Raw genomic sequence first — 107,380 nt, 5'->3', positions numbered from 1 at the left:
CATGTAGAGAGCCACTCAAACCAAACCACATTTCATCTGTCTGTTGGTTTCAGCGCTGCTCCATTAAAAACCAAGCTACGTTACAACTCCATTAAAAACCAAAGCATTGTTACAACTCCATTAAAAACCAAAGCTACATTACCACTCAACTGATTTACTGAAAGTATATCCCACAGAGGCATTAGTGATGTAATATTGTTATTGAATGTTCTGGAGGCACTTAGCCTCAAATGTCCCTTCCCCCTTCACAGCTTCTTTCACGCATTCAGTAAAATGATTAATGCCAAACTTCTTTCCAGATGAATATCAAAATATCCAAATAAAATATGCTACTCAAGAATAGAATAGAAACACTAAAGTTGATCTATTGACTTATTTTTACCATGAAAGATCAAATGAAACAAAGGTAAGTATGGCATGGTAACTGTTGTGATTTCTGAATGACCTCAGACTGCTATGTGGAAGATTAGTGAGATCGCTGGCAGTTGATACAATCAATAAAGCTGCACTTCAGCCGATCAATCATTATAGACACAGCAGTCCAAGCTACATCAATTACCTACTTGATAAAACTCAACTTAACAAGAAAATATTGCATTTGGATTCATTAAAAAATATATATATTAAAAGATTGTTCTCAAAAGTTATTGTTCTCATACCTGACTCAAGAACTACTATTTACATACAATTAGGTAATTAATTTGTTCTTAATTACATTTACAAATAAGAAAAACTAAGAAAAACTAACAGAGAGAGAGAGAGAGAGAGAGAGAGAGAGAGAGAGCATAAGTAATGTTCTTACCTTCAGTAAAGAGATGGAGAGAGAGAAAAAGAGTGTTGGAGGAGTGTGTGTGAGAGAGGGATGAAGGAAGTTCTCCGCTCAGAGAGACACCCCTTATATACACCCCTGCTCTCCACACTGTGTGTATGTGTGTGTGCGTTTTGTGTAAGCTTTTACCTCAATGATGACGCAGTTGTGTGTGTGTGTGTGTGTGTGTGTGTGTGTGTGTGTGTGTGTGTGTGTGTGTGTGTGTGTGTGTGTGTGTGTGTGTGTGTGTGTGTGTGTGTGTGTGTGTGTGTGTGTGTGTGTGTGTGTGTGTGTGTGTGTGTGTGTGAGCTTGGTGATGCCCAGTAGAACCTCTAGGGGTATTATTTATATGTTAGACCAGACCAGCGAACCTCTTGGACTGCAATCAGTTGTACATAATTTGATCTACTGCTCCACAGCCATTTTTATACAGTCGTGTTCTCTATCTCTCTGACCATCCCTCTGTCTCTCTCTCTCTCTCTCTCTCTCTCTCTCTCTCTCTCTCAGGGGATTGGATGGGAATCTGAGGGGTTAACGGTTCGATCAGTTCTAATCAATAGTAATTCATCAGCTGTCTCAGGTTAATATCTTAATTAAGGGAACAGTATCCAATCTAACAGAGGTTTTACAATGCTGTCACAGAAAGAAACTCTTCACCTGTTGTCTCCTCAAGCACCAAGTGCCTTTTCAAGTCACCTGTTAAACATTATATATTATATATCATTACCACGAATGAAGCTTGTAAGTCTTTCTCTTATACTTTCTCCCTCTTTCTATACTATTCCTCTTACTCTTTTGCTAAAACTCTCCTCTCTCTCTCTCTCTCGTTATTTCTCTCTCCTTCTCTCTTTCTCTCTCAATTCAAGGGCTTTATTGGCATGGGGAAACATATGTTTACATTACCAAAGCAAGTGAAATCGATAATAAACAAAAGTGAAATAAATGATCAGAAATGAAGAGTAAATATTACACTCACAAAAGTTTCTAAGAATAGAGTCATTTCAAATGTTATATTAAGGCCATGAACAGTGCCTTTGGAAAGTATTCAGGCCCCTCCACTTTTTCTAAATTTTGTTACGTTACAGCCTTATTCTAAAATGGATTGTTTTTTCCACCTCTTCAATCTACACACAATACCCCATAATGACATCACAATACCCCATAATGACATCACAATACCCCATAATGACATCACAATACCCCATAATGACATCACAATACCCCATAATGACATCACAATACCCCATAATGCGGCGGCAGGTAAAAATGACAAACAAGAACAGGTTTTTGGACATTTTTGCAAAGAAAAAAGGTATTCAGACCCTTTACTCAGAACTTCGTTGAAGCACTTTGGCAGTGATTACATCCTCGAGTCTTATTGGGTATGACGCTACAAGCTTGGCACACCTGTGTTTCTCCCATTCTTCTCTGCAGATCCCCTCAAACTCTGTCAGGTTGGATGGGGATTTTCGCTGCACAGCTATTTTCAGGTCTCTCCAGAGATGTTAGATCGGGTTCAAGTCAGGGCTCTGGCTGGGCCACTCAAGGACATTCAGAGACTTGTCCCGAAGCCACTCCTGCGTTGTCTTGGCTGTGTGCTTAGGGTTGTTGTCCTGTTGGAAGGTGAACCTTCGCCCCAGTCTGAGTTCCTGAGCACTCTGGAGCAGGTTTTCATCAAGGATCTCTCTGTACTTTGCTCCATTCATCTTTCCCTTTTCTTGTGTCAACAGGTCACACATCTTGCTGCTGTGATGGTACATTGTGATATTTCACCCAATAGATATGGGAGTTTTTCAAAATTGGATTTCTTTTCAAATTCTTTGTGGGTCTATATAATCTGAGGGAAATATGTGTCTCTAATATGGTCATACATTTGGCAGGAGGTTAGGAGGTGCAGCTCAGTTTCCACCTAATTTTGTGGGCAGTGTGCACATAACCTGTCTTCTCTTGAGAGCCAGATGTGCCTACGGCGGCCTTTCTCAATAGCAAGGCTATGCTCCCTGAGTCTGTACATAGTCAAAGCATTCCTTAAGTTTGGGTCAGTCATAGTGGTCAGGTATTCTGCCACTGTGTTCTCTCTGTTTAGTGTCAAATAGCATTCTAGTCTGCTCTGTTTTTTGTTATTTCTTTCCAATGTGTCAAGTAATTATATTTTTGTTTTCTCATGTTTTGGTTGGGTCTAATTGTGTTGCTGTCCTGGGGCTCTGTGGGGTCTGTTTGTGTTTGTGAACAGAGCCCCAGGACCAGCTTGCTTAGAGGACTCTTCTCCAGGTTCATCTCTCTGTAGGTGATGGCTTTGTTATGGAAGGTTTGGGAATTACTTCCTGTTAGGTGGTTGTAGAATTTAACGGCTCTTGATTTTGATAATTAGCAGGTATCGGCCTAATTCTGCTCTGCATGCATTATTTGGTGGTTAACGTTGTACACTGGGAATATTTTTGCAGAATTCTGCATGCAGAGTCTCAATTTGGTGTTTGTCCCATTTTGTGAATTCTTGGTTGGTGAGCGGACCCCAGACTTCACAACCAAAGAGGTCAATGTGTTCTATAACTGATTCAAGTGTTTTTAGTCAGATCCTAATTGGGATGTTACATTTTGTGTTACTTTTGATGGAATAGAATGCCCTTCTCGTCTTGTCTCTCAGATCGTTCACAGCTTTGTGGAAGTTACCTGTGGCGCTGATGTTTAGGCCGAGGTATGTATAGGTTTTTTGTGTGCTCTAGGACGACGGTGTCTAGATGGAATTAATATTTGTTGTCCTGGCAACTGGACCTTTTTTGGAACACCATTATGTTTGTCTTACTGAGATCTACTGTCAGGGCCCAGGTCTGACAGAATCTATCTCTCTCTCTCTCTCTCACACCCTCACACTGTGTCTCTCTCTTTCACACAGTTTAGGTGGAGGTGGTGCAACATTGGCTGTAGCCACACCGTGTGGGAGGTGCCCCAAGCCTGTTCCAATCAGAATTGATTAGCCCTGCTGGTAGGTTTGTGTGTGTGTGTGTGTGTGAGTGTGTGTGTGTGTTTGGCCTTATACTCTGCCCTCCCTGAAACGTTTTTTGCAAGTTTACAACCTGTAAGAAATGCACAGGTCTTAAAACAAGGTGATCCAGTACTTCATTAACCTGATGTATGGTAGAAAATGTACTTTCCCACTGGGCAAACCTGGGCAAACCCTGGTTGAATCAATGTTGTTTCTATGTCATTTCAATGAAATTACGCTGAAGCAACGTGGAATAGATGTTGAATTGACACCTGTGCCCAGTGGGTTGCTCTGTCGTTGAGACATTCTGTAGGAGAAGACAGTTTGATCCATAGTTGAGAAATTCTTTAGGTGAGCCCTAGGACCATGCATCAGGATTACCTTGCCTGATGACTCCTGGCTGTCCCCAGTCCACCTGGTCGTGCTGCTGCTCCAGTTTCAACTGTTCTGCCTGCGGCTATGGAACCCTGACCTGTTCACCGGACAGGCTGTTTTCGACTCTCTCTACCGCACCTGCTGTCTCGACCTCTGAATGTTCCGCTATGAAAAGCCAACTGACATTTACTCCTGAGGTGCTGCCCTGTTGCACCCTCTACAACCACTGTGATTATTATTATTTGACCCTGCTGGTCATCTATGAACGTTTGAACATCTTGAAGAATGATCTGGACTTAATGACCATGTACTGTTATAATCTTCACCCCCGGCACAGCCAGAAGAGGACTGACCACTCCTCAGAGCTTGGTTCCTTTCTAGGTTTCTTCCTAGGTTCATGCCTTTCTAGGGAGTTTTTCCTAGCCACCGTGCTTCTACATCTGCATTGCTTGTTGTTTGGGCTTTTAGGCTGGGTTTTTGTATAGCACGTTGCGTCATCTGCTGATGTAAAAAGGGCTTTTTAAATAAATGTGATTAATTGATTGAAAAAGGCATAGAGAGAGAGCGAGAGAGAGAGAGAGACAGAGAGAGAGAGACCCTTGCCCAGGGCATTTCAATAACAGATTATAGACAGAGCCTCCATTTCGGTAAACACACTCAATAATTCATCCAACACGTTCTGTCTGTGTGTCTGCCTCTGTATGCTGGTGTTGTAGAGATGGTTTACTATGGTCCTCTAGTCATCTGGAGACTGGTGTTGTAGAGATGGTTTACTATGTTCCTCTAGTCATCTGGAGACTGGTGTTGTAGAGATGGTTTACTATGGTCCTATAGTGGAGACTGGTGTTGTAGAGATGGTTTACTATGGTCCTATAGTGGAGACTGGTGTTGTAGAGATGGTTTACTATGTTCCTATAGTGGAGACTGGTGTTGTAGAGATGGTTTACTATGTTCCTATAGTGGAGACTGGTGATGTAGAGATGGTTTACTATGTTTCTATAGTGGAGCCTGGTGATGTAGAGATGGTTTACTATGTTTCTATAGTGGAGACTGGTGATGTAGAGATGGTTTACTATGTTCCTATAGTGGAGACTGGTGATGTAGAGATGGTTTACTATGTTCCTATAGTGGAGACTGGTGTTGTAGAGATGGTTTACTATGTTCCTATAGTGGAGACTGGTGATGTAGAGATGGTTTACTATGTTCCTATAGTGGAGACTGGTGATGTAGAGATGGTTTACTATGTTCCTATAGTGGAGACTGGTGATGTAGAGATGGTTTACTATGTTCCTATAGTGGAGACTGGTGATGTAGAGATGGTTTACTATGTTCCTATAGGGGAGACTGGTGATGTAGAGATGGTTTACTATGTTCCTATAGTGGAGACTGGTGATGTAGAGATGGTTTACTATGTTCCTATAGTGGAGACTGGTGATGTAGAGATGGTTTACTATGGTCCTATAGTGGAGACTGGTGATGTAGAGATGGTTTACTATGTTCCTATAGTGGAGACTGGTGATGTAGAGATGGTTTACTATGTTCCTATAGTGGAGACTGGTGTTGTAGAGATGGTTTACTATGTTCCTATATTTTCCAGGTCCTATAGTCATCTGGAGGACAGAGGAATAAAAAGGGATGAGAGGAGAGGGATGAGAGGGATGAGAGGAGAGGAGAGGAGAGGGATGAGAGGAGAGGAGAGGGATGAGAGGAGAGGGATGAGAGGAGAGGGATGAGAGGAGAGGGATGAGAGGAGAGGAGAGGGATGAGAGGAGAGAGGGATGAGAGGAGAGGGATGAGAGGAGAGGGATGAGAGGAGAGAGGGATGAGAGGAGAGGGATGAGAGGAGAGGAGAGGGATGAGAGGAGAGAGGGATGAGAGGAGTTGAGAGGGATGAGAGGAGAGGGATGAGAGGAGAGGGATGAGAGGAGAGGGATGAGAGGAGTTGAGAGTGATGAGAGGAGAGGGATGAGAGGAGAGGAGAGGGATGAGAGGAGTTGAGAGGAGAGACGGATGAGAGGAGAGGGATGAGAGGGATGAGAGGAGAGGGATGAGAGGAGAGGGATGAGAGGAGAGGAGAGGGATGAGAGGAGAGACGGATGAGAGGAGTTGATATGCAGGAGAGAGTGCTATAATCACACAGTAATTAAAACAGTCGTCGTCAGACCACACAGGTCAATCAGATCGATTAGTACAAACAACCTGCTAATGAAAACATTGTTTCACCTGGTTCTTCTAATGATGCGTGTGTGTGTGAATTTCACCTGATTCAGATTTTTAAATGGTTACATTTTTGCAAGGCGGTTTAGACTGCTAACCAAGGTTTATTCTCACATACATTACTATTCATTGGAATTACATTTATTTTCCAATTACTTCGTTTTTTTACAATCACTTTGGCACTAATTTCAGAACCTTGTGGTCATTTTTCAAAACTCTAAACTCAAAACGATCATCGCTTGTAACACAAGCAGTCCAATGTTCAAAACATTGCATTGTTCATTCATATCTTTAAAGAAACCTTGAACTTGCAGAATCATTGGTTAAAATAACTAATTTATCATTAAATACCATAGGAACATTCATTTAGATCCCCCACACACAAGATACCGATAGTTTCACTCTGTAGTTGTTCGTACAATCATTAAATATTGTAGTACAAAATATGTGATACATGTTTCATTATGGTACTATGCATAAATACATCACTGTAAAAGGACTAGTAGAGAGACAGTGGAATCATTGAACAAAATCAGAAATGTATTGATGAAATACAATAAAATCACAACATAGGTTTCTTTGAATCAAAGCAAAAAATAATTAGCTACAAAAAGAAAAAAACTACAGTAAAACATCAACTGCAGTGTTCCTCACCTGGCTTACTGTACTTCTATATTTCCATCAACCCTGTCTTGTAGATTTGGCCACAGGTTCTCATCCATGTCACATCCATGCCAAACATCTTGGGAAGAATCTTCGGGCGAATCCAGGCCTGACACTGGTCTGCCGTGATGTCATTGCATGCATCATCCATGGCCTGGAGAAGGGTGGCTTGTTGGTGAGGGTGCCTATCATATACCTTCCACCTCAGTGTGGAGAAAAAATCCTCAATCGGGTTAAGGAAAGGAGAGTATGGGGGTAAGTACAGGGTGGTAAATTGTGGATGGGCCTGAAACCATGCTTGCACCATTTGAGCATGGTGGAACCTTACATTATCCCACACAATGACATAGGTCACGCCATCAGCTCTACAGACCTGATTTAGCTCATCAAGGAAGGTTACAAGGAGAGTTGCATTATATGATCTAAATAGGACATGGTGATGTTGGCCCCACGTTGTCCAGGTACTTGGATGATTGGCCGCTGGCCAATGAAATTCCGACCTCTCTTCCTTGTCTTGCCAGGTTGAAACCTGCCTCATCCAAAAAAGAGGAATTTGTGATGGTTTTTCATCAGCATCCAGCTTCATCACCCTCTAAAAATACATTTTGGAAAGAGGATTACTGATTATGATGATGTAGAATTTTGGGGGAATTTTTCACAACAGGCATCTTTAAACTGAACACACCTGAACATACTCAGTCCTCAGTTGCTTTACTCTGTCTGCATTTCTTTCAAAAGGCACATGGTAAAGCTGTTTTAGACACCTGGTGTCTTTTCAGCATGCGTGCAATATTCGGCAAACTTATGGCTTCCACATTGTTTAACATGTTGTCATTGTCCAAGATGTGGCCTTCCCTGTGGCTCAGTTGGTAGAGCATGGTGTGTGCAACACCAGGGTTGTGGGTTCGATTCCCACGGGGGGCCAGTACAAAAAAAATGCATGAAATGAAAAATGAAATGTATGTATTCACTACTGTAAGTCGCTCTGGATAAGAGCGTCTGCTAAATGACTATGTAAAAAAAAAAATGTGCTGCAGAAATTCTGGAAGACAAATATAATTTCTGTCCTGAACCAAATTGACCACAGCCTGCTCTTGTTGGTCAGTCAGAATATTGCCTCTACCTCCCCTATTTGGCCTAGTCTCAATTCTGTGCATGCTGAAGACTTACCGGTTCTCATTGCGGAAAGTTCTGATGATTGAGGCCAAGGTTGATTTTCTGAAGTTTGTTTGAATCATTGTAGCTGCCTCAGTCATTGTCATGCCATGATTTACGACATGGTTAACAACTATTGCTCATATTTCATTGGACACTCTTTGCTGTTTGTGCCGCTGTCTTGGTCCGTGGCCTTGTCCTCTACCACGTTCCCCCACACCTCTCAAACGGGGCCCCACGACCACCTCTCAAACGGGTTGCTTGTCCCCTGCCATTTCTTTGACAACCAAGTCTTCCGCGTCTTCCTCCTCCCGCTGTCACACCCTGATCTGTTTCACCTGTCTTTGTGATTGTCTCCACCCCCCTCCAGGTGTCGCCCATCTTCCCTATTATACCCAGTGTATTTATACCTGTGTTATCTGTTTGTCTGTTGCCAGTTCATCTTGTTTGTGAAGTCAACCAGCGTTTTTGAATTCAGCTCCTGCTTTCCCCCAGTCTCTCTTTTCTCATCCTCCTGGTTTTTGACTCTTGCCTGTTCAGACCCTGTATCCGCCCTCCTGACCACTCTGCCTGGCCTGACCCTGAGCCTGCCCGCCGTCCTGACCTTTGCCCCTGTTGCTGTAATAAACATAGTTACTTCGACATAGTCTGCATCTGGGTCTTACCTTGATACCTGATATCAACTGCTTGACGTCTATTGTGACCTGGATCACCTGCCGGCTCCATGTTATCGCTATGTTGTTGTAGGTGGATACTACTCAATTCACTATATACTCGTAACACAATGTTAAATCAATCATCAGCAATGAATTGGCAGTATTGGAAAAGCAATTACAAGTGCCTGCATACATACATTCATCTTGCTCGTTCTAATGTTTGGTCAAATAATAACTAAAGCTCTCTATAGTTGAAGTCGGAAGTTTACATACACCCTAGCCAAATACATTTAAACTCAGTTTTTCACAATTCCTGACATTTAATCCCAGTAAAAATCCCTGTCTTAAGTCAGTTAGGATCACCACTTTATTTTAAGAATGTGAAATGTCAGAATAGTAGTAGAGAGAAGGATTTATTTCAGATTTTATTTCTTTCATCTCATTCCCAGTGGGTCAGAAGTTACACACTCAATTAGTATTTGGAAGCATTGCCTTTAAATTATTTAACTTGGGTCAAACGTTTCAGGTAGCCTTCCCCATCTTCCCACAATAAGTTAGGTGCATTTTGGCCCATTCCTCCTGACAAAGCTGGTGTAACTGAGTCAGGTTTGTAGGCCTCCTTGCTCGCACACACTTTTCAGTTATGCCCACAGATTTTCTATAGGATTGAGGTCAGGGCTTTGTGATGGCCACTCCAATACCTTGACTTTGTTGTCCTTAAGCTATTTTGCCACAACTTTGGAAGTATGCTTGGGGTCATTGTCCATTTGGAAGACGCATTTGCGACCAAGCTTTAACTTCCTGACTGATGTCTTGAGATGTTTCTTCAATATATCCACATAATTTTCCTGCCTCATGATGCCATCTATTTTGTGAAGTGCACCATTCCCTCCTGCAGCAAAGCACCCTCACAACATGATGCTGCCACCCCCGTGCATCACGGTTGGGATGGTGTTCTTAGGCTTGCAAGCCTCCCCCTTTTTCCTCCAAACATAACGATGGCCATTATGGCCAAACAGTTCTATTTTTGTTTCATCAGACCAGAGGACATTTCTCCAAAAAGTACAATCTTTGTCCCCATGTGCAGTTGCAAACCGTAGTCAGGCTTTTTTATGGCGGTTTTGAAGCAGTGCGGTCTTTCAGGTTATGTCGATATAGGACTTGTTTTACTGTGGATATAGATACTTCTGTACCCGTTTCCTCCAGCATCTTCAAAGTCCTTTGCTGTTGTTCTGGGATTGATTTGCACTTTTCGCACCAAAGTACGCACCAAAATAGCCTAACCTGACTAGGCCCAGCCTCATTTACACCATCATCCATGATATGACTAAACCCAGCCTCATCTACACCACCATCTATAGCCTGACTAGTCCCAGCCTCATCTACCCCACAATTTGTAGCATGACTAGGCCCAGCCTCTGCTGCCTGCGTCTCATGACCCCCTGCACGTTGACCTCGATTTCCCCCACTGGCGCTTGTACCCTTACCTTGTCTACGGCCTTTATGTGGGCACGCAAAGCTCTTATGCCCCAAATTACTGTGGATATAGATACTTTTGTACCCGTTTCCTCCAGCATCTTCACAAGGTCCTTTGCTGTTGTTCTGGGATTGATTTGCACTTTTCACACCAAAGTACGTTAATCTCTAAGAGACAGAACGCGTCTCCTTCCTGAGCGGTATGACGGCTGCGTGGTCCCTTGGTGTTTATACTTGCGTACTATTGTTTGTACAGATGAACGTGGTACCTTCAGGCGTTTGGAAATTGCTCCCAATGATGAACCAGACTTGTGGAGATCTACAATTTTTTTTCTGAGGTCTTGGCTGATTTATTTAGATTTTCCCATGATGTCAAGCAAAGAGGCACTGCGTTTGAAGGTAGGCCTTGAAATACATCCACAGGTACACCTCCAATTGACTCAAGTGATGTCAATTAGCCTATCAGAAGCTTCTAAAGCCATGACATAATTTTCTGGAATTTTCCAACCTGTTTAATGGCACAGTCAACTTAGTGTATGTAAACGTCTGACTCACTGGAATTGGGATACAGTGAATTATAAGCTCTTATGCCCCAAATCCCCACACTCAAAGCACCGTAGACTACCTGTGCTGGCAAACCCTGCATAGAGCCCCGTAGAGCCCCTCCCCATGCTTCATTGTTATTCAGAAACATAAACATTTGTCTCCTGAACGAAACAACATGCTTGACGGCATCTGCCTGAAAACCTGCAGACAGTACACGAAACCCACTAGCAAACTTACCAAAGCGACTCAGCTCTTTCCTGATTTGATAATCCATAATAAACGGACCGAGGGGGTAGAAAAAGGAGAAATTCGCACCAACACACCCCTTACAAATATTCTACTGGCAATCAGCCTACCCACCAAATTTGCTCGCCGACAGGGAGCAGAATCTCCTCCACCTTTAATTCCATTCTCAGAAACTTCCCTTTTGTTTATCCATTTCACTTACTCTGGCAATGTAAACATATGTTTCCCATGCCAACAAAGCCCCTTGGAGGGAGGGAGGGAGGGAGGTCGACGTCACCGACATCACCGACCTTCTAGCCATCGCCGATCCACTTTTCATTTTCCATTGGTTTTGTCTTGTCTTCCATCACACCTGGTTCCAATTCCATCAATTACATGTTGTGTATTTAACCCTCTGTTCCCCCTCATGTCCTTGTCGGTGATTGTTTGTTGTCAGTGCTTGTGCACGTTATGTTCTGGTGTGTGTCGGGTTATGTACCCATTTCTTTTATTGTTCTGTATCCGGTGGGTTTTGATGATTAAACTGAGCCGTTGGAAACAGTTTTGCTCTCCTGCGTCTGACTTCTCTGCCGCCAGTACGCATCCCTGACACAGACCTGGCTCTCAAGAGAAGACAGGCTATGTGCACACTGCCCACAAAATGAGGTGGAAACTGAGTCGGACTTCCTAACCTCCTGCCAAATGTATGACCATATTACAAGAATTCAAAAACAAATCCAATTTTGATAAACTCACTTATCTATTGGGTGAAATACCAGTGTGCCATCACAGCAGCAAGATTTGTGACCTGTTACCACAAAAAAAGGGCAACCAGTGAAGAACAAACACCATTGTAAATACAACCCATATTTATGTTTATTTATTTTCCCTTTTGTACTTTAACTATTTGCACAGAGAGAGAGGGGGCAGTGTACAGGTGCACATTACCAAGGCGGTGGGAACCTCTCCATCTGCTCAGCCCTGGCATGCCAGATATGAAATACTGGAGCTTAAACACTGAGATACCCAGCGCACGCACACATGCATACACACACATATATATATACACACACGCACATGCACACACACACTTAACATGTACTGTAGATGCTTCACAGATGGACTGTCAGTCAGTCTGGGTGGAACACTGAATCCATCCAATTATCACTGACTGGGACGTGTGATGTCATAACAGAACACACACACATTAAAACACACACTCACAGTTCTACAGAATGAAGAGCTAATACTGTGTGTTAATCTTTGATGTGCCGTGTCTGGTAACACACTATATATATATACACCGTGGATAACGCTCACCTTAGTTATACACAACACACACCATTCATCTTACTATTATAATTCCTGTTGTGTAATGTTGCTTCTTCTGTATTCCTTCATGTAGAATTATAGATCACAGGAGCTGTTTAGGAGACAAAATAGCTTCAGATGGCTTGGTAATATTATTATTAATGAAAGTCAGTATAGGCCTAGCTCTCCTGAATCAATTTCTGTTTTCACCAGACATTTCTCTGACACTGTGTCTGCATCAAAATAATGTTTTATTTTAAACAAGTTTCAGAATGAAATATAATTTACGGTTATAAATTGAATAATTACATGAAAATGCTTCTCATCCACACACACACACACACACACACACACACACACACACACACACACACACACACACACACACACACACACACACACACACACACACACACACACACACACACCCATGAATGTGGTTGGTTCAGATGCGGTGGTAATTAATCACACTGTCGTGGTAATTGTTCAAGGATTTTATTATCTAACTATTACCTATTACAGTTTTTTACAATCACTTTGGCACTAATTTCAAAACTCTAAACACAAAACTCACAACTGATGATCAAAATGTATATTTTTCAAAACTCTGGACAATTTTTTACAATTGCTTGGATATTGGACACATAAAGCTAAGATCATTTGTTCATTGAACTAAAATCACCTGTTCAAAATGACACAACTTAACATCAAAGTATTACCATTTCAAAATGCAATTCACACATTACATCTGAGATGACTGTCTATTCATTTCATTACAATGATCTAACTATCATTTGATACATATGCTCAAAATGATAAGTGACTGTTGCATTACTCTTAATGAATAGTTTTATGGAAACTGACTAACAAGAGTCCATGTTTAGATTATGAAAGTTTCAGGATAACGAGATCCATTGACTCCAATTACTGTGGAACATGAACCAATTGGACTACATTATCTATGGATGTAATATTTCATCATCATTCTTTATCAGACACTGTTTCTATGGTCCCACATACCACTTTTCCAGACCATGTTTTCAGATTTGACAATACTGTACACCCACTTGATTAGGTACACCTGCGTGCTAATGCAAATACACTGCTCCTTCGAGCAGCGAATCATGTGGCTGCCTGCAACTCAATAAGAGTATATACAGTTGAAGTCAGAAGTTTACATACACTTAGGTTGGAGTAAAACTTGTTTTTCAACCACTCCACAAAGTTCTTGTTAACAAACTATAGTTTTGGCAAGTCGGTTAGGACATCTACTTTGTGCATGCCACAAGTCATTTTTCCAACAATTGTTTACAGACAGATTATTGAATTTATAATTCACTGTACCCCAATTCCAGTGGGCCAGAAGTTTACATAGATAAAGTTGACTGTACCGTTAAACAGGTTGGAAAATTCCAGAAAATGATGTCATGGCTTTAGAAGCTTCTGATAGGTTAATTGACATCATTTGAGTCAATTGGAGGTGTACCTGTGGATGTATTTCAAGGCCTACCTTCAAACTCAGTGCCTCTTTGCTTGACATCATGGGAAAATCTAAATAAATCAGCCAAGACCTCAGAAAAAAAATTGTAGACCTCCACAAGTCTGGTTCATCCTTGGTGCGTACTTTGGTGCAGAAAGTGCAAATCAATCCCAGAACAACAGCAAAGGACCTTGTGAAGATGATTGAGAAAACAGATACAAAAGTATCTATATCCACAGTAAAACGAGTCCTATATCGACATAACCTGAAAGGCCGCTCAGCAAGAAAGAAATCACTGCTTCAAAACCGCCATAAAAAAACAGATTACGGTTTGCAACTGCATATGGGGACAAAGACCATACTTTTTGGAGAAATGTCCTCTGGTCTGATGAAACAAAAATAGAACTGTTTGGCCATAATGGCCATTGTTATGTTTGGAGGGAAAAGGGGGGATGCTTGCAAGCCGAAGAACACCATCCCAACCGTGAAGCACAGGGGTGGCAGCATCATGTTGTGGGGTGCTTTGCTGCAGGAGGGACTGGTGCACTTCACAAAATAGATGGCATCATGAGGCAGGAAAATTATGTGGATATACTGAAGCAACTTCTCAAGACATCAGTCAGGAAGTTAAAGCTTGGTCGCAAATGGGTCTTCCAAATGGACAATGACCCCAAGCATACAGTACTTCCAAAGTTGTGGCAAAATGGCTTAAGGACAACAAAGTCAAGGTATTGGAGTGGCCATCGCAAAGCCCTGACCTCAATCCTAGAGAAAATTTGTGGGCAGAACTGAAAAAGCATGTTTGAGCAAGGAGGCCTACAATCCTGACTCAGTTACGCCAGCTCTGTCAGGAGGAATGGGACAAAATTCTCCTAACCTATTGTGGAAGGCTACCTGAAACGTTTGACCCAAGTTAAACAATTTAATGGCAATGCTACCAAATACTAATTGAGTGTATGTAAACTTCTGTCCCACTGGGAATGTGATGAAAGAAATAAAAGCTGAAATAAATCTTTCTCTCTACTATTATTCTGACATTTCACATTCTTAAAATAAAGTGGTGATCTAACTGACCTAAGACAGGGATTTTTTACTAGGATTAAATGTCAAGAATTGTGAAAACTGAGTTTAAATGTTTTTGGCTAAGGTGTATGTAAACTTCCGACTTCAACTGTACCTTTCTTTTTCATCCAACTCGCTCCTTTTCATCCATCTCTCTCCTTTTCATCCATTTCTCTGTATTTCCAACCAGCTGGCCCCATAAGCCCCTACGACAGGGGTTCCATCCAGCTGGCCCCATAAGCCCCTACGACAGGGGTTCCAACCAGCTGGCCCCATAAGCCCTTACGACAGGGGTTCCAACAAGCTGGCCCCATAAGCCCCTACGACAGGGGTTCCAACCAGCTGGCCCCATAAGCCCCTACGACAGGGGTTCCAACCAGCTGGCCCCATAAGCCCCTACGACAGGGGTTCCATCCAGCTGGCCCCATAAGCCCCTACGACAGGGGTTCCAACCAGCTGGCCCCATAAGCCCCTACGACAGGGGTTCCAACCAGCTGGCCCCATAAGCCCCTACGACAGGGGTTCCAACCAGCTGGCCCCATAAGCCCCTACGACAGGGGTTCCATCCAGCTGGCCCCATAACCCCCTACGACAGGGGTTCCAACCAGCTGGCACCATAAGCCCCTACGACAGGGGTTCCAACCAGCTGGCCCCATAAGCCCCTACGACAGGGGTTCCAACCAGCTGGCACCATAACCCCTTATGACAGGGGTTCCAACCAGCTAGCACCATAATGCCCTATGACAACGGGGGTTACGACAGGGGTTATGGGCCAGTTGGCACCTTAACCCCTTACGACAGGGGTTCCAACCAGCTGGCACCATAATCCCTTGCGACAGGGTTTCCAACCAGCTAGCACCATAACCCCCTATGACAACGGTTCCAACCAGCTGGCCCCATAAGCCCCTATGACAGGGGTTCCAACCAGCTGGCCCCATAACCCCCTATGACAACGGTTCCAACCAGCTGGCCCCATAACCCTTTACGACAGGGGAAAAAGAGACAAGAAGCTGTGAAATGTCATATATAACGAGAGGTTACTCTGGCAATGGTTTCAAAGGAGAGAAACTAGATGCTTTGACCCAGTTGATTGCTCCGTTTCCTCTCTGGAACGAACCGCTACATCCCCTGAAGTGCTGCTTTAATAGCTTAATATCCTCTCCTTCATAAAATGTTGTAATTCACATGTAGTCCTAATGGTCTCTGCTCTGTGGAATATCTGAATATGTGAAGACATATGCACGGCTTACTACTAACGTTCTATAAATCCGATATGACTTATGTAATTCATTATGATGTCATAAAGGTTACAGGGAAGAGTGAAAACATAATATTCATACAACGTCTGCATCCAGGGGGGGGATTTCAGGTCAAAGAGAAGTGTGTGTTTTCTGAGGAAAAGAAAAGCTGTAAGTTGTCCCCATATTTACTGTTAGCAGCTGGGAAGGAGTCTGTGTGTGTGTGTGCGTGCTCAACATGAGATGCAAAGTACTTGAAATGTAAACAAAATAATGTTTTAATTGTCCTACTTATCTGTACCCAACTTTGATATCTTCTCCCTGGTCATGATAATCAACAACAGCTTCATGATATCTCCATTTAGAGCTTCATGTTCTGGATGAAGAACAGCAGGCATTTTGTGCCAGACAGCACACCATACATCTCCGTAATGGACACTTAGACACGATCGTGGCTCAGTCATTCCTACAATGCAGTGTGACGTCCTCCGCTCGTCTCTGACTCAAAGTTCTGGAATACTTCCTGTAATGGGATAATGTCAGACATTTAACAGACGTACGAGCGCGCAAGCAGGCATGCACACACGGAAAACATACATAGACATGCCTCATTATTCTGCTTGGGGGAATCTCCAAGTACCTCTCCAGATTAATTGCCTGTGTGTGTGTGTGTGTGTGTGTGAGAGTCTGAGTAGGTCTATCTAAGGCCAGGATCTAAGTCGTTGTTGACAAGCGTAATGCACTTTACTTCTGAAGGTAATTCACATTTGAGCCGGCATCTGCAGTGTTTACCATGAATGTTTTAGCAAACATCAAGGACGTTTTACAGCGTGCCTACGATTGAATCTCTGCCTAAGTTGTGAAAACGAAATTCCCCTAGTGACGTCATAGTCACGACATTCCCCCCCCCCCCCCCCCCCCCCCCCCCCCCCCATTTTGACTAATGATGGCTTTAAACCAAGAATCTTGTGACGACTCGGTGGGCGGAGCTGGGAGGGTCGTCAGCGAATTGGGACACACCTGGGCTCGGGTGTGTCCCGAGGATGAATACATCTTTCCTCCATACATCAAGGAGACTCTCTACGCAGACACACTGTTGGATTTTGGTTGTTGCATTTATGGCTTGTTTGTTTGTTTTGGCACCTCTCACCACCCCTCATCATCTATGCACGCAACAACTCACTTACCGACTACACACACCATTGTTACTTGTATATAATTTACTTTAGTTAATAATTAAACATCTAACATTGAGCTAATAGTTGAAGCGCACTACACTGGGGATCCACGTCCAGCAATTCATTACATTTGATTAATAAAACAGATGACTAAATTAACAGATAAAATAACACTATGTATGCAAACTAATATAGATCATTCTAATTCATATATTTAAAAAATGTAACGTATATAGTGGCCTCCGACATTATTCACACCCTTGATAAAGATGAGCAAAAATGACTATAAAATAAATAACTGTATACCAATACTCAGAAAATGTAGGGATACATTTTTTGGGGACAACCCTGTTTTCAATACCTCACCTGGCGAGGAAAACGGTACTGATTGTGTTGTGTGGTGTCAGGAAAATAACCTCTCACCCAACGTCAACAAAACAAAGGAGCTGATCGTGGACTTCAGGAGACAGCAGAGGGAGAAGCCCCCCCCCACCCCCAATCCACATCGATGGGACCGCAAATAAATTGTTAAATGACCACTGAATCAACATTTTGCAATGGCCATCTCAGTCTCTGGACTTGAACACCTTTGAAAACCTGTGGTTTGAATTAAAGAGGGCAGTCCATAAGCGCAGACGAAGGATATCAAGGTTCTGGGAAGATTTTGTATGGAGGAATGGTCTAAGAACACTCCCAATGTGTTCTCCAATAATTTTACCACATTGTATCCTCAATTTCGTAATATCCAATTAATAGTTCCGACCTTGTCTCATCGCTGCAATTCGGGAGAGGCGAATGTGGAGACATGCGTCCTTCGAAACATAACCCGCCAAGCCGCACTGCTTCTTAAGCAACAATGTGTCGGAGGAAACACTGTTCGACAGTCGGCTTGCAGGTGCCCGGCCCTCCACAAGGAGTCGCTACAGCGCGATGAGCCAAGGAAAATCCGGACAGCGCTGGGCCAATTGTGTGCCACCCAGTCACGGCCGGCTGTGACTGTAGTGGCGCCTCAGCACTGCGATACAGTGCCTTTAGACCGATGCGCCATTCGGGAGTCACGACCCCATACATTTAATATATATATATATATATATATACACACACACACACACGCGCATGCATGCATGCATGCATACATACATACATACATACATACATACATACATACATACATACATACATACATACATACATACATACATACACACACACACACACACACATACATATTAAATGTATGGAGTCGTGACTCCCGAGTATACATATTACTTGTTAAACAAAATATATTTATCTGAGCAATTGTATTAATATAATAGAATTTCCCCATTATATTATGGTATTACAATGTAGCTCTGTTTTTTAATGATTTCTTTTATACAGCCATTTTTGCTCATCTTTATGAATGGTGTCAATCATTTTGGTCCCCCTGCTTTTAGGTGAAAAATGATTTACAGTTTACAGCAGATAAAGGAAACAATATAAATGTAGGTCACACTTTATTTGGATAGTCCAGATTTTCATGCTATCAACAAACTATCTGTTGATTAGCAACTGCTTGCCAAGATTGTGCAAAGCTGTCATCAAGGCAAAAGGTGGCTATTTGAAGAATCTCAAGTATAAATTACATTTTGATTTGTTTAACACTTTTTTGGTTACTACATGATTCCATATGTGTTATTTCATAGTTTTGATGTCTTCACTATCATTCTACAATGTAGGAAATTGTAAAAATAAAGAAAAACCCTTCAATAAGTAGGTGTTGTAAAACTTTTGACCGGTAGTGTATATCAACTAATTACCGAGGTCAATAGGGCCTCACCCTACTAGAATCTGAAGTCAAATGTTTGCTGATGATCTGGTGCTTCTGTCCCCAACCAAGGAGGGCCTACAGCAGCACCTAGATCTTCTGCACAGATTCTGTCAGACCTGGGCCCTGACAGTAAATCTCAGTAAGACAAAGATTCTGTAAAAATATCCCCAGTTGTCGTCTGGAATGGAGGACCAAAACGCAGCAGTAATGTGGATGCTCATCTTGATTTATTTTAAAATAAAGTAAACACCAAAATAACAAACAACGAGGAACTAACGATCAACACAACAGTCTTGTCAAGCTTACACACGCAAAACAAGAAACAATCTCCCACAAACACTAAACCAAACAATTACCCATATATAGGACTCTCAATCAGAGGCAACGAGAAAGCACCTGCCTCCAATTGAGAGTCCAGCACCCAAACCTAAACATAGAAAACCTAAACTAGACAACATGCAGAAATACAACCTAGAACAACTAACCTAGAACATACACCCAAAACCCAGGAACACATAAATCAAACACCCCTCTCTAACACACACAAAACCCCCACCATACAAAACAAACATCCCTCTGCCACGTCCTGACCAAAATACTAAACAACTACTCCCTCTGCTGGTCAGGACGTGACACCAGTGTACAACGTAAAACACCAAATAATGCATGCAGAGCAGAATTAGGCCAATACCCGCTAATTATCAAAATCCAGAAAAGACCCGTTAAATTCTACAACCACCTGAAAGGAAGTGATTCCCAAACCTTCCATAACAAAGCCATCACCTACAGAGAGATGAACCTGGAGAAGAATCCCCTAAGCAAGCTGGTCCTGGGGCTCTGTTCACAAACACAAATGAGACCGAACCAAATCATGAGAAAACAAAAAGAGAATTACTTGACTCACTGGAAGGAATTTACTAAAAAAACTGAGCAAAATAGAATGCTATTTGGCACTAAAAAGAGAGTACACAGCTCTCTGTAACTAGAGGACAACCAGTGGGTCCATCTCTCTCGCTGTCTCTCTCTCTGTGACAATTCAAGAGGCTTTATTGGCATGGGAAACATATGTTTACATTGCCAAAGCATGTGCGTGCATGCGTATGAGTGCGTTTGTGTATGTGTGCGCACGCGCGTGTGTGGCTGGGTATCTTAGTGTTTAAGCTCCAGTATTTCATATTTGGCATGCCGAGCAGATGGAGAGGCTCCCACTGCCTTGGTAATGTGCACCTGCTCTCTCTCCCTCCCTCCCTCCAAGGGGCTTTGTTGGCATGGGAAACATATGTTTACATTGCCAGAGCAAGTGAAATGGATAAACAAAAGGGAAGTTTCTGAGAATGGAATTAAGGTGGAGGAGATTCTGCTCCCTGTCGGCGAGCAAATTTGGCGGGTAGGCTGATTGCCAGTAGAATATTTGTAAGGGGTGTGTTGGTGCGAATTTCTCCTTTTTCTACCCCCTCGGTCCGTTTATTACGGATTATCAAATCAGGAAAGAGCTGAGTCGCTTTGATAAGTTTGCTAGTGGGTTTCGTGTACTGTCTGCAGGTTTTCAGGCAGATGCCGTCAAGCATGTTGTTTCGTTCAGGAGACAAATGTTTATGTTTCTGAATAACAATGAGGCATGGGGAGGGTCTCCACGGGGCTCTATGCAGGGTTTGCCAGCACAGATAGTCTACGGTGCTTTGAGTGCGGGGATTTGGGGCATAAGAGCTTTGCGTGCCCACATAAAGGCCGTAGACAAGGTAAGGGTACAAGCGCCAGTGGGGGAAATCGAGGTCAACGTGCAGGGGTCATGAGACGCAGGCAGCAGAGGCTGGGCCTCGTCATGCTACAAATTGTGGGGTAGATGAGCCTGGGTCTAGGCAGGCTATAGATGGTGGTGTAGATGAGGCTGGGACTAGTCAGGCTATAGATGGTGGTGTAGATGAGGCTGGGTTTAGTCATGTCATGGATGATGGTGTAAATGAGGCTGGGCCAAGTCAGGTTATGCTATTTTGGTGTGTACTTTGGTGCGAAAAGTGCAAATCAATCCCAGAACAACAGCAAAGGACCTTGTGAAGATGATGGAGGAAACATGTACAAAAGTATCTATATCCACAGTAAAACGAGTCCTATATCGACATAACCTGAAAGGCCGCTCAGCAAGGAAGAAGCCACTGCTTCAAAACCGCCATAAAAAAGCCAGACTACGGTTTGCAACTGCACATGGGGACAAAGATCGTACTTTTTGGAGAAATGTCCTCTGGTCTGATGAAACAAAAATAGAACTGTTTGGCCATAATGGCCATTGTTATGTTTGGAGGGAAAAGGGGGGATGCTTGCAAGCCGAAGAACACCATCCCAACCGTGAAGCACAGGGGTGGCAGCATCATGTTGTGGGGGTGCTTTGCTGCAGGAGGGACTGGTGCACTTCACAAAATAGATGGCATCATGAGGCAGGAAAATGATGTGGATATACTGAAGCAACATCTCAAGACATCAGTCAGGAAGTTAAAGCTTGGTCGCAAATGGGTCTTCCAAATGGACAATGACCCCAAGCATACAGTACTTCCAAAATTGTGGCAAAATGGCTTAAGGACAACAAAGTCAAGGTATTGGAGTGGCCATCACAAAGCCCTGACCTCAATCCTAGAGAAAATTTGTGGGCAGAACTGAAAAAGCGTGTTTGAGCAAGGGGGCCTACAAACCTGACTCAGTTACACCAGCTCTGTCAGGAGGAATGGGACAAAATTCACCTAACTTATTGTGGAAGGCTACCTGAAACGTTTGACCCAAGTTAAACAATTTAAAGGCAATGCTACCAAATACTAATTGAGCGTATGTAAACTTTTGTCACACTGGGAATGTGATGTTAGAAATAAAAGCTGAAATAAATCATTCTCTCTACTATTATTCTGACATTTCACATTCTTAAAATAAAGTTGTGATCCTAACTGACCTAAAACTGGGATTTTTTACTAGGATTAAATGTCAAGAATTGATGTACTATTGTAAAGTGGTTGTTCCACTGGATATCATAAGGTGAATGCACCAATTTGTAAGTCGCTCTGGATAAGAACGTCTGCTAAATGACGTAAATGTAAATGTAATGTAAAGAATTGTGAAAACTGAGTTTAAATGTTTTTGGCTAAGATGTTTGTAAACTTAAGACTTCAACTGTACCTTTCTTTTTCATCTCTCTCTCTCCTTTTCATCCGTCTCTCTGTATTTCCATCATCTATCCTTTTTGGGGATAGAATGTCCTCTCTCTCTCTCTCTCTCGCTCTCATTTCCTCTCCCTATGCAATAACCTGCAATAACAACCCTACAGTGTTATGTGACCAGAAGAAACTGTTTCATAGCAGAAACTCTCATCTATCCACCATAGCAGTAAATAGTGACAATGATTCAGTTAACCTTTCATAAGTCATGGAAAGTCTCCATCTTTTAGTTTCTCTATATCCTCTTGGGGATTGATAGAGGTCAAAGTTCAATTCAGATCGACCATTGAATGGTTACATCAGAGAGGTAATAATTTCTAGACTAAGGAAATACTCTTGGCCCGAAGTAATATATATATAGAATTTCTCTCTCTGGCTGTTTTCCTTGGAAATAGTTTTTTGATTGTGCTGTATTTTACAGTCCACTATTTGCTTGGCATTTCCTTATTACACATGAACATTGTAACAACTATGTAATAAATACTATTTGGTTTATTTTAGATCCATCAACACAATCACCATGATGTACCATGTGGTACCATGAGCCCCAGGACAGCAAAACAATGAGACCCAACCAAATCATGAGAAAACAAAAAGATAATTACTTGACTCCCTGGAAATAATTGACTAAACAAAATGAGCAGACTAGAATGCTATTTGGTCCTAAACAGAGAGAACACAGTGGCAGAACTGTTTATTTCACTTCTGTTTTATCTATTTCACTTGCTTTGGCAATGTAAACATATGTTTCCCCATGCTAGTAAAGCCCTTAATTTGAATTGAGAGAGAGAGAGGGAGAGGGAGAGAGAGAGAGAGAGGGAGAGGGAGAGGGAGAGAGAGAGAGAGAGAGAGAGAGGGAGAGGGAGAGGGAGAGGGAGAGGGAGAGGGAGAGGGAGAGGGAGAGAGAGGGAGAGAGAGAGAGAGAGAGAGAGAGAGGGAGAGGGAGAGGGAGAGGGAGAGGGAGAGGGAGAGGGAGAGGGAGAGGGAGAGGGAGAGGGAGAGAGAGAGGGAGAGGGAGAGGGAGAGGGAGAGGGAGAGAGAGAGAGAGAGAGAGAGAGAGGGAGACGGAGAGGGAGAGGGAGAGGGAGAGGGAGGGAGAGGGAGAGGGAGAGGGAGAGGGAGAGGGAGAGAGAGAGGGAGAGAGAGAGACAGGGAGAGGGAGAGGGAGAGGGAGAGGGAGAGAGAGAGAGAGGGAGAGGGAGAGGGAGAGGGAGAGAGAGAGAGAGAGCTAAGTTTTGGGATAAGGTTGAAACAGAAAAAAATTAAAACAAGCCCCTAGCATTGGGATTGAACCCACAAACCTCTCAGCCAAAGCCTGCGGTTTAAGCTCTTCCTCTATCTCAATCCACAACACCTTAGCAAGCTGTGCGTCTACTAGATGGTATTACGTTTTCATGTTGCCCCTAGTGGACAGTATTGAAGACATCTCCTGACGTCCTGGGGACCTGGACAAACGTTGAATACTGAAGTGTATCTGGTGTGACCTAGCTGGGTATACGGCAGTCACACACACACACACACACACTCGCACGCACACACACATCTGTTTAGACCAATCTACTCTCCAGACAGAGGTGTCAACAGACAATTCAACAGTCAACATACCTGATGAATAATGGGGAATATGAGAATATGTGCCTCTTTGTGAACTTTAAGCTGTTACAGTCATTATGTTTGGACCAGAACGATTGTAATTGCCTGGAAAATGAGTAGAGAAAAGGAGAAAGTCCACACTTTGAATTAGAGTAGAAAAAAAAATAAGAATTCAGACAAACATGTCCTATTTGCTAATGAGTCGTATGGAATGTAGATGATATAGCAAGATAATTATACAATGCTTTATAATGATAATGCCCCCTCAGGTAGTAACTGAGCAGGTCAGGAGGTTGGTGGCATCTTAATTGGGAAGGACGAGCTTGTGGTAATGGCTGTTGTGGAATGGATTCAAAAACATCAAATGGCATTCCATTCATATGTGCCATCCTCCCCTCAGCAGTCTCCACTGCCGTGCAGGTCAGGGTTCCCCTCAGGTAGGAACTGTGCAGGTCAGAGTGAGGGCCCTCCTCAGGTAGGAACTGTGCAGGTCAGAGTGAGGGCCTCCCTCAGGTAGGAACTATGCAGGTCAGAGTGAGGGTCCTCCTCAGGTAGGAACTGTGCAGGTCAGAGTGAGGGCCTCCCTCAGGTAGGAACTGTGCAGGTCAGAGTGAGGGCCCCTCTCAGGTAGGAACTGTGCAGGTCAGAGTGAGGGCCCCTCTCAGGTAGGAACTGTGCAGGTCAGAGTGAGGGCCCCTCTCAGGTAGGAACTGTGCAGGTCAGGGCCCATTTTATTACAATTCCATCAATTTGGAATGAATTAAAATGCCAATCGATTAATTAAAGGAATGCTATTTTGTCTTCCATTTTTTTATTAAATACAATATCCCACATAGCAATAGGAGCTCAACCTATTTGAAATGTCAAGTCTGAATATCATCAGGGGTTTAGAGTGAGTTTAGAAGTTACATTTACTCAAATGAATCCCCCGACCTCAACCAAATTGAGATAGTTTGGAATAAGTCGGACCGCAGAGTGAAGGAAAAGCAGTGCTCAGCATATGTGGACACTCCTTCAAGACTGTTGGAAAAGCATTCCAGGTGAAGCTGTTTGAGAGAATGCCAAGTGTGTGCAAAGCTGTCAAGGCAAAGGGTGGCTATTTGAAGAACCTCAAATGTAAAATATATTTTGATTTGTTTGTTTAACACTTTTTTTGCTTACTACATATGTGTTATTTCATAGTTTTGATGTCTTCCCTAATATTCTACAATGTAGAAAATAGTTTTAAAAAAATAAAGAAAAAACTTGAATGAGTAGGTGGGTCCAAACTTTTGACTGGTACTGTATATATTTTTACAATACAAAACATCCACATATGAACAACAACTTACAGACACACACAAACATCCACAACATCACTCCTGCTCAGACCCACCTGCTCACACCATCTCCAGAGCCCACAGTACTCTCCGCCAAATGCCCTCAAACTGCACCATTTTGTGGGAGAACCTAGACATTCATCAGCCTTACATCATGGGGGATGAAGTAGGGAACCTAGACATTCATCAGCCTTACATCATGGGGGATGAAGTAGAGAACCTAAACATTCATCAGCCTTACATCATGGGGGATGTAGTAGAGAACCTAGACATTCATCAGCCTTACATCATGGGGGATGAAGTAGAGAACCTAGACATTCATCAGCCTTACATCATGGGGGATGTAGTAGACAACCTAGACATTCATCAGCCTTACATCATGGGGGATGAAGTAGGGAACCTAGACATTCATCAGCCTTACATCATGGGGGATGAAGTAGACAACCTAGACATTCATCAGCCTTACATCATGGGGGATGTAGTAGAGAACCTAGACATTCATCAGCCTTACATCATGGGGGATGTAGTAGAGAACCTAGACATTCATCAGCCTTACATCATGGGGGATGTAGTAGAGAACCTAGACATTCATCAGCCTTACATCATGGGGGATGTAGTAGAGAACCTAGACATTCATCAGCCTTACATCATGGGGGATAAAGTAGAGAACCTAGACATTCATCAGCCTAATATATATATATATATATATTTTAATAATCCCAGCCCCCTCTCCCCGCAGGAGGTCTTTTGACTTTGGGTAGGCCGTCATTGTAAATAAGAATTTGTTCTTAACTGACTTGCCTAGTTAAATTAAGGTTAAATAAAAAAGAAATAAAAAAACCTAGACGCAGCTGTCTGGTATCATCATCACTTGACACGGTAAAACATGAATAAAGATAAAAATACACCTTATGGAACAGCGGGGACTGTGAAGAGACACACACACACACACACACACACACACACACACACACACACACAGACACACACACAGACACACACACACACACACACACACACAGACACACACACACACACACACACAGACACACACACAGACACACACACACAGACACAGACACAGACACAGACACAGACACAGACACACACAGACACAGACACAGACACACACACACACACACACACACACACACACACACACACACACACACACACACACACACACACACACATGATAAGACATGGACTCTACACACACATGTACATAGTTTGTATTGTAGGTATGTGATAGTAGAATAGTGGCCTGAGGGAACACACTTAATGTGTTGTGAAAAGTGTTATAAAATGTAATGTCATATTAATAAATATTAAAATTGTATATAACTGCTATAATGTTGCTTGACCCCATAAAGAGTAGCTGCTGCCTAGGCAGGAACTAATGGGGATCCATAATTGCAATTCACCCTCAGTGTCCTATGTAAGAATGAGCTAGGGTTAGGATTGAGTCAGGAAGTAAATCTGAAACTAGGATTAGGGTTGAGCAAGGAAGTAGATGGGAAGGTAGGGTTCAGATTGGGCGGACAGGAAGCAGGACCTGGGGAAGGGTAAGGGCACATCCCTGACCTAAATGTAGCACAGGCATAGTTTCCCAAATGCATCTTAAGGCTAAATTCATCGTTAAATCTCCAAGCTGTTTCCTAAAGCCATCGTTATTAACGTTGCACTTAAAAAAGCTTGTAATCTAACGCCTGCTCTGACCACTCGTAGAACAGCTTGCCCTTCCGCGTCACTTTATAAATCAAATCAAATTGTATTTGTCACATGCGCCAAACACAACCTTACAGTGAAATGCTTACTTACAAGCCTTTAACCAACAATACAGTAAGAATAACACATAATTAAAGAGCAGCTGTAAATAACAATAGCGCCGCTATATACAGGGGGTAACGATACAGAGTCCGATGTGCTGTGGCACCGGCGTTGAACTAGTTGAGCTATGTGACTATGCATAGATAATAACAGTGATAACAATAATAACAATAAAACAATAATAATAGTGACTATGTATAGATAATAACAGAGAGTTGCAGAGTAGAAGTGGGGGGGGGGGGGGGGGGGGGGGGCAATGCAAATAGTCTGGGTAGCTATTGGATTAGATGTTCAGGAGTCTTATGGCTTAGGGGGTAGAAGCTGTTTAGAAGCCTCTTGGACCGAGACTTGGCGCTCCGGTAGAGCTTACCGTGCGGTAGCAGAGAGAATTGCCTAGTCCCTTTTACCTCAATCTACATGTACATATTACCTCAAGTACCTCGTACTCCTCCCTGCACATTGACTCGGTACCGGTACACCTTGTATATAGTCTCTTTATTGTTATTTTATTGTGTTAGTATTTAATTTTTTAATTGTCTCTGCATTGTTTGGAAAGGGCAAGTAAATAAGCATTTCACGGTTAAGTCTACACCTGTTATATTCGGCGCATGTGACAAATGATTTGATTAATTGGTGAGTGTACTAAAAGGCACTAGCCAGGTCATTGTGTCCTCCTGGCTTCTGAGTCGTGACTGAAACACTGTCTGGTCCGCGTGCGTGTATATGCTCCTGTGCGTCACTGAAACAGTATGAAAGGTTCTCTGGTTAAACGTACTATAAGGCAATATTGACACCAAGCTGTAGAAAGAGGCAACTACAGCTGGTACAGAGTAAACCAGTGGTCAGCTACAGCTGGTACAGAGTAAACCAGCGGTACAGAGTAAACCAGTGGTCAGCTACAGCTGGTACAGAGTAAACCAGTGGTACAGAGTAAACCAGCGGTACAGAGTAAACCAGTGGTCAACTACAGCTGGTACAGAGTAAACCAGCGGTACAGAGTAAACCAGCGGTACAGAGTAAACCAGTGGTCAACTACAGCTGGTACAGAGTAAACCAGCGGTACAGAGTAAACCAGCGGTACAGAGTAAACCAGCGGTACAGAGTAAACCAGTGGTCAGCTACAGCTGGTACAGAGTAAACCAGCGGTACAGAGTAAACCAGCGGTACAGAGTAAACCAGCGGTACAGAGTAAACCAGTGGTCAACTACAGCTGGTACAGAGTAAACCAGTGGTCAGCTACAGCTGGTACAGAGTAAACCAGCGGTACAGAGTAAACCAGCGGTACAGAGTAAACCAGCGGTACAGAGTAAACCAGTGGTCAACTACAGCTGGTACAGAGTAAACCAGTGGTCAGCTACAGCTGGTACAGAGTAAACCAGTGGTCAACTACAGCTGGTACAGAGTAAACCAGTGGTCAACTACAGCTGGTACAGAGTAAACCAGTGGTCAACTACAGCTGGTACAGAGTAAACCAGCGGTCAGCTACAGCTGGTACAGAGTAAACCAGTGGTCAACTACAGCTGGTACAGAGTAAACCAGTGGTCAACTACAGCTGGTACAGAGTAAACCAGTGGTCAACTACAGCTGGTACAGAGTAAACCAGTGGTCAACTACAGCTGGTACAGAGTAAACCAGTGGTCAGCTACAGAGCATATTTTTTCAGGTGCGGGAGGGAGAGCAAACATTGAAAAAAAAAGTGTCTATTTTCTCAAAGTTTGAAACAACAGATGTATCTTATAGAATATCATTATAAAATATGCATAACATTGCCTCCTCCAATTGACCACGCCTCCGCATTATTGTCTCAAGAAAATGTTATATTTTTAATACCCTCAAACACCAAGGTAAGCGTACCTACTCCAAAATAGGCCATCATCACTGTCAATCGCGAATGATAATTCTTCACACTTTAGCAGTGAAATGTCCAAACTGCAAGCTGTATCTGCATGGCAATCAACTGATCACAATCAGTTTCATGGGAATATGAATTTAGATAACATTTTATTTGATATGTCACATGCGCCGAATACAACAGGTACAATACAACCTTACCGTGAAATGCTTACTTACAAGCCCTTAAAACCAACAATGCAGTTAAGAAAATACGTTAAAAAAAGTAAGAGATAAGAATAACAAATAATTAAAAGAGCAGCAGTAAATAACAATAGAGGGGCTACATTATATACAGGGGGAACCGGTACAGAGTCAATGTGCAGGGGCACAGGTTAGTAATGAGGCTATATAAAGGGGGTACAGGTTAGTTGAGGTAATTGAGGTAATATGTACATGTAGGTAGAGTTAAAGTGACTATGCACAGATTATAAACAGAGAGTAGCAGCAGCGTAAAAGAGGGGTCTGGGTAGCCCTTTGATTAGCTGTTCAGGAGTCTTATGGCTTGGGGGTAGAAGCTGTTAAGAAGCCTTTTGGACCTCGACTTGGCGCTCCGGTACCACTTGCATTGCGGTAGCAGAGAGAACAGTTTATAATTAGGGTGGCTGGAGTGTTTGGCCATTTTTAGGGTCTTTCTCTGACACTGCCTGGTATAGAGGTCCTGGATGGCAGGAAGCTTGGCCCCAGTGATGTACTGGGCCGTTCACACTACCCTTTGTAGTGCCTTGCGGTCGGAGGCAGAGCAGTTGCCATACCAGGCAGTGATGCAACCAGTCAGGATGCTCTCGATGGTGCAGCTGTAGAACCTTTTGAAGATCTGAGGACATATGCCAAATCTTTTCAGTCTCCTGAGGGGGAAATAGGCTTTGTCGTGCCCTCTTCACGACAAAGATCTTCTTCAATTACTGTTTCGTTAGCGAATTAGAGCAGATGGCGAATTATTAGCCTTTCTTGTATTTTGTTTCAATCAAAGCATACATCCTGCCTAGTGATGTGACTATTCAGCTTCAGCGAGTTTATCATCCTAAAAGCTCATAAGAAATGACTGAGGAGTTGTTTTTGGTGTAGCAGTAATAAAAGGCCTAGTATGCTATTATATTCGGCTCTGTTATGTAAAATATGAATTAATCATTAGGCCTATGTGATCTTGCAAGACATCCAACTCAATATTTAAAAATAAAAAATACAAAAAATATGCAGCCCCTCTCCAACGTAAAAAAAATGTTTTCACATGACCCTCTCCTTGGCCTGTAAAGAAAAGGCACACCCTCCCACCTCAGAAAATCAACTCAAAAAGAATGTTTACGACCACAAATAACAATAACTGTTTGCGATCCTGTGTTTATAAAAGGTGGATATCGACTTTGTCACTGAAGCAAGTCGATGTCATGCAGGGCTAGGGGGCCAGAAGGTTGAGGGTTCGACCGACCACCACGGTCGAGCTCACTCTCCCTGCCTGTTTCATAAGGCACTTTTTACACTTCAATCAGAGCCGGCTGCAGACAATGATCAGTTAACGGGGAAATCTGATTTAACATTTTGATACCATATTTAAAATATATGTGTAGCGCGTTGAAAATCCCTGACTTAGAACTGAAAGTAAAGGGGATACCTTTTTTATTTGCTGGACTAAGTACATCCATTCCTATGCAATCAGCAATTTGTTATGCAGTAGTTGTAGATGCAATTACATTCAGGACACAAGATGGCGCTCCAATTGAACTGTCTTCATTACTAAAACGGAGTCACTTGATAAAGTTGAAACATTCTCACGTGCTTCCTTCTTTTTTTACATCAGCATTTCAGGTAAATATTCCTTTATTTGTCCAAACCGAGAGTGTTGATGAATTATAAGGTGTTTAGAAACATGGTGTGAAATTCTTTGTAAGGTTTATCAGTCACAAGGTTATATTTTTTTTAATGAAAATTCATTGTAGCTAACAAGCTCGTGAGCTAGGCTAGCTAGCTATGGAGAGGGGCTGCTAACTAACAGGGGGAATGCGTGTGCACCGGGCAATGTGTGTTCATAAAGTATTTTTTTGAATGTATATTACAGTGAATGTATTGGACGGTGTATTTGTAAAAACAGGAGCGTAATGTCACCTCATAGTTCAAGGGAGATGCAAAACATACAGAGCATTCTGAAAGTATTCAGACCCCTTCACTTTTTCCACATTTTGTTACAATACAGCCGTACTCTAAAATTGATTAAATTGTTTTCTTCGCTCATCAGTCTACACACAATACCCCATAATGACAAAGCAAAAACAGGTTTAGATATTTTTCAAATTTCTAAAAAAAAAAAAAATGTAAGTGCAGAGAGATCCTTGATGAAAACCTGCTCCAGAGCGCTCAGGACCTCAGACCACTAGCGGTTTTGGGGGGAGCCAGTGCCCGTGTCAACAATTTTGGACCCCCTTGTGGCCCCCCTAAATGTGGAGTATCAAATAATTTTTACATAACACATTTTTGCTATCGTTCTTTTTTTCATCCGTTATTAGACAGTGGCAACGATGATGATTATGAACATGGTCTTTTGCCTGCTAATGCCTGCTAATGCAGTGAAGAAAACGATATGACAACAATAACGTCTAATGTAACTGGCCCCTCTAACAGTACAACTGGACCCAGCTTGGCCCCCCCAGTTGAAATGGTCTAGAACAGCCACTGCTTCAGACTGGGGTGAAGGTTCACCTTCCAACTGGACAATGACCCTAAGCACACAGCCAAGACAACACAGGAGTGGCTTCGGGACAAGAGTCTGAATGTCCTTGAGTGGCCCAGCCAGAGCCTGGACTTGAACCCAATTGCACATCTCTGGAGAGACCTGAAAATAGCTGTGCAATGACGCTCCCCATCCAACCTGACAGCGCTTGATAGAATCTGCAGAGAAGAATAGGAGAAACTCCCACAAATACAGGTGTGCCAAGCTTGTAGCATTATACCCAAGAAGAGTGAAGGCTGTAATCGCTGCCAAAAGGTGCTTCAACAAAGTACTGAGTAAAGGGTCTGAATACTTATGTAAATGTGAGTTAATTTTTTTAAAGAAATTAGCAAATGTTCTAAAAACCTGTTCTTGCTTTGTCATTATTGTGTATTGTGTGTAGATTGATGAGGGAAAAAATGTAATAAATTATAGAATAAGGCTGTAACGTAATAAAATGTGGAAAAAGTCTATGGGTCTGAATACTTTGCCGAAGGCACTGTATATACAGTACCAGTAAAACGTTTGGATACACCTATTCATTCAAGGGTTTTTCTTTATGTTTTCTACATTGTAGAATAATAGTTAATACATCAAAACTATGAAATAACACATATGGAATCATGTAGTAACCAACAAAAAAAGTGTTAAAATATATATTTGAGATTCTTCAAAGTAGCCACTCTTTGCCTTGATGACAGCTTTGCACACGCTTGGCATTCTCTCAACCAGCTTCATGATGTAGTCACCTGGAATGCATTTCAATTAACAGGTGTGCCTTGTTAAAAGTTCATTTGTGGAATTTCTTCCCTTTTTAATGCATTTGAGCCAATCAGTTGTGTTGTGATGGTGGTATACAGAAGATAGCCCTATTTGGTAAAAGACCAAGTCCATATTATGGCAAGAACAGCTCAAATAAGCAAAGAGAAACGACCGTTCATCATTACTTTAAGACATGAAGGTCAGTTAACCTGGAAAATTTAGAAAGTGCAGTCGCAAAAACTATCAATCGCTATGATGAAACTGTCTCTCATGAGGACCAGGGAGTGCTTTGCTGGTGACACTGTCAGTGATTTATTTAGAATTGAAGGCACAATTAACCAGCATGTCTACCACAGCATTATGCAGCGATACACCATCCCATTTGGTTCGCGCATAGTGGGGCTATCATTCATTTTTCAACAGGACAAATGACCCAACACACCTCCAGGCTGTGTAAAGAAGTGGTGTAAAGTACTTAAGTAGTACTTTAAAGTATTTTTACTTACCCTAAAAAAACAACTTATCTGTACTTAACTTTACTATTCATTTTTTACTTCACTACATTCCTAAATAAAATGTACTTTTTACTCCATACATTTTCCCTGACACCCAAAAGTACTCATTACATTTTTAATGCTTAACAGTACAGGAAAATGGTCCAATTCACACACTAATCAAGGAACATCCCTGGTCATCCCTACTGCCTCTGATCTGGCAGACTCACAAAACACAAATGCTTCGTTTGTAAATTATGTCTGAGTGTTGGAGTGTGTCCCTGGCTATCCATAAATTAAAAAGATGAGCTTAATAAGGAATTTGAAACAATTTATACATTTACTTTTGATACTTAAGTATATTTCAAACCAAATACTTTTTTGACTTTTACTCAAGTAGTATTTTACTGGGTGACTTTCACTTGAGTCATTTTCTATTAAGGTATCTTTACTTTTACTCAAGTATGACAATTGGGTACTTTTTCCATCACTGGTGTAAAGGCTATTTGACCAAGAAGGAGAGTGATGGAGTGCTGCATCAGATGACCTGGCCTCTACAATCACACGACCTCAACCCAATTGAGATGGTTTGGGATAAGTTGGACCGCAGAGTGAAGGAAAAGAAGGCAGCAAGTGCTCAGCATGAGGAAACTCCTCCAAAACTGTTGGAAAAGCATTCCAGGTGAAGCTGGTTGAGAGAATGCCAACTGTGCAAAGCTTATATGGCTACCCATCCACCACGACAACCACCCTACTTTCATTTTTGCCTTAGTTAACCTTCTGTCTTATGTAACCATACCAAATGTAACACATCATACGAATTTGAGTGTCACAGATTACGTTTACTATGTTTTGTCTAGTCTACGAGACCAGGCTGCTCCCCTGCGGATTTTGATGCACTATTGTAAAGTGGTTTTTCCACTGGATATCTTAAGGTGAATGCACCAATTTGTAATTCGCTCTGGATAAGAGCGTCTGCTAAATGACTTAAATGTAAATGTCTGTTCCAGCAGCACTACAACCCTGGTAAAACCAGTGATCAACTTAATTGTTTATTTTTATTTTACCTTTATTTAACTAGGCAAGTCAGTTAAGAACAAATTCTTATTTACAATGACGGCCTACCACGGCCAAACCTGGATGATGCTGGGCTAATTGTGCACCGCCCTTTGGGACTCCCAATCACGGCCGGATGTGATACAGCCTGGATTCAAACCAGGGACTGTAATGATGCCTTTTTCACTGAGATGTAGTGCATAAGACCGCTGTGCCACTTGGGAGTCCATCTACAGCTGGTACAGAGAAAACAAGTGGTCAACTACAGCTGGTACAGAGTAAACCAGTGGTCAACTAAACTACAGCTGGTACAGAGAAAACAAGTGGTCACCTATTCCGAACAGTTAAAAGGTATGCAGGCTTTAGTTCCAGCCCAGCACTAGGACACTTCTTGATCAACATAATGATCACTATCATGAAGGGCTTGATGATTAAACTGCATCAGATTAAAATTAACCCTGGACCAGAGTTGAAGAATACAATCAATGTCTGGAAAGGGATTGGCAAGTTGAGATGTGCATGCATACTTGTATTTGAATCATGCAACCATGTTGATGGGAGTTTTTGTGAGATAAAAAAAATACAGTTATACAAAAGCAGATCTCATTTCAGGATTTGGCCCTAGTTGAGTTGAGGATGGGTAATCACATATCCTGCAACTTCTCCTTTCTCCACTAGGGGGGACCAGAGTGACACCAGTATGCATGTTGTAGTAAGTGTACTTTCTGGGTTAGAAGTACACCCCTGTACCGAAATGTACATTCAACTAGTTTGATGGATGACTGCGTCCTCCCCGCTGCAGCATCAAAGAGTTCTAGTAATCCAATGTTCCTTTCATTCTCCAATAACTACTCTAAACCAATGACATGTATGAGCCACAAGAGGTTCAAAGTATTTTAATGAGGGAGGACAGGTTCGTGGTAATGACTGGAGCGGAATGGTGGAATGGTATTTACTCTGTTCAAGCCTCCAATGGTATTTCTGAATGGAGATACAGGAAAACGAATTGTTTATTATACATGATAGTGCAAGAGAGAGAGAGAGAGGGAGGGGAGAGAGGGTGGATGAGAGGGAGAGATGAGTCTAGAAACATAGCCTGCATACATCATAACCATATGACTATAGCTGTTAATGACCTTGCACACATGCCACTGTCCCCTCTAGCACAAAAGGGAGAGGGTACCAAAGTTCAAACACACTTTGAAAACAAAAAGATTTTTTTATGATGTGCACTCGCACACTTGCCTCAGTTCTGTGCCTCAGGGAAGGGACATGAACGTCAGAGAAAATGTTTAGATAATTGTCATTGTGGTTGTTAAGATTTCTGTCCAAGGTACCGTTCGCTGGTTTCACAAGCCTTCTCTCTATTCAACCCCTGTGAGTAGGCCTACTCAGAGCAGCGTTGTCCTTGTCCGAGTAGCCGCAGCGGTCTAAGGCACTCCATCTCAGAGATAGAGACGTCACTACAGATCCTGGTTCGATTCCAGGCTGTTTCACAACCAGCCCTGATTGGGAGTCCCACAATTGGACCAGCATCGCTAGGGTTTTGTAGGCCGTCATTGTAAATAAGAATTTGTTCTTAACTGACTTGCCTAGTTGAATAAAGGTTATATTAAAAAAAAGAAACCCAAGTAGCACTTCAAGTAGCATGCAGGATCCACTCATTTGTTCAAGTATGATGAAGTATGTACTTATGTAGTCTATGATAAAGCTCCATTATATAATGGTTAATGTACACTATAAATACACACAGTATGTTGACACCCCTTCAAATGAGTGGATTTGGCTATTTCAGCCGCACCCGTTGCTGACAGGTGTACAAAAATCGAGCGCACAGCCATGCAATCTCCATAGACAAACATTGGCAGGCCCTACTGAAGAGATCAGTGACTTTAAACATGTCACCATCTTAAGATGCCACCTTTCCAACAACCTACAGGACAGAACAGTTTGTCAACTTTCTGCCCTGCTAGAGCTGCCCCAGTCAACTGTAAGTGCTGTTATTGTGAAGTGGAAACGTCTAGTGATAGGCAACACAAGTTAACAGAACGGGATAGCCTAGTGCTGAAGCAAAACTCACTCCCAAATTCCAACTGCCTCTGGAAGTAAAGTCAGCACAAGAACTGTTCGTCGGAAGCTTCATGAAATGGGTTCCCATGGTCAAGCAGCAGCACACAAGTCTAAGATCACCATGCCAACCTTGGCTGGAGTGGTGTAAAGCACGCCGCCATTGGACTCTGGAGCAGTGAAAATGTGGTCTCTGGAGTGATGAATCACGCTTCACCATCTGGCAGTCCGACGGACAAATCTGGGTTTGGCGGATGCCAAAAGAATGCTACTTGCCCGAATGCATAGTGTCAACTATAAAGTTTGGTGGAGGAGGAATAATTGTCTGGGGCTGTTTTTCATGGTTTGGGCTAGGCCCCTTAGATCCATATTCTAGATGATTCTGTCCTTCCAACTTTGTGGCAACAGTTTGGTTTAGGCCCTTTCCTGTTTCAGCATGCCCCCGTGCACAAAGCGAGGTCCATACAGAAATGGTTTGTTGAGATTGGTGTGGAAGAACTTGACTGGCCTGCACAGAGCCCTGACCTCAACTCCATCGAACACCTTTGGGATGAATTAGAACGCCCGACAGAGCCAGTACTGTATATTCTCTCAAAACATAAATAATGTAAGAATCAAACATTTTCAATTAATCATTTGATAGCTTTGCAATTGATGAGAAAAATTAACTCCACTCCGAAATCAAAGAAATACGTTTATTTAAGTGTAAACAAAGAAAACTGCATAGGAAATGTGTAAAGTCCACAGAAGGCAGCAGGCAACAGACAAGGGAAGGTAACAGAAGACGGCAGGTAACAGAAGACGGCAGGTAACAGAAGACGGCAGGTAACAGAAGACGGCAGGTAAATTAGTCTCCTCTTCTTTATTTAAACTGAAGACCTGACAACTGCACTTCCACAGGAGATGGGAGGGGGAAACGCGTGCATACACACATACACACTCCTTACAGATAATTTCAGTGTGTATGTGATAGTACACCAACACAAAACGCACACCAGCAGCACCCATCTAAACTCAGCTGGTCCCTGCTGTCCTCCTGCCTCGCCGACAGAGGAGAATACATTCAGTGGATTTGGGTTCAACAACAACACGATGCAGCACACAAACACACTCTCACACTACCTACTGCACACAGGACAGAACAGAGCCTTCGAGATTGTAGGCCTACAGAGTGACTGTTGATAAACAGACTAAGAAGAGGCCATTTTGTCACCAAAGGCTCCATGACAGTAAGATTCTAAATTGCATTCTCACTGGAATGGAACATTGGGTAACAACATGGCGTCCATTGTAATTCTCCAGACACAGATTGATTGGTAGTACAGTATCAGTTCTGTTTTGTGATCCTGCTAGCAATGAGTAGGGTGTGAGTGAGAATCACTCCCAGCGAACCATTTTCTTATATTTTTTTTTCTTCAAAAAAATACATTCCAAAAGGGTCGCCGAGAGTCATGTGGTCTGGAGTATGTCCTTTGGTGTTCAAACAAACAAACAAACAACTGGAACATTTAACAAAAATTAAACCTGAAAATTAAAACATAAAACAGTACATTTGAGGGAAATCATTCAAAAAGCTAAATGTTTCCATTTTCAAGATTGAGAGCTAATGTGTAATATGCAAAAACGGACACACAGAAAAGATTGGTCGCGTTCCAGCCCGTCTTTACCACACACACACACACACACACACACACACACACACACACATAAATCTCAGCATTTTCACAACCCAACTGCAAAAGAAAGAGGGTCCTGGAACATGGCCAATGAGACTCGTACTGAGGTCATAACAGAAAGGTTCACTACATTATCACTATGGGGGACACATTTCACTGACACCCGCATCACTAGGGGGTAAACATTTCACTGTGACACCCGCAGGGATATAGAACTACCTGAGTTTCTATTTTTTTTCTTTCTTTTAAAAAGGTTACGTATTTTAACTTTTCTTTAAAAGATACAATCATTAACATGTTGCACACCTGGTGCAGTTTCGCTTTTACCAACTTTTCTCTTCTTTTTCTGTTCTCATGAAGCCATGAGATGCCAGAAACAAAATGGTGGACAGAAACATAGGGGCCAATAAAACCCTGCCCAACAGGAGTACAGGAGACCAATCACGTGCTCAGCACCACACTTCCTGGATATTTTTGTGAGTTTTTTTTTTTAATCAAGCGATTCTAATGATGCTTCCCGGCTAATCCTGTGAAGAAACCCATCTTATTTTGATAGAGAGTATGAGGTTGTCATTACTAGGCCAAAAACAAAATGTCTACAGTGTAAATAGTCTTCATCGTGTGTGTGTGGAGGGATCATAAAACTGTGCGGCTCTAAAAGTTGTTGTACTAACTGCACTCTGCTACAGATTCCAGACATGGCCGGCAAAGCACCGATTGGCCCCTGCAGAGCCTCTTGGGAACATGAAATACAATCGCAAAGGTCAAAACGTTAAATCAATCCAACGCACTCCTAACACATACACACCTGTGGGTTGACCATGATAAAACCATCCCCAGATTCAGCTACCAACCCGTCGAGTTTACAACACCTATATCTGTGAGACGTTGTTTCACTTAAAAAAAAAAAAAAAATGGAAGCATGCAACAAATACATTTTTTAAAAAAGGTACAAAAACAAAAAGTTTCAAATACATGTTTTTCCTCTTTAAGAGTGAAAACCTAAGAATGTTAAAGATAGAATTTTGTCATTTTTTATTAAAATGTAAAAGATTGCAGACTTTTTCATATAGTAATACTGAAACACATTGACAGATCATATCAGTGGCACGCCTGTGGGTTCTAAGCAGCAGGGTCTGGGCCTCTAATGTGCTAACGTCTCCGGTCTATTAACGTGCCATAAACAGGCTTATTAACTCGTAATAAACAGGCTTATTAACTCGTAATAAACATCTTATTCACGCTATGTGTTCCTACACACACACCACATTTTTTTTTGCATTGTCAAAGATTGAGTTTTCAAATAAGTTAGTACCAACCAACATTGTGCTAACTCTTAGGTACACATTTCTAAGATGTTCTTACTGAGGAGAAACTGTGCTGATATTAGAGGTAATTGTTGTAGGTCTAAAGGGGGTATGATGAAGGCCTCAAATTAGCCAAAAGTGACGTCACCATCATTCTCACTATTGGCCAATCAGGTTACAGCTCTACTGAGGTGATGCAAAGGGGGGGGGGGTCAGCCCATATAAGTGCATCCAATCAAAGCACAGGGGTCTGTCCTTGGCTGCTTTGATTCGTTAAACACTAATATCTATGATATAATGGTCCAATGACATTCACCGTCTATGACAGTGTCATCCCGACGCCAACTCCGTTTTGACACCAAACTCCCACAAATATATTTTTTGGCACAATGCTCTGATCTTCACTATTTGGTTTCTCCATATGTTTAAAAGGCATAATGCACCACAATGCTAAACAGACCACTCATGGACACAATGTGGAGACGGCCATTTGTAACTTGTAATTTTACATGAAAAGGAGCCACCAGGATGAAGATCTTTGGTCCAACAGGTGACAGGTAAATGTTACATGACTTATAGTGTCAGTTGAGGTAAAAGTAATATGAGGTATGTTTAAATACAAATAAAGACTAACTTAAAAAGGTCTGGAAACTGAAGTATTCAGTACAAGAGACTTGATATTTAGAAGTTACTAGTCAAAATATTTGAAGAGGTAGGCCAATATGCACACACACACTTGAGGTCGAAAGTTTACATACACTTAGGTTGGAATCATTAAAACTCATTTTTCAACCACTCCACACATTTCTTGTTAACAAACTATAGTTTTGGCAAGTCGGTTAGGACATCTACTTTGTGCATGACACAAGTCAATTTTCCAACAATTGTTTACAGATGTCACGACTTCTACCGAAGGTGGCTCCTCTCCCTGTTCGGGCGGCGCTCGGCGGTCATCGTCGCCGATCTACTAGCTGCCACCGATTCCTTTTTCCCTTTTCGTTTGAGTGTATGTACGGGAATTTTTATTTTTGTTGTATCTTAAAGAGCAATCTTCACATTTCCTTGGTTTGTCTGTAAGTCGCTCTGGATAAGAGCGTCTGCTAAATGACTAAAATGTAAAATATATGTAAACTTCTGACCCACTGGGAATGTGATAAGAAATAAAAGCTGAAGTAAATCATTCTTTCTACTATTATTCTGACATTTCACATTATTAAAATAAAGTGGTGATCCTAACTGACCTAAGACAGGGAATTTGTACTAGGATTAAATGTCAGGAATTGTGAAAAACTGAGTTTAAATGTATTTGGTTAAGGTGTATGTAAACTTCCGACTTCAACTATATATATATATATATACACACACACACACACACACACACACACACACGCATTTAAAGTTAGGTAAAAGGTGTGTTGAGGTAGATTTGTAAAATGACATTTGTATGTTGATGAGGTCTGAGAATTGAGGTACTGTTGCCAGTTACTGGTTAAGGTAGGCTGTATTACAACTGAGTTACACATGAGTAACTGAGGAATATGAAAGTATATAAAATGTTGAGGTATCTGACAGTTAAGATAAACGATGGGATGTGAAAGTTGACGTAAATTAGGATTTAAAGTGCAGGCCTGCACTTTCCTCTGAGGTAAGAAGCTCGGTCAGAAACCCACTAATAAAAAAACGTCGCTAGGCTAGACTACGCTAAAGTGGCTAACTTCACAAGAGAAAGGGAGCTTTACAACCCCTCCACAGGTGATAAATCAGGAATCTGTTTGCACTCAATGGTTAAATGGGTTTAGCTAATGCTAGATAAGGGATGCTAGACATGGAGCAGTGTCACGGTTAGCATGGGTAGTGGAACTAGATTGAACCTCTCAGGGGTGTGAGATGGAAAGTGTCCTGGAAAGATACTCTTTGGTTGCTGTGAGATATGGTCTTTTTTCAGACCTTTCTACAACGTTCTCCTCAGGAAGTAGGCTTGAAAGGTACTTCCATTTTAAAAAGCTAAAAGTAAGCCTTATATTCTTCTTCTCCCCATTGACAGTGCTTTGAACGGATCTTTTTGGTGACAGCTGGTGAGCGTTTTTAGACCTCCAACATAAATGATTAAACAACAAAATGTCTTCAATGGGACTTGTAGTTCTTTCGATGCCAAACACACAGTTGGCCGAAATTCTACCTTTGGTTGACTCCACTAGCTGGTCTCTAGATCTCCATCTTTTAGAGGTCTGGTCAGCGTGCACATGTTCCGGAACACTCTCTCTCCAGCATTTCAGAATGGGCGTCAATAACTAGGGTGGGGCAGTGACGTCAGAAGGGGATTGGATTAAATCCTAGCCCCCATAGAGCCAATCAGTGCCCCACAATTCAAGCACACAGGATCACTCTGATTGGCTCTCACTCCTGTGGACAGCCAATCAAGATGCCTGCTTTCTGGAGGCATTGTTATCCTTCCGCATCATTCACAACGAGATGTCACTCAGACAGAATTCATAATCAACAACCAATACATCCTGATAATTCCTGATAAACTTCTAAAATACTTTGGTGGGTCCTCCATTTGAGAGTACACAAATGCTGTTTGTTTTTTCATATTGATTTTCATTATTTTTCTCCTCATAATAGAGCAGCTTGCTGATGCCTAAAAGGAATCAACAATGTTCAATTGATAATTGGATACTTTGGGACAGAAAAGAGAATCTCCCCACAACAACAACGACTAGCTCATGATTTCAACCAATCATCAAACTGCATCTGTCCCAGGTCAGACTCCCGGCGCCGCTGCGATCAATAAACCAGTCAAGCTAAAAGGAGATTATTTTGGTCCATCTGGTACTGTGACCTGAGCTAACTAACACAGAGTCAGTCTAACAGGTTTGGCATTACATAAATCCCTCCGTTCTTACCTCTATTTTGTCAGTCTGCAGTGACACTACACATGGAGAGATGAGGGGACATGCTAAACCAAGATCTACAGAACAAGCTACCCTAAACATCACTGAACACACTAGACTCCACTACAGCTCAGGTCAAAATGTCTTTTCATTTTTATGTCTCTCTTTAAATAAAAAAAGTATTGAGGTAGACTTTTTTTATTTTCTTCTTTGTAAAACTTGACAGACTAGAGAATACCTCTGCTCGGAGAGGGTGAGTACATTCATTAAGAACTAGATGAGGTAGGTGGTGGAGCAGAGGATTCATTATTTCAAGAAAAAGTGAGAAAAATCCCTGAGAAGGCGACGTGAGGAGAGTTGAGATAGAGCAATTCAGATAGAAGACAGAGAAATTGTGGATCTCTTCCTTGTTACTTTCACTACTGATTATCAATGTCTTAGTGGTCCCCTTTGTCATACAGTATACCACAGGAATCTGATTACACAAACTAAAACCTAAAAGTAAAAAATTATTTAAAAACGAACAAATTCATTTTCCCTTAATTTGTAATAACGCAGTTCTACCTGCTCTGACTATCTCTCTTTAAACTGTCCTCTCTTTGTGTCTGTTTGTTGAATCCTTTTCCTCGCTCTTCAATTTCCTCTCCCTAACAGAGAAACGGAGAGAAAACAGAGCGAGAGAAAGAAAGAAAGAAAGCGAAAAGTGATTAGAACTTGAGGATGCGGTTGTTTCCGAAGTCGACGACCACGATGACTCCGTCAGGTGTCACTGCAACACCGGAGGGGCGGTCCATCTGTCCGAAGCCACTGCCATGGGTGCCAAATTTGCATAAGAAGTTCCCGTTGGGCTCGAATACCTGCACCCGGTGGTTCCTCGAGTCGGCAACGATGATCCGGTTCTCCTGGTCCACCGCTATGCCCTGGGGACGCAGGAACTTCCCGTTAGCGGTACCCTCGGAGCCCAGGAACCGGGCAGACTGGCAATCTGGCCGAATCACCAGCAGACGGTGGTTGTTGAAGTCGGTGACGACCAGGTGGTCCTCATGGTTGAAGGCGACGCCACGCGGCGAGTCAAAGTGTTTCCACAGGGCGCCCTCAAAGCCGTACTTGTTGATGAACGAGCCATCAGGGCCAAAGAGCTGGATGCGGTGGTTCCTGGTGTCAGAGACCAAGATCTTCCCCGCAGAGTTCACTGCCACATCCCAGGGGTAGTTGAACTGACCGTTCTATAATAGAGTACAGTAGAATATAGTTATTAGTTCAGCTCTGATGAGTGTGTGTGTCTATACTATTGTACGTGAGAGAGCATGCGATTGAAAGAGTTTGTACCTTAGTGCCCTTCTCGCCGAACTTGAGCATAAACTGTCCGTCAAAGGTGAACACCTGCACACGGTGGTTGTCTTTGTCCGTTACGATGATCTGCTGTTGGCTGTCGCACGCCACGCCCGCTGGACGATCAAACTGACCGGGGCGAGAGCCCAGAGAGCCGAACTTGTGGTGGAAGGCACCGCACGGCTTGAAGATCTGGACAGTAGGAGGTAGTCGCAGAAGAAAGGAAATAATTAAAGAGCCACTGTTCTAAAGATGGCTAGCTAGGGCACTGTACGCGCTATGCTTCACTGTTTTAAAGATGGCTAGCTTGGGCTACTGTACACGCTATGCTTCACTGTTTTAAAGATGGCTAGCTAGGGCACTGTACGCGCTATGCTTCACTGTTTTAAAGATGGCTAGCTAGGGCACTGTACACGCTATGCTTCACTGTTTTAAAGATGGCTAGCTAGGGCACTGTACGCGCTATGCTTCACTGATTTAAAGATGGCTAGCTAGGGCACTGTACACGCTATGCTTCACCGTTTTAAAGATGGCTAGCTAGGGCACTGTACACGCTATGCTTCACCGTTTTAAAGATGGCTAGCTAGGGCACTGTACACGCTATGCTTCACCGTTTTAAAGATGGCTAGCTAGGGCACTGTACACGCTATGCTTCACCGTTTTAAAGATGGCTAGCTAGGGCACTGTACACGCTATGCTTCACTGTTTTAAAGATGGCTATCTAGGGCACTGTACACGCTATGCTTCACTGTTTTAAAGATGGCTAGCTAGGGCACTGTACACGCTATGCTTCACTGTTTTAAAGATGGCTAGCTAGGGCACTGTACGCGCTATGCTTCACCGTTTTAAAGATGGCTAGCTAGGGCACTGTACACGCTATGCTTCACTGTTTTAAAGATGGCTATCTAGGGCACTGTACACGCTATGCTTCACTGTTTTAAAGATGGCTAGCTAGGGCACTGTACACGCTATGCTTCACTGTTTTAAAGATGGCTAGCTAGGGCACTGTACGCGCTATGCTCCACTGTTCTAAAGATGGCTAGCTTGGGCTACTGTACGCGCTATGCTTCACTGTTCTAAAGATGGCTAGCTAGGGCACTGTACACGCTATGCTTCACTGTTTTAAAGATGGCTAGCAAGAGCACTGTAAACACTATGCTTCAGCTCTCAATAAGAGGGTTACTGAAAGATTGTTTGCTTTTAACTTGCCAGCGATCTAACTGACACTGACTTAGCAAGAGTTAGCTTGCTAGCATCATAAAACCATTTCTCTTTAGGATTATGGCTTATGGATTACGGAGTCGACATCAACCCAAGAACTGAAATGAATGATACCCACCTGTACGCGGTTGTTACTGCGGTCGGCCACCACCACGTATCCCTCTTTATCCACACTGATGCCCCAGGGGCGACACAGCTGACCGTCACCCTCCCCTTCACTGCCAAACGCAGACACCGGTGAACCCAGAGCCCCGTAGCGTCGCCCAGACTTCACCAGTACCTGGAACACAGGCAGGAAGAATGCTACTTAGCATTTCATCCTATCTACAGCAATTTTCAAGTTGTATTACTTTGTTGTTGCTTAAGAGATGTGGAATAGAATATGTTGAAGTGCAAATATATTACTTGGTTGTTACATTTATTATAATACTATATATTTTACCTTGAAGGGGCTGCCCATGATGTGCTGGTTACAGACCAGAACTGACACCAAATCTTCTCCTTCAGTCTTGGGCAAGTAGCTGACCGTGTACGACCCGTTCTGGTTGTCACACACCTCCGCGGCCGACAGGTTACCATCCGCCGCTGCCATCACCACCGCTGACACTGCGTCACCGCCCGAGAGGCAGGGCTCCCTGTCGTGGTCGTAGCCAATTACGGTGAAGGAGGTGGTCTTGCCACAGAGTGCGGTCTTTAGGCCCTCGCCGTGAGCTTTGGTGACGGGAGCGAACGCCCCGCTACTGATTAACCCCATGGACTGGATGGCTATGTACAGGGCCTGGTGAAGATAATATTATCAATAATACTATTAATATGCCATGGACTAGGAACAAGTGGAAATAGTAACATTAATATAACGTATATGAAATTAGCTGACATGTCGATAATTCCAGTCATCCAAAAGAGCCACAAGAGTCTAACCCCTCTCGCTTGGTCTGGAGGGGTAAACAGGAACCTGTTATTTACCTGGTCTGGAGGGGTAAACAGGAACCTGTTATTTACCTGGTCTGGAGGGGTAAACAGGAACCTGTTATTTACCTGGTCTGGAGGGGCAAACAGGAACCTGTTATTTACCTGGTCTGGAGGGGCAAACAGGAACCTGTTTATTTACCTGGTCTGGAGGTGTAAACAGGAACCTGTTATTTACCTGGTCTAGAGGGGTAAACAGGAACCTGTTATTTACCTGGTCTGGAGGGGTAAACAGGAACCTGTTATTTACCTGGTCTGGAGGGGTAAACAGGAATCTGTTATTTACCTGGTCTGGAGGGGTAAACAGGAACCTGTTATTTACCTGGTCTGGAGGGGCAAACAGGAACCTGTTTATTTACCTGGTCTGGAGGGGCAAACAGGAACCTGTTATTTACCTGGTCTGGAGGGGCAAACAGGAACCTGTTATTTACCTGGTCTGGAGGGGTAAACAGGAACCTGTTATTTACCTGGTCTGGAGGGGTAAACAGGAACCTGTTTATTTACCTGGTCTGGAGGGGTAAACAGGAACCTGTTATTTACCTGGTCTGGAGGGGTAAACAGGAACCTGTTATTTACCTGGTCTGGAGGGGCGAACAGGAATCTGTTATTTACCTGGTCTGGAGGGGCGAACAGGAATCTGTTATTTACCTGGTCTGGAGGGGTAAACAGGAATCTGTTATTTACCTGGTCTGGAGGGGTAAACAATAAACGATCGTCCTCCTGTGGTTGCAGCAGGCCTCTGAGAGACTTCAGCTCCTGGATCTGGGTCAGCATGCGCTCTCTGGCCAGCAGCACGTCCAGGTGACAACCCTCGTCCAGCACCTGATGAGTTATGAGGTGGGGAGACATGGATGCCATAGTTAGCAATAATCATGAATGACTTTCAACATAGTATTTATAAACCTGGTCGTCTTGCCCCCCCCCGGACATGCACCTTTTAACATACCTGAGTGACGGCTGCGATGGTGCTGTCCAGCTTGGTCAGGTTCTGATGCAGCTTCTCTACCTGTAGGTACAGGGACTTGGCTTTCAGCTGGTGGATCTTCTCAACCTGGGAGAGGGAGGGAGAAGGGGGGGAGAGAGAGAGAGAGAGATTAATTATCCAGCAGTGTGAAAACAGTAGTTTGTTAAATCTCAGGTTGTTGTAGATCAGTGTACAGGTTACAGTGGGATATTGGACATATAGTGACAACATTGACTAACAGACAAAACAGACCATTCAACAGGGGGATGAAGGGTGTGAGGTGAATCAAAAGCTAGGGGTTAACATTGCTACACAACACTTAAAAGTTCAACCTGTCTGGATCCATATTGAAGGGAAGGACTAAACCCTCAGCCTGTCTGGATCCATATTGAAGGGAAGGACTAAACCCTCAGCCTGTCTGGTTCCATGTTAAAGGGAAGGACTAAACCCCCAGCCTGTCTGGATCCATATTGAAGGGAAGGACTAAACCCTCAGCCTGTCTGGTTCCATGTTAAAGGGAAGGACTAAACCCTCAGCCTGTCTGGTTCCATGTTAAAGGGAAGGACTAAACCCCCAGCCTGTCTGGTTCCATGTTAAAGGGAAGGACTAAACCCTCAGCCTGTCTGGTTCCATGTTAAAGGGAAGGACTAAACCCCCAGCCTGTCTGGTTCCATGTTAAAGGGAAGGACTAAACCCTCAGCCTGTCTGGTTCCATGTTAAAGGGAAGGACTAAACCCCCAGCCTGTCTGGTTCCATGTTAAAGGGAAGGACTAAACCCTCAGCCTGTCTGGTTCCATGTTAAAGGGAAGGACTAAACCCTCAGCCTGTCTGGTTCCATGTTAAAGGGAAGGACTAAACCCTCAGCCTGTCTGGTTCCATGTTAAAGGGAAGGACTAAACCCTCAGCCTGTCTGGTTCCATGTTAAAGGGAAGGACTAAACCCCCAGCCGGTCTGGTCCCATGTTAAAGGGAAGGACTAAACCCCCAGCCTAGCCTGTCTGGTTCCATGTTAAAGGGAAGGACTAAACCCCCAGCCTGTCTGGTTCCATGTTAAAGGGAAGGACTAAACCCTCAGCCTGTCTGGTTCCATGTTAAAGGGAAGGACTAAACCCCCAGCCTGTCTGGTTCCATGTTAAAGGGAAGGACTAAACCCCCAGCCTGTCTGGTTCCATGTTAAAGGGAAGGACTAAACCCCCAGTCATGAGTCATAAACACACACACAAAGCAATAGAAAAGGCATAAATCATGTGGGCGGACAGGGAGAATCAGGACATGCACCGTGAAGTGTGTATACAAACATGTAGAACACGTCTACTGTAAAAACACCTTCCCTTCAAAACATGTTAGTCAAACAGTGACAACACCTGTCGGATGAGCCCTCTAACCACGTAAACAAGAGTGAGTGAGAGAGAAAGAGACTGACAGGCAGAGACTGACAGAGAGAGAGGGAGAGAGAGAGCGAGAGAGACAAACACACCAACACAGACGGAGAAAAGCTTTACCTTCCAGAGTAGCTGACTCTCTCTGTCCTCCAGGGCTTTCAGGTGTCTGAGGACCATGTTCTTCACCTCTGTCTGAACCACCTTGGCCTTGATGTCTACCTGCTCTGCTATGGCCTGGACCTTCTCCATACTCAACTAGAACAGGGGATATTACAGGGTTAGAAATAACACACACACCACCTTGATCTCTAGGATACAGGACCAATTGGGGGTATAGGGTCAAAACATATAATATAACACCACTGGACCGTCGCCATTCTCAGATTAACAACAATTAACCAGGTTCAAAATACCCACATAACACTTCTACCCAGCTATGACAAAATCTTAAACTATTTTTCCAGACAAAAACTAATAACGAGACGCCTGAAAAAAAAATACAAAAAACAACACTAACTATTACAAATGACTTTGGTTGATGAAAATGTAATGAGAGGAAAAGTCCACGTGACACTAATCAACATTCAAATTGGTCGAATCTCCTTTGCATCTGTTTTGTCCAATGCCGTCGCAGAATATCTAATGCAATCAATCCTCTCATCGGCCAATAACGTCTTTCAGTTGCACGGGCTCCTCCCAGACACACAGCTAGGCAGTCATTTCAATCCCTGGTGTCTCTTGAACTGATGCACAGCCAGCCAGGACACCATTGTACAAAACAATAAGGTATTTGATCAACTTTGCTTTCATTTAGGCAATTTTTTTTTGCGCTGATCACATCAGAAGCTCCATTTTGCAGGGAATGCTCAGATTCTCCCCCTTTCAAGGAAATCACTTATTTACCCCGTTCCAATGGTTACGATGAGAAAATAAGATAGATGGTTTAACCTGTAGCCAAGCTGTACAGCGCTGTGAAAAAGTATTTGCCCCCTTTCTAATTTTCTCTACTTTTGCATATTTTGTTATACTAAATGTAAATCAGACCTTCAAGCAAAACCTAATATTAGATAAAGGGATCCTGAGTGAACAAATAACATAGCAATGACATACTTATTTCTTAAAACAAAGTTATCCAATGCCCCTGGGTGGAAAATAAATTGCCCCCCTTACACTCAATAACTGGTTGTGCCACCTTTAGCTGCTCCAACCAAACGCTTCCTGTAGTTGTTGATTGTCTCTTACGGCACTGTGAAGGAATTTTGGCACACTCTTGCACGCAGAACTGCTTGTTTCAAGTCCTGCCACAACATCTTAATTAGGATTAGCTCTGGACTTTGACTAGGCTATTCCAAAACGTGTTGCTTTTTAACCATTTTCATGTAGACTTGATTGTGTTTTGGATCATGGTCTTGCTGCATGACCCAGATGCGCTTCAGTTCACAGACGGATGGTCTGAAATTCTCCTGTAGAATTCTCTGATACAGAGCAGAATTCATGCTTCCTGTTTAGGTTTTCGCCAGACATAACGGGAACCGTGTCGTCCAAAAACGTTATACTTTTGACTCATCTGTCCATCCAAGAGTCTTGATGATCATTCAAATGCTTTTTTGGCAAACTTGAGTTAACTTTTTGGATGAGAAGGGTCCCATTATGTCTGGTGAAAACTAAAACACTGCATTCCACATTATGAACCTCATACCAACGGTCAAAAATGGTGGTGGTAGTGTGATGGTTTGGGGATGCTTTGCTGCCTCAGGACCTGGACGACTTGCCTTAATAGAAGGAACCATGAATTCTGCTCTGTATCTGAGAGTTCTACAGGAGAATGTCAGGCTGAGTCATGCAGCAAGACAATGATCCAAAACACACAATCAAGTCTACATGAAAATGGCTAAAAAGCAACACATTTTAAGTTTTGGAATGGCCTAGTCAAAGTCCAGACCTAATCCTAATTAAAATGTTGTGGCAGGACTTGAAACGAGGAGTTTATGCTCGAAAAACCACAAAATGTCATTGAGTTAAAGCAGTTGGAAGAGTGGGCCAAAATTCCTCCACAGCGACGTGAGACACTGATCAACAACTACAAGAAGCATTTGGTTGCAGTCATTGCAGCTAAAGGTGACACAACCAGTTATTCAGTGTAAGGGGGCAATTACTTTTCACACAGGGCAATTGGGTGTTGCGTAACGTTGTTAATTAAATAAATAAAATACAAATAACAAAAAAAATTATACTTAAACTCAGGTTCCTTTTATCTAATATCAGATTTTTGTTAATGATCTGATAACATTCGGTAGCAAACATACAGAAAATCAGAAAGTGGGCAAATACTTTTTCACGGCACTGTATAACCTATATCCCTCAAATTCAACTCTGGAACTCGAAGCCAGTTCCACTGCTTTAAAATCCCCTATAATCAAGGACTGACTTAGACCTGGGACACCAGGTGGGTGCAATTAATTATTATGTAGAACAGACACCGCCAGACTCCGGACCTCGTAGGGGTAAGAGTTATATGGTTAATTATGACTGGCATTGGTTACAATCTACCACAATAGGGGTAAGAGTTATATGGTTAATTATGACTGGCATTGGTTACAATCTACCACAATAGGGGTAAGAGTTATATGGTTAATTATGACTGGCATTGGTTACAATCTACCACAATAGGGGTAAGAGTTATATGGTTAATTATGACTGGCATTGGTTACAATCTACCACAATAGGGGTAAGAGTTATATGGTTAATTATGACTGGCATTGGTTACAATCTACCACAATAGGGGTAAGAGTTATATGGTTAATTATGACTGGCATTGGTTACAATCTACCACAATAGGGGGTAAGAGTTATATGGTTAATTATGACTGGCATTGGTTACAATCTACCACAATAGGGGTAAGAGTTATATGGTTAATTATGACTGGCATTGGTTACAATCTACCACAATAGGGGTAAGAGTTATATGGTTAATTATGACTGGCATTGGTTACAATCTACCACAATAGGGGTAAGAGTTATATGGTTAATTATGACTGGCATTGGTTACAATCTACCACAATAGGGGTAAGAGTTATATGGTTAATTATGACTGGCATTGGTTACAATCTACCACAATAGGGGTAAGAGTTATATGGCTAATTATGACTGGCATTGGTTACAATCTACCACAATAGGGGTAAGAGTTATATGGCTAATTATGACTGGCATTGGTTACAATCTACCACAATAGGGGTAAGAGTTATATGGCTAATTATGACTGGCATTGGTTACAATCTACCACAATAGGGGTAAGAGTTATATGGCTAATTATGACTGGCATTGGTTACAATCTACCACAATAGGGGTAAGAGTTATATGGTTAATTATGACTGGCATTGGTTACAATCTACCACAATAGGGGTAAGAGTTATATGGCTAATTATGACTGGCATTGGTTACAATCTACCACAATAGGGGTAAGAGTTATATGGCTAATTATGACTGGCATTGGTTACAATCTACCACAATAGGGGTAAGAGTTATATGGTTAATTATGACTGGCATTGGTTACAATCTACCACAATAGGGGTAAGAGTTATATGGTTAATTATGACTGGCATTGGTTACAATCTACCACAATAGGGGTAAGAGTTATATGGTTAATTATGACTGGCATTGGTTACAATCTACCACAATAGGGGTAAGAGTTATATGGTTAATTATGACTGGCATTGGTTACAATCTACCACAATAGGGGTAAGAGTTATATGGTTAATTATGACTGGCATTGGTTACAATCTACCACAATAGGGGTAAGAGTTATATGGTTAATTATGACTGGCATTGGTTACAATCTACCACAATAGCAATGTCGCCAGCTAAGGTATACAAGGGGATAAGAGGCCTCGTTGGACAAGGCCTCGTTGGACAAGGCCTCGTTGGACAAGGCCTCGTTGGACAAGGCTTCGTTGGACAAGGCTATCTGTGCACATGATGGAAGTTACAAGGTACATATTATTTAAATGCTGAAAAAAAGCACTATTATGTGACTAAATGACTGACTTAAACTAGACTAAAATTGTCCAGGGTTTTAGTCAACTGATAATACCTAAAACTAACGAAGGATGAAATGACTAAAAAGGCTAAAACATATACCGTAATTTCCGGACTATTAAGCGCACCTGAATATAAGCCGCACCCACTGAATTTAAAAATAAATATTATTTTGAACATAAATAAGCCGCACATGTCTATAAGCCACAGGTGCCTACCGGTACATTGAAACAAATTAACTTTACACAGGCTTTAACGAAACACGGCTTGTAACAAAAATAAATAGGCTTTAACGAAACACGGCTTGTAACAAAAAAAAAACATTTGCAGTAAGCTTTAGTTGTCTTTTTGCACTGAGTCAATTCCTCACGCTGCTGTTTCCAACGTCTTATCATCGACTCATTAAGACCAAGCTCCCGTGCAGCAGCTCTATTTCCTTTTCCAACAGCCAGATCAATCGCCTTCAACTTGAAAGCTGCATCATATGCATTTCTCTGTGTCTTTGCCATGATGAGGGTGACAAAATGACTACCGTAATCAGAATGATGGGAAGTTTGAGCGCGCTCGATTTAATCTAAACAGTAAACAAAAAAAGTTGTTTGACCGTAACCCGTTCGGCAATTTCATTGGTCTAATGAAAGCTTCATACCGCCAAAAAACTGAGCCCGTCACAGAATGTGTTTTTTTTGGAGAAAAAAAAATTGAAAGCGGGAAAAATCCATATATTAGCCGCGTCATTGTTTAAGCCGCGAGGTTCAAAGCCTGGGAAAAAAGTTGCGGCTTATAGTCCGGAATTTACGGTATCTTAAAACGAAAACTAAAATAGCTGCTAAAATGAAAACTGCAGCAGGGTAACAGGATATAACAGCAGTTCGAGTTATCACACAACACGTCCTGGGTGGCCAATAGTCAACTCCACAGGAATATCAACTACATCATGAATGAAACAGGAAGTGGCCAGGAATTATATGACGTAAAGACAGATTATATGACCATATCATGTGACCAGGCACCTCCTCTGTTATGACACACTAAAATACAGGAAGTAGACAGTACATAGGATATCTGAGGATTACCACAAAATCTCACATCCCTCCTAACATTAAGGGGTAGATACCAACTCCTCACTTCACTCATCTTATTCAACATTAGGGGCAGCAGGTAGCCTAGTGGTTAGAGCATTGTGTCAGTAACCGAAAGGTTGTTGGATTGAATCCTCGAGCTGACAAGGTAAAGATCTGTCGTTCTGCCCCTGAACAAGGCAGTTACCCCGGTAGGCCGTCAAATAAGAATTTGTTCTTAACTGACTTGCCTAGTTAAATTAAGGTTTTTAAAAAAAACATGAGCAGTGGCCTTTGAAGTCAGAGTGTGAGATAGGAGCTAGTAGAGAGAGGTAATGTCACTGACCGCCATGCTGTTCTCACTGTATATGAGAGGAGAGTGACATTTTAAGAAAACTGCAAAAGTTTTGTAGAAACGTCGATGTCAACGGGACCTAATGGAAATTTGGCTTAATTTGGAAGTTTGGCTTCAATGTCAAAAAGCATTAAATTGATTTTCAAACACATTAAATTCGAGATTTCTTTCTATATTTTTTTGTCATTTATGTCTCTCCCTCTCGTTCCTTTCTATCACTTACGTTACACTCTCTGTTTCCCTCTGAGTTGGGTGGTTAGAGGGTGGTCTGGACCCCACAGGGCCGAGGGGGGAGGGCTCCTTTGTGACATTACCCAGAGGGAGGGGAGGGGGGGGGTCAAAAGTCACCCAAATCCCCCTGAGGTCATTGACCTCCTGACCCATGGCTTAAGACCCTCCCCCCTGGGCAGCAGGGTCCCTTCTCCCGCTGGCCATTTGGGACAGACCGCTAAAGGGTCAGTTATAATCAGGACGTCTGGAGAGAACAGCAGGAAGAGAGGGGAGGGGCTTCATCAATACTGACAGAGCGAGAGAGAGAGAGCAAGGGGGAAGATTGAGAGGGGGAGAGAGAAAAAAGATAGCGTGAGAGCAAGAGGAGAGAGAGAGAGAAAGATCTGCCACTAAAACGTAAGCTCAAATGTGTAACTAATGACATTTCATCGTTTAACTGTTTAGTGCCCATATCATTGTGAAGCAAGGCTGATGCAGGCTAATACAGCAGCAGCTTGGGACACAAAGGAGGTCAAACTGGCCAATCAGAAAGCAGCATACTCAACCAGCAGGTCACAAGTTCAGGGTCGGAGGTTATGGGAGATAATGGGTGTGGAGTGGGCGGAAATATCCTGCCCCGAGAAAGAGTGTGTGTGTGTGTGTGTGTGTGTGTCTGTCCAAGTTCTGTATCAGGAGATAGAGGGACTAGGCGGTAGTTGAACAGTGACGATGTGCACGGTTATGACGTAACGTAACCTTGGCTTGCTGAACTAGATCATGTTTCCGGGTTACGCTGAGTCCTGACCAGGGTCAGACACGCACCTTCCAGGGAGATTACACAACATCTCACACTTCCTGGTAACTCTGGTTTCCAGGAAGTACTGTAACAAAGCATCTCATTCAGCAACATACCCATCCGTTTCAAAGCAATTCTCAACAGATCATGGGGAGTGAATGCAACCGTCTCAGAATCCATTACCGATAACACAACCCTGTATAACAATGAAGGCTATGTTTCTTAGAGGAAAGCTTTTCTTAAAACCATAGAACTAGAAAGAATATAATACTATTTATGTGTAAGAGTTCTCAGTCCCAGCTAGATTGTCAGTGAGCATGTGGCTGTGAGGGAGGACATGGGTATCAACACCGTGACTGAATAGATCATCTAACATTATTAGTAACACCCATCTTCTACCCTTCTCGTCTCTCCCTTCCTCCTCCCCCCTCCTCTCCTTTTTCCTTTCACATGTGTAACTTCTTCTAGTGACCACGGCTAGAGACGAAACAGAGTCAGAGAATCTATTTACTCTACAAGCATTTACATAGAGATAATATGTTCCTTTCTCTGTGTGTGTGTGTGTGTGCGAAAAAAGAGAAGGGTGGAAGGGTCTAAGATTCTATTCCTAGATGACCTTTTCCCTTCCTCTCCTCCCTTCCCTGTCACTCCCCTTTGACCCCCGTCACCCCAGGTGACCCACCCCCTTCCTGGGCCAGCTGGGTACCTCTAAATCACAGGCTTCAGTGCAGCCTAAAGGAGAGTGTGGATGATATGCAGAATATCCGACATTTCTGAACCGGTAATGGGTCAAAAACACAGACATGCTCACCTGTACAGCCTGTCTTCCTTGCTGTGCATCGGCCAGTAGCTGGATGATGATGTCTCTGGAGTCCTGGACAGCGTCCTGTAGATAGACCAAGCTGTGGCCCATGTGTCTGCCCACACTACACTCCCTACAGACAGGCACAGAGCACGTCTCACAGAAAAACAGAAACACCTAAACAAGAGAGGGAGAGAGAGAGAGTTCAATCCTCCTATCGAAACTTGATCAAAAATAAAATATACATTAGAAGATATTATTTAAAAGGGTTTAAGTGCTTTAATATGTTAAACAATGAACCATGATGGTGAGTATATGAGACCAGAAACCATTGGGAGAATAGTTTGTGATTGACTATGAGGTGTGTTGACGTGTACATTTCTGCAGCGCATGTTTGATTGAACACATCCCCTGGTTCTCTTCAGGCTCAGAGGGGTGACATTGAGATGAGACCGGGCATTCTGGGGCTTTACGGATCAATACACCAAATCAGAGGACTTAATGCACGCACACACACACACGGTTTAAGAACCTGGTTTATCAACAACTGATCATAACAAAATGCATTGATCAATTTGTAATACTAAACACAATCACATTTCAATAAATAACAAATATAAATATTTTATGTTGACTCATTAAGTCACACGTAACCATTAGCATGACCAAAATCTCCTCTACACTGACGGGTTGTAACAAGACACTAATTAAATATGCGCCAAACATAAAATCCCAGAGCGACAGGGATCAATGTTATCCAATGGGAGTAGAGCTGAGGGGAGGGGGTGGGAACTGCAATCAATCCATTGATAATGGCTACGGTCCCAGGGGGAGGCATGATATAATGAGGCATGCGCACACTCCTGTCTGCTCCTTTGAGCCCCTCCCCTTTCTTTTCTCCTCCATCCCGCTCTTCTCCTCTTCTAGCCCCGCCTTCTTCAACCTCTCCAAAATTCCAAGGGGAGGGGCAAAACAAAGGGATGGAATGCGGCTTCATTTGGTGGAGGAGGGGAGGTATGGATTGTGGGATGGGTGAGGGTCTGACAGCAGGTAAAGTCTTACATCTCCGACCAAGGGTCTCAATCATCATTGTGGAGCAATTTTAGTGCCAAAAGAAAATTGTTTTTGAATTCTATCATTTTTCAAATTGTATTAAGATATTTAATTTGAACGAAATATTTTGGGATTTGTAATGCACAAATTAAATTCATAAACTGAATTTATATTTCATGATTTGAAAGAGAATTTAATAAATATTTCATTCAGTTAAAAAAATATTCAATTGAATATTGAATATTCAAATTCTATATTTATATATTCAGTTTTAATATGGTAGATATTGCATTCATTCCCATATTCTACTTGATCGTTCATATTCCCATATTCTAGATGCTCGTTCATATTCCCATATTCTAGATGATCATTAGGCAAGAACATGTTTCACCTTTCCGAGAAGAGAGAAACTGGCTGAAAGATTTTGACCATTGTTGTGTCAAGCACAGTTGAGATGTTGAAATGAGATTATCTACAGTATTTAGCCTAGTAGAGTTTAAGAGAGACTTGCAGAGAGAAGATCGATGTTTGTGAGAACAGTGGTGTCATGTTTTAACTGGAGATAAATTATACAGCCAGCTGTATAACGTGACTAGAGACTTCACCACCACTATGACGTGTCAGCTGCTACTTACTATAGAGACTTCACCACCACTATGACGTGTCAGCTGCTACTTACTATAGAGACTTCACCACCACTATGACGTGTCAGCTGCTACTTACTATAGAGACTTCACCACCACTATGATGTGTCAGCTGCTACTTACTATAGAGACTTCACCACCACTATGATGTGTCAGCTGCTACTTACTATAGAGACTTCACCACCACTATGATGTGTCAGCTGCTACTTACTATAGAGACTTCACCACCACTATCATGTGTCAGCTGCTACTTACTATAGAGACTTCACCACCACTATCATGTGTCAGCTGCTACTTACTATAGAGACTTCACCACCACTATGATGTGTCAGCTGCTATTTACTATAGAGACTTCACCACCACTATGATGTGTCAGCTGCTACTTACTATAGAGACTTCACCACCACTATGACGTGTCAGCTGCTACTTCCTATAGAGACTTCACCACCACTATGATGTGTCAGCTGCTACTTCCTATAGAGACTTCACCACCACTATGATGTGTCAGCTGCAACAATGAGTCCTTAAACCTGTCAAACACGCCACACACACACGGCTGGGGTTTCTTGTGGATTATATAACACGGTTCCTGGAATGGAGTCAATATTATTGACTGACTATCACAGGATCCTCTAACAGGGGGGGGGGGCAATTCCAGTCCTCCAGGCCCTGATTGGTGTCACACTTTTGCCCCCAGCCCCAGCTAACACACCTGACTCCAATAATCACCTAATCATGATCTTCAGTTTAGAATGACATTTGATTAATCAGGTGTGTTTGCTAGGGATGGAGAAAAAAGTGACACCAAATCAGGTCCCCGAGGACTGGAGTTACCCACCCCTGCAGCAGGAGGAGTAGCTTCAAATAGCCTCCAACACAACACAACACAACACACACACACACACACACACACACACAACACACAAACACACACACACACACACACACACACACACACACACACACACACACACTCTCTCTAGGCATTCCATGAGCCTGAGTCACAACAAACAAAACAGACAGAAACATGAAAAACAGGAGGTGTGTTTCAGAGAAAAACAGACATAGGTGTACTACCAAGGTAAAGGGGTAAAATCCACACCGGACATTCTAAAACCAGGCGAGGACTTTAGGGAAAAATCATTAACCGACAAAAGTCACGACACCACCACCACCACCCCAATCCACTCCTGATCACAACCACTGTACGTCTGTAGCCATTATAGCCGCTTTATAACCGTTTATGACCCCTCCACGCAGGCTGTGTCACCCTCCACCATAAAGCTAAGACCAGCTCCCTGTGTTCAGCTCTCAGGTCCCAATAAAGCTTTACCATAACACGCATAACCACCAAACCAGACAGGCAAATTCATGGCCGGTGAAGACAACCCAAGGACAGAAATCGCCTTAAATCTACAGTTTTATATAGAGCCATAGCTGAATGGAACTCTTTATCAATCCATGTTTCTCAGGCAAAAAGTAAATCCATCATCAAGAAAAAAATAAAAGAACATCTAATGTGATAGACCATATGACTGGACAGGAAATAGAAAGAACATCTAATGTGATAGACCATATGACTGGACAGGAAATAGAAAGAACATCTAATGTGATAGACCATATGACTGGACAGGAAATAGAAAGAACATCTAATGTGATAGACCATATGACTGGACAGGAAATAGAAAGAACATCTAATGTGATAGACCATATGACTGGACAGGAAATAGAAAGAACATCTAATGTGATAAACCATATGACTGGACAGGAAATAGAAAGAACATCTAATGTGATAGACCATATGACTGGACAGGAAATAGAAAGAACATCTAATGTGATAGACCATATGACTGGACAGGAAATAGAAATAACATCTAATGCGATAGACCATATGACTGGACAGGAAATAGAAATAATCAACTGAATGTTAAATGTGTTTTCTGTCAGGTATTTTAATGATCTGTATTGTCTACTTGTTGAACGTTTGTGAAGTCGATTTGTTGTTGTTTGTAACATCTTGTTAATTGGTGTTGGACCCCAGGAAGATTAGCTAGCGTTACGGCGTTAGCTAATGGGGATCCTAATAAAAATGACAAATTACCATTTCAAAAGAAAGAAGAGACGCCATTAGGGACGGGTGTGGTTCCAGTATGTGAATAAAACGTACACCGAACAAAAACCATCGATTTCAAAAGTTTAACAAACCATAGACCTCCATGCACAAGGACTACTTTTAACAATTTACACAGAAAATTTAAGAAAAACACATTTACTGGAAAAACTGTTTGGATGCTTCTGCACAGTTGTTTCCAGTAAAAAAAAAAAAAAAAAATTTTTTTACTGTGTAAATACTGCATTGAGTACAATGGTTTATTAAAATATGAAATCATCAGTTTGCTGGGCTTACATTTTAAAGTCTCAGCATAATTCTGTTACCATGGAATTGCCCTTCTTTGAATAGTGACATTTCAAATTCCCATCGCAATAGCAACTCCTACATGGTGCGGCTCCTACATGGTGCAACTCCTAGATCAGGGGTCCCAAACTGGCGGATTTCTGAGCAAGTTGTTTTTTGGGACTAAAAACACCAGCTAGTCAACTCACAAAAAAGTAATCCCATACATAATAGAGAGATACTGTATGTGATCATATACACATGTAAGCAAGGTCTGACTATATTTTTGTCTAGAATTATACCTGTTTGGGGCTGAATCTAGTTGTTGATCCCTATTCTAGGTGGTACAACTGGTGTGTGATGTTAAAACAAACTCAGAAGCTACAACTGCCAATGACAGGAGACGATGACAACTTGATCCCACATGCAGACACACCCAAAAGAAATGACATTACACAAACCTATGCAAATGCATCCACACACACACACACACACACACACACACACACACACACACACACACACCAGAGAAAGGAAAACCTGGATGATGTGTGAAATGGGGTGTGGACTGGGGAGCCTGGGGGCCTTCTGGGAAGGGGATGTCACACACGCTCAACCACATCCATAAAAATGAGGAAGTGAGTTATTGTATTTCATTAGCGCACCGGACGTTACTACTAAGGTTAGCAATAGCATTGTGAGGGTATTTTGGAACCAGAGTTTACATTCCTTGTAGCATCGGGGGGGGGGAACTGCTGCCTTGGGAAACACTGTAAAAAAATAAAAACAATAAACATTTGTGGAGCCACCATTATTGTTCACATTGAGTCGTCTTCTATAATAATATAATATACGTTACCAGCCCCACATCGCAGATATTTCCATACCCTGACAGAACAAATCAAATTTTATGTCACATGCGCCGAAAACAACAGTTGTAGACATTAGTGAAATTCTTACTTACAAGCCCTTAAACATCAATGCAGTTTTAATAAAATACTTTTTTTTTTTAGGTAAGAGATAAGAATAACAAATGATTAAAGAGCAGCAGTAAATAACAATAGCGGGGCTATATCCAGGGGTACAGAGCCAATGTGCGGGGGCACCGGTGTCGAGGTAATTGAGGTAATATGTACATGTAGGTAGAGTTATTAAAGTGACTATGCATAGATAATAACAGAGTAGCAGCAGCGTAGAAGGGGGGGGGGCAATGCAAATAGTCTGGGTAGCCATTTGATTAGATGTTCAGGAGTCTTATGGCTTAGGGGGTAGAAGCTGTTTAGAAGCCTCTTGGACCTAGACTTGGCGCTCCGGTAGAGCTTACCGTGCAGTAGCAGAGAGAACAGTCTATGACTTGGGTGGCTGGAGACTTTGACCATTTTTAGGGCCTTCCTCTAACACCACCTGGTAGAGGTCCTGGATGGCAGGTAGCTTTGCCCCACTGATATACTGGGCCGTACGCACTACCCTCTGTAGTGCCTTGCAGTCAGAGGCCGAGCAGTTGCCATAACAGGGAGTGATGCAACCCGTCAGGATGCTCTCGATGGTGCAGTTGTAAAACCTTTTGAGGATTTGAGGACCCATGCCACATTCTTTCAGTCTCCTGAGAGGGAATAGGTTTTGTCGTGATGTCTTGGTGTGCTTGGACCATGTTAGTTTGTTGGTGATGTGGACACCTCAACCTGCTCCACTACAGCCTGTCGATGAGAATGGGGGCGTGCACGGTACTACTTTTCCTGTAGTCCACAATCATCTCCTTTGTCTTGATCACGTTGAGGGAGAGGTTGTCGTCGTTGAACCATATGGTCAGGTGTATAGGCTGTCTCATCGTTGTCGGTGATCGGGCCTAGTACTGTTGTGTCATTGGCAAACATGATGGTGTTGGGAGTCGTGCCTGGCCGTGCAGTCATGAGTGAACAAGGAGTACAGGAGGGGACTGAGCACGCACCCGAGGGGCCCCCGTGTTGAGGATCAGCGTGGCGGATGTGTTGTTACCTACCCTTACCACCTGGGGGCGGCCCACCATGAAGTCCAGGATCCAGTTGCAGAGGGAGGTGTTTAGTCCCTGGGTCCTTAGCTTAGTGATGAGCTTTGAGGGCACTATGGTGTTGAACGCTGAGCTGTAGTCAGTGAATAGCATTCTCACATAGGCGTTCCTTTTGTCCAGGTGGGAAAGGGCAGTGTGGATCTGTTGCATCATCTGTGGATCTGTTGGAGCGGTATGTAAATTGGGTATGCAAATTGGAGTGGGTCTAGGGTTTCCGGTATAATGGTGTTGATGCGAGTCATGACCAGCCTTTCAAAGCATTCCATGGCTACAGATGCTATGGGTCGGTAGTCATTTAGGCAGGTTACCTTAGTAAATGTTGGGCACAGGGACTATTGTGGTCTGCTTGAAACATGTTGGCATTACAGAATCAGTCAGGGAGAGATTGAAAATGACAGTGAAGACACTTGTCAGTTGGTCAGTGCATGCTCGTAGTACACGTTCTGGTAATCCGTCTGTCCCAGCGGCCTTGTGAATGTTGACCTGTTTAAAGGTCTTACTCACATCGGCTGCAGAGAGCATGATCACACAGTCGTCCGGAACGGCTGATGCTCTCATGCATGTTTCAGTGTTACTTGCCTTGAAGCGAGCATAGAAGTTATTTAGCTCGTCTGGTAGGCTCGTGTCACTGGGCAGCTCTCGGCTGTGCTTCACTTTGTAGTCTGTAATAGTTTGCAAGCCCTGCCACATCCGACGAGCTTCGGAGGCGGTGTAGTACGATTCGATCTTAGTCCTGTAATGACGCTTTACCTGTTTGATGGTTCGTCGGAGGGCATAGTTAGAGTCCCGCTCTTTGAATGCGGCAGCGCTACCCTTTAGCTCAGTGCGAATGTTGCCTGTAATCCATGGCTTCTGGCATGTACGCACAGTCACTGTGGGGACGACGTCATCGATTAACTTATTGATGAAGCCAGTGACTGATGTGGTGTACTCCTTAATGCCAGATTGCATGGAAGAGTGACTAACAGCCGGGCGGACACAAAGGCTAGCGCCAAATACTGCCATTTGTCTCCAAGGGCTAAGAATAGTTTACTTATGGTCACTTATGTCACCAATGATTATGTTAAAGTAGCCCTAGTGTTATTTTTGGGGGGGGAACGGCGTTTCCATATAGCTAGGGCTGAAACCGAGGACTTGTCAAGACAGTTCTTTGTGAGAAGGTGTTAACACATGTTTCACAGTGAGCCATTGTTACGTAAATGAAAGCTGAAAAGTAGCAGTGGCCTAGGCCCAAAGTCAGAGCAGGTCTGCAGGAGCCATTGCCCAGTGAGACACGGGTGTCGGCCCGCATAGAAATACACCAATCGAGTACATTGCTCTGAATACAGAATTCACAGGTTTAGATCGTTTCAAACTGTCCCTCTCGGTCTGTCACACACACACACACACACACACACACACACACACACACTCCGCCACAAGCTGTAAGGAAATTCTATCACCTTGTTTACATGCCTCAGCCCAGCAGGGTCAACAACAAGGTACTGTTCCTCTAGATAGGGTATAGAAGAGAAGAGACAAGTGTATAGAGAAGGACGAGAGGAGAAGGGGAGGGACGAAGGTATAGAGAGGAGGAGAGGAGGAGGAGGGAAAGATGAGGGAATAGAGAGGGAGGAGAGGAGGGAAAGATGAGGGAATAGAGAGGAGGAGAGGAGGGGAAAGATGAGGGAATAGAGAGGGAGGAGAGGAGGGAAAGATGAGGGAATAGAGAGGAGGAGAGGAGGGAAAGATGAGGGAATAGAGAGGAGGAGAGGAGGGAAAGATGAGGGTATAGAGAGGAGGAGAGGAGGGAAAGATGAGGGTATAGAGAGGAGGAGAGGAGGGGAAAGATGAGGGAATAGAGAGGGAGGAGAGGAGGAGGAGGGAAAGATGAGGGAATAGAGAGGGAGGAGAGGAGGGAAAGATGAGGGAATAGAGAGGAGGAGAGGAGGGAAAGATGAGGGAATAGAGAGGGAGGAGAGGAGGGAAAGATGAGGGAATAGAGAGGAGGAGAGGAGGGAAAGATGAGGGAATAGAGAGGAGGAGAGGAGGGGAAAGAGGAGGGAATAGAGAGGAGGAGAGGAGGGAAAGATGAGGTATAGAGAGGAGGAGAGGAGGGAAAGATGAGGGAAATAGAGAGGAGGAGAGGAGGGAAAGATGAGGGTATACGAGAGGGAGGAGAGTAGGGAAAGAGGAGGGGATAGAGAAGGGAGGAGAGTGGATGGGGGAAAGATGAAGGGAATAAGAGAGGGAGGAGAGGAGGAGGAAAAGATGAGGGAATGAGAGGGAGGAGAAGGAGAGGGAAAGATGAGGGAAATAGAGAGGGAGGAGAGGAGGAGGGAAAAGAGGAGGGAAAGAGAGAGGGAGGAAGAGGAGGGACGAGGGAGGGGATAGAAGAGGAGGAAAGAGGAGGAAAGATGAGGGTAAGAGAGAGGAGGGAGAGGAGGGAAAGATGAGGGATAGAGGAAGGAAAGGGAGGAGATGGAGGGATAGATGAGGGAAGAGAGGAGGGAAAGAGGAAGGGAGCATAGAGAAGGAGGAGAGGAGGGAAAGATGAGGGGATCAGAGGAGGGAGGAGAGGAGGAAAGATGAGGGTATAGAGAGGGAGGAGAGGAGGGAAAGATGAGGGTATAGAGAGGGAGAAGAGGAGGGAAAGATGAGGGTATAGAGAGGGAGAAGAGGAGGGAAAGATGAGGGTATAGAGAGGGAGAAGAGGGAGGGGAAAGAGAGGGAGAATAGAGAGGGGAAGGGAGGGAAGGAGGAAAGATGAGGGAATAGAGAGGGCCGGAGAGGAGGGAACGATGAGGGGAATAAGAGTAAGAGAGGAGGAGAGGAGGGAAAGATGGAGGGAATAGAGAGGAGGAGAGGAGGGAAGATGAGGGAATAGAGAGGAGGAGGAGGAGGGAAAGATGAGGGACTAGAGAGGAGGAGAGGAGGGAAAGATGAGGGTACTAGAGAGGAGGGAGAGGAGGGAAAGATGAAGGGTAATAGAGGAGGAGGGAGAGGAGGGAAAGATGAGGGTAATAGAGAGGGGAGGAGGAGGAGGAGGAGGGAAAGATGAGGGAAATAGGAGTGGGAGGAGAGGAGGGAAAGATGAGGGACTAGAGAGGGAGGAGAGGAGGGAAAGATGAGGGTTTCTAGAGAGGGAGGAGAGAGGAGGAGGGAAAGATGGGGGAATAGAGAGGGAGGAGAGGAGGGAAAGATGAGGGTATAGAGAGGGAGGAGAGGGAGGAGAGGAGGGAACGATGAGGGTATAGAGAGGGAGGAGAGGAGGGAAAGATGAGGGAATAGAGAGGGAGGAGAGGAGGAGGAGGGGAAAAGATGAGGGAATAGAGAGGGAGGAGAGGGGAGGGAAAGATGAGGGAATAGAGAGGGAGGAGAGGCGGGAAAGATGAGGGAATAGAGAGGGAGGAGAGGAGGGAAAGATGAGGGAATAGAGAGGGAGGAGAGGAGGGAATAGAGAGGGAATAGAGAGGAGGAAGAGGAGGGAAAGATGAGGGTTTATAGAGAGGGAGGAGAGGAGGAGGGAAAGATGACGGGAATGCAGAGGGAGGATAGGAGAGGAGGGAAAGATGAGGGTATAGAGAGGGAGGAGAGGAGGGAAAGATGAGGGTATAGAGAGGGAGGATGAGGAGGGAAAGATGAGGGTCTTAGAGCGGGAAGAGAGGAGGAAAGATGAGGGGAATAGAGAGGGAGGAGAGGAGGGAAAGATGAGGAGAATAGAGAGGGAGGAGAGGAGGAAAGGTAGAGAGGGAGGAGAGGAGGAAAGGTAGAGAGGGAGGAGAGGAGGAAAAGATGAGGAGGAATAGAGAGGGGGAGGAGGGGAGGGAAAGATGAGGGAATAGAGAGGGGAGGAGAGGAGGAGGAGGGAAAGATGAGGGGAATAGAGAGGGAGGAGAGGAGGAGGGAAAGATGAGGGAATAGAGAGGGAGGATGAGGAGGGAAAGATGAGGGAATAGAGAGGGAGGAGAGGAGGAAAGATGAGGGAATTAGAGAGGGAGGAGAGGAGGGAAAGATGAGGGAATAGAGAGGGAGGAGAGGAGGGAAAGATGAGGGTATAGAGAGGGAGGAGAGGAGGAGGGAAAGATGAGGGAATAGAGAGGGAGGAGAGGAGGGAAAGATGAGGGAATAGAGAGGGAGGAGAGGAGGGAAAGATGAGGGTATAGAGAGGGAGGAGGAGGAGGGAAAGATGAGGGTATAGAGAGGAGGAGAGGAGGGAAAGATGAGGGAATAGAGAGGAGGAGAGGAGGGAAAGATGAGGGTATAGAGAGGAGGAGAGGAGGGAAAGATGAGGGTATAGAGAGGAGGAGAGGAGGGAAAGATGAGGGAATAGAGAGGGAGGAGAGGAGGGAAAGATGAGGGAATAGAGAGGGAGGAGAGGAGGGAAAGATGAGGGAATAGAGAGGGAGGAGAGGAGGGAACGATGAGGGAATAAGAGAGGGAGGAGAGGAGGGAAAGATGAGGGAAATAGAGAGGGAGGAGAGGAGGGGAAAGATGTAGGGTTATAGAGAGGGAGGAGAAGAGGAGGAGGGAAAGATGAGGGAATAGAGAGGGGAGGAGAGGAGGGAAAGATGAGGGAATAGAGAGGGAGGAGAGGAGGGGAAAGATGAGGGTATAGTAGAGGAGGGAAGAGGAGGAGGGAAAGATGAGGGAATAGAGAGGGAGGAGAGGAGGGAAAGATGAGGGAATAGAGAGGGAGGAGAGGAGGGAAAGATGAGGGTATAGAGAGGGAGGAGAGGAGGGGAAAGATGAGGGTATAGAGAGGGAGGAGAGGAGGGAAAGATGAGGGTATAGAGAGGGAGGAGGAGGAGGGAAATATGAGGGAATAGAGAGGGAGGAGAGGAGGAGGGAAAGATGAGGGAATAGAGAGGGAGGAGAGGAGGGAAAGATGAGGGAATAGAGAGGGAGGAGAGGAGGGAAAGATGAGGGAAAGAGAGGGGAGGAGAGGAGGGAAAGATGAGGGTTATAGAGAGGGAGGAGAGGAGGAGGAAAGATGAGGGTTATCGAGAGGGAGGAGAGGAGGGAAAGATGAGGGTATAGAGAGGGAGGAGGAGGAGGGAAGATGAGGGTATAGAGAGGGAGGAGAGGAGGGAAAGATGAGGGTATAGAGAGGGAGGGAGAGGAGGGAAAGATGAGGGTATAGAGAGGGAGGAGAGGAGGGAAAGATGAGGGAATAGAGAGGGAGGAGAGGAGGGAAAGATGAGGGAATAGAGAGGGAGGAGAGGAGGGAACAGATTGAGGGTATAGAGAGGGAGGAGAGGAGGGAAAGATGAGGGTTTATAGAGAGGGAGGAGAGGAGGGAAAGATGAGGTATAGAGAGGGAGGAGAGGAGGGAAAGATGAGGGTATAGGATGGGAGGAGAGGAGGGAAAGATGAGGGAATAGGAGGGAGGAGAGGAGGGAAAGATGAGGGAATAGAGAGGGAGGAGGAGGAGGGGCAAGATGAGGGTATAGAGAGGGAGGAGAGGAGGGAAAGATGAGGGTATAGAGAGGGAGGAGAGGAGGGGGAAAGATGAGGGAATAGAGAGGGAGGAGAGGAGGGAAAGATAGGGAATAGAGAGGAGGAGAGGAGGAGGGAAAGATGAGGGAATAGAGAGGGAGGAGAGGAGGGAAGATGAGGGAATAGAGAGGGAGGAGAGGAGGGAAAGATGAGGGAATAGAGAGGGAGGAGAGGAGGGAAAGATGAGGGAATAGAGAGGGAGGAGAGGAGGGAAAGATGAGGGAATAGAGAGGGAGGAGAGGAGGGAAAGATGAGGGTATAGAGAGGGAGGAGAGGAGGAGGGAAAGATGAGGGAATAGAGAGGGAGGAGAGGAGGGAAAGATGAGGGAATAGAGAGGGAGGAGAGGAGGGAAAGATGAGGGTATAGAGAGGGAGGAGAGGAGGGAAAGATGAGGGTATAGAGAGGAGGAGAGGAGGAAAGATGAGGGAATAGAGAGGAGGAGGAGGAGGGAAAGATGAGGGTATAGAGAGGAGGAGAGGAGGGAAAGATGAGGGTATAGAGAGGAGGAGAGGAGGGAAAGATGAGGGAATAGAGAGGGAGGAGAGGAGGGAAAGATGAGGGAATAGAGAGGGGAGGAGAGGAGGGAAAGATGAGGGAATAGAGAGGGAGGAGAGGAGGGAAAGATGAGGGAATAGAGAGGGAGGAGAGGAGGGAAAGATGAGGGAATAGAGAGGAGGAGAGGAGGGAAAGATGAGGGAATAGAGAGGGAGGAGAGGAGGAAAGATGAGGGTATAGAGAGGGAGGAGAGGAGGGAAAGATGAGGGTATAGAGAGGGAGGAGAAGAGGAGGAGGGAAAGATGAGGGAATAGAGAGGGAGGAGAGGAGGGAAAGATGAGGGAATAGAGAGGGAGGAGAGGAGGAGGAAAGATGAGGGTATAGAGAGGAGGAGAGGAGGAGGGAAAGATGAGGGGAATAGAGAGGGAGGAGAGGAGGGAAAGATGAGGGAATAGAGAGGGAGGAGAGGAGGGAAAGATGAGGGTATAGAGAGGGAGGAGAGGAGGGAAAGATGAGGGTATAGAGAGGGAGGAGAGGAGGGAAAGATGAGGGTATAGAGAGGGAGGAGAGGAGGGAAAGATGAGGTGTATAGAGAGGGAGGAGAGGAGGGAAGATGAGGGTATAGAGAGGGAGGAGAGGAGGGAAAGAGAGGGTATATAGAGAGGGAAGAGAGGAGGGAAAGATGAGGGAATAGAGAGGGAGGAGAGGAGGAAAGATGAGGGAATAGAGAGGGAGGAGAGGAGGGAAAGATGAGGGAATAGAGAGGGAGGAGAGGAGGGAAGATGAGGGTATAGAGAGGGAGGAGAGGAGGGAAAGATGAGGGTATAGAGAGGGAGGATGAGGAGGGAAAGATGAGGGAATAGAGAGGGAGGAGAGGAGAGGAGGAGGGAAAGATGAGGGAATAGAGAGGGAGGAGGAGGAGGAGGGGGAAAGATGAGGGAATAGAGAGGGAGGAGAGGAGGAGGGAAAGATGAGGGAATAGAGAGGGAGGGAGAGGAGGGAAAGATGAGGGAATAGAGAGGGAGGAGAGGAGGGGAAAGATGGAGGGAATAGAGAGGGAGGAGAGGGAGGAGGGAAGATGAGGGTATAGAGAGGAGGAGAGGAGGAGGGAAAGATGAGGGAATAGAGAGGGAGGAGAGGAGGGAAAGATGAGGGAATAGAGAGGGAGGAGAGGAGGGAAAGATGAGGGAATAGAGAGGGAGGAGAGGGAGGAGGGAAAGATGAGGGTATAGAGAGGGAGGAGAGGAGGGAAAGATGAGGGTATAGAGAGGAGGAGAGGAGGGAAAGATGAGGGTATAGAGAGGAGAGAGGAAGCTGGAAAGATGAGGGTATTAGAGAGGAGGAGAGGAGGGAAAGATGAGGGTATAGAGAGGAGGGAGAGGAGGGAAAGATGAGGGAATAGAGAGGGAGGAGAGGAGGGAAAGATGAGGGAATAGAGAGGGAGGAGAGGAGGGAAAGATGAGGGAATAGAGAGGGAGGAGAGGAGGGAAAGATGAGGGAATAGAGAGGGAGGAGAGGAGGGAAAGATGAGGAATAGAGAGGGAGGAGAGGAGGGAAAGATGAGGGAATAGAGAGGGAGGACGAGGAGGGAAGATGAGGGTAATAGAGAGGGAGGAGAGGAGGAAAGATGAGGGTTTATAGAGAGGGAGGAGAAGAGGGAGGAGGGAGAGATGAGGGACATAGAGAGGGAGGAGAGGAGGGAAGATGAGGGAATAGAGAGGGAGGAGAGGAGGGAAAGATGAGGGTATAGAGAGGGAGGAGAGGAGGAGGGAAAGATGAGGGAATAGAGAGGGAGGAGAGGAGGGAAAGATGAGGGGATAGAGAGGGAGAGGAGGAGGAGGGAAAGATGAGGGTATAGAGAGGGAGGAGAGGAGGGAAAGATGAGGGTATAGAGAGGGAGGAGAGGAGGGGAAGATGAGGGTATAGAGAGGGAAGAGAGGAGGGAAGATGAGGGAATAGAGAGGGAGGAGAGGAGGGAAAGATGAGGGAATAGAGAGGGAGGAGAGGAGGGAAAAGATGAGGGTATAGAGAGGGAGGAGAGGAGGGAAAGATGAGGGTATAGAGAGGGAGGAGAGGAGGGAAAGATGAGGGTATAGAGAGGGAGGAGAGGAGGGAAAGATGAGGGAATAGAGAGGGAGGAGAGGAGGAGGAGGGAAAGATGAGGGAATAGAGAGGGAGGAGAGGAGGAGGAAAGATGGGGACTAGAGAGGGAGGAGAGGAGGGAAAGATGAGGGAAATAGAGAGGGAGGAGAGGAGGGAAAGATGAGGGAATAGAGAGGGAGGAGAGGAGGGAGGAAGATGAGGGAATAGAGAGGGAGGAGAGGAGGGAAAGATGAGGGTATAGAGAGGGAGGAGAGGAGGAGGGAAAGATGAGGGTATAGAGAGGGAGGAGAGGAGGGAAAGATGAGGGTATAGAGGGGAGGAGAGGAGGGAAAGATGAGGGTATAGAGAGGGAGGAGAGGAGGGAAAGATGAGGGTATAGAGAGGGAAGAGAGGAGGGAAAGATGAGGGAATAGAGAGGGAGGAGAGGAGGGAAAGATGAGGGAATAGAGAGGGAGGAGAGGAGGAGGGAAAGATGAGGGAATAGAGAGGGAGGAGAGGAGGAAAGATGAGGGTATAGAGAGGGAGGAGAGGAGGGAAAGATGAGGGTAAGAGAGGGAGGAGAGGAGAGGAGGAAAGATGAGGGAATAGAGAGGGAGGAGAGGAGGAGGAGGGAAAGATGAGGGAATAGAGAGGGAGGAGAGGAGGAGGAGGGAAAGATGAGGGAATAGAGAGGGAGGAGAGGAGGAGGGAAAGATGAGGGAATAGAGAGGGAGGAGAGGAGGGAAAGATGAGGGAATAGAGAGGGAGGAGAGGAGGGAAAGATGAGGGAATAGAGAGGGAGGAGAGGAGGAGGGAAAGATGAGGGTATAGAGAGGGAGGAGGAGGAGGAGGGAAAGATGAGGGAATAGAGAGGGAGGAGAGGAGGGAAAGATGAGGGAATAGAGAGGGAGGAGAGGGTGGAAAGATGAGGGTATAGAGAGGGAGGAGAGGAGGGAAAGATGAGGGTATAGAGAGGGAGGAGAGGAGGGAAAGATGAGGGTATAGAGAGGGAGGAGAGGAGGGAAAGATGAGGGAATAGAGAGGGAGGAGAGGAGGGAAAGATGAGGGTATAGAGAGGGAGGAGAGGAGGAGGGAAAGATGAGGGAATAGAGAGGGAGGAGAGGAGGAGGAGGGAAAGATGAGGGAATAGAGAGGGAGGAGAGGAGGAGGGAAAGATGAGGGATAGAGAGGGAGGAGAGAGGGAAAGATGAGGGAATAGAGAGGGAGGAGAGGAGGGAAAGATGAGGGAATAGAGAGGGAGGAGAGGAGGGAAAGATGAGGGAATAGAGAGGGAGGAGAGGAGGGAAAGATGAGGGAATAGAGAGGGAGGGAGAGGAGGAGAGGGAAAGATGAGGGTATAGAGAGGGAGGAGAGGAGGAGGGGAATAGAGAGGGAGGAGAGGAGGAGGAGGGAAAGATGAGGGAATAGAGAGGGAGGAGAGGAGGAGGAGGGAAAGATGAGGGAATAGAGAGGGAGGAGAGGAGGAGGGAAAGATGAGGGAATAGAGAGGGAGGAGAGGAGGGAAAGATGAGGGAATAGAGAGGGAGGAGAGGAGGAGGGAAAGATGAGGGAATAGAGAGGGAGGAGAGGGAGGAGGGAAAGATGAGGGTATAGGAGGGAGGAGAGGAGGAGGGAAAGATGAGGGAATAGAGAGGGAGGAGAGGAGGGAAAGATGAGGGAATAGAGAGGGAGGAGAGGGGGGAAAGATGAGGGGATAGAGAGGGAGGAGAGGGGGGGAAAGATGAGGGTATAGAGAGGGAGGAGAGGAGGGAAAGATGAGGGTATAGAGAGGGAGGAGAGGAGGGAAAGATGAGGGAATAGAGAGGGAGGAGAGGAGGGAAAAGATGAGGGTATAGAGAGGGAGGAGAGGAGGGAAAGATGAGGGAATAGAGAGGGAGGAGAGGAGGAGGAGGGAAAGATGAGGGAATAGAGAGGGAGGAGAGGAGGGAAGAAAAGATTGAGGGAATAGAGAGGGAGGAGAGGAGGGAAAGATGAGGGAATAGAGAGGGAGGAGAGGAGGGAAAGCTGAGGGAATAGAGAGGGAGGAGAGGAGGGAAAGATGAGGGAATAGAGAGGGAGGAGAGGAGGGAAAGATGAGGGAATAGAGAGGGAGGAGAGGAAGAGGAGGAAGATGATGGGAATAGAGAGGGAGGAGAGGAGGAGGAGGAAGGAAAGATGAGGGAATAGAGAGGGAGGAGAGGAGGAGGGAAAGATGAGGGAATAGAGAGGGAGGAGAGGAGGGAAAGATGAGGGAATAGAGAGGGAGGAGAGGAGGGAAAGATGAGGGTATAGAGAGGGAGGAGAGGAGGGAAAGATGAGGGTATAGAGAGGGAGGAGAGGAGGGAAAGATGAGGGTATAGAGAGGGAGGAGAGGAGGGAAAGATGAGGGAATAGAGAGGGAGGAGAGGAGGGAAAGATGAGGGAATAGAGAGGGAGGAGAGGAGGGAAAGATGAGGGAATAGAGAGGAGACGGAGGGAAAGATGAGGGTATATAGAGAGGGGGAGAGAGGGAAAGATGAGGGAATAGAGAGGGAGGAGAGGAGGAGGAGGGAAAGATGAGGAATAGAGAGGAGGATTGGAGGAGGGAAAGATGAGGGAATAGAGAGGGAGGAGAGGAGGGAAAGATGAGGGAATAGAGAGGAGGAGAGGGAGGGGGAAAGAGAGGGATAGAGAGGAGGAGAGGAGGGAAAGATGAGGGAATAGAGAGGGAGGAGAGGAGGGAAAGATGAGGGTATAGAGAGGGAGGGAGAGGAGGAGGGAAAGATGAGGGAATAGAGAGGGAGGAGAGGAGGGAAAGATGAGGGTATAGAGAGGGAGGAGAGGAGGGAAAGATGAGGGTATAGAGAGGGAGGAGAGGAGGGAAAGATGAGGGTATAGAGGGGAGGAGAGGGAGGGAAAGATGAGGGTATAGAGAGGGAGGAGAGGAGGAAAGATGAGGGAATAGAGAGGAGGAGGAGGAAAGATGAGGGTATAGAGAGGGAGGAGAGGAGGGAAAGATGAGGGTATAGAGAGGGAGGAGAGGAGGGAAAGATGAGGGAATAGAGAGGGAGGAGAGGAGGGAAAGATGAGGGAATAGAGAGGGAGGAGAGGAGGAGGAGGGAAAGATGAGGGAATAGAGAGGGAGGAGAGGAGGGAAAGATGAGGGAATAGAGAGGGAGGAGAGGAGGAGGAGGGAAAGATGAGGGAATAGAGAGGGAGGAGAGGAGGAGGAGGGAAAGATGAGGGTATAGAGAGGGAGGAGAGGAGGAGGAGGGAAAGATGAGGGTATAGAGAGGGAGGAGAGGAGGAGGGAAAGATGAGGGTATAGAGAGGGAGGAGAGGAGGGAAAGATGAGGGTATAGAGAGGGAGGAGAGGAGGGAAAGATGAGGGTATAGAGAGGGAGGAGAGGAGGAGGAGGGAAAGATGAGGGTATAGAGAGGGAGGAGAAGAGGAGGGAAAGATGAGGGTATAGAGAGGGAGGAGAGGAGGGAAAGATGAGGGTATAGAGAGGGAGGAGAGGAGAAGGAGGGAAAGATGAGGGTATAGAGAGGGAGGAGAGGAGAGGAGGGAAAGATGAGGGAATAGAGAGGGAGGAGAGGAGGGAAAGATGAGGGTATAGAGAGGGAGGAGAGGAGGAGGAGGGAAAGATGAGGGAATAGAGAGGGAGGAGAGGAGGAGGGAAAGATGAGGGTATAGAGAGGGAGGAGAGGAGAAGGGAAAGATGAGGGAATAGAGAGGGAGGAGAGGAGAAGGAGGGAAAGATGAGGGAATAGAGAGGGAGGAGAGGAGGAGGGAAAGATGAGGGAATAGAGAGGGAGGAGAGGAGGAGGAGGGAAAGATGAGGGTATAGAGAGGGAGGAGAGGAGGAGGAGGGAAAGATGAGGGTATAGAGAGGGAGGAGAGGAGGAGGGAAAGATGAGGGAATAGAGAGGGAGGAGAGGAGGGAAAGATGAGGGAATAGAGAGGGAGGAGAGGAGGAGGAGGGAAAGATGAGGGTATAGAGAGGGAGGAGAGGAGGAGGAGGAAAGATGAGGGTATAGAGAGGGAGGAGAGGAGGGAAAGATGAGGGAATAGAGAGGGAGGAGAGGAGGGAAAGATGAGGGAATAGAGAGGGAGGAGAGGAGGGGAAGATGAGGGAATAGAGAGGGAGGAGAGGAGGAGGGGAGGGACGAAGGTATAGAGGGAGGAGAGGAGGAGGAGGGAAAGATGAGGGAATAGAGAGGGAGGAGAGGAGGGAAAGATGAGGGTATAGAGAGGGAGGAGAGGAGGAGGAGGGAAAGATGAGGGTATAGAGAGGGAGCAGAGGAGGGAAAGATGAGGGTATAGAGAGGGAGGAGAGGAGGAGGAGGGAAAGATGAGGGTATAGAGAGGGAGGAGAGGAGAAGGAGGGAAAGATGAGGGAATAGAGAGGGAGGAGAAGAGGGAAAGATGAGGGAATAGAGAGGGAGTCTGACTATGTGGCTCTAGTGGAATGGGGCTAGTACCATTCTAAACAGCTTTAGAAGCAGGTGCCAGAGGAGAAGGGATCACTGATGCACGCTCTGTGATCCACACCCTGATGGGACTGTCACGCACAGATGCATAGCTTCCTGCTCGGCCCTTATCAAGGTCTTATCTGGGCTTTCCTGATTAGAGAGAATAATATATGGGAGAGGGGGAGAAGGAGAGAAAGAGAGCCTTCCCCCATTCCAATCCTGACAATTCAGCCCTGTTACAATTCCTCCCTTTCCAACACTCCTGCTCTCAATCCCATTAGGGAACTCCCGTTGGCTTGCTGCCACACACAAACGCTGATGTAAACTGGTCCAGGGGCGGCGGCTGGCAGTGAGCAATATGATTGGCTGGTTACAACAACAGTGAGCTGGCCTCTTCAGCCAGGCAGCAGGTGACGGAGGGGTGGAGTGAAAAACAAGAGGTGGACGAGAGGACGAGGAAAATAAGAGAAATATGAGGACGAGGAAAGAGGGAAAAAAAGGCGAACAAGACAAGAAAACAAGACAGGAGAAAAAGACAAAGACAGGAGAACAAGACAAAGACAGGAGAAATGGGGAGAAAGAAAGAGGGAGAGATAAAGGGAGTGAGAAAGAGGGAGGGGAGGAGAAAAAGATCAATGGAGATAAGAGAAGAAAGCAGGGAAGGAAAGAGGGGTGTGTGAAAAAGGGAGTAGTGAAGCAGCTGGTAGGTATTTTGTTTTGCTCATCTGACATGCATGCTGTGTGTGTGTGTGTGTGTGTGTGTGTGTGTGTGTGTGTGTGTGTGTGTGTGTGTGTGTCTAAATTCGAGGGTCAGGCAACTATCCTCCATCACAGGGATGCCATGAGACCTGACACACACCAGTATGTCAACCTAAAGAGAGTGACCCGTACATGGAAGTGTCCAGCTTACACAGGGAAGTGTCCAGCTTACACAGGGAAGTGTCCAGCTTACACAGGGAAGTGTCCAGCTTACACAGGGAAGTGTCCAGCTTACACAGGGAAGTGTCCAGCTTACACAGGGACGCTGACACTTTCACATGAGTGCATGCCTTGGGTGTGTGAAGAGTATCATAGAGTACACACACACACACACACACACACACACACACACGGAAAATTGTTATAATTAACCAGAATATTAATGACAGAGTGCGACATCAACAGAACTACTCACAAATATTTGTAAACCTGATGAGATTAAAGGATGACAAAAAAGGAGAGAAGACTAAGGAGAAAGGAGCGTTCTTTGGCAGAAAGGCGACTGCTTGCGGTCAGAGGCGACAGGTCAGAGGCGACAGCGGGCGGTCAGAGGCGACAGCGGGCGGTCAGAGGCGACAGCGGGCGGTCAGAGGCGACAGGTCAGAGGCGACAGCGGGCGGTCAGAGGCGACTGCTTGCGGTCAGAGGCGACAGGTCAGAGGCGACAGCGGGCGGTCAGAGGCGACAGCGGGCGGTCAGAGGCGACAGCGGGCGGTCAGAGGCGACAGCGGGCGGTCAGAGGCGACAGGTCAGAGGCGACAGCGGGCGGTCAGAGGCGACTGCTTGCGGTCAGAGGCGACAGGTCAGAGGCGACAGCGGGCGGTCAGAGGCGACAGCGGGCGGTCAGAGGCGACAGCGGGCGGTCAGAGGCGACAGGTCAGAGGCGACAGCGGGCGGTCAGAGGCGACAGCGGGCGAACAGAGGCGACAGGTCAGAGGCGACAGGTCAGAGGCGACAGCGGGCGGTCAGAGGCGACAGCGGGCGGTCAGAGGCAACAGCGGGCGGTCAGAGGCGACAGGTCAGAGGCGACAGGTCAGAGGCGACAGCGGGCGGTCAGAGGCGACAGCGGGCGAACAGAGGCGACAGGTCAGAGGCGACAGGTCAGAGGCGACAGGTCAGAGGCGACAGCGGGCGGTTAGATGCGACAGGTCAGAGGCGACAGCGGGCGGTCAGAGGCGACAGCGGGCGGTCAGAGGCGACAGTGGGCGGTCAGAGGCGACAGCGGGCGGTCAGAGGCGACAGCGGGCGGTCAGAGGCGACAGGTCAGAGGCGACAGCGGGCGGTCAGAGGCGACAGGTCAGAGGCGACAGCGGGCGGTCAGAGGCGGCAGGTCAGAGGCGACAGCGGGCGAACAGAGGCGACAGGTCAGAGGCGACAGGTCAGAGGCGACAGGTCAGAGGCGACAGCGGGCGGTCAGAGGCGACAGCGGGTGGTTAGATGCGACAGGTCAGAGGCGACAGCGGGCGGTCAGAGGCGACTGCGGGCGGTTAGATGCGACAGGTCAGAGGCGACAGCGGGCGGTCAGAGGCGACTGCGGGCGGTTAGATGCGACAGGTCAGAGGCGACAGCGGGCGGTCAGAGGCGACTGCGGGCGGTTAGATGCGACTGCGGGAAACATAACCAATGTCTAGAGCCCGAACAATATGTTTTTTTGGGGGGCCCCCGATACCCATTTCTTGGGGGACAAAACTAATGTATAATGAAAGTGTCATTATTCCTGAATCCTCCTAGATGTCCATCCAAAACAGCAATTGTCCAATAACTATGCTTCAAATGTTGATTTCATACATTGTGACAATAATGATATGAAAATGGCAGCAAGTGTTCTGATCAGCATGAGATTCCGTTTTTTCCATTATATTTATTGAATATCAACCGGTTGAGTTTGTCCATTACCGATAATACAATTGGTGAACTGTTATAAAATCGGTCAGACTCCATAAATGTGTCTCTCTATCCATTAAGTCAATACAGCAGACAGATCAACATCAAAGCTGCCCTGACACACCATGAGGGAGACACTGAGGAAACATTGGGGAAGTCCTCCAAATTTTGAGGCACATGTTGTGAATTAATACCCTAGAAGTCAAGACTTCACATAATCAAACTCTGCTGGCCGCTCAGAAACACAAACACACACAAATCTTCGTAGGATAAGTGCCCACAGATGGGAGATGCAGGAAGAAAAAGAAACTCAAAAGTGTGTGTGTGTGTGTGTGTGTCTGTGTCTGTGTCTGTGTCTGTGTCTGTGTGTGTGTGTGTGTGTGTGTGTGTGTGTGTGTGTGTGTAAAACCCAGACCAGACAAAGGTATATTCCATGAGGTGTATGGACAGTCAACAGCTACTCCATCACCTTCATAACTACTGTCTTCAACATACTGCTGATGAGAAACACAGAGCTGCAGAGAGCTAGGGAATCCCAGATGTGTGTGTGTGTGTGTGTGCGCGCGTGTGTGTGCGCGTGCGTATGTGTGTGTGTACAGGGAGAAACTTGAGGAGGTCCAAATTCAGTTACGAGAATTCCTTTGCTGTTGTATCGGTCTCAGCCCTGGGTCAAGTTTCCTCCTAAGGCCTCACAAACTGACTGTCTGTGTGTGTCAGATAAGGCTCTCCTTTGCGATGTCTCTCTGATCAGGGCCTTTTCTCAATTGGATTGGCTCAACTCCTGCATCCTCTCTCGCCTCCTTTTGACAAAGATCAGAAGGTAATCGAGGAGAGGGAACTTGGACGAAAATGTGCTCGTATGAACTGAGACTCATCAGGCAAATGACGTTTACAGGGGTAGATCCCAAAATAAATATGTAAAGCTATAAAAAATAAATAAAAATTGTTAGTTGTGCAAGACATTTTCTAGATAAAACGTTAAGTAGCGTATCGTACCTTAAACGTGTGAATGCTTTTCTCCGCTGACAAAACAAAAGCTGATTCAAAGGGGGTGTGACAGATTTCAAAACTCTTCCATGAAGGACTTATTATTTATATATATATATATATATATATATATATATATATATATATATATATATATATATATATATATATATATATATATATATTTATATATAATGACTATGTATTCAACCTATCCTTGGTAAAACTTCCAAGGTCGCCTACTAACGAACTGACATCTCAACAACTCATCAGTTTCCTGCTCACGGAGGAGAGGGGACGGCGGTGCAAGAATGGAGGACAGATTTTTTTCCTCAAATGAGAAAAGGTCCATGTTACGGCTGTATGAACCTAAAGCCAGTCGTTCCTTTGGGGAATCATTTCAGCGCGACACAGGAAGAGACTCTGTGGGAGGCCAGATACAGCTGCTACACTACAATTCTGCTGGGTACTACCAACACAAGTACACTGAAATTCCTTTCTTGCAGCTCTAAACCCAACAATGCAGTAATCAATAACAATGTAATACTAGAAATAACAAGGTGGAACGAAAACACATGAGAAATAAAAAATAAGGAGAACATGAGAAAGTAAGCAAGCTATATACAGGCTCAGTTCCAGTACCATATTTACAATGTGCAGGGATACAGGAGTGATAGAGGTAGATATGTATAGGGGTAAGGTGACTAGGCATCAGGATATATGATAAACAGAATAGCAGCTGCTTATGTGAGGATGGTATGTGAGTGGGTGTGTGGTCAGTGTGTGTGTGTGTGTGTGGTCAGTGTGTGTGTGTGTGTAGGGTCCTGTGAATGTGCATATCCTTGTAGCCATTTTGTTTTCTATTTGGTTAGCTAAATAGCTATGGCTTAGGGATAAAAGCTATTCCGGAACTTGCTGGTGTCAGACTTGACGCACCGGTACCGCGCGGAAGCAGAGAGAACAGTCTATGGGTTGGGTGGTTGGAGTCTTACGATTTTCTGGTCCTTCGTGTCACATCACCTGACAGAGGTCCTGGATGGCAAGGAGTTCGGCCACTGCCTGCCCTCACACCCGGAACGATGTTTTTATTGTCGAACCGTGCATAAAATGCATTGTGTTTGTGTGGTAGAGAGGCATCGTTGGGCAGATTACGGCTGGGTCTTCCTTTGAAATCCAGAATGGACTGTAGCCCCCACTGGGCGGGCGTTGGAGCCTGTGTAATAGGATTCCCACCTCATTCCTATATGGTCCTTTCACTCATTTGATGACTCTGCGGAGGTCATAATGGGCCTTCTTGTACTTGTTCCTGTCCTCAGCCGTAGCATCATGGTTGTCTGATCGCCCTGTGTGGTAACCCTGTCCTTTAGTTTAGCTCCAACCTCAGTGTTGATCCAGGGATATTTATTTATTTATTTTTTTATTTTTTAAATCGGGGAAGCAGTGAACCGTCACCGTGGGGACAACGTCACGATGCATTTCCTAATGAAGCCGGTGACGGAGGTGGTTAGCTGGTCGATGTTGTCGGCGGAGTCGCGAAACATATTCCAATCAGTGCTAGCAAAAGCAGTCCTGTAGCATAATCTCTGATTCTGGTGACCATTTCTCAATGGAGCGAGTCACGGGTACTTCCCGTTTGAGCTTCTGCTTGTAAACAGGAAGCTAAAGTACGGAGTCATGATCTGATTTGCCGAAAGGGGGACGAGACAGGGCCTTGTAATGCTTGCTTGTGGGTAGAATAACAGTGGTGTAGGATGTTTTTCCTGCTTGTTTACAGCCTCGTACAGTTCGTTAAGTGCCAGCTTGTTATTTTTCTTGTCCCAAGGTGGAATACCCTCGGGAGGTAGAAGGCGTCGGCATTTAACCATCAGGTATTCCAAGACGGGTGACCAATGGGTCGACACTTCCACTGTGCTCGAGTGAGCACACCAGTTATTGTTGATTAAGAGGCAAACCCCTTCCCCCTCTCAATTTCCCTGCGTGTGTGTTTTCACGACTGGTTTTAGCCTAACAACCACGAGCAGAAGATTTTGTTCAACCAGTAGACAAGGGAATGGGTCTCTTGGCTCTCTCCTTTTACATGGACAAAGGTTGGAGGATGTGTGTGACAAAGGGCAACAATGAGAGCGACTTGTGTGTTGTGGAAACGGGTGTAAAACTGGATACAATGTCCACAATGGATTCTGGACACACAGCATTCCCACCCCCCAACATCCCCACCCCCAATCCAATAGTTCCAAGAGGGGAATAGGCTACACGTGTGTGTGTGTGTGTGTGTGTGTGTGTGTGTGTGTGTGTGTGTGTGTGTGTGTGTGTGTGTGTGTGTCTCTAACACACACTACCATTTCCAAACAACTTGCATTCCTCGTTTTATAGACCCACCAACCCTGCTTGAATACCAACCAACACTCTACACTACACTGCACCCCCAATGCAACCTCTGCCTCAACTCCGCCCCCCAACCTCTGCCTCGACTCCGCCCCCCATGCAACCTCTGCCTCGACACCGCCCCTCCAACCCAACCGACACCACCCCCCCACCCAACCCCTGCCTCGACACCGCCCCCCCAACCCCTGCAGGGTGAGAGGGGTGAGGCAGGAGCCCTATGTTGCGCGCCACAGCCCTACGCTGCTGCGCGCCACAGCCCTACGCTGCTGCGCGCCACAGCCCTACGCTGCTGCGCGCCACAGCCCTACGCTGCTGCGCGCCACAGCCCTACGCTGCTGCGCGCCACAGCCCTACGCTGCTGCGCGCCACAGCCCTATGCTGCGCGCCAGAGCCCTATACTACGCGCCAGGTTTGAGGAGTTAGAGTTGACCATAGTTGCCTTGCCGAGTTCAACTCAGGATAACCGGTACCACAAAAGGAGCTCACCGTTTAGCCAGGTATGACGACAAATCCTTGAAAAGGAACCTGCTCCAGGGTAGGCTAACTCAGGACCAACTCCATCTATCCTGAAGTGTCTGAGGCATGAGTTGAGGACCAATGAAATCAGATTTCCTCCCTCTCGCAAAGATTGAGATATGAAAGATGCCCAGGGTCCCTGCTCAACGTGCCTTATGCATGCTACAAGGAGTCATGAGGACTGCAGATGTGGCCAGGGCAATAAATTGCAATGTCCGTACTATGAGACCCCTAAGACAGCGCTACAGGGAGACAGGATGGACAGCTGATCGTCCTCGCAGTGGCAGAGCTGTGTAACAACACCTGCACAGGATCGGTACAGCCGAACATCACACCTGCAGGACAGGTACAGGATGGCAACAACTGCCCGAGTTACACCAGGAACGCACAATCCCTCCATCAGTGATCAGTCTGTCCAGAATAGGCTGAGAGAGGCTGGACTGAGGGCGTGTAGGCCTGTTGTAAGGCAGGTCCTGCCTAGACATCACCGGCAACAACATCGCCTATGGGCACAAACCCACCGTCGCTGGACCAGACAGGACTGGCAGAAAGTGCTCTTCACTGACGAGTCGCGGTTTTGTCTCACCAGGGGTGATGGTCGGATTTGCGTTTATCGTCAAAGGAATGAGCGTTACACCGAGGCCTGTACTCTGGATCGGGATCGAAGTGGAGGGTCCGTCATGGTCTGGGGTGGCGTGTCACAGCATCAGACTGAGCTTGTTGTCATTGCAGGCGATCTCAATGCTGTGGGTTACAGGGAAAACATCCTCCTCCCTCATATGGTACCCTTCCTGAAGGCTCATCCTGACATGACCCTCCAGCATGACAATGCCACCAGCCATACTGCTCGATCTGTGCGTGATTTCCTGCAAGACAGGAATGTCAGTGTTCTGCCATGGCCAGCGAAGAGCCTGGACCCCAATCCAATTGAGCACGTCTGGGACCTGTTGGATCGGAGGGTGAGGGCTAGGGCCATTCCCCCCAGAAATGTCCAGGAACTTGCAAGTGCCTTGGTGGAAGAGTGGGGTAACATCTCACAGCAAGAACTGGCAAATCTGGTGCAGTCCATGAGGAGGAGATGCACTTCAGTACTTAATGCAGCTGGTGGCCACATCAGATATTGACTTACTTTGTTCAGGGACACATTATTCCATTTCTGTCGTAACATGTTAGTCACTGTTAGTCTGTGGAACTTGTTCAGTTTATGTCTCAGTTGTTTAATCTTGTCATGTTCATACAAATATTTACACATGTTAAGTTTGCTGAAAATAAACACAGGTGAGAGGACGTTTCTTTTTTTTGCTGAGTTTCTATAATCTAAAAAAAGAGCCCTTACTGGAAAAGTTAACTCTTACTGGATGTGTCTGTGTTAGTACTTCCAACAGCAGCCATCTTGTAAACAACACCTATGAGTGACAGGTTAATACTTCCAACAGCAGCCATCTTGTAAACAACACCTATGAGTGACAGGTTAATACTTCCAACAGCAGCCATCTTGTAAACAACACCTATGAGTGACAGGTTAATACTTCCAACAGCAGCCATCTTGTAAACAACACCTATGAGTGACAGGTTAATACTTCCAACAGCAGCCATCTTGTAAACAACACCTATGAGTGACAGGTTAATACTTCCAACAGCAGCCATCTTGTAAACAACACCTATGAGTGACAGGTTAATACTTCCAACAGCAGCCATCTTGTAAACAACACCTATGAGTGACAGGTTAATACTTCCAACAGCAGCCATCTTGTAAACAACACCTATGAGTGACAGGTTAATACTTCCAACAGCAGCCATCTTGTAAACAACACCTATGAGTGACAGGTTAATACTTCCAACAGCAGCCATCTTGTAAACAACACCTGAGTGACAGGTTAATACTTCCAACAGCAGCCATCTTGTAAACAACACCTATGAGTGACAGGTTAATACTTCCAACAGCAGCCATCTTGTAAACAACACCTATGAGTGACCGTTTTTTTTAAGTTGCTGTGATATGGGGGGTTTATACACAATTCATGTTGGTGTTTGTTTTCGACATAGCTCTGTGTGTGTGTGTGTGTGTGTACACACAGAGTGAATGTGAAAGGGTCAGTGTCTAGTATACAGTAGAAGAACTATGGCCATATGAAGAGCAGCTGTAAGGCTTGAACCTATAGCTGCAGCCAGTGTAGCATCATGGTGCTCCAACCAGAAACCCCCTGGATCCAGAGAGTGAAGGCAATACCTCCTGAGACAAACAGGACCAGACCTCATAGTCATTTGAGTGTGTGTGTGTGTGTGTGTGTGTGTGTGTGTGTATCATTTCATTCCCGTGTCCCTACCTTGTTGTCATGGTGCTGACAGAAGCTCATCCTATCCTGGAACAAAGGCAGCAGGGAGGAGTTGGACTGGAAGGGCTGGGTCAGGGACAACCCTACCCCCCTTCCTCCACCTGCGATGGGGCTGGACTTGCCTCGGCTTGCATGCTGCAGGCTCTCTGCCAGCCTCTCGATGAAGTGGTCCTTGGTCAAGCGGACCCTCTGATGGGCTCGGACGCAGTTATCACAAAGGTACTCCTGGCAGTCCAGACAGTGGAAGCTGGCCAGGTTCCCCTCGTCACAGGAGCTGCACTGGGGCCCTCCCAGACGGTTCGGGCGGAGCCCGCTATGGGCGCGGTGGAATCTGGGTATGGAGCACCCGCTGTCCCCCTGGTGACCGTTCTTATTTTGGCCGAGTTGGAGCTGCTCCACGTCCAGAAGGTTACTCAAGAGGAAGTTGGAGGAAGGGAGAGAGTCCACTCCGGCCTCGGAGATGGAGACCTTCTGGTTGCAGGTGGGGCAGCTGAGTTTGAGAGGGTCCCCATGACTGCGCTTGCCCTCCAGACACTGCCTGCAGAAGGCGTGCAGGCAGGGGAGGACATGGAGGCGCCGGGAGGAGGAGGAGGACGAGTGAGAGGAGGAGGAGGAAGTGGAGGAGTTGCAAGAGATGGGAGCGGAGGAGGAGCCACAGAGCTCCTTGCAGAGAGGACAGGTCTGCAGGTCGGACTCTGAGAATGAAGCCATCGGAGGTGCTTTAAACAAGGCTACGCTTTCTAAGAACTTATGAGGTATTAGTGGTATTAGAGGTATTCATTTAGTAAACATTCGTTTGTTTCTCCAGTCGTGTTCTGTGGAAAACAGGCAGAGGTTTGAGGTAGATAAGTTGTTTTTTTAAGTAAACATTTGTCAAAATGGTCCACATAGGATAGGCCTGTATGTGTTCTCACCAAAACATAACCCTCAACGGACGCCTGATATGCAGATACAGGCCGAGAGAAACGCCCTTTTAAAATTCTGTATTGCATGATTTTTAAATATTCTCCTATAGAAAATCAAATGTGCAATATTCATTTCAGTTCACAATGATTCAAATCACTACACTTGGATGAATCTTTAGAACAACTAGCGACTACTCACTATTCATTACAATGATAGTAAACTTTACATACACCTACTCTATTATTTCTTGGATGGACTATTTTAATGAGCGCATGTCGAAAATAGTCATTTAGAGTTGACTGATATTAGTTTTGATTTGTTTGTTGTGGTTTAGATGTGGCGGGGTCTGAGAATAAACCGAAAACAGAGTTTGTATAGGATCCTCCGCAAGGTGCCCAAAGCTCCTTCTCTCCTCCAACGACACACCATCACCCCTTCTCACCGCCCCTAATGAATTTACCGACAAACGTCAAAATACTTCGTCCCGTTTCAAGACCCGGTTTGTCGGCTCTCTCTAGTCCACCATCCGGGCCCTCTCCGACGTCGTCAGAGGTTTACAAACGGCTGTGGCTGTGGTTCGCTCTCTTTCGGACCACAAGACCGTAAATTATTCATCAAAGCACTGGCTCACCAGCAACGCGATCTCATTGCCGTTTGGCGACAAAATAAACAAAACCGTTTCCGTTTTTAAAACCACACAGTCGAAGACCCAGGGATGTATGCATTTAGGCTACGTACATACGCTAGGACCCCCCTTCTATCTGTGCACAGGGCTTTTCCACGCGCCTCTCTGGAACCTTGGAGGGGGGAAAGGAACGAGCCCTCGAACCCCTTCAATCGCATGAGCCAAACGGAACTCCAATCAAAATGCTGGTTTAAAACAAATCTGTAGGCCCAATCGGGCTCTATAGTTCTATTTTCCGTTCTGATAAACGGGGTATAAAATATAAACAGAACCCGATGCGCTCCTGCCGCTGGTCGCGCTCTCCGTCCCGTCCTGTATATAGGCGTGTGTACTTCTTCTAGGGGTTTTAACAGCGGTTGGCATCCAATTGGTTACATTATCGCCACCTACTCGACTGGAGTACAACTCCCTTATACTTTGCTTGAAAAATAAAAATGTACTAAATAAATACCCTACCATCTAACACTACACTCACTAATTTCTAAATGATATAAAATAAAATTAACACCACCCTACTCCACTAAGTAAATGTATTTATTTCAATTAACACGTCCTGTAACTCTTCTGAAGTCAAATCTCACACACCCAAATACCTCTCTGCAGCTGCCACCACAACCTCTATTTTCTGCCACTTACATTCCATCCCTGCAGTACAGTTGATAACCATTAATATAAATGTCAAAAAATCCAATCTTACTGAAACGTATATCACTTTTTGTCCTATCCCTCTGTACTGGTATATCTCTACTACTCTCACCACTCCACCCCCTTAACCCATCATCCTCTACTTTCTTCACTGCCTCAGCATATGACAACTTCTTCTCTACTCTAACCCTGAAAACCTCAACCTGCCTCTCTAGCACGGGACATTTCTGATCCCCAGCTCCATGATCACCAGTACAATTAACACATTCTACAACTTTCCCCAATGCTACACATTCCTTTGTCTCATGCCCTTCTGCACATTTCTCACACCTAGGAACCTCCCTCCTACACACTGCTGCCACATGCCCATAAGCTGGACACCTGTAACAACGTAATGTATTCGGCACCTACGCTCGTACAGGATAACTTATACAGTTGAAGTCAGAAGTTTACATACACCTAAGCCAAATACATTTAAACTCAGTTTTTCACAATTCCTGACATTTAATCCTAGTAAATAGTTCCTGTCTTAAGTCAGTTAGGATCACCACTTTATTTTAAGAAGGTGAAATGTCAGAATAATAGTTGAGAGAATGATTTATTTCAGCTTTTATTTCTTTCATCACATTCCCAGTGGGTCAGAAGTTTACATACACTCAATTAGTATTTGGTAGCATTGCCATTACATTTTTTAACTTGGGTCAAACGTTTCGGGTAGCCTTCCACAAGCTTCCCACAATAAATTGGGTGAATTTTGGCCCATTCCTCCTGACAGAGCTGGTGTAACTGAGTCAGGTTTGTAGACCTCCTTGTTCGCACACACTTTCTCTGTTCTGCCAAAAAATATTCTATAGCATTAAGGCCAGGGCTTTGTGATGGCCACTCCAATACCTTGACTTTGTTGTCCTTAAGCCATTTTGCCACAACTTTGGAAGTATGCTTGGGGTCATTGTCCATTTGGAAAACCCATTTGCGACCAAGCTTTAACTTCCTGACTGATGTCTTGAGATGTTGCTTCAATATATCCACATAATTTTCCTGCCTCATGATGCCATCTATTTTGTGACGTGCACGAGTCCCTCCTGCAGCAAAGTACCCCCACAACATGATGCTGCCACCCCCATGCTTCACGGTTGGGATGGTGTTCTTAGGCTTGCAAGCCTCCCGCTTTTTCTTCCAAACATAACGATGGTCATTATGGCCAAACAGTTTCATCAGACCAGAGGACATTTCTCCAAAAATTACGATCTTTGTCCCCATGTGCAGTTGCAAACCGTAGTCTGGCTTTTTTTAATGGCGGTTTGGGAGCAGTGGCTTCTTCCTTGCTGAGCGGCCTTTCAGGTTATGTCGATATAGGACTCGTTTTACTGTGGATATAGATACTTTTGTACCTGTTTCCTCCAGCATCTTCACAAGGTCCTTTGCTGTTGTTCTGGGATTGATTTGCACTTTTCGCACCAAAGTACTTTCATCTCTAGGAGACAGAATGCGTCTCCTTCCTGAGCGTTATGATGGCTGCGTGGTCCCATGGTGTTTATACTTGCGTACTATTGTTTGTACAGATGAACGTGGTACCTTCAGGCATTTGGAAATTGCTCCTAAGGATGAGCCAGACTTGTGGAGATACACAATTTTGTTTCTGAGGTCTTGGCTGATTTCTTTAGATTTTCCCATGATGTCAAGCAAAGATGCACTGAGTTTGAATGTAGGTCTTATAATACATCCACAGGAACACTTCCAATTGACTCAAATGATGTCAATTAGTCTATCAGAAGCTTCTAAAGCCATGACATCATTTTCTGGAATTGTCCAAGCTGTTTAAATGCACAGTCAACTTAGTGTATTTAAACCTCTGACCCACTGGAATTGTGATACAGTGAATTATAAGTCAAATAATCTATTTGTAAACAATTGTTGGAAAAATTACTTGTGTCATGCACAAAGTAGTTGTCCTAACCGACCTGCCAAAACTATAGTTTGTTAACAAGAAATTTGTGGAGTGGTTGAAAAACGAGTTTTAATGACCCCAACCGAAGTGTATGTAAACTTCCGACTTCAACTGTATATCCTAAATTCACTTTGTCGGGCAAAGACAACTTCAAAACCCCCAAAAAACAGACAATGACTCTTCTGTTTCCCCACTCTCACCACCCTGTCTGCTTTTCATCAAACTACGAGCATCACATACACCGGGAATCTTTACCCTCAGCTGGTCAACTTTTATATCTACTGCTACCCCAGTTATCAGTCCTTCCATTGGTGCCCTTTTCTTGAAAATGAAACAATTCACTTTTCTTGCTCCCATTCATTTTACTCTGAGTGCCTTCTCCCTCTGACCAACAGAAACACAAACAATTTTCACTAGACCACTTCTGGTTACCCTCACCAATTCCACATTACCCAACTCTTTTTTTCGCCCACCGTGAAACCACAAATGGATCAGCCAAAAGGCAAGAGTCCGCTTTTTACATAAACTTCACTCCTACTGTCACAGACTCATCTTCATCCTGATCCTCGGTGCATAGCTCGTTCTCCGATAACTTCCCCACACCTACCACCTCCGATACGTCACCCTCACTCCCATTTCTCCTCCTGTCTTCAGCCCCCTCTGCTTACACTTTCTACCATTCTTCTTTAACAAACCATCTCCCTTTTTTCTACCGTTTTTATCCGACTCAAGCTCACCCTCTTCTTCCCTCTCTCTCTTAGACCTCCTCTCCCTCTCTTTTTCCCTCCATTCCTCCTCCGTTTTCCAAGTATACGTCTCCTTATGATAACACTGCACTACTCCTGACAGCCATCTTGTTTTTCCTTTCTCTAGGGACTCCATTTCCGCCGACCTTCCGGCTTCACGAGTGGCCTTAGGCATGTGTACACTGATCCTCCAATGCTTTAAACGTTATTTTTCTTCTTCTTCGTCAAGGTTTATTGGCAGACAATACCCATAAGGTGTATTGCTGCCACCTACTGTACGGGGTAGTAAAATACCCCCCCAAAAAATAAATACTGTATGTTTTGATAAAAATGTATATATAATAATAACAATAACAAATAAATAAATCATACTACCTTACATTTTTATTTGATTTTTACGCTAAATAATATTCACTCTACTTCTCTTAATGTCACAAAGGCCAATCTGATCCCAACACAGGTTCAGGAGACGAGAGGGGGATACTTCCTCCGTTGCCAGTATCCCTTGCCGGTTTTCCGATGGGAATTCGGTCAGGCCCTAAAAACAGTCATGTCTAGATGGGTTACAGCTTTTGTCAAATTGACGTAAAAAAAAGTAGATGTTTTATCTGTTATTTGCCAACCCCAACCTTAACCCTTTTCCTTACCTTAATGTTCATTATTCGAACATGCTGCGTAAATTCTCCTGAACCTGCAATGAGATGCCGATGTTGACAGAAGCTGTATTCCTTCCAGACAAAACTCCTTTAATGCCACTTGGAGGAATGGGCACTTCAGCCGTGGCTAGGAAGAGGGGAGGGGCTTAGCGTATTGCTTGCGCTGCACGTGGGGGTGCCGGGGTGAGGAAGGCTCTAGTGCTGGGGATTGAGATGTGTGCCATAAGCACAGGCAAATAGGCCTACGTCTGATAAAACAATAACAAAAATGTCAGGTGATTTAGAATGTTATTTATTGCCTGATACAATTAGAAAGAAGAGAGTGTTTGGAGAATGAGAGAGAGAGAAGGAGGAAAACAAGATTTTGAGACATAGGGAGAGAGACTGAGGAAAACAGGGTTTGGAGACATAGGGAGAGAGAAGGAGGAAAACAGGGTTTGGAGACATAGGGAGAGAGACGGAGGAAAACAGGGTTTGGAGACATAGGGAGAGAGAAGGAGGAAAACAGGGTTTGGAGACAGGGAGAGAGACGGAGGAAAACAGGGTTTGGAGACATAGGGAGAGAGACGGAGGAAAACAGGGTTTGGAGACAGGGAGAGAGACGGAGGAAAACAGGGTTTGGAGACATAGGGAGAGAGACGGAGGAAAACAGGGTTTGGAGACATAGGGAGAGAGATGGAGGAAAACAGGGTTTGGAGACATAGGGAGAGAGAAGGAGGAAAACAGCGTTTGGAGACATAGGGAGAGAGATGGAGGAAAACAGCGTTTGGAGACATAGGGAGAGAGATGGAGGAAAACAGCGTTTGGAGACATAGGGAGAGAGAAGGAGGAAAACAGCGTTTGGAGACATAGGGAGAGAGAAGGAGGAAAACAGCGTTTGGAGACATAGGGAGAGAGATGGAGGAAAACAGCGTTTGGAGACATAGGGAGAGAGATGGAGGAAAACAGCGTTTGGAGACATAGGGAGAGAGATGGAGGAAAACAGCGTTTGGAGACATAGGGAGAGAGATGGAGGAAAACAGGGTTTGGAGACATAGGGAGAGAGACGGAGGAAAACAGGGTTTGGAGACATAGGGAGAGAGAAGGAGGAAAACAGGGTTTGGAGACAGGGAGAGAGAGAAGGAGGAAAACAGGGTTTGGAGACATAGGGAGAGAGACAGAGGAAAACAGGGTTTGGAGACATAGGGAGAGAGATGGAGGAAAACAGGGTTTGGAGACATAGAGAGAGAGACGGAGGAAAACAGCGTTTGGAGACATAGGGAGAGAGACGGAGGAAAACAGGGTTTGGAGACATAGGGAGAGAGACTGAGGAAAACAGGGTTTGGAGACATAGAGAGAGAGACGGAGGAAAACAGGGTTTGGAGACAGGGAGAGAGAAGGAGGAAAACAGGGTTTGGAGACATAGGGAGAGAGATGGAGGAAAACAGGGTTTGGAGACATAGGGAGAGAGAGACGGAGGAAAACAGGGTTTGGAGACAGGGAGAGAGAGACGGAGGAAAACAGTGTTTGGAGACAGGGAGAGAGAGACGGAGGAAAACAGTGTTTGGAGACATAGGGAGAGAGACGGAGGAAAACAGGGTTTGGAGACATAGGGAGAGAGATGGAGGAAAACAGGGTTTGGAGACATAGGGAGAGAGACGGAGGAAAACAGTGTTTGGAGACATAGGGAGAGAGACTGAGGAAAACAGGGTTTGGAGACATACCGGTGTGTCTGTGCTCTCCTCAGCTGACTCGAGTGCCAGCATCTGTCCTAACATTGTATTTTCCAAACCATTAAATCACATGATTATGTGTGTCCCTCCATGCTAAGACCCCAGAGATGACAGGAGAGGGAGGTTTAGAAGCCTACACACTGTCGAGACAGACGTGCTAGGAGTCAGTGGGGTGCAATGCTACAGAACACGCAGATAGAAAAACATGATGTAGAAAAGGCATGCATCACAAAGAGAAATATATTCTTTAGAATAGACTTTGGGAGATGAATATTTCATGTAGGATATACAGACACCAGATAAAATCCATTCCTAAGCATGTTTAATGTGATTCCCCCTACAAACTTTTGTGCTCCATTCCATCTGTTCCTAGACCCTTTCCCTGAACATGCACAGATTAGGTTCTTTCTCTAAGTGAGGGAACATATCAAGACACCAACTCCACCTTCTTGTTTCTATGTATGGCCTTTTTGTTGCCTACCTCCTTACTCTTCTACATTTACACGCACTGTACATAGATCTTTTATTTGTTTTTCTATTGTGTTATTGACTGTATGTTTGTTTATGTGTAACTCTGTGTTGTTGTTTTTGTCGCACTGCTATGCTTTATCTTGGTCTACCTAAATGAGAACTTGTTCTCAACTAGCCTACCTGGTCAAATAAAGGTGAAATATACATATATATATTTTTTTAAAGCAGAGGATACGCCCTCTAGTGGCGCTCAGGGAGCATTACCATCTTCACCACATAATTACTCCACTCAACAGGCACATCCATCTCAAGCTACTGGTAGTAGAGTGACTGCATCCATTTTTAGTATGTGGGGGTTGGACCCACAACTTTGCATTGCTAGCTCCTTGACTTTACCAACAGCCACACAGCACACAGTACCGATAAAACATTTAATAAATACACCGCACACATGACCGATAACAAACAAATCCCCAACACACATTACTGATAACAAACAAATCCCCAACACACATTACTGATAACAAACAACTCCACAAACACATTACTGATAACAAACAAATCCCCAACACACATTACTGATAACAAACAAATCCACAAAACACATTACTGATAACAAACAAATCCCCAACACACATTACTGATAACAAACAAATCCCCAACACACATTACTGATAACAAACAAATCCACAAACACATTACTGATAACAAACAAATCCACAAAACACATTACTGATAACAAGCAAATCCACAAAACACATTACTGATAAAAAACAAATCCACAAAACACATTACTGATAACAAGCAAATCCACAAAACACATTACTGATAACAAACAAATCAACAAAACACATTACTGATAACAAACAAATCCACAAAACACATTACTGATAACAAACAAATCCACAAAACACATTACTGATAACAAGCAAATCCACAAAACACATTACTGATAACAAACAAATCCACAAAACACATTACTGATAACAAACAAATCCACAAAACACATTACTGATAACAAACAAATCCACAAAACACATTACTGATAACAAACAAATCCACAAAACACATTACTGATAACAAACAAATCCACAAAACACATTACTGATAACAAGCAAATCCACAAAACACATTACTGATAACAAACAAATCCACAAAACACATTACTGATAACAAACAAATGCACAAAACACATTACTGATAACAAACAAATCCACAAAACACATTACCGATAACAAACAAATCCACAAAACACATTACTGATAACAAACAAATCCACAAAACACATTACCGATAATAAACAAATCCACAACACACATTACTGATAACAAACAAAGTCAGTAATTGAGTTTAATTTTTCACTTTAATAAAGAAACACAAAATAACAGACTGTTGTTTCAGAAGAACAATCAATGCATTATACAACCAAGCATCATACCCACAGTAGATAGAACGGAGAACCGGGTTCTCGACAATAACTTTGAAGGGAAATAATAAGGAGAATGATAACGTACTGGAAAAGGAAACTAATCGGAATGTAAAGAAAATGAACAAAATCAGAAAGTTCCCACATAGATTTTATTGAGACACAAACCAACAATGTTTCGATCTAGCTGGGACCTTTATCAAGCTAAAGAAATAATGTCTGCAATGCTCTCACTGTGATTTTATTGAGACACACAAACCGACGCTTTGATTGACTGAACAGCTGTTCCTGACAGGAGTCGAACGTTGTGTAGTGGACGGTCAGTTTGGGATTGGGGATGATCACTGCTGAGAGGAGGCGACTGACTGCTGCCAAGTACTCACTATGCTGCCCTGTAGAGCAAGAGAGAGGGAGGGAGAGAGCGACAGAAGACAGAGATATTTTACAAATGTTCCATCCCCAGAATAAATCCCTTTTCTCCTGGGTAACCCGGTATTTCCCGCCAAAACCAGAAATGTCATTCAAAAGCAAATAAAGCATATAAATAGACCCATGTCTGGATTTGATTAGAATTTTGATCTAAAATGCAAGCCTGATGCTACCTGGGCTGATGCTACCTGAGCCTGATGCTACCTGAACCTGATGCTACCGGACCCTGATGCTACCTGAGCCTGATGCTACCTGAGCCTGATGCTACCTGGGCTGATGCTACCTGAGCCTGATGCTACCGCACCCTGATGCTACCTGAGCCTGATGCTACCGGAGCCTGATGCTACCGGACCCTGATGCTACCGGACCCTGATGCTACCTGAGCCTGATGCTACCTGATCCTGATGCTACCTGAGCCCGATGCTACCGGACCCTGATGCTACCTGGGCCTGACGCTACCTGAGCCTGATGCTACCTGAGCCTGATGCTACCGGACCCTGATGCTACCTGAGCCTGATGCTACCTGAGCCTGATGCTACCTGGGCCTGATGCTACCTGAGCCTGATGCTACCTGAGCCTTATGCTACCTGAGCCTGATGCTACCTGGGCCTGACGCTACCGGACCCTGATGCTACCTGGGCCTGACGCTACCTGAGCCTGATGCTACCTGAGCCTGATGCTACCTGAGTCTGATGCTACCTGAGCCTGATGCTACCTGGGCCTGATGCTACCTGAGCCTGATGCTACCTGACCCTGATGCTACCTGAGCCTGATGCTACCTGAGCCTGATTCTACCTGAGGCTGATTCTACCTGAGCCTGATGCTACCGGACCCTGATGCTACCTGGGCCTGATGCTACCTGAGCCTGATGCTACCTGAGCCTGATGCTACCTGAGCCTGATGCTACCTGGGCCTGACGCTACCTGAGCCTGATGCTACCTGAGCCTGATGCTACCTGGGCCTGATGCTACCGGACCCTGATGCTACCGGACCCTGATGCTACCTGAGCCTGATGAGCCCTACATGAAAGACATTTAATGAGCCCTACATGAAAGACATTTTAAGCCCAAAAAAGCTGAGATGGGCTGTCTGTCCCCACCATGAGATGAGCTGTCTGTCCCCACCATGAGATGGGCTGTCTGTCCCCACCCTGAGATGGGCTGTCTGTCCCCACCATGAGATGGGCTGTCTGTCCCCACCATGAGATGGGCTGTCTGTCCCCACTCTGAGCGTTGATGATTCGTCATGCAGAGGCTGTAGAGAAAATAGTTCCATTTCACCCCATGCGGTTCATATAAATACTTAATTATGATTTACTGGTTTCTTGATTTATCCCGGGAAAAGAGAGGGGCTTTGGGCGGTAAATCTCGGTAAACGAGTTCCAGCCATTCCACCCTAGAGAGAAACCGATCAGTATGTAGAGGTGACTGCCAGTCCTAGACACTCCAGTCATTCACCTCTTGAGTGTGATGATGATGATGGACTGTGGTGTGTCTGTAGTGTTGAGGATGGTTGTAGTGGTGAGAACTATCTCCCCCTGGGAACAGGGTACGGTTAGAGCCAGCCTTCACACCAGGTAATAGTCTACAGAAAGGACCTCTGAAACACACACTTGCCGCTCTCAAACAAGTCCAGTGTTTAAAAAAATATATTAAAAAAATATGAACGTTATTTTTGCTGTAGAATAACATGTAGTAGTACTAGACTCTAGCCCATAGCCAGATGTTCTGCTTGCCCAGAGGAGGGTCAACAGCCATGCGCTTAGACAACATGAGGCCACAGCCACTGTCTGTCCACACACACACGACTTGAGGTGACCGCTGAACAGACCCCTGTAGATGAAGATGTCTGTTAAGTCTGGCAGACAGAGGGTTACACACGCATACCGTTGGTGATGTCATAAACGTGCGACTCACTGGTGCCTCTCTTGGGCCAGGTAGGTTGGTGAGACGGTCGGTGTGCGTGTACGTGTGCGTGTGTGTGTGTGTGTGTGTGTGTGTGTGTGTGTGTGTGTGTGTGTCAGTGGAGGCTGTTGAGGGGAGGACGGCTCATATTAATGGAACGGAGCAAATGGAATGGCGTCAACCACATGGAAGACACGTGTTTGATACCATTCCACTGATTCCGGAACTCTCCTTTTTGTTCATTAATATAACATCAAATTGATCAGAAATACAGTGCAGACATCGTTAATGTTGTAAATGACTATTGTAGCTGAAAACAGCTGATTTTAATGGAATATCCACATAGAGAGAGGCCCATTATCAGCAACCATCACTCCTGTGTTCCAATGGCACGTTGTGTTAGCTAATCCAAGTTTATAATTTTAAAAGGCTAATTGATCATTAGAAAACCCTTTAGCAATTATGTTAGCACAGCTGAAAACTGTTGTTCTGATTAAAGAAGCAATACAACTGGCCTTCTTTAGACTAGTTGAGTATCTGGAGCATCAGCATTTGTGGGTTCGATTACAGGCTCAAAATGTCTAGAAACAAAAAACTTTCTTCTGAAACTTCAGTCTATTCTTGTTCTGCGAAATGAAGGCTATTCCATGCGAGAAATTGCCAAGAAACCAAAGATCTCGTACAACGCTGTGTACTACTCCCTTCACAGAACTGCACAAACTGGCTCTAACCAGAATAGAAAGAGGAGTGGGAGGCCCCGGTGCACCACTGAGCAAGAGGACAAGTACATTAGAGTGCCTGGCTTCTGGCATTCTCCCGCCACACTACTTTATAATCAAACAATGAATTCATCTAACGAAGTTACCTAAATGTTTTTTAATCATCTAAAAACCTGATAGGCCCTTATGTAATAATGAGAGATATAACAAGCAGTAGCAATATAGAAAAATTGAAGGAGTAGTCTGAACGAACCTTGCAGTTGAGTAAAGTTTAGTGTGATGACGTATGCATCCACCTCCATGCCGTTGAAAACCAAACGGCAAAAAAGCCTAATCTTACTAATTAAAATAGCCTATCAAAAGCATAAAGACTAGTTAAAATAATTACAAGTATTTCCCAAATAGGCTATTCTAATTAAGTGTTTAATGTCCTAAAGTTGCACCTTTTAAATGGGAACAGTTGTAAAAGTCAGTCTATGGGTGACTCTCTATCACAGCTTTATTTTGAATGATAAATATTACAGGCAACAAGAAGTGAAATAGAGCAAACAATATCAAGATGGAAAAATCGAATGAGAATTCAAAATAAAAAAATGACAGCTGAGCAAAGCTTACAGTATGAAAGAAACGATGTGTAGAGTAGGACAAAATCTACCCGCATTTGGCAGGTGGTGGATGTTAATTTTAGGCCCTGAACAGGACCCAAGTGATGGTCAGAGGATGCAGCAATTTTGAAATGTTGTTATGCATCAGCAGTTATTGTCTTTATATGTCAGTCACTGACAGTCACTCAATGCAGCTAACGTTTTCTAGATTGGTCAATTAGTCTAGCGGCCAGATATCTAAAATTATAGTATAGGTATAGATATCTAAAATTATAGAATAGGTATAGATATCTAAAATTATAGGTTGAATTACCGACTGAGGGGCCCAAATTGATTTTGTTAGTCACTCAGACATCATATTAAAAACAACATGGCCCCCAAAAGGCAATGGTCTGCATGTGTGGGTATGGATGTGGGTATAGATGTAGGTATAGATGTGGGTATGGATGTGGGTATGGATGTGGGTACGGATGTGGGTACAGATGTAGGTATAGATGTGGATATGGATGTGGGTATAGATGTGGGTATGGATGTGGGTATGGATGTGGGTATGGATGTAGGTATGGATGTGGATATGGATGTGGGTATGGATGTGGGTACGGATGTGGGTATGGATGTGGGTATGGATGTGGGTACGGATGTGGGTATGGATGTGGGTATGGATGTAGGTATGGATGTGGGTATGGATGTGGGTATGGATGTAGGTATGGATGTGGGTATGCATGTGGGTATGGATGTAGGTACGGATGTGAATACGGATGTGGGTGCGGATGTGGGTGCGGATGTGGGTATAGATGTAGGTATAGATGTGGGTATGGATGTGGGTATGGATGTGGGTACGGATGTGGGTACGGATGTGGGTGCGGATGTGGGTATGGATGTGGGTACAGATGTGGGTACGGACGTAGGTATGGATGTGGGTACAGATGTGGGTACAGATGTAGGTATAGATGTGGGTATGGATGTGGGTATAGATGTGGGTATAGATGTGGGTATAGATGTGGGTATGGATGTGGGTATAGATGTGGGTATGGATGTGGGTACGGATGTGGGTACGGATGTGGGTACGGATGTGGGTACGGATGTGGGAACGCAGACCCCCGAACCACTGCAGCCACTTATGATTAGTTCAGATTTTTTCGTGGCTCTCACCCACATCAGAGTTGCCCCTCCCTGTTCTAGTTAGTTAGCTAGCTAAGGAGTGGACCCGCTCACGCCACACTATCAAGACCAAGTAAAACATATGAGGTGATAAAATAACAGAGAAGATACAGTTTGAATGCTGAGGATTATTCATTATTCAAATGTTGTTCAAATGTTGTTAGAATGTTGCATGTTAAAGCCCCAACCTTACAACCTAGAAGGTTTTAAACACCTCATATTGATAACATGGTATAAAGACAAAAATAGACACAGGACTATTACTACAATTCAGTACATACTGTATTTATTGTCCATCGAAGGCAATTTACAAGACCATTGGAAAACAACAAGTAATACTAGGCTAGCAATAGCCGACAATTAAAGTGTTTAGTAATTAAATTGCATTCCATTTCATTACGTATAACCACAACATACATTACACAACACCAGAGGTTAGGGATAGGGAGATCCCCTTGTGTTGGGAAGTAGCCGCCAGCTTTTTCACTGCGGGGGTAAGGGTATTTGACAAAAAAAATTTAGACACAGCTTTGGAGGTCAGGGGTTAAGTTGAGGGTCGTAGGTGAGATGTGAAGGAGAGACCCTGGTGTTGGGAAGTAGCCGGTCTCAACACCACAGCGGCCTGATTCACAACACCAGCTGTCCCGCCCTACTAGACCTGACCAGTAGATGGTGATCCAGCTGCTCCGCCCTACCAGACCTGACCAGTAGATGGTGATCCAGCTGCCCCGCCCTACTAGACCTGACCAGTAGATGGTGATCCAGCTGCTCCGCCCTACCAGACCTGACCAGTAGATGGTGATCCAGCTGCTCCGCCCTACCAGACCTGACCAGTAGATGGTGATCCAGCTGCTCCGCCCTACCAGACCTGACCAGTAGATGGTGATCCAGCTGCTCCGCCCTACCAGACCTGACCAGTAGATAGATGGTGATCCAGCTGCTCTGCCCTACCAGACCTGACCAGTAGATGGTGATCCAGCTGCTCCGCCCTACCAGACCTGACCAGTAGATGGTGATCCAGCTGCTCCGCCCTACCAGACCTGACCAGTAGATGGTGATCCAGCTGCTCCGCCCTACCAGACCTGACCAGTAGACGGTGATCCAGCTGCTCCGCCCTACCAGACCTGACCAGTAGATGGTGATCCAGCTGCTCCGCACTACCAGACCTGACCAGTAGATGGTGATCCAGCTGCTCCGCCCTACTAGACCTGACCAGTAGATGGTGATCCAGCTGCTCCGCCCTACAGAGACCTGACCAGTAGATGGTGATCCAGCTGCTCTGCCCTACCAGACCTGACCAATAGATGGTGATCCAGCTGCTCCGCCCTACCAGACCTGACCAGTAGATGGTGATCCAGCTGCTCCGCCCTACCAGACCTGACCAGTAGATGGTGATCCAGCTGCTCCGCCCTACTAGACCTGACCAGTAGATGGTGATCCAGCTGCTCCGCCCTACAGAGACCTGACCAGTAGACGGTGATCCAGCTGCTCTGCCCTACCAGACCTGACCAGTAGATGGTGATCCAGCTGCTCCGCCCTACTAGACCTGACCAGTAGATGGTGATCCAGCTGCTCCGCCCTACCAGACCTGACCTGTAGATGGTGATCCAGCTGCTCCGCCCTACAGAGACCTGACCAGTAGACGGTGATCCAGCTGCTCTGCCCTACCAGACCTGACCAGTAGATGGTGATCCAGCTGCTCCGCCCTACCAGACCTGACCAGTAGATGGTGATCCAGCTGCTCCGCCCTACCAGACCTGACCAGTAGATGGTGATCCAGCTGCTCCGCCCTACCAGACCTGACCAGTAGATGGTGCTCCTGTCCTGAGGAAGAGAGAGAGAAGCAAATAGGGATAGGGATAAAGTGGTGCTCTGAGAGAGAGAGAGAGAGAGACAGAGACAGAGACAGAGAGAGAGAGAGAGAGAGAGAGAGAGAGAGAGAGAGAGAGAGAGAGAGAGAGAGAGAGAGTTTAACCTTCCTGGCTGGGGTTTGACGTCTCGTCTCTCAGTCAGGGAGGATCCTGGGAGATTCTGCTACATCTCGTTAACTGACAGGCTTTACCCACAACCCTTTGCTGTAGTGCCATCACACTCTGAGGCCCGAAACGACACCCACCGCTCCCTATGCAGATTTTATAATCAGGGTACAGAGGTTCCTGTGTGTGTGTGGGAGAGGTTTATAGGGAACATAAGCTTTTACTTTGCATTTCAAACGATTGGGGATTAGTAGGCTACTCGTTTGAGATAAATTGGAAGAGAGTCAGCTCCAAGACACAAGTCAGTCAGTCACTCGTCTTTGTGGCTGACTTTCATGCACCATTTCATGCACCATTTCATGCACCATTTCATGCACCATTTCTAATCTCATGATTTAAAGGAGAAGCAAAGCAGCGGCCACTGGGCAACAAAAAAAATGGTTCTATCAACATTGTTTCCACGTCATTTCAACCAAAAATGAAATGTGATGACGTTGAATCAACGTGAAAAAAAACCAGATTGAATTTGCAGAAAGTCATCAACATAAAGGCATTACGACTTTTATTCACCCAACTTTTCACCTAAAACCAATGAGATGGTGACATTTATTGTTGATTTCACATTGGATTCACGTTAGTTGACAACTCAACCAAATGTAAATCAAAACTAGACGTTGAACTGACGTCTGTTCCCAGCGGGTGGTTTTTGTCAGATGGGGAGAAACTTAGTTAATGGTAGTTAAGTTCTCATAAGCCTTCATCCTTACATTCCAGTGGAGGCTGGTGAGGGGAGGACGGCTCATAATAATGTCTGGAACGGAGCAAATGGAATGACATCAAACACCTGGAAACCGTCTGTTTGATGTATTTGATACAATTCTACTGATTCCTCTCCAGTCATTACCACGAGCCCACCCTCCCCTATTAAGGTGCCACCAACCTCCTGTGTTACGTTCTCCTCTTTCTCTCTTTCTCTTCCTCAAGCACTTCTCAACCTGTCCACAATGAGGTCCCTAACATTGTTGGATGTAAACGGATTGGTCTTGGTGCTTTATAAATGTTACAGTCTTAAAGGGGAGGCTGTCAAAGAACCTTCACATATTATAACTAGGGCCCAGAAGTTCCTATTCAGGTCAAGTGGCCCTAATTTAAAGAGCTGCAGAGAGTTCAACCATTAGAAAGACACTCCCTAATTTAAAGAGCTGCAGAGTTCAACCATTAGAAAGACACTCCCTAATTTAAAGAGCTGCAGAGTTCAACCATTAGAAAGACACTCCCTAATTTAAAGAGCTGCAGAGTTCAACCATTAGAAAGACACTCCCTAATTTAAAGAGCTGCAGAGTTCAACCATTAGAAAGACACTCCCTAATTTAAAGAGCTGCAGAGTTCAACCATTAGAAAGACACTCCCTAATTTAAAGAGCTGCAGAGTTCAACCATTAGAAAGACACTCCCTAATTTAAAGAGCTGCAGAAAGTTCAACCATTAGAAAGACACTCCCTAATTTAAAGAGCTGCAGAGTTCAACCATTAGAAAGACACTCCCTAATTTAAAGAGCTGCAGAGAGTTCAACCATTAGAAAGACACTCCCTAATTTAAAGAGCTGCAGAGAGTTCAACCATTAGAAAGACACTCCCTAATTTAAAGAGCTGCAGAGTTCAACCATTAGAAAGACACTCCCTAATTTAAAGAGCTGCAGAGAGTTCAACCATTAGAAAGACACTCCCTAATTTAAAGAGCTGCAGAGAGTTCAACCATTAGAAAGACACTCCCTAATTTAAAGAGCTGCAGAGAGTTCAACCATTAGAAAGACACTCCCTAATTTAAAGAGCTGCAGAGTTCAACCATTAGAAAGACACTCCCTAATTTAAAGAGCTGCAGAGAGTTCAACCATTAGAAAGACACTCCCTAATTTAAAGAGCTGCAGAGTTCAACCATTAGAAAGACACTCCCTAATTTAAAGAGCTGCAGAGAGTTCAACCATTAGAAAGACACTCCCTAATTTAAAGAGCTGCAGAGAGTTCAACCATTAGAAAGACACTCCCTAATTTAAAGAGCTGCAGAGTTCAACCATTAGAAAGACACTCCCTAATTTAAAGAGCTGCAGAGAGTTCAACCATTAGAAAGACACTCCCTAATTTAAAGAGCTGCAGAGAGTTCAACCATTAGAAAGACACTCCCTAATTTAAAGAGCTGCAGAGTTCAACCATTAGAAAGACACTCCCTAATTTAAAGAGCTGCAGAGTTCAACCATTAGAAAGACACTCCCTAATTTAAAGAGCTGCAGAGAGTTCAACCATTAGAAAGACACTCCCTAATTTAAAGAGCTACAGAGAGTTCAACCATTAGAAAGACACTCCCTAATTTAAAGAGCTGCAGAGCTGCAGGGTATTGCAGAGTAGCACCATGTGAATGATGTTTCTATAAAGGGGACCATAACATCTCTGCTCTCCTCTCAGGAAGCAGAATCAATCAGGGAACTTCCTGCTATTCCTTTAGTATGTTGACAGTCTTGTCTTAAGATGAATCCGATCTGAACAACACATATATTGTGATTCACACACACAGACTGTTTTCAGTGTGTAGGAAGCGACCATGCTCGTATAATGACTAGTAACCTTGCCTGAGACCTGAGGACCTGAGCACTGTCTGAAACAACGGAGAATGGTCATAAGACAGACAAGAAGATTATAATTGCAGAATGATTAAACAGATGACGAAATGGGAATAAATTCCATGAAATCAGAATAACAAAGTCGAGATGAAAGGTCATAGGAGCCGAGTAGAAAGAGAGGGAGGGACAGCTGATGGAGAGACAGAGTTGATCATCAGTATTGTGTTAAACGGAGGGATGGAAACACAGGAGGTCAGATAACTGCAGCTGTCTCAGTGGGGAATAGACTGTAACGACCGCTCACACACCCTGTAGCCAGGGTGAGAAACAGACCCAGGACATATTTTCCCTGCATTCCATTTATTGTATTGTATCATATCATATTGCATACTGCAAATTGAATTGAATTACATTTAAATGTAAATCAATTCAATTTGATTCTGTTCTATACTTGACCAGTGTAAGGCAGGAGAGAAATGGAACAGACAAGGAACCGTTCTGGAATTCCATTCAATCATCCTGGATTCCATATTCTATGGTTGTTATAGAATTCCTTAAATAGCCCTGCCTTCCACACCCTATGGTTGCCATGGCTCCAGCTTCGAGAGAATGTCCTCAAGCTTTTAGAAATATAGTCCTGTACTGTATAGATTCACACCAGTGGTGATGATGGTTTAATGCGTACATTGATGTTTTTGTCATTGTGTGTTTATGTGTGTGTGTGTGTGTTCTCTCTCTCTCTCTCCCTCCCTCTTCTTCTGAAGAGGTGAATAGGGGATGAACAATGTATAATTTCAGGGTGCATATATGACAGAGTATGTCTGGACTGTGTGTGTGTTTGTGTGTGTGTGTGTGTGTTTGTGTGTGTGTTTCTCTCATGCCGAGTTTGTCCTGAATATCTCCTAATAACCTTCCTGCAATGCGGGACATTTTAAACTTGTAGTGTATTTGAGGTTTAAAAAAGGCTTCTGAAGTTTGTAATTTCCACACCAATTTCAGAGTTGATTTTCCCTTACGAAAAATGTATCAACGCCTACAAAAATAATCCACATAATAATTCACATTTACTGTTGCTGAAAGATTATTTTCAAATTAACTGTCTCAAAATAAGATCCTACATCTGTAGGTGTGAAATCAATTTGTCTGTGTGTGAAAGAGAGTGAGACAGAGATGTAAACATATGTTTCCCATGCCAATAAAGCCCTTTGAATAGAATTAAAAGAGAGGGAGAGAGAGAGAGCGAGAGAGAGAGAGAGAGAGAGAGAGAGAGAGAGAGAGCAACTTCCTGTTATAAAAATCTCCATCATCTTTCACCTAGATCTCATACCGACTGGGTTTGACACATTATGCACAAAATAAGAGTGTGTTAGCCCACTGAGCTAAAGCCCTACGCAATGGATCTAGGACCTTCCGCAAGTCTTCAGGTCTCAGGCATTGCGTGATTTACTAGGACATTTGCTTTACCTATCTGGTATACATTCAGTCCTATCTGGTATACATTCAGTCATAACTAGTATACATTCAGTCCTATCTGGTATACATTCAGTCCTATCTGGTGTACATTCAGTCCTATCTGGTATACATTCAGTCCTATCTGGTATACATTCAGTCCTATCTGATATACATTCAGTCCTATCTGGTGTACATTCAGTCCTATCTGGTATACATTCAGTCCTATCTGGTATACATTCAGTCCTATCTGGTAAACATTCAGTCCTATCTGGTAAACATTCAGTCATATCTGGTAAACATTCAGTCCTATCTGGTAAACATTCAGTCATATCTGGTATACATTCAGTCCTATCTGGTATACATTCAGTCCTATCTGGTAAACATTCAGTCCTATCTGGTAAACATTCAGTCCTATCTGGTAAACATTCAGTCCTATCTGGTATACATTCAGTCCTATCTGGTATACATTCAGTCCTATCTGGTAAACATTCAGTCATATCTGGTAAACATTCAGTCCTATCTGGTATACATTCAGTCCTATCTGGTGTACATTCAGTCCTATCTGGTATACATTCAGTCCTATCTGGTAAACATTCAGTCCTATCTGGTAAACATTCAGTCCTATCTGGTAAACATTCAGTCCTATCTGGTAAACATTCAGTCCTATCTGGTAAACATTCAGTCCTATCTGGTAAACATTCAGTCCTATCTGGTAAACATTCAGTCCTATCTGGTAAACATTCAGTCCTATCTGGTATACATTCAGTCCTATCTGGTATACATTCAGTCCTATCTGGTATACATTCAGTCCTATCTGGTATACATTCAGTCCTATCTGGTAAACATTCAGTCCTATCTGGTAAACATTCAGTCCTATCTGGTATACATTCAGTCCTATCTGGTATACATTCAGTCCTATCTGGTATACATTCAGTCCTATCTGGTATACATTCAGTCCTATCTGGTATACATGCAGTCCTATCTGGTATACATTCAGTCCTATCTGGTATACATTCAGTCCTATCTGGTATACATTCAGTCCTATCTGGTATACATTCAGTCCTATCTGGTAAACATTCAGTCCTATCTGGTATACATTCAGTCCTATCTGGTATACATTCAGTCCTATCTGGTATACATTCAGTCCTATCTGGTATACATTCAGTCCTATCTGGTAAACATTCAGTCCTATCTGGTAAACATTCAGTCCTATCTGGTATACATTCAGTCCTATCTGGTATACATTCAGTCCTATCTGGTATACATTCAGTCCTATCTGGTATACATGCAGTCCTATCTGGTATACATTCAGTCCTATCTGGTATACATTCAGTCCTATCTGGTATACATTCAGTCCTATCTGGTAAACATTCAGTCCTATCTGGTATACATTCAGTCCTATCTGGTATACATTCAGTCCTATCTGGTATACATGCAGTCCTATCTGGTATACATTCAGTCCTATCTGGTATACATTCAGTCCTATCTGGTATACATTCAGTCCTATCTGGTATACATTCAGTCCTATCTGGTAAACATTCAGTCCTATCTGATATAATTTCAGTCCAGATGAAAAAGATGAGACGAGGAGACGAAGGCACTTTATAATATTGAGATGCACTTTGTATTTTCCTTTCAAACACTCAGAGACAGACAGACAGGGTGATTGCATTGGGCGCGCCTCAGCACTAATGCCGCTGTAGATTGAGTTATAAAACAGAGATGTCGAAGCTGGGAGCGAGCTAGAGAGCCAAAACCTTTTTAATGGAGAAAGCAATCTCAAGTGTTCGGTGTGTCAGAGTGGAGGGGGGAGGGGGAGGGTGGTGACTAGGTTGCACTCTCAGCTAAAGACGCACATGCATGCACGCCAAGGTTATTATAGTATACGAAACTTAAAACTAAAATAAAAAATAAAATTGGTAAAAACAAGTTAGAAAATGTAAATAATTAAGAAAAACACTTGAAAAACAAAAACTATACTGAAACTAGTATTTTGACTGCAAAACTACTAAACTAAAATTAAAACCATCATATGCTTAGTTGTAGTTATATTTCCCTTCTGAACTTTAGGCAGAAATCTAACGGGGTTTTAAAGCTTTTTTTCTAATGGGGTTTTCGAGCTTCTGAATCTGGCGGGTAAATGCTGCCAGTAGATGGCGATGTTTCAAAAAGGCCTAACTGGTGCATCACTATCACCAGCTATCAGTAGCTAACAGGGAAGAAATCTGAGGGCGTGATTCATTTGAGTACATTACAGGAATGTACAAAAGCAAATGTATTGTAGTGTCAGAAGATGGCAACGTGTGGAACAGAGGTTAAAGGGAAAACCCATCATCTGAACAGCACCACAAACCGTTTCAGGATGAAGACTGGGTAAGACAGCTATTATTTTAGTGTTGTAATAAAGTCAGGATTCGACTCCTGGTATCATGTGAACACACATAAGACGTACATTTTGTTTTTGAATTGTTGAAGAGGATATTTAAAGCTGCAAATGTTTCTCTCTGCCAGAAAGGGTGTGAACAGTGTGAACCGTTTGGTGTCTCATGGGTGGAGGTTTATTACAACACCGATAAATGACAATCTCCATCTGAACATTTGAGTGACCGGACCATCTCAAATAGTATGTCACGCCCTGACCTGAGAGAGACGGTTTGTTTCTCCCTTTTGTTAGGTCAGGGTGTGGGGTGGGCATTCTATGTTTTTGTATTTCTTTGTTTTGGGCCGAGTATGATTCCTAATCAGAGGCAGCTGTCTATCGTTGTCTCTGATTAGGAATCATACTTAGGCAGCCTTTTCCCACCTGTGTTTGTGGGTAGTTGTTTTCTGTTTTGTGTTTCTGTACCTGACAGAACTGTACGCTTTCGTTTCCCTTTGTTATTTTTGTTTGAGTGTTTTGTTTGATTTAAATAAATAATCATGAACGCGTGCCGCGCTGCATCTTGGTCACCTCTCTACAACGATCGTTACAGAACTACCCACCACAACTGGATCAAGCAGCGTGCCCGGGAGGAGATGGATTCCTGGTCTCTGGAGGAGTTGCGAGAGAGGATAGACTGGACTTGGGGGCAAGTATTGGAGAGATACAGAAGCCTGCCGGGGAGGCAGGTGAAGGCAGCGAGAGAGGAACTAGCACGGCAAGGACGGAAGCACGAGAGGCAGCCCCCCCCAACAAAAATGGGGGGGGGCACACGGGTAGATTGGTGGAGTCAGGGTTGAGACCTGAGCCAACTCCCCGTGCTTATCGTGGTGAGCATGTGACTGGTCAGGCACCGGGTGGTGCGGTGATGCGCGATGTATCTCCAGTGCACATCCACAGCCCAGTACGTCCTGTTCCTGCTCCTCGCACTCTCCCTCCAGTGCGCATCCACAGCCCAGTACGTCCTGTGCCTGCTCCTCGCACTCTCCCTCCAGTGCGCCTCCACAGCCCAGTACGTCCTGTTCCTGCTCCTCGCACTCTCCCTCCAGTGCGCCTCCACAGCCCAGTACGTCCTGTGCCTGCTCCTCGCACTCTCCCTCCAGTGAGTCTATTCAGCCTGGTACGCCCTGTGCCTGCTCCACGTACCAGGCTGTCAGTACATCTCCTCAGTCCGGTGAGAACCGTTCCGGCTCCACGTAAGAAGCCTCCAGTGATGATCCATGGCACGAAGCCTCCAGTGATGATCCATGGCCCGGAGCCTCAAGTGATAATCCATGGCCCGGAGCCTGTAGGGATGATCCATGGCAAGAAGCCTCCAGTGATGATCCATGGCCCGGAGCCTCAAGTGATAATCCATGGCCCGGAGCCTGTAGGGATGATCCATGGCAAGAAGCCTCCAGTGACGATCCCCGGTCCGGAGCCTTCGGCGACGCCCTGGAGCCCGGAGTCTTCGGCGGCGGCCTGCAGTCCGGAGTCTTCGGCGGCGGCCTGCAGCCCGGAGTCTTCGGCGGCGGCCTGCAGCCCGGAGTCTTCGGCGGCGGCCTGCAGCCCGGAGTCTTCGGCGGCGGCCTGCAGCCCGGAGTCTTCGGCGGCGGCCTGCAGCCCGGAGTCTTCAGCGGCGGTCGGCAGTTCAGAGCCTCCGGCGATGATCCACGGTCTGGTTCCTCCGGCGACACAGAAGCGGGGGGATCAGCGGGCTGAGTGGGGGCTACGCCCCGAACCAGAGCCGCCGCCAAGAGTAGATGCCCACCCGGACCCTCCCCTATAGGTTCAGGTTTGCGGCCGGGAGTCCGCACCTTTGGGGGGGGGGGGGGTACTGTCATGCCCTGACCTTAGAGAGATGGTTTATTTCTCCCTTTTGTTAGGTCAGGGTGTGGGGTGGGCATTCTATGTTTTGTATTTCTTTGTTTTGGGCCGAGTATGGTTCCTAATCAGAGGCAGCTGTCTATCGTTGTCTCTGATTAGGAATCATACTTAGGCAGCCTTTTCCCACCTGTGTTTGTGGGTAGTTGTTTTCTGTTTTGTGTTTCTGTACCTGACATATTTATATCCATAAACCCCATTTTACATTGGCGCGTGACGTTCAGAAAATATTTTGCCTCCAATACTGCCGGTGAATCAGCACAACAATTTACAAAAATACTCGTAATAAACGTTGATAAAATATTAAACTGTCATTCAAAGAATTATAGATGAACATCTCTTTTATGCTAAGGCTGTGACAGATTTCAAAAAAGCTTCACGGGGAAAGCACACTGCAATAATCTGAGTACTGCGCTCAGAAAAATACACTA

The 107,380-nt window shown here is 44.9% G+C and overlaps 1 protein-coding gene across 1 annotated transcript; it reads right to left on the bottom strand.

Moving 5' to 3' along the window:
* Window positions 1–41,676: 41,676 nt before the first annotated feature.
* Window positions 41,677–84,496, bottom strand: LOC115175332 (E3 ubiquitin-protein ligase TRIM71). Its single transcript, XM_029734513.1, has 9 exons — window positions 82,605–84,496; window positions 55,107–55,274; window positions 47,960–48,094; window positions 46,441–46,545; window positions 46,179–46,316; window positions 44,968–45,303; window positions 44,644–44,805; window positions 43,302–43,496; window positions 41,677–43,198 (listed from the first exon to the last, which is right to left on the bottom strand). Exons 1-9 carry the CDS (start codon window positions 83,322–83,324, stop codon window positions 42,680–42,682), a joined length of 2,478 nt encoding a protein of 825 aa, XP_029590373.1. The 5' UTR covers window positions 83,325–84,496; the 3' UTR covers window positions 41,677–42,679.
* Window positions 84,497–107,380: the final 22,884 nt, after the last annotated feature.

Source organism: Salmo trutta, chromosome 36 (genome assembly GCF_901001165.1).
Source record: "Salmo trutta chromosome 36, fSalTru1.1, whole genome shotgun sequence".
Lineage (NCBI taxonomy): Eukaryota > Metazoa > Chordata > Actinopteri > Salmoniformes > Salmonidae > Salmo > Salmo trutta.
The sequence above is the reverse complement of the archived record's forward strand: the minus strand, read 5'-3'. Positions and strand labels throughout refer to the sequence as shown.

Bases quoted from the DNA above. Each gene is read 5' to 3' on its own strand.
- LOC115175332 (XM_029734513.1), bottom strand. From the start codon at position 83,324: ATGGCTTCATTCTCAGAGTCCGACCTGCAGACCTGTCCTCTCTGCAAG. The intron at 44,806-44,967 runs GTAAAATATATA...CCTGTGTTCCAG, and splicing joins TCATGGGCAGCCCCTTCAAG to GTACTGGTGAAGTCTGGGCG. The intron at 43,199-43,301 runs GTACAAACTCTT...ACTCTATTATAG, and splicing joins TCGGCGAGAAGGGCACTAAG to AACGGTCAGTTCAACTACCC.